The sequence below is a fragment of the Halichoerus grypus genome, chromosome 7 (genome assembly GCF_964656455.1).
Source record: "Halichoerus grypus chromosome 7, mHalGry1.hap1.1, whole genome shotgun sequence".
NCBI classification, from domain to species: domain Eukaryota; kingdom Metazoa; phylum Chordata; class Mammalia; order Carnivora; family Phocidae; genus Halichoerus; species Halichoerus grypus.
In genome coordinates this window covers 154,986,942-155,089,718 of record NC_135718.1, presented here as the reverse complement: position 1 = coordinate 155,089,718, position 102,777 = coordinate 154,986,942, and the positions used below count along the sequence as shown (strand labels likewise).

Below are 102,777 nucleotides of genomic sequence, written 5' to 3'. Positions count from 1 at the left end.
TCTGCCCCTGCACACACGGGGGATGTCCAGGCAATCGAGGAGGCCCTCCGGAAGGAGTCCTGAGCAGGGGCCCAGCGCCGTCCGGGGTCCGGGAGAGCGCAGGCCGGGCACGAAGGAGTGGGGGAGGCGAGGTCTGCACCACACGCGGGGCCAGGGCGCCCCCTAGCGGCTCCCCCGCGCACCCACCCCAGAAGCCTGCTGGGGGGTCCTGGCCTCCCTCCTCCACACCCTAGAGACTGACAGCTTTGGAGCGCAAATTATGAACAGGCATTTTGCTTACATTGCTTTATTTAATCTCTCCCCAGCCGTCCAATCCCCTATTTTGAGGATCAGAAACGCTAGGCTCCCAGGGATGGAAGCACACTCCAAACCCATGCTCATTTTTTCCGTCTCCCGGGGGCCCCGAGGCGGCTGCGAGCAGAATGGGGAGTCCCGGCCCTGAGGGCCCACGGGTGGCTGGGAGTGTGGCGTGGGGGACAAGGTGGGCGTGGGGGCCCCTGTGCTCAGATACCACCCCCGTGACAGAGCCCCCACCCCACAGCTCCAACAGCATTTTACTGGGGTCTGAGACTACAGCTCACACAGGGAGGTGCGGCCGCGTGAGAAGCAGGGGTAAAAGGGGGCTTCACCACCCCCTCCCCGGGGGGTGGCTGCTTCAAGTCTAACAAAACCCCAGGGAAAGCCCTCGTGCTGGGCCTCCAGCCAGCAAGCCCAGTCCCAGCCCGGGGGGTACGGGCCAGCGCATGGAGCCCAGGGGCCCACGGTGGGGGGCGCGCGAGGATGAAAGCTGAGGCTGCAGAGTCAGGGTTCCGCCCCCCTTCCCACCAGAGCCCACACTGGCACATGTCTGCACAGACAGCAAGACAATGCCGCCAAGGCCTTTTCCCAGCACACGGGGCATCGGGGTGGCGCTGCGTGATTCTGCTTCCCTTGGGAGCCAGAGGAGAGTCCTGTGGTCCCCAGGGCCAGCGGACGCCAGGCCTCAGCCCCTCCCCGGGCCCCGCCAGTGTCTGTCCTTCTTCCCTGACCTGTGGGGAGACACGGGGTGGGCGCAGGAAGAGGTCTTCAGGGGACGATGCCACGCGGTGAGAAGGGGCTCCTGGAGGGGAGGGGACCCTGTTCCTCCGAAGGCAGCCAACACAGGGACCAGACCACAACCCCAGGATGAAGTCCTCAGTCAGGGCGGCAGGAAGGCGAAGCAACCCTCCTACCCCCGGACGCCTGGGCCTGAGCAGGACAGAGCAGCTCGGAGGAAAGCCACCCACCCCGGGCCCCAAGAGGGGCCGCCCAGACCACTATGGAGTGAGCTCCTGGAAGACAGGCTCCGAGGGTAGCCAGCTGCGGATTAAAAGTGGCTCCAACGAAGACCCCTCCTCAGGGCCCCTGCTCCTCCAGACACGCCCCCCTCCACTGGTCCCGGACCCCACCTCTTCTTTGGCGCCTTGTCTCCAAAGAAGTGGCTGAAGATGAAACTCTCCAAGTCATCCACCTCATCGTCATCACCGGTCTGTCGCACGGCCACCTCTTCCAGGCTGTCCTCCAAGGCATCCACGAAGTCCCGGAAGCGGAGGCGGTCGTGGCGGAAGAAGCCATCCTCGCTGAAGTAAGCAGGCGAGAGGGGCAGCTCCTCGGACAGCTGCCCGGCCCAGGGCAGCCGCGCCAGGTAAGCCCTCAGCAGAGAGGCCAGCTCCTGTTGCCGCACCGGGGCCAGCTCCACGCCGAAGTCCAGGCCCTCCTGCCGGGCACACTCACGCACGCCCGAGCAGCCCTGGGGCGCCCGGTACTTGTGCCTCGACAGCTCTGCCCACAGTGGCAGGGGGTCAGGCCCGGCTTTAGCCCCCTCCCTGCACTGAGGGTGCTTCTGCCTCTCCGCGGAGGACTGCGGGCCCCCACTCTTCCTAGGGGGCTCCTTGGGGCCCTGGCGCTTGCCATCCTTCTTGCTGCCCCACTCCCCCTCCCTTGGCTTGCCCTCCTTCCCCTTCCCCGCCAGCTCCCTGTCCCCTTCACCCCGCCAGCCCTTCTTTCTTTCGCGGCCAGACCCCTCCTTCCTGTGCTTCCGGGGCTCGGCGTTCCGGTCCCCCTGCCCATCCCGCCACTTCTCCCTCCCACTCCCTTCCCTGGAACTCTGGAAGTGGGCCTCTGAGGCATTGGCACGGACCCCAGGGTGCCCGCCCCAGTTCTGCAGGCCCTGGAGCTTCGGGGCCAGTCTGTGGCCCGCGCCCCTCAGGCTCTGCTGCACGGACCCCAGCAGCTGCCGCGGCGTCTCCGGCTCCTGACTTGAGGCCGGGGCCTCAGCCTCTAGCCGCTCCTTCTGCTCCAGGAAGCCAGCATCTGGCCTCTGCTCCCTGGGGCCCGGTTGCTCGGTGACCCTGCCACCCTGGGAGCCCCAGCTGAAGCACACCCCGTCCGGGCCCCGGACGCAGTCGGCCTCCAGCCCCTGCAGCCGGGCCCGCAGCTGCTGCAGCTCCGACTCCAGGGCGCGCTGGGAGGACTGGCCCTGCCGCAGGGCCCCGCGCAGCCGGGCGTTCTCCTCTTCCAGCTCTCTGGGCCGCTGCACCAGGCCCTGAAGCTCCGCCTTCTGGGCCTGGGGTGGGGGGTGCCGCAGGAGGGCCCTGTCAGGGCCGGCCCAGGGCCTCCCAGCCCATGAGCGTCCACCCCATTCCCTCCTTCTCTTTGCCACCCGCGACCTGCACCCGAGCCTGCGACCCCCAAATTCCCTCATGGACCGCGGCTTCCGTGTCCTTCTGTAGGCACACGCTGCGATTTGCCCGGGATGAGCCGAATGTGGCTCTCGCTGTCCCTGCCGCCTCCCACACCCGGAACAGACATTAGTAACCGACCCCCACACTGCCTTCCCTTTCGTGCTTCCACGGCTCCAGGCAAAGCAGAGCCATCAACCGGGGGGCCAACGGGCAACGGGCATGCTGGCCTGGGCCTCGGCAAGAGGAGTGTGAATACACCCTCCAGGGGACGAGAGAGGGCTGAGGTGGGGGGTAGCAAAGACAGCTTCTTCTGGGGGAGGACACGAGGGCCCACCTGGCTGGGGGAGGACACGTGCGCACCTGCAGCTGGGGGAGGGCCCACCTGGCTGGGGGAGGGCACGTGCGCACCTGCAGCTGGGGGAGGGCCCACCTGGCTGGGGGAGGGCACGTGCGCACCTGCAGCTGGGGGAGGGCCCACCTGGCTGGGGGAGGGCACGTGCGCACCTGCAGCTGGGGGAGGGCCCACCTGGCTGGGGGAGGGCACGTGCGCACCTGCAGCTGGGGGAGGGCCCACCTGGCTGGGGGAGGGCACGTGCGCACCTGCAGCTGGGCCTGCAGCAGCCGGATGTCCTGGTTCTCCTTGGCCAGCCTATCCAGCAGCAGGGCCATGCTCTGCAGGCTGGGGACGCTGTCAGAGGGTCCTGGGACCCCATCCTGAGGGCAAAGGAGCCAGTGACCCCTCCTTCGCCACAGCCCCAGCGGCCCCGCACAGCTCCGGGCACAGGGAGCACACCTGCCCGTCCCCCGCAGCGTCACGCACCTCTGTGTCCAGCTCTGTGTCCGGGAAGACCTGCAGTTCTCCTTCCTCCAGGGGCCCTGCAGGAAAGCCAAGTCCCCGAACGGCCCCAGCACACACACCAGACCCCTCTCCCACCCACTCCCTCCCCTACACACACACACACACACACACACACACACACGGCCACCCTCCTGCCCCGGACCCGAGCCCCACGGCTGAGAGGACTGGCAGGGAAGGGGCCCAGGGTCGGCACGAACAGCCGAAAGGTCAGTCACTGAGTCAGAGATGGCCAGCCCCAGAGAACCCGCCCCGGCAGCCTCCCCCAGGGCTCGGCCGGGACAAGCCAGGCCCCGTCCCCACTCACCCTTGTCCAACTCTGACAGACCACCTGCGGATGGAGACGGAGGAGCGTGGTGAGGCCCACAGAGGACGGGGTGGGGGGCAGGCTGCGGCATGGCGGGAGGGCCAGGGGCAGACACGGGCCCCAGCAGGGGAGGTGCCACTCACTGGAGAAGAGGAGGATCCCCAGGCCCAGCAGAAGCAGAGCCCCAAGGATGCACGTGTTGAGGGAGATGCCCAGCTCACAGCCTGCAGCCTCGCCTCCGGCCTGGTCCTCCGTGCCTGGGGGCCCCGCGGGCTGAGCAGCGCTGGGCTGCCGGCCCCGCCGTCTCCGCAGACCCTCCACGTCCACATCGGTGTCGTCCTCACTGCTAGAGCAGTGGGCCTCCTCCCTGGGCCAGGCTGGAGGAAGGGATGGGGACGAGGCAGTGAGGTCACCGGACAACAGGACGCAGTCAGAGGCCGCAGACAGGGGCGCGCAGGGACCCCGGCCACGTCCACCCGGGCAGCAATGACTGCCCCGCCCAGCCGAGGGGGGCACCAGTCTTCCGAGTTGCAAACTCAAGGAGCAGCTCTACCCTAACTCAGCCCCCTTCCTCAAGCCCCCTGTGCAGCTCCTATCCACCTGGCCACTGCCTCTCGGGCCTCCTGGCTCTTCCTGGCCTAAAGGTGAGGGTGCTTGGAGCACTGTCCACCTCACTGCACACTGTCGCCCCCACCAGCAACCTCGCCCCACAGCAGACGAGCCCCGGGTCTGTAGCTCTGGACCTGGACGACTGGCCGTGGGCCAGCCACTCCCGCCTGCCGTCGCCCGGGGACCAAGCTCTCAGCACACTGCCTTCCACGCTGGTTCTCCTCCGCGCCCACCCCCCATTCCGAGAAAGGCACCACTGCTCCCATATGGCTGCCTAAGCCCCCCTGTTCGCCTCACACCCAGACAACTCGACATCATGTACCCCGGATCTGCCCGCCCGGTGGTCTTCAGCACTCGCCCCCTCCGCGGCCCCAACCTCTCCCTCCACCTGTCACCGCTCAGAGATGGAGTCATACGCTGCTCGGCCACAAGCCCGGGACACCACCTCCTTAGCACAGGACAGGCGGACCCGTCCCTCTGCAGATGCTACAGCCTCGGCCTGGAACGTTCTCTTCCTCCGACCCTACTGACCCAGAGCCTACTGTCTCTCAGGGCCGCACTCAACAAGCCCTCCAGTGTGAACCTTCCCCCAAGCGTGCCCGCCCCCCTCGCCCTTCCCTCAACCTGGCCCCTGACTGGGCCCCTCCCCCTCTGAGGGGGCACCGAAACTCCAGCACCCCGCCTCCCTGGTCTCCTGGGCCCAGAGCGGACACATGTTGGAGACTCAGGGGATGAGAGCTGAATCGAGACGCAAGAGGAGAAGAAGCCCCCTGGCAGAGAGGAAGAGTCCGGCAGACCCAGGCCCTGCCACTTACCAGCTACGTGACCTTGGTCACATCAAGTAACCTCTCCAAGCCTCGGTGTCCTCGGGGGCAGTGGTGAGGATTCACTGACACAGCGTAAGGAGACCCCTAAGCCACTAAGTGCTAGGGCCCGGACCCCAGCCATGCTCGGCAGCAAGCACTCGGTCCCCCATTCCTTCCAGAAGGATAGTAAAGAGGGGCACATCTCACCTGCATTGGGCAATGAAGGCAGGCTCCCTGGGGGGCTCTGACCCTCCGCGTCCTCTGTGTCCGGTCCCAGGCCTGCTGCCCCAGGGGCCTCGTCCGAGTCTCCCTGGACCCGCGTGTCTCCTGGGCCAGGGGGGCCCCCAGCACAGCCATCGCCTTCCAGGTCCCCCTGAGCAGACACAGCCATGAGCACTCCGGGCCCCTCCCCGCTGCCCTCCCCCACCCACTGAGAGGTCCTCACCTTGGCCTCAGTCTTCTCTGGCAGAAGGGGCCCAGACTGGGAGCTTTCGCTCTGGAAGACGGTCTCTGTGGTGGAAGAAAAGGCCCAGGAGAAACACCACTGCCCCGTGTTGCCCCAAATGAACTCCCTACACAGCCCTCTGGCTTCTGCAGGACCTGCCGGGTTGGAAGGGCAGGAAAACGCCAGGACAGGACGAGGCAGGAAAGCTTTAGACCATGACTAACCCAGGAAATAAGACGAACCAAACCCCCTTTCTCGGAGGAAACGGGGGCCCGCCCCCAGGGGAGCCCTGTTACCTCCTCCAGCCTCAGCCCCAGCTAACTCTTCCACAGCTGCCTTGGAGGGGCTCCCAAGGGCCTGGGGAGCTCGCTCCGATTCTGTGTCCACCGTGGATTCCTGGCCCAGGGTCTCCACAGGCAGGCTCTGAGGGAAGGGGTGCAGGCAGAAGGCCGCTGCAGAGGACAAATCCGGGAGCACGGGGGGGCTCTGCTGGGGTCCCTGGGCGCCCCCCGCACTGCTCAGCGACCCCCACCCATATCTCACAATCCTGAGCCGAGACAAGGTGCGCGGCGGGGGTAGGCTGGATGTGGGCTTGGGCCGTCCCCTAATCTCACCTGCTGCTGTGAGGAACCTTCCAGAGGCTATTTCTGTTCAGTTAAAAAGTGCCACTGGACCAAGACACCAGATCACACACAGACCTGGTGCCCCCACCCCCGCCCTCCCAAAGAAGCCGGCTGAAGCCTGGGTCTCCCCGCCTCCCCACAAATGAAGCCTGGCGACTGGCTGGAAGGTGGAGGACGGCACGAGGACAAAGCCCCCTGGGGGCTAGGGGTCCCCATCAGCTTCCCGGTAGCTGTCCACACCATGGGCCGCCCATGTCACCTGCGTCTCCCAGGCCCTTCCAGCCCCTCCCCTGCCCCACACACCCCTCCCCCCGCTGCTGCGGGCAGAAGACAACTCGCCCCCGCCCCACCCCGGCTCTCCCTCCCTGTGCACCCCTGCTCAGCAGGCCCACCACCCGCTCCCCGCCCAGGGCTCCCACCACCCCTCCAAGAATCATTCTCCACTTGAGTATGTTCTTTGCAATTTTCAAACCACTTTTCTCTCATGGCTGCCCCTATAAGCCGGGGATCACGACCCCCCTTTTACAAGGGGAGGACAGAGGTAAAATCCCAGCGGTCAGCAAAGGCAGCCAACAGGAGGCCAGGGCTCTGGAAGACAGTGTCCCTCCCTCTCCTCTGCCACTGTGCCCCAGGCCGAGTCCTGCCCCAGCACCTCCCTGAAGCCAGCTTCTTTCCTCCCTCCTCCCCCTCTCCCCTCCCCCCTCCTCCCCGCAGTGCTAACACAGCAAGTCGCCAGGGCTGGGTCCCTTGATGACCCCCTTCTCCCTTCTCAGTGGCTCTGGGGACACGGGAGCCCACTGGCTTCCTGCCCTGCCAACCACCAGCTGCACTGCAGGACCCTCAAAACGCTCCCCTGCTCACCCCACCCACACGGCAGCGCCCCCTCTGCCCAGGGCAACGACTGTCCTGAGTCCCTTTGACCCAAAGCCCTTCCGTGACCCCCCTCAGGAAGACGCCTGCGTGCCTGCGTGCCTGGGTCTTCGGGGGTTCCCAGGCTCTGCCCCCCCCCGCTTCATTCCAGCACGGTCTAGCCCACGTCTCCACCTCATCCCATGGACTGCCTCAGTCTCCCCCAAAATGGCTTTCCTGTTGTTGCCCCAGACCCTCTCCTCACGCCGGTCCCCTACTTCTCGCAGCTGACCCCATGGTACCCTTCTTTCAAGGCCCAGTCCAAGTCCAGCCACCTGATTCCTGGGGCCCGATCTCCCTCCTGCCCCTGAGTTCCCCTGGCAGCCAGCAGGAGGTGACACAGGTGACCGTGGGCACCAAGGAAGGGCACAGACCCAGGGAGCAGCCCAGGCCTGCCGGAACCTCTCTTTCGTGGGGTTCCCAGGCCTGCTCTCCCTACCTCCGAGCCGGCAAGCACCCAGCTGTTGTCAGAGTCTGGGCAGGAAGCCATAGTTGCTGAGGTCTGTGAAGCCGCCGTCCCTGCCGCCTGCAGAGAAAAGCGCTCTTCAGGACCCCAGTTCCCTTCCGCAAAGGCAGGATGCAGAGAGGAGCCTTGGCTGGTCCCCAGGGCTGGGCAGCAGCTTCCAGAACCAACCCTTCTAACCCTAACACCTCCACTGTTCTGGGCAGTACCAACCTCGCAAATCAAAACCTGCCAACAACCACAGAGAAATTCACCTCTCCCGGGGACCAGCGGGGCCTTGGGCGACTGGACTGATCCTGAAAGGCCAAAGCACAGGGCTGGAAAGGCTCGGGGGCCAACCGGGCCGGCCCTCTCAGGTTAGAGTCAGGGAAGATGAAGCCCATGCAGGCTGGCTAACTTGACTTTGCCAAGGACGAGCAGCTGATGAGAGGAGTGAGGAAAATAACCACCCCAGACTTTCCCACCATCACCACCACCTTCCAGCCCCTCCCCTGCCCCGCACACCCCTCCCCCCCCGCTGCAGGCAGAAGACAACTCGCCCCAGCCCCACCAGGGCTCAGAAGACAGGACTCCCACCCAGCATTAGCCCTTCACATCGTCTGGTTCAGGGATCCCCAGCACCGGCTGCGCACTGGAATCACCTAAGAGTCTGATTCAACTGCTCTCAGGGGCAGGCTCAGGCCTGGGTCTTTTTTTTTTTTTTTTAAGATTTTATTTATTTATTTGACAGAGAGAGCGCGAGAGCAGGAACACAAGCAGGGGGAGTGGGAGAGGGAGAAGCAGGCTCCCCGCTGAGCAGGGAGCCCGATGCGGGGCTCGATCCCAGGACCCTGGGATCATGACCTGAGCCGAAGGCAGACGCTTAACGACTGAGCCACCCAGGCGCCCCGGGGCCTGGGTCTTTTTTAAAAACCTCCCAGACGGTCCTCATGTGCCGCCAGGCCTGAGAAGAGTAGGCAGATCCATTCGCAGGTACCCTTAGTAAATCTCCTTGTCACGCCAATTCTCCTTTCTAGATTGTTTCCTTGCTCTGTGATCTGCAGAGTTCCATCTCAGGGAACTTGAAGGCCAGGGGGAAGGGCTCTCGGGACAGTTCACAGTTACAAAGACTTTACAGTTTGCAAAGCAAACTGCAGGGCTGTGGGCCTGCCCCTCGCTAATCTACTCTGACTTGGCAGGACTGGGGCGCGAAGTCCTCCAGCTTCCAAAGCCTGACACAAAGCAGGCTAAGAGGAGGGAGACCTCTCCTGTCACTCAGGCCCAGGACTGTCCCCTCGGGCTGGGCAGCTGCAACTGGGGCCTGGCACAAGGCAGGAGGGGCAGACGAGCCGACCCCCCAAGTCTTGGACTGTGGTCCTTCAGATGGTAGGTGACTGTTTCCTGAGGGGCCAATAGAGCGGCAAGTGGAAAGGGCTCTGTAAGCAGACCCCGGGAAGGGAAGAAGTACGGCAGTATGACACCCCACGCGGCCCCCTTCTGTTTCAGCGGGTGCAAGTCCTCCTGCACAGGGCCCTAATGACCTGTGGCCCTTCGAGACCCACGGCTGGGACAGACACCTCACAGTGTCTTCCCCAATGCCCATGCCTCCCCAACATAAGCAGCATCCCCAGGACACCCTGGCCAGCTTCTGCAGCATTCCCAGAGCGGCCGCCCCCCCCACAGGCACACACTGGGCCGTCATCGTCCCCCCTCCCCCCGTCCCCAGTTGCTGGTCCCAGAGCGGCCGCCCCCCCCACAGGCACACATTGGGCCGTCATCCCCCCCCCCCCGTCCCCAGTTGCTGGTCCCAGAGTGGCCCCCCCACAGGCACACACTGGGCTGTCATCGTCCCCCCCCGTCCCCAGTTGCTGGTCCCAGAGTGGCCCCCCCCACAGGCACACAGTGGGCTGTCATCGTCCCCCCCCATCCCCAGTTGCTGGTCCCAGAGCGGCCACCCCCGACGCACACACTGGGCTGTCATCGTCCCCCCCCCCCGTCCCCAGTTGCTGGTCCCAGAGTGGCCCCCCCCACAGGCACACACTGGGCCGTCATCGTCCCCCCCCATCCCCAGTTGCTGGTCCCAGAGCGGCCCCCCCCACAGGCACACACTGGGCTGTCATCGTCCCCCCCCCCCGTCCCCAGTTGCTGGTCCCAGAGTGGCCCCCCCCACAGGCACACACTGGGCTGTCATCGTCCCCCCCCCCGTCCCCAGTTGCTGGTCCCAGAGCGGCTGCCCCCCCCACAGGCACACACTGGGCTGTCATCATTCCCCCCCCCCCCCCCCCCCGTCCTCCGTCGCTGCGTGTGACTGCTAACAGGTGGTGGCAGGAAGGAAGTGGCAGCAGCTTGGGCCGAAGTCCCTGTTTATCCCTGCCTGTGTACAGCCTGCTCGGGTCCTCCAGAACCAGGCACCATGGCAACCAGGGTGATGTCAGACCCCCCGTCTCCATGGAAACCAGCCACGGTATCTGGGTCAAGAAGACAAACACTTCGGAGACCCAAACAGGAGACAGCCTGGAAGCCCTACACTCAGGGTCCCAAACTCGGCTCCCGCCCTCGCCGCTGAGTCCATCCCAGATGCCACACGCTAGCCCCGCGCTCCCCGGCCCGCAGCTCCTTGCCTTATTAGGAAGTTGCTTCCTCGGTCTAACCTCCACCCCTCCCCGCGCTGCTTCCAGAGCTCTTTCTCGCCGACCTCTCCGCCTCCACCCCCTCCCCACTCGCAGTCCGGCAGGATCCAACAAAAACACACTTTCAGGCTTGTCGGGCACTTCTGCCATTTCTAGAAGACAGCCAAAGGGGGAGCTCTCCCCCCCTGGCTAGCTGCACTCAGCCCCTCCAAGAGTGGCTCCCCCAAACCTGTAAAGCGGAGGAGCCGCAGGAGCCCGCCCGGGGCGCCCCCCCACCGCGGCCCAGCGGCGACGCGCACGCCCGGCTGCGCCCCCCGGTCCCACGGCGGGTCCGGAGGGCCCCCGCCCCGTAGGGCCTCACCTGCCCGCGCCTTCGGTCTTCACCCGACCTGTTGCTGCGGCCCCGGGTTTCCAGCCCAGCACGGAGGGAGGCTCACGTGACTGGGGCTGGCCAATGGAAGGCCAACTTCCCTGAGGGGGCGGAAACTTTCGGCCAATAAGAGCTGGAGTTGAGAGGCGGGGCCGGGGACGAGGACCTGCACCGGCCCCGGACCCCGGCTGACCTCCCGGGGGCTGACTGCGCTTGCCGCAAACTGCATTTCGGGTGACCTCCCCTCCTTTCCCGGCGTCTAGACAGTTTCTAGAGGGAAGACCCAGCTGAAAGGCAGAGGCACCTCCCGAGACAGAGGGCCAAGGTCGACCGTAGGACAGACAGACACAGCTGCAGGATGGGGGAGGGGGCACGGCGAGCCGAGGGTTGGAAATAGCTCTCCCGCCGTTCTCCCCCAGCTCCGGTGCAGCGGCAAGGTGCCACTGCTACTCTTCTAAAAGGGGAGGGGTGGGGGTCTGGGAAGCGTCCCCAAATGAAATCTGTTGGACCAGGGGCAGCCCCTTCCCACTACACTTGACCGGGGGTGCGGGGGGGGGGGGTGTACTAAACCCAGAAGCACTAACGGCACTTGTCCCCGAGGCCCTGGCTGCAGGCCTGGCCCAGGAATGTGCCCAGAAAGGAAACGCGTTCTCACTCCGGGACTCAGGGGTAGGGGTGGCGCACTCGGGCCTCCCTTGGCTCCTCGACTAGTACCAGGATCAGTTCAGGGGCCCGCCGCCAGGAACCCTGGGGCACATACCTATCCTCACCCCTCAAGCATCCTCCCCACCGGTGAGAGGCTCATTCCAACCTTTGTGCGCAGAAACAGCAGGAGTCCTTGTATGGGTTTTCAAGTCCTTTTATTAATCCAACCGTACAAAAGACCCCCACCACATCTCTGCCACCCCCATTTTCTTCCAAAAAGTAGTGGAGAGAGAGAGAAGGATTGAGCAGACCCCTCCCCCAGGAGCCACTTAAAAAAGGCAGAGATGGGGGGCAGGGGAGGAAGACATCACAAAAATAGCAACAGATAAAAGAGGGGCAACAGAACCACAAACACAACACAAAGCTGGGGGGGAGTGGGCTGGACACTGGAAGAGAGAAGCCCTGAACCCCCTCCCTTCTTTCCCACAGCCTCAAGCCGCTGCCCCACCTGGGCAGGCAAATGCGCTCTGCAGTACATTTGCTAAGTCTTCACAGGCTAGGGTCCCCAGAGAAGCGGCCAGGGGACCACCAGCTCCTCTGGGCCACGCCTGTGCCTGCCTTCCCCACCCCACTGAGGAATGTGTGCTTGAGCTGCAGTGCGGGGCTCCTACCAGGCCCTGGGCCCATCTCTGGCACGCAGTGCCTGAAAAATAAAATATGAACACATAAAGCCCAGTGCAGGCCTCTGGCTGAGAGGAAAAACTGCTCATCACCCGGCCCAAGACACACAGAAGGGCAGGGAAAGAGAAGCAAAACACACCCAGACCCTGGACTGCATCTCAGGACCACAGCAATGGCCGTCCCGCTACCTCCCTCCCCCACGGGCTGGGACAGGGACCCTTCGATCAGGAGATGAGGTATAAGGGTTCTGTGCCTTTCCAGGCTTTCCTTCAATCGAGCCAGGGAGGCAGAGGAATACAGGGGCCAAAAGCTCTAGACCACCGCGGACAGGACCGTGCAACAAACGGGCGAGGCAGGGAGGGCCATGCGAGCAGAGTCCACGTTCCAGGACAGCCTGAACTTCAAATATCCCGGTCTGTCAGACCGCATATCCCAATTTTTGGCAAAAATATGGTCATTAGGAGAAAAGCCCAAGAGAGGCTGAGAAAGGGCCAGTGGCTTTGGTATGAGGGACACATGTCCGGACATCATCTCTTACCCACAGTCTTGAAGCCCCAAATCACCAAGAAACTGCCCCAGCCAAAAGCTGTCCTGCTTCTTCAAGCTATTTGGTTCTCTGAAGGGGTAGGACTTGGGTAGGTCTTAGGAGGAGGCAAGGGGAGGGTGAGAAAAAGGAAAATTCCCCATTTATTCCCTAAAGCTGTCTCCTAAAGCCCATGAAAAGGCTACTGCCGGGATGGGACCCCAACTCCTCTGGCCACTCCACACACTAAGGCTGCAGCCGTGGGACGAGCTAGGAGTGTCACGCACAGGTGCTGGGGCGTCCATCGTCTGCCCGAGGAGACCCCTGCCCTCCAGATCTTCCTCCAGCCTCTCTTCTCCTGCAGCCACACCCCTCGGCCTTCGGGGACTGGAGCCACCACAATGCTCGGCAGGGCTTTGGTTCCCTGGATCTCTGTTGATCTCAACGTGTACGTGTAAGTTTCCAGAAAAGTGAGCAATCCAGGCTCTTCTGCCTGCCCACCTCAGTTCCTTCTCTGCCCCCAGGAGCCACTGTGTTTCTGCCCCATGGGGACGGGAAGCCAGTGGAAACCATCCCCCTGGTCGGCATCACCCATCGTTAGCAGCCACCAGCTGCCCCACACCCTCACGGATGTACACAGACTGGATCTCCTTGGTCTTGAGGCAGAGATCGCAAGCCCAGACGGCGGAGGCCTCGGTGGTCAGCAGCCCGTACGCGCTCTCGGTCATGCCCGTACACTCACGGTGGAACCACTTCTGGCAGGAGGCCTCACACAGGATGGCGTCCTGGTCATCGTTCACCTCACTGCGACAGGCGCCACACGGGTACACCAGGCCTGGGGGAGGCTGAGGCCCTGAGCCCCCACCCGCCTTGCTGGGGGGTGCCAGGCTGTTGGCATCTGGAGTTCCCCCACCCCGCCCACTGCTGTTTGGGGGGAAACTGGGCTGATTCCCATTAACAGCAGCGGCTGGGGAGCCTGAGTGAGGCTCCTGGGGAAAAGCAGTGGGAGCGGGTGGGTTCAGGGGCTTTCCCCCATCCTCACCACCAGGGCCAGGAAAGCCAGGGTCCGGGCCAGGGAAGGGACTTGTGTTGGGGGGCAGGCTGGGGAGCCCCTGACCAGGTCTCTGGAGAGGAGAAGGGCCAAAAGGTGCTCCCGGCTGGGCAAAGCGTTGGGGGAGAGAAGGGGGGCCCAGCTCCCCTCTGGGAGGTTGTCCCATGGTGGGTGAGATCATGGGGCCAAATCCCCCCACCGGGCCTGGCATCATCTGCCCACCAGGAGGGCTGAAGTTCTGACCCAGAGGCTGGTTGAAGGGTTGGCTAGGAAAGTTCATGTTGCCTGGGGGTGGGTAGCCGGGGCCCTGGGGGGGCATGTTGAAAGCAGGGCCCATAGGGTTGGGAGGAAAAGGGGGGGGCTGTCGACGAAGGGGCTGCGGGCCCCCTCCACCCCCAGTGCTGTAGCCTGGAGGTACCTGGCCTGCCATGCCCCCCTGTACACGGAAGCCTCCAAAGGGGACAGGACTGCCAAGGAATGGAGGGGCCGCGCCCCCCACCTTGGGGGCTCCGAAGTCATCCTCAAAAGGGTTGGATGCAACCAGGTGATCCACCATGGGAGTCGGGGGTGGCGCAAACTCCGTCAGATGTGAATATGCAGGGCCCTAGTGGGGAACAGATGAGGCAAAGAGGTTTATGGGGGGGAACACACAGCTAAAAACCAGGAGGGCAGCAGAAACACACGACGTGTTCCGGACGCTCCTAACGCCAGCGCGGATGTAAATCCAGACAGACCTCAGACCGGAACAGACAGAGGGCGGAGGAAGCAGGCAGAACCGCGCCGGGACGCTAGCTCTGACGCTGAGTAACTCCAGACCCTTGAGCAGGTGTTCGCTTCGTCTAAGGACAGGGACAGTGCCTACCTCCCGAAACTGTTACAGCACCGTCAGCACAGTGCGGGAGAAGGCGGCACCGAAAACCTCAGCAAGCGGTAGGTGTCATCTACAGAGGGAACACGCGGGAGAGGACGACCCCGGCCTGCCTGACGAGATCAGCGGTCCCACGGCCTGACGGCGCCCCCGCCCGTTTGTTAGGAAGCGGGGGGAAAGGGCCAGAGCAGAGCAGCCTTCTCTCCGCCCCGCACCTGAGGCAAGACGGGGGCACGAACGACGCCCCCACCAAGCCGCACTCACCTGAGTGTTTGACTTCCTTCGCTTCTTCTCCGGGCTCTTCATCTGCAGACCTGGAGGCGCAGCAGAAGCGGACACAAACACGTTTCCCTGAGGCGCCCCGCCGCCAGTCCCCGGACGCGCCTGGAGCAGCTCCTCTAGCTCGGACAGGCGCCCGCTCACCGACTCAACCAACACGAACAAAGGTGCCACACGACACACGCCGCACGACCACACTCTCGGCCGCCTGTTCCTTTAAACGACACGCCGCCCCTCCGACTCCCCGGCGGCCCCGGCCGTCCGTGCGTCTCCCAACCCCGGGGTCCTCCATCTCGGACACCCGACCCCCGCCCCTCCCGCCCGAGCCTCCCGTCGGCCCCCGGAGCCCCCCCGGCCCCCGGCCCCCCGAGGGCCCAGCCCCTCGGCGCTCTCACCGGCCTTGCCCTGCTTCCTCCCGGTGCCGGGCGGCGCAGGGGGCGGTGCGGGGCCGCCACCTCCCTCCAGCTTGTCCGGTGGGGGCGGCGCCGAGGCGGCCATGGGGCGGGGGGGCCGGGGTCAGCGGCGGCGGGGGACGGACGCGCCCTCGGGCGGCACCATCGCCGGGAGGGGGGTCGGGGCGCCCGCGGGGAGCGGCCAGACCAGGCGGCGAGGCCGGGGGGCGAGCGGAGCGCCAGCCGCCAGCCCGCGGCCACACCAGCAGCAGCACCAGCGGCGGCGGCGGCGGCCGGAAGCGGAAGTCGCGCGGACGCCACCACCGCGCGGCGATGGGGCGGGGCGTGGGCCGGACCACCCGGCGGCCGAGGGGGTGCGCGGCGCGGGCGGGGACACGTCCTGCGGGAGGGGCCGCCCCCCGCCCCCGACGGGGTGGAAGCGGCGACCGAGCACGGGCAGCAACAGGGACCACGAAGCCGAGGTACAAGAAATAGGGACTTTAATGAAGAGGATTTCCCTTTGGTATAGTGAGGCCCGTGGAGACACCGTGCCAAACGAAACGGAAAGGCCAGGACCGAGACCTACACTCGCAGCGGCAGGACGGGCTCCGGGGCTCCGGGCCGGCGGGGCGGCGCAGGCGGCCTCTGCCAGGGCCTGTCGCTGCAGGTGTGAAGCTGCTCACACCCGTGGGGCCTCCCCGCTTCGCTCCGTCTAGTCCTAGCCCACGATCTGCTGCTCAGAGCCCCAGGTCTCTGCTAGAAGAGAGAATGCTGTCGGGCCCAGCTGCCTCAAAGGCTGGGAGGAGGAAAATGCCAATCATTGTAAAAGGGCTTTGAAAAGTCAGAGGTGACGTGTACACGTAATTGATTATTGTCATTTTGTGCTCAAGATAAGCCATGGAAAACAAGGAAAATAAATCTACAGCCCTAAAATATATGCATATAAAATAAATGCCTTCCCAAATCTACAGATGGTATTTGGGGATTGTCTACTGCTTTCGTCTCGATGCCCCCGTTCCTGCCTCCACAAATCCACCTGGGAGAGTTACCAGTTAAGGAGGCCCGAATCCAGTCACCACCCCCCCACCCCAGTAGGAGGAGGCAGGGACCAAGGACCATGCTTTGGCTGTAGAGTATAATATGCATGCAACATTGGGGAGGGGGGAGACGACTTACGAAATGTATATACAGACCCCTTGAGGGGTCCATCCCCCCGCTGGCCAGAAAGGGGAGCTCTGAGGCAATCTCTAAGGGTTGCCTATCCCCAGGGAGAAGGGACAGCTGCCATTCCTGCCTCTGTTCTCCCAACCCAAACTGGAGGGGGTGCTGAGCAAGGAGAGGACAGGGTCCCAGAAGCCAAGTAGGTGTCAGCACCCCCACCCTCGACCTCAGGGGCTCAAAAACTCTTTGCATAAAATATCTTCAGACCTAGGAGATGGTCAAAGGCACAAAGTTTAACCACTGGGAGGGAGGGTTGTTGAGAGGGGTCTGGGGTACCCTGAGCCCAGGGGTAGACCAAAGGCGTGATTCATTCCCCCTTCCCTGGAAAGGTGATTGCTCCATTAGGCCTTTCTCACTTCAAGGAGGCATGCTGCCTAGGCCTCAAGCACCCGCCTTCTTGGGGAAGGGGGTATCAGATTGGCACAGGAAAGGCCCAGGGAAGGGAGCCACTCTGTACAGTAATACTTTGGTAAGGTTCGGGGAGAAACAGGGTTCTACCCCAGGCTTCTGACAAACCCTCCCATTCAGCTGCATGCTGAACTGTGTCCACATTATCCCTGGCTCCAAGGCAAGGCCAAGCCCACAGAACGCTCCCAAATGAGGTCCTGAGAACCAAGGAATAGGGTGGAAGGGGTGGGAGGGCCCCTTCGGGGAGAAAGCACTGAGACGGATCACAGCTTCCGCCCCACGGGCTGCTGCAGACAGAGTTCACTGCCCGCAGAGATGATGGGCAAGTGATTGTCCACGTGGTAGCTGATGAGGTGGCTGACGCTCTCAAAGCGGTGATCCTTTGTCCGAACCTGAGGAGTCAATTCAGGTGAGGAGTCAAGTAAGACCTCTGCCCCCAGGACTACAGAAACTGGAATATTTAAGAGGGTTGAGCAAGGAGAAAAAGACCGCGACGGGAGTGCTGTCAGTCCAGATCATTGAGGCTTCTCTAGAAAGGAAATCCACAGCTAGCTCTGGAAGTGGGCAGAGAGGACATCAGCCCCAGAAACTGAGAAGCTGGGGGATATCTACTCTCCTGACCGAGAAGGTGGCATGTCTCAGAGGAGGACACACACTACGAAAAAGATGGGGAAGGCAGGCTGGGGTTGCTGCAGAAAAGAGCCCAAAGTTAGGAGGGACAGTGGGGCGGGGCAAATAGGCGACAGGACACCGAGCTGAGCCCTGAGTCTGGAGATGCTGGGGAGGTCCCTGGCTCCTCTTGGAAAAGGAGACTTGGGGTTTCTAGGCTCTAGCCATCCAACACTGGGCATCACCACCTCTCCAGGATGGTTTCCTTGTTTGTCAGAAGAGGGGCTCAGGCAAGCTGAACACCTTCTAGCTCAGATGCAGTCAGGGCTGGGGAATTGAGGACTGAAAGGAACAGAGCTCGGGCTCAGGGGTATGAGAAGGGAAGGACGCCATCCCGCTGGGAAGGGTGCCCATATTCACATGCCAAGCAGGGAAAGTGGGAGGCAGCAAGGGGAGATGCATGGCTATGCAGGAGCCCTTTCTGCCCCCCCCGCCCCAACACACACCCCTGCTCCACTCACCACACCCTCTGGGTCCACCAGCAGCAGGTGCTTGGGCTGCCCACTCTGCAAGCCAGTGAGCACATACTGTCCCGGCGTGGTTGTGCTCTCCCGCACCAGGAAGTCCCCGTTGAGCTGCAACAGAGCCTCAGCCTCCCGCCGGCTCAGCTTCCCGTGGAACCAGGGCTCCCCTCGGAGCTGCTCAGCCATGGCCACGGCCTGGACAGGCGGAGGCACCCGAAGGGCATCTTCGAAGGGCTCTGGGGGTTCAGAGAGGGGGCTAAGAGAGGCAGCTGGCACAACACAGGCCAGGACCCAGACCTTCAGGGAGCGGAGGCCTGGAAGGAGAGAGCAAGGCAGAAGAGGAGGACCCGAATAGAAAGACGGAGATGCAGAAAAGGAGAGAGGAGCACTCACTCATGTCAAAGAGGTCTCGGGGTGTGCTGCCATTGATGGCAGGATTGGGGGGCCCAGCCCCACCCCCTGCTTGCCGGGCCTTGTCTAGGTTCTGGACGTTGACATAGGAAGGATCATCAAAGAGCTCTTTACCTGCTGAGGAAAGGGAGGCATCACAGTGACCCCAGCCCTGCCTCCTGCACCCCTGCCCCTACACCTCCCCGCTCCCTTCACACCTGGGCAGGGTGGTGGAGGTGGCATCTGTTTGCGAATTTCTGGGTCTCCCCCGACAGGCTGCCCCACTGGCTGCAGGGACAAAAATAAGATGAGACCAGAAGCCCAAACCAGCCACTCCCATCCCAGATCCCAGGCCCAGCCCACCTCCATCCAAGTAACTTACCAGCGTTGCTCCCAGGTGGCTGGGGGTCTGGCCAATGGGTGGAGTGGGTCGAGCAGCCCCCAGGGGGGCTCCTTCCCGAAGCCTCATGTCCACCACTCCCCCAAGAGGGGGTTCCTTCCCGGGGAAGTCATTATAGTACTGGTGGTCAGGTGGCTCTTCCTCCTCCTCATCCCAAGCTGAGCCATCAAAACCAGCCATCCTGAGAGGAACAGGAGGGAGGGAGGGCACAGACAGTGGCCATGGGCCGGGCACTTCCTGCACAGCGGGCCTGAGGCTGGCTGTTCTCTACAACAGCCGTTCCATCCTCCCGGGAGCCCTGCAAGGTAGCTATTACCTCCTTCCCCAGTGATAGAAGAGAGATGAGGGTCAGAGGTGGAGAAATTTGCCTGTGGTTTCACAATTAAAGGGTGGCGGAGCTGAGTTGTAACATCAGATTTGATTTTAGAGTTCATGCCCTTGATTATCATGCTATCTCCCAATAGAGAGGAGAAGCACAAGGAAGCAAGAAGGGATGTGCTCCAGAATAGTTTAATCTCCTCTAAATACTCAATAGCTACCGGCCTTAAGCTGGGAAAGAAAGGTAGAGCTCTCAGAAAAAAGACAGCCTCCCTCACCCAAATTCTTTTTTTTTTTTTTTTAAAGATTTTTTTTTTTTTTTTTATTTGACAGAGAGATACACAGCGAGAGAGGGAACACAAGCAGAGGGAGTGGGAGAGGGAGAAGCAGGCTTCCCGTGGAGCAGGGAGCCCAATGTGGAGCTCGATTCCAGGACCCTGGGATCATGACCTGAGCCAAAGGCAGACGCTTAACGACTGAGCCACCCAGGCGCCCCTCCCTCACCCAAATTCTTGATGGCTCCTACAGGCAGGAAAATGAAAAACTAAGGATGGAGAAATGAGTGAGAGAGACAGGCCGGCAGCGCGGCGGCCCGGCACGCGAGAGCAAGAGCGGGCCCGCAGCAGACAGGGCCTGGCCAGACTTTCCTGACAGCCACAGGAAACGCAAGAATAGCAGGAAGTGGGAGACACGCACACAGGTTATTTTCACCCCGACCCTCTCTGGGCTCGAGTGTGAGCAGTGGAGCACACCTGCTTTCTCCGTTCGGGCCTGGGGCCCAGAAGCTGCCCCTCACCCTCCGCACCCGCTCACCTGTCATGAGGGGTGACCAGCTTGGGCGGGTTCCTGAGGTATTGTTTGAAGCGCAACTCGAAGGCCTGGCCGATGGTGCTGATGACATCCTGAGCGAGCCCTTCGGGACACTCCAGGATGTGGCAGGCTGGGGGCACAGCAGAGGCGGCCTGCTGGGAGGAGGAGCGGCCAGGGGCCCTCGTCTTCCCGGCAGGAGCCCCTGCTTAGCTCCCCAGGTCCTGCTCACCTGCCTCTCGGACAGCTGGCCCCACCCAGCGCTCCCCACCGCGCCTCACCTCTCTGATTCACCGGGTCTTTGGCAACATAGGCGACGTACTCAGCTGTGTCCTGGGGTGGGCAGGGTCAGAAGCAGCCCCTTAGCTCAGTTTTACAGCCCACCTCACCCCTGACCCCTACACAACCCAGGCCTTTCCAGACACCACTTCGATCCCAGCACACCCTCTTTTCCAGCTGGTGTGGCCCCTACTCTTCCCACCCCCCCGCCCTGTTCCCCAACTCACCGGGTCCCCACCGGACGCAAACGAGATAGACTGCATGTGGTGATTGGCGATGATCTGAGGGTTAGTGCAGGGGACAGAGAAAGGAGGGAACGGCATGGGTCAGGCAGCCCTGCGGCACCTGGGCACCCCCAGCCCCGCCCCACAGCCCTGGAGTGTCAGTCCCACCCTTTTGGCTTCTTAGCCCAGGTCCTCCTAAGCTCCTCCTTCCTTCCTGTCTTAGCTCCTGGCCCTGTGACCAGGTCCCGGCTCAGCCCTCCCAACAGTGTGTCTGGCCCCCTCACCCAACCCCACCAACCTGTTTGCAGTCTGCGGCCATAAGGTTGAGGCTGCTGGTGGAGACGGTGAGAGTGATTGGCATCCCTGCAAATTTCAGGTTACTCCTCCCCAGGATGGAACTGAGCGGGCGGCTACAGGGCTGGGGAAGGGCCCAAGGATCTCAGAAGCTGGGGGTTCCCCACACCAGGAATCCCCCACCCTCTGCCTTTTGGCCCGCTCCCCCACATTTCCCAGCAGCACACCCAGCCCCATCGGCCCAGGTACCTTTCTCCTCCTTGTCGCCCCCTTGGCACCAGGCACAGCCTCACACACCAGACTGATGGCCTCCCTGGGGAGAAAGAGGTCCTTAGACCTAGAGCCTGCCTCCCACTCAGCTGGGGCTGCCACAGGGCAGGGGGAGGGGAAGACCAGGCCAGACTCCAGGGGCACTCCAGGCTCTTTGTCGTGGTGGATTGAATTAAGGGCCTTTAATATTTGATGACACGGAGAGGCCACTTCCTGGCTGATTGGGTTAGGGCCTCAGTGGGTCTGGCCCCACCCCCTTCCAGCTACCAAACGTCCCATTCCCTTCCCAAAGGCAGCAGCAACCTTCCACCCACCCTGTTCTGTACTCAGGCTCCAGCTGCCGGCTGGCTCTGCTACCTCCCCCACCACTCACAGGACTGGACAAGTAAGAAGGGTCCAGACCAGAGGGGCCTCTTTTCATTCAGACTTAGACTCCCTCCCCTCACTTTCTCTCAATCCCCTTCACCTAAAGATAAGCCATGGCGAGCAAGCGACCGAGACCCAGTCCCCCGCTCCCCTCACCAATCCAGGACCCCCCCGTCCGCCCCCCCCACTCACCTGGTGACCTGGGTGCGGGTGTTGAAGTCCAAGGCACGCATTGACTGCAGGACCTCCACACAGCCCATGTACTGCGGGAGGGACGGAGGGGGACAGTCAGCCGCCTCCCCCCACCCCTTCACAAGGAGCCCCGGGCCTCTTCCCTCTGGGCTCCCTAAAGGAAGAGTAAAGACGAAGAAGTTTTGCCGGCTGCCTGCGGCTACACCCCTCTACATGCAAGATCAGAGGAAAGGGCAAGCTAGGAGGGCCTCGAGCATCTGGGAGGAGAATGTGGGGGGCAGTGACGGGCACTGGGGGTGGGGGGGCGGGAGGGGGGTGGAGTGATATCCCCAGAGGGAGGAGGCTGGGGTACACAATCAAGACTCACTCATTCCAACACTTACTAAGGGCCTGCAATGTGCTGGGCTTTGTGCTAAGCATGGTGGGGGGGGGGGTGTCACAAGAAGGAAGGGGCCCAGGCAGAGTTGGAAGGGGAGGGGCCGCAGAAGCAGCGAAGAAGCTAGTAAGGTATGAGAAACAGGACCCTGAAACCAAGGGAGGTGCTGGGAAGAGCAGAAAACAAGAGGCTCGGGTAAGGCTGGAGTGAGCAGAGGAACCGGAGGGGTCCGGGAGGGAGGAGGGAGGAGGGAATGGGAGGATGTTCACTCACCCGAACCAGATAGGAAACCCCGGGTCCCATGACTTTGTCGTTGGGATGCAGCCAGCCCCGCGTGGGCTTATTGACAAAGCTCCCGTGGCGGGTCCACTCCTCGCCCCCCAGCTGGCCCCCTTCCACCCGAGTCCTGCGCCCGCCGCCTCCACTCAGCTTGTTCATGTCCTGGAGGAGGGGCAGGGGGCCTGAGTCTGGCATGGCCGCCCCTACGATCCCCTCCCCATCCTCAGCTGCCCTTCCTGGCTCCCCCTTTGGCCCCGGGCGCCCCCCAGCTGGGTTGGCCAGCTTCAGGTTGCTCATCCGGGGGAAGAAGGAGCACAGGGTAGTGGGACTATCATCCCCAGGCAGAGGTGGCAGGATGGGCCCCAGGGACGAGGCCGATGGGGAAGGCAGCTCCTCCGGTGGGGTGGACCCTGAAGCCCCTTCCTCCAGCGATGACAGAGACTCATTCCGAAGTGGGTTGTACTTGGGCTTGGGGGGCAGGAGATCCATGGCTGCTGTGAGAGGGAGGCTGCTGCCCAGCCCGGCCCCCCTGCCAGTCAGGGCAAGGGGGCCAGGCAGGGGGCATCCCCAGGCCCTTAGTCTGACCGGACCTCTATGGCCCAGGGATCTCAAGGATCCTGGGGAGGGTGAGGGACAAGAGGCGCCAGCACCCCCGGCTCAGACCCAGATAGTTTCAGGCCCCATCCCCGCCCAGCGTGGAGCCTCTTCTCTGGCTGAGAAGAGAACAGGCTGGACCCAGAGCTGCCTGGCTCCTCCCCAGGGGCGGAGAGCTAAGGCCAGAGACCAATCCCGAGGACAGTGCTGACTCACAGGCTGTAAGGGGCTAAGCCCCCACCACAGCCCCAGCCTAGAACTCTGGCAGGGATAGAGCTCTCCATGCACCACCACCCCCTCCCGCCCCCAGACAAACCACCAGTAATCTGGGGAGGAGTAAAGTGGGGGTGGGAGGGAAGGATGTAGGAATGAGAAGGAAAGGAGGGAAATAAGAGGAGGTCTGGATCAATCCACACAGGACATGGGCAGGCCAAAGGGAGCAGGAAGCTGCAGGAGGGTAGGGGGAATGAGAGAGGAAACAGAGGGAGCTGGGGGTGGAAAAGGGAGGGGATCCCTGAGCTCAGCACTTTCCTTCCTGTCCTGGTGGAACACGCAAATGCCCCCCTCCTCCAGGCCAGGCCACCCCTAGCAACACCACAGTCGGGTGGTGGCCCCAGGGAGCCTGGGCCATTAGCACCCTCTGCTACCACGGCTGTGGACAGGAGGGTAAGAGTAGGGGAAAGGATGGAAGTGGTCCCAGCGGACGCAGAGAGGGGCCAAGAGGAAGAGCAAAGCTGGAGAAGTAAAGGGAACGAGGTCCAACCTGGGTGGCGCACCAGGCAGGAGCTGGGGCAGAGGACAGGCTGATGGTGCCCTACCACGGCACCCACCATGCCAAGGAGCAGCGGCCCCCAGCCAAGCACTCTTCTGTGCCCCCTTCCACAGGCCGAGTCAGCAAAGCAAGCTGTCAGGGGCGGCTGGGTGGAGAGGTGGCAGGGCTCTGACCTGCCAGACAGGTTCATACCCCTCCTCTTGCAGTGGTGGCTAGGGAAGGTGCAGGGTCCACCACGGAGCACAGTGCCCCCCAACGGCAGGGGCAGAGTCTGGCTGGAGGAGATGGGAGAGTGAAACAATTCTCCAAGAGAAGTGGGGGCTACAGGCTACCAAAGGATAGAGGGGGCAGAAGACAAATCTGTGCCAAGGGTGCCAGGGGTGGGCTGGGGCTGGACACAGGGAACAGCCCCACCGATCCCTTCCGCACGAGGCTCCCAGACACAGCTCTGCTAAAGGGGGCCTTGGAGGAAGGGGCAAAGTCACCAAACAAAAAGTAGTAGAAGATACATACAATCCCCACGATCACTTTGGGATTACCTATTCTTAAACTCCAGAAGATACAAAGACGCAAACTATAGTCATTGATAATACTAGCATTTAAATCGTGTTAGATACTGTGCTAAAACTCTTTCCCCGGGTCTTCGTCACTCCATTTCCTCAGGCCTTCAGCCCTCAGGCCTAGAGAGATTGAGGAAGGGGTTTTGCCCTGGCCTCGCACCGCCCCCTCCTCCCCACACAGGCCAGGACGTCCTCCTCCTGCGGGAGCCCGCACAGTCCAGAGGCAGGGAACAACCAACAGGTGTGGGCGTTTGGAAGGAAAGAAAGAGGAAGTCGGGCTCTTTAAATTTGCATAGGAAAGGAGCTTGCCTACTGTGAGTCGGGGTGGCTGGGTGTGGGGGAGAAGCTGCTCGTGGCTTCTCGGCCCAGCAGGGAGGAGGAGGCAAGTAGCAGGAAATGGCGAAAGCCTCGGGAATGTTTCCAGAAGGGAAAGCTGGGCGAGCGGGACCAGAAGGAATGCCCAGACAAGAACTCTGGTTAGGGGGCGGAGAAGAGCCAAAGAAACGGTGGAGGCTGGGGAGTCCCTTCCAAAAAAAAAATCAAACAGCAAAAAGGTCACTGTCCCCTCCACCCACGCCAAGCCACCGTTTTCTGGCAGCAGAGAACTTTCGCCCGTGTCGCACCCGCAGGTCACACGCGAACAAGCCCACGGCCCTACCAGGTCCCGAGGTGCGGGTGTGAGACCTACAGCTGTCTCTGGGGCGGAGTCGGTCCTGAGCAGGGAAACTCCGAGGCTGGGAACCCAGGAGAAAGCCCCTCTCCCCGTCTCGCGCCAAACCCCAAGTCCAGCCCCCTTCCAGCGGGCCCACCCTTGGCAGGGGGCAGGGGGAGGTAGAGGGCTGCCTCGGCCCTCGCACTGCTCAGAACCGGGCGGGGCACTTTGACTTCCCACCTGCCGGAGCAGGAGGGCTCGGGAGAGCTGGGCCCGAGGCCCAAGCGAGAAAAGGGAACTCTGTCTGCAAGGGGTTTGGGGACCCAAGACAGCGCTTCTGAGGAGGGGACCCGGGTCCCACTCGGAACGTTCCCGAGGGGGCGTGGCCCCTAGGTCGCGTGCACCGGGGACTTCCAGGAGGCGAGGCCCCCCGCACGGCCCGACGTGGTCAGGGAAGGGGCGGGGCCTCGGGCGGGGCCCCTGGGGAGGCGTGGCCTCCCGCGCCCGGCCTGTCCGCCGAGGGGCGGGGCTCTGGCCTTCTGGGAGATAGGCTTTTTGATGGACCCGTCGCCAGGAGGCGGGGTCTCGGGGAATTGGAAGAACTACCGTCAGGTTTCTCGCAGTAGGGCTTGGAAACATGTCCGGGGGTGGGACTTCCAGGAAAGCTGGGCGGCAGGGTGGGGTCGTGGACAATAAACAGAAAACAAATCGGGGTTCGGGGAGCCCCCTGAAGATGGGGGTGGGACTTCCGGGGAGGGGGTCTCAGGGGGCGGGACTTACAAATGAAGACCGGAAGTAGGGTCCCGGGAGAGGGGTTCCGGGGTGGAGGAGTGGGTCATCTAAGGAGAGGGAGAAGACCCAACTCACCAGGGCCTCATGGAGTCTCCGCACCGCACCGCGGCTCGATTTGGTTCCGGATCACGCCACTGCCTCCTTAGCTGGCCGTTCCAACTTTCTCCCCGGCCTGGCCTCCTTGAAGAAACTTTATTGCACTCACTTCCGGCCTCACTAACCCCTGACCCTCTACCTCAGCGTCCCTCCTTCAGCCGTCCCACTTTCCCGAATCCGCCAATGGCAGCGCGAGAACGCGCACGGGGGCAGGGATAGCCAATTAGAGGCGTATTTTTTTACCTACGCTAGTCCTTGACGAACGTAAAAGTACACTCCAATAAGGACTCGAGGAGAAGGAACTCTAAGCCAATCCGAGGCTTGAAGGTGGAGTTGTCCCGCCTTAAATCAAAGGGACCAATAGGAAGCGCGGGCGGCGTGTTTGAAAGCGAGGCCAAAGTGGGTGGGAGCGCGTGCTGCTGGGAGTTGTTTGGAGGTTGGCGGCGCGGGCCTGACGGTCCTCAGACTGAGCGATCATGTCGCACAAACAGATTTACTATTCGGACAAATATGACGACGAGGAGTTCGAGTACCGGTTAGTGCCGGCGCGGGGGCCATAACGAGGTCGTGAACTTTGACAAGTGAAGGCTGAATCGACAGGACCGACGCAAGCGCGAGAGACTCACGGGACGCGGACGGGGACGATCGCGGGGAGCGCAGGGCGCATGCGCGAGGGCCTGGCGGCGCGGGGGCGCGCAGACCCGGCGAACTCCGAGTCGGCTGGGAGCGGGGCAGCGGGGCAGCGGGCGGAGGGGGCGTGGCTAGAGTTCTGGCTGACCCCCTCCACCCTGACGGGGTTCTGGAGCGTTCTCTGAGCTTCCCCCGGCATGTCGAACTTTGCCTTGGGGAGCCTGCTGCGAAGAGGTGGCCGCAGCGGCGCTGGAGGATTCCTGGAAAGGGGGCGTGGGCGTGCGGGCTTGTTGCGGGGAGGGCTTGGAGGAAAGACGGCGGGGGCCTGCTAGATGCCCGTGATGTCTGATCCGGCGTCGGGGTGCCGCAGCGCGAGCACAGCCCACGGCCCCTGCCGCCCCCGACCCGAGAGTCGGAGCAGAGCCTGCCGGGCTTCGGGAGGAGGCGGTGGGGCTGTGCTGGGGTCAGGGACCGGTGTGGGGCATAGCACCGGCCGCGGGCTTGCGTCTGACAGATGCAGCGCGGCGATTCTAGGCCGGAAATCGCGGGGAGCGAGGATTTTGCCCCAGTCGGCATTGCAGGCATTCAGTGTGACGCTCACACCGCCTGCCTGGGGGGTGTCTGGCTTTCTACCTTGAAGAACATAGAACGGAAACTTTCCAGGCTCGTGTTCCTTTTCCAGCCGAGTGCGGGGCTCCGGGGACTCGGTGTGTGCTGACCCGTACGGGACCGTGGGCCCGTTAGCCTTCTTTTCCACGTCTGAACTCCGCCAAGTAAATTCTGTGCTTACCACCTCTTTGCAGGGTTAGGAAGTTGTAAGTCGTGCGGTGCTGTCTTGGTGGCGGTGGTTGCGAGGGTTTGTTGGTGGGTTTGTGTGTCTGATCTGATTAGGTATGGAAGGCCGTCCCCGTGCCGGGGGCTTGTCCGTTGAATGGAAGCTATCTTCGCAAAGGCACAATTCTAGTCTAAATATGTGAAGAGTCTCCGCTACTAGTACAGAGAGCGTCTAGTGTATTTTCACTGAGCACGATGGAGTCTATCTGGATTAGCCCAATTCATGTCAGAGTAATAATTTTTTACCATGAAAGGAGACATCCTTGGTTAGGAGAACATGGGGTTTCCCAAAAGAAGTCTCATGGCAACTCTCTTCAAAGTTAGGAAGATGAGATCGAGGGTAGATTTTGGAGGGTGAGACATTTCCATTTCATCCTTTGTGACGGCTCTCCCACACAGCGCTCCATAAGAGGCCTTTCTTTGCAAAACCAATCCTTTTCAAAATTACTTTTAATTATTAACACTGTGTGTGCTATGGGGCTGCCCTTATAGCGTTCTAGAGTAATAAGCAGACTGAGCTCCAGGAAGGCAGGAAAACAGGTGCTTGTTCATTTGAGTTAGTCGTTAGTCATTAATGTGTGCTTTTTAACATACTTTGGTGAGGATTTACATAACTGGCCTTTATTTCTAGCTGCCTCTACCCCACAATAAGATTATATAAACTCCCTACCATCAGAAACCGATTTTTTTCTTTTTTTTCCTCAGCTTTGTATGCAAGCTCTTCATACTGCACCCTGTACTGATGTGAATTCTCCCCATCTTTCCATGTTTCTCTTACAGGCATGTCATGTTGCCCAAGGACATCGCCAAGCTGGTCCCTAAAACCCATCTGATGTCTGAATCGGAATGGAGAAATCTTGGCGTTCAGCAGAGTCAGGGATGGGTCCATTACATGATCCACGAACCAGGTTGGTGCGATGTCTGAAAGCAACGATGGAGGGCTCCTTCACTGAGGGAAAGACAGAGTGATGAGATCGTATAACCCAGAGAAATGGGGGGGATGGTAAGGGTGCTTTATTGGTTCCTCACCAGCCATCTAGAAAAACTGGAGTGACCAAAAATAAAAGGAAAGTATCTGGGAAGTTCAGAGACAACCTGTCCCTGAAAAACCTCCTTTAATCTTTAGTTCAGTCTGAGTGTGCCCTTTTTTTTCTTAAGGCCACATATACCCTGGTAGAGGGTTCCTGCATCATTCTCCATCAGAAAGTGAATTCTTGGATGTGTTCCAAATAAGCCAAGGAAAGTATATTTCTTGATAAGACACCAGACCCCAAGCTGCCAGGCAAAACTAATAAAGGCCCCCCGGGGCTGTACAAACATAGCGAGGGAACTGACGCTAACCGCTCTCGGCTTGGCAGACAGGCCCAGCTTGTGGGTCTGCTTCTAAGGCCATATGCTTAAATCTTAATTTAGTCATAAAGATCTGAGTGGGTGATATCTGGGAAGTGCAGAGACCAGTGCGAGCGTGTCTCTTCGATTTCACTCACTCTTTCAGAACCTCACATCTTGTTGTTCCGACGGCCACTGCCCAAGAAGCCGAAGAAATGAAGCTGGCCGCCACTTCCAGCCTCGAGCTTTACACAGCTGTCCTTGCTTGCTAACATCTTCCTGATAACATCATTATGTTGCCTTCTTGTTTCTCACTTTGATATTTAAAGGATGTTCAGTCCACTGTTTGAATGTGCTGCTGACTGCTTTGCTCGAGCAGAGCCGACAGCACCATGGCCCAGCCAGATGAGCGCTCTTCGGGCTGCAGCCTCAGCTGAGTGTCACCCCAGAAACCATGCTGATCTCTGTACCCAGCAGAACACACTTGGTAGGTGGAGGAAGCATCTGAGAATAAGGCCGTGGCTGTTACAGGGATTGTGTAAACTTGCTGTTTTGTTTTGTTTCTTGCCAGGTGTTGTATGTATGGTGGTTTGTTTCAATATACTGGAAACTTTTCATTTTATTCAAGAAATCTGTTCCATGTTAAAAAGCCTTGATTAAAGAGGAAGTTTTTATAATCTAATTCTTTAATTGTAAAGGTTTTTTTCCCTTCTCAGGGTGCACATTACACTCAGTATCATGTTTCTGATTATATTCCCTTCAGTCAGATAATGAAGTTCAGCTCTTTGCTGATAATGAGGCTTATTTCAACATTCAGGTAACTGGTTTTTAATCTACTTTAAGCAGACTTTCTGTCAAACTTCTGAAATATATGTTGCTCTTGTTAGCCTGAGGTAGAGGTTATGTAGAGACATCATCTCATCAAAACAAATTAACCATTTCCTACAGTCAGGGATGCTGCCTTTAACGCAGTCCTGGTATTTGAAGGGCACAAGAGGGTGCTCCTGTGCCCCACTTCTGCCCAGCCTAAGGCTCTGGCAGACCTGTGGCCTGTTAACTGTTGGCGGCGGGGGGGGGGGGGGGGGGGACACAACAACGTGGGCTGTTTTTTAGTGGCTGGTGCTGATGCCTAAGTCATTCCTTAGCGATATTGCCTTAATTGGTCTGGGGTGTGGCCTGGATGTGGGAATTTCAAGCATTTTTATGCAGGTAATCGGAGTATTAACCTTTGAGAAAACAGGTGTAAGCTGTAGTTGTTCAAGAAAACATTTCTCCAGGGTGTCCCTGGTTGGCTCAATTGGTGGAGCGGGCAGACTCTTGATCTCCGGGTTGCAGAGTTCCAGCCCCATGTTGGGTGGAGATAATAACAGGAGTGCTAAATAAAGGACATGAAGCTTCTCCCTGTCTTCCACCCATTTCTTCTTATGGCGGTAGTTCAGCGGTGGTGCCTAATGCAGCAGCATCGCCATCACTGGGACCTTGTTAGAGATGCAAGTTATTGGACTCTACCTTAGACCTACTGAATCAGGAACTCTGAGGATTGGGCCTAGCAATGTTTTAACAAGCTCTCCAGGTGATTCTGGCGACCACTCAAGCTTGAGAACCCACTGATAAAGAATTGGACCAGAGCTTTTTTGTGGGAGGGGTGGTCAAATATTAAATCTTTAAAAAAATAAATAAAAATAGGGGCGCCTGGGTGGCTCAGTCAGTTAAGCGTCTGCCTTTTGCTCAGGTCCTGATCCCGGGGTCCTGGGATCGAGCCCCAAGTGGGGCTCCCTGCTCAGCGGGAAGTCTGCTTCTCCCTCTGCCTGCCCCTTCCCCTGTTTGTGCTCTCTCTGTCAAATAAATAAAAACTTTAAAATAAAAATAAAAGAGGGCGCCTGGGTGGCTCAGTCGGTTAAGCGACTGCCTTCGGCTCAGGTCATGATCCTGGAGTCCCGGGATCGAGTCCCGCATCGGGCTCCCGGCTCAGCGGGGAGTCTGCTTCTCCCTCTGACCCTCCTCTCTCTCGTGCTCTCTGTCTCTCATTCTCTCTCTCACAAATAAATAAATAAAATCTTTAAAAAAAATAAAATAAAATAAAAATAAAAGAATGTTTTAGGGGGCTCCTGGGTGGCTCAGTTGGGTGTCTGCCTCGGCTCCGGTGGTCATGCCAGGTCCTGGGATCAAGCCCTACATCAGCGTCCCTGCTTAGCGGGGAGCCTGCTTCTTCCTCTGCCTGCCACTCACCCTGCTTATGCGCTCTCTCTCTCCCTCTCTCTCTGTCAAATAAATAAAATCTTTAAAAAAAATTTTTTTTTTAGGGGCACCTGGCTGGCTCAGTCCATAGAGCATGCAACTCTTGATCTTGGGGTTGTTGAAAAAAAACAGGGCTTATTACTTGAGAAAGAACAGTCTAGAAGCCTGGCTCTTCCTTTCACTTTAGCGTTTTGTGGTTGCTGTGTGGCGTCTCTTGACTTTTCTTAGCCTGTTACCCATCTGTGAAATGGGCATCATCTATCTTGGGTTTTAGGAGAGTAAAATGAGGGTGGGTGTGGTTCAGCTGTTCTCCAAGTGATGAATGAATTTTAGAGGTTTACTACAGAAAACATAGTCTAGAGACCAGGAGCATCAGCATGACAGGAGAGCTTGTTAAATGCAGATCTCAGGCTCCCACCCCAAACCACCTGAATGAGGGAGATTTAATCAGCCTATTAAGAAGGCCCCAAATGGGGGCACCTGGCTTGCGCAGTCGGTAGAGCATGGGACTCTGGGTCGTGAGTTCAAGCTGCACCTTGGGCATAGAGATTACTTATAAAAAAATTTTTTAAAAGGTCCCAGATCAAACATTTAAATTTAAGAAGCACTTTTAGACCAAAGGCAACTGAAATGAGAATAAGCTAGAATGATGTGAGAATCCGAGGTGGACACACGGCCGGTCCTAGTCGGCTGCCCTCACTTGTACCTGTAAGACCAATAATTGGGCAAAGGTGATGTTCAAACTGAGCACTATCCTGGAGCAAGGGGGGGCAAGGCTTTTTCTAGTCAACAGGGTTAAGTATATAGCTTTATCGTTTATAACAGGTGAATGAAAGCTCACCTCCAAGATCTGCCTACCTCAGGCAGTGCTGACTCTTGGTGTCCCTACAACTTGCGTGCGCTACGGTATAAATCCCTCTGGCAGCAGCCCCTGCGCCTAGAATTAGGGTTAGTGCCCGACAGCACGTGCACACAAGAATTTGAAAACAGAAGTGAGAGTCACGCCTCCCTTTACTTGCAGCCGCAGAGAGCGCACCCCAAAGTCCTTGGAGCACCGCCCACCACCGCCCCTTCCGCCCCCCGCCCGCGGCCCCGCCCCGCCCCGCCCGCGCCCGGCCCCCGCAGTTCCGGGTGGGGGTGACCACGTGCTTGTCGCCAATGACAACCCGGCGCTCCTCCCGCCCCCTGGCTACGGCGGGCGAGCGACAGCCGCCTGCACCAATGGGCCCTTGGAGGTCGTCTGAGCGACAGCCGAGGTGACCAACTGCTGTGAGCAGGTGCTGGTGTGGGGCGGGACTCTGCGTGCGGACGCCGCCCGGGACGTGCGGGAGCAGAGGGCACGAGCCGGGGAAGGGCCCGAGAGGCAGGTGGGGACCTGGGAGAGCGGGGCGGGCTGCAGCGCGGCGGGGGGACGGGACTCCAGACCAGGAAGGGTGCCGGCACCTGCGGGAGAGGCGCCTGAGCTCCGTTCCGGGTCGGAGCGGCGGGGGGGAGGGGGGGTCGTTTAAAAGGGGTCGAGACACTTAAAGGAACAGGTGCCCCGAAGAGGGGAGGTATTTAAAGGTGCAGATGGCCGAGCTCGAGCCGACTAGAGGAGCCGAGCTCGGCGCACAGAAGACATATTCAAAGGGGTAGGTGCTCGGGAGAGCAGGACATTTTAAGGAGACTAGAGCCAAGCTTAGAAGACATGTGAAGAGGCCAGGGCTGGGGTTTCCTAGAGGCAGGGATAAAGGGGTCTCTTGTCAAGGGCCTGGCGAGGTCTTCCTCTAAGGAAGAACGTGCACTCCTGCTCTCCCCCATTGTCCTCTCTGGCTCCTCCAGGTTCCCTTGACCCCAGACCCCCCTGTTTTCAGGCTATGGCCCCCAGTGCCCTGTAGACCTGGCGCGACTCCCATGCTTTCGACCCCTATTTGGGGCCCTGGGTGGCTCCTGGAGGGCCTTGCCGAGGGGCAGAGAAGGCAGGACCATGGCATCTAGGGCCTTTGAACCTCCCCCAGGGCGCAGCGTGACGGCGGGCATCATCATTGTTGGAGATGAGATCCTCAAGGTGTGTCTGGGACAGAAGAGGGGGAGGGTGCGGCATTCTCCTGCCCTTCAGAGCCTGCTGCACATTGTGTTGAGGGGAGGCAGCCAGGGTGGGAGCCCCGTTGCTGCAGGAGGGTGCTCGAGTGAGTCCAACCTATTAGAGGGAAAGTGACCCTTTGTTCTTTCAGTTACTCTGTTGAAAACTTGTAGCAAAGTTGCTATAATTTGCCAAGCCGTGTGTAGGGGTAGGAGGGGCTTTTCAGAAATGACAGGGAGTCCACCGGGTAAAAGAGGTGTGGTGCATGTGCTATAATCGAAGAGTTCCAGCCAGCCTGTTGGGAAGACGGCCCAAGGCATTCAGCAGAATGAGTAAGCAAAATAGAGGGAAAGTACTAGATAGAAGAAATCCCTTCTGAACAATCAGGGAAGTCTTATGAGAGGTCCTGGCAGGCATGAGGTTTGTAATAGCAATATTGACCCCTGTTTTTTTAGTGCTTCCTGGGGTCTGGCAGTGTGCTGATTATGTCACATATACTTACTAATCCTTAGCACATTTGCAGGAGGTTTGATACTTTTATTATAAATCTCAGTTAAGGGCGCCTGGGTGGCTCAGTTGTTAAGCTTCTGCCTTCTGCTCAGGTCATGATCCCGGGGTCCTGGGATCGAGCCCCGCATCGGGCTCCCTGCTCGGCGGGAAGCCTGCTCCTCCCTCTCCCACTCCTGCTGCTTGTGTTCCTGCTCTCGCTAACTCTGTTTCGGTCAAATAAATAAAATCTTTAATAAATAAATAAATAAATAAACAAAGAGATCTCAGTTAATAGATTATGAGACTGAGAAGCTTGCCCAAGGTTACAGAGCTCGGGAGTGGTAGAGCTGGGATTCCAACCCGATTCTCTCTTCCTCCAGAGTAACCCTTACCCACTAAGCCCCCTGTAGAGAAGAAGGAGATGGGGCTGGGAAAGAACATTGGAGACACACCAGAGACAGCCTCAAAAATTCTGCAAAGGAATTTGAACTTTATTCTGTATACATTTGGAAACAACACATGGCTTTTGAGCCCAAGAGTGGTGCAATCACAGTAGCACATTAGAAAGGTTAGTCAGGAGGCCCGGGGCAGAGTGCTGTGACTGGGGGCTGGGAGCCTGGCCAGGGCGCTGTCGCCACTGTCCAGATAAAAGGTGCCAAGGACCTGCGTGGTGGCAGTAGGGACACAGAGAGCAGATGGGGAGACATTTCAGTAGAGGTGACAGCAGAAGGGCCCGACTGGCTGTGGACAGTGTCTGGAGATGCCACTGACCAAAGGGACAACTGCCAGGAACATGGTGGAGATGCCTAGTAAGTACATGGAGCCAGGGAACTGAGCTGTCAGGGTTGGTGAGGAATTGACCACGGAATCCATAAGCGTAGATGAGGTCAAGGTCAAAGTGCAGAGAAGGAGGCTCAGGGTGGATCATGCTCTCCCTGACCGCTCACGTGGATTTTCTCACTCCTGTGCCCAGTCCAGGCGTTTTGGTGGACCCGCAGCGCCCCCCAAGAACACGGTGCCCCGGCACCAGGCAGATGCGGCTGTCGCCCCTTCCCCTTTGCCCTCCATCCCCACGGCATTGACACCGTCCTCATCTCATCTCCCAGGGACACACTCAGGACACCAACACCTACTTTCTGTGCCGGACACTGCGCTCCCTGGGGGTCCAGGTGTGCCGAGTCTCTGTTGTCCCCGATGAGGTCGCCACCATTGCGGCTGAGGTCACTTCTTTCTCCAGCCGCTTCACGCACGTCCTCACAGCAGGGGGCATCGGCCCCACTCACGACGATGTGACCTTCGAGGCCGTAGCACAGGCCTTTGGGGACGAGCTCAAGCCACACCCTGAGCTGGAAGCCGCCGTCAAAGCCCTAGGAGGGAAGGGCTGGGAGAAGCTGTCTCTCGTGCCCTCCTCCGCCCGCCTCCACTACGGCACCGATCCTCGCACCGGCCAGCCCTTCAAACTGCCGCTGGTCTCCGTCCGAAATGTCTACCTCTTCCCAGGCATTCCAGAGCTGCTGCGGAGGGTGCTGGAGGGGCTGAAGGGGCTGTTCCAAAACACAGCCGTGCAGTTCCACCTGCGGGAGCTCTATGTGGCCGCCGACGAGGCCTCTATCGCCCCCATCCTGGCCGAGGCCCAGGCCCACTTTGGCCGCAGGCTCGGCCTGGGTTCCTATCCTGACTGGGGCAGCAACTACTATCAGGTGAAGCTGACGCTGGACTCAGAGGACGAAGGGCCCCTGGAGGAAGGCCTGGCCTACCTGACCGCCCGTCTGCCCCCGGGGTCGCTGGTCCCCTACGTGCCCGACGCTGTGCAGCAGGCCGGTGAGGCCGTGTACAAACTGGCGGGATCAGGTAGGGGCCTGCACGGGGAGGGGCTGCGGGCAGCAGGCCGGGGTGGCTCCCTAGGCCTCAGGAACGCAGGGGCCGTTGGCGGCTGCCTGGAAGTCCGGGAGCCGGTGGCAGATGGCTGCAGGAAACGTGGGCCGCGGGCGTGCCGTCCACAGCACTGTGCTGGGGGGCGTGTCGCTCGACAGGACGGTCGTACACCGTGCCCTTCTGGCCAGTCGCGTGACCAGAAAGGCCCCCGGGCACGAGATGCCAGTGACGAGGGGCCTCCACAGCGGGGAGGTCAGCCCGGGAGCTGGGCGAGAGCAAACAGTGTGATTGGGGAACAGAAGGAAACCAGGGCCCCCAGGGAGAAGACACTGAGGTGGGGCTGAACGGCCGGCGGGGGCACGCTCTGAGCGCATGGGGGAGCCCGGACAGTAGCGACCCACGCTGGGAAGCCACGGAGATGTTAAGCAAGGGCGGCGTGGCCCCCACTGCCCTCCGACGGCCACGTGCCTCTATCTGTTGGCTTCTTGTCCGTCCGCTTGCAGGGTCTTCTCTGGGGGAGAAGGTGGCAGGCGCCCTGCAGACCATCGAGACTGCCCTGGCCCGGTACGACCTCGCCCGCCTCTGCGTGGGCTTCAATGGAGGCAAGGACTGCACGGCGCTCCTGCACCTCTTCCACGCGGCCGTGCAGAGGTGAGCCGACCCCTGGGGGCGAGACCTCAGAGGTGCCTGTCTGCCCTGCTGTCCAGCTCCCCCCGCTAGGAAGCGGGGAGGGAAGGGGCGGCCGGGTGGGGTCTGGGAGGGGGGTGGCCGTGATGACCTCCAGTTCTGTTATTGAGCGTCTGACTTGGGTGTGGCCCTGGGTCTGGACGGGAAGGCCACCCTCCCTGACTGGGCCACAGGGAGGTCACAGTCCTGTTGGGAGGTGACATTTGCATACCTGAAATGGGGCTGTGTGCTCCAGATCTGAGAAGTGAGAGATCAGAAGGGCTTCCCAGAGGAAGTGGGTTCTCGCGGATGGGAGGGACAAGGAGAGCGGAGAACGGGAGGTTGTCCATCCGGGGGCCAAAGAGAACAGTGCGAGCGCTCTGAGAGTACTTCCCTGCCCACCGGCAAGCCTGTGCATTCTCCCCACCCCCGCCCCGCCCAGGAAATGCCCTGAGGCTCAGGAACCCCTGCAGATCCTGTATATCCGCAGCCTCTCCCCCTTCCCGGAGCTGGAACAGTTTCTACAGGACACCATCAAGAGGTACCGTGGGCCTGGAGGCTGGGGCTCCCGGGGGCCCAGTGCCCACTCCTGACCGCAGCACTCTTCCTGCCTCAGGTACAACCTGCACGTCCTGGAGGCTGAGGGCGACATGAAGCAGGCCCTGAGCGAGCTGCAGACGCGGCACCCCCAGCTGGAGGCTGTCCTGATGGGCACCCGCCGCACAGACCCCTACTCCTGCAGCCTCTGCCCGTTCAGCCCCACCGACCCCAGCTGGCCTGCCTTCATGCGCATCAACCCGCTGCTGGTAACGGGGTGGAGGCTGTGGGGCCTCCAGTCTCCCGCTCCCTGTCCATTGTGCGCCCTGGCTTCCCCATGTGGGAGAGGTTGGAGCCTGGGGCTCAGATGAAGAACCCCATCGTCCGAGGGAGGCTGTGCCGTCGGGTCATTCAGCCTTCTGAGCGTTATTTATTGAACACCAAGGGCAAGCTCGTGCTTTCTCCCGCCAGGCCTGTGCTGCCCAGTACAGTGGCCGGTAGCCCCCTAATTATACTCAAAGTGCAGCTTACTAAAATGAAATAAGTAACTACTGAAAACCAGCTAATGGTAGGCTTTAAAAGGATGAATTCTGTGGCATGTGAAAATTCAACATTCAGTTCTTGACTTGCACCAGGCACGTTTCAGGTGTCCCCATGTCAGGCGCCCCTAGGGCCCATTTTCATGGTCTGCTCCCACAGACCCACGCCGTGGGGGGCAGGGGGGCAGGATGCAGGCTTTCTCTTTCACGTTGCGTGGCCTGCAGGGAGCAAGCTGCCCCAGAGAATCAGATAGCCCTCCTCGGGGGCCAAGAAGCAGAAGAGCCCAAGTGGGCCCCTTTCCAGGTGGCAAGGGGTGAGTGAGGAAGAGGGGGACTTTGTGACTCCGCTCTGACCTCCCAGGACTGGACCTACAGAGACATCTGGGACTTCCTGCGTCAGCTGTTTGTCCCGTACTGTATCCTGTATGACCGAGGGTAAGGGTGTTGGGAGACGGTGTGTGGAAGATGTGGAGGTGCAGGGGGACCGAGAGCCACCCCCCACACTTGCCTCCCTTCTCCCGGCTCCAGCTACACCTCGCTGGGGGGCCGGGAGAACACGGTGCGGAACCCCGCCCTGAAGTACCTGAGCCCAGGAGGACAGCCCACCTACCATCCAGCCTACCTACTGGAGAACGAAGACGAGGAGCGCAACTCCCGGACATGACCCCGCAGTCCTGCCGGCTGCCAGAGTGGGGAAGGAGGCGGTCCTGGGGAGTCGCCTGTCAATAAAGTGTGCCTCTCGTGTGCACTGCCCTGGCTGTGTCTTCCTGCTCCGGGGGATGGGGGAAGCAGACGGGGGCTCGGGGCTGGCAGAGCTCCCCCTAAGGGGCCAGGGCGGCGGGCGTGCCGAACAGACTGGACAGGAGTTCACACCGACGGTCCTGAAGGCCAGCCTCACGGGGCGGGGCCCCCCACCACGGGGCAGGGGCTGGGGCTCGGGGCAAGACAGACCAGGCCCCGGGGTCTTGAGACCCAGGCCGGAAGCTGAGCGGGCCTGGCTGCAGAGCATGGAGGACGGAGTGACCAGGCCCTCCCCCTCCTAACCCCAGCCTCCATCCCTGTCCATAGAGGCTGACTCAGCCCGTTCTTGGGCCCAGAACCTTCCCCGTGCTAGCCCTGGGGGGCCTTTGTTCCCAGAGTCATGAGGTCTGAGGGGGTGGGGACGCTGTTGATCCCAGGCCCTGGAGGCGGCTCCAGCAGTCCACATGCAGCCCCGGACGCGGACGCGGCCCCTAGCCCAGTCCCTGCCCTTCTCCTTCCGAAGGGCCCTGCGAGCCCCTGGGCCCTGGGTGCCTGTCATGAAGATGGGCACAGGATGGGAGGGCCTGCAGCAGACTCTGAAGGAGGTGGCCTACATCATGCTATGCTGCTGGTGCATCAAGGAGCTGCTGGATTAATGGCCGGGAAGGGCACCGCGCCCCCCGGCTCGGCTCAGGTGGGCTGGCGGGGGGCGGGGGGCGGGGGGGGGGAACAGGAAGCGTGGCCGCGCCTTGGGCTAGAGCCCGCCTCTCAGCCTCCCGTTCTCTGCCCCAGCGCCCAGCCCAGCCCCCATCAAGACCCCTGGGGCCCGCGATGCTCCTCCGAGGATGGGCCACAGACGCCGCGGGAAGTGCGGCTCCTGCTTCCGGCGTGTGCCAGCTGCCAGACCTGCCTCTCTGGGCGTCCGTTCCCAGCCCCCAGCCCTGGGGCACCCCCGGGGCCCCAGGAAACTGCAGGAGCTAACATTCCTCCAAGCCTGGCACAGTGAGCGCACCAGCCCAGATGGTCGATTTCTCCATACTCTGGTTGTGCCGGGAACGGGCTGCGCCCTAACATCTCTGCTTGAGAATCACTGAACTACGTGTGTACACATACACGTGTATACATACGTATATGCAGATATAAAATAAATAGACCTCGAGGCCTAAAGTCCTAAATGTCTGAAAGGAAATCGGAAAAACTCAGTACTGGAAGGGTCTTGGAGCCAGGGTACAGACCAGGGAGGGAAGAAGGTTGTCCTGGACAGAACAGACTGAAACCCAGGTTTTCTGACTCACTGAGGCCTGGGCGGGGAGGGTGGAGGGTGGAAAGGCCAGGTTCCTCCCAGCTGGTGGATAGGGAGGGGTCCAGCTTGGGTGGGGTCTTCTTCTTGGAGGCCCTGTGCCTTAGGCCGGGAACCCAAATAGAAGAGCTGGTCTGGCCAGCTCCCGCCTCTGAGGATCTTGGGAAGAGCACTGGGCCGATGCTAGTCCGCAGCTCAAAGACGACGTTGGGCCCTGCCCCTCCAGCTCACACAGAGGCTGCAAGAGCAAGGCCTCAGCCTTACCACAGGGCACGGGCGCCAACAGCCAGAAGGAGCCGAGCTCACTCCGCTTCCTCTTGGTGGCCACCGACACCTGCTTTCCCTGACGCCCACCCCTCCACCCAGGGGTAGGTAAATGCGCCATTTACAGCACCTTGCTCACGCTGAGTGGCACGCCCACTCACAGCCCCCCACAGCCTCAGAGCCAGCATGCCGCGGCCCCTCCCTCCTCTCCTGGGACTCTCTCCTCGCTCCCAGGGACCACCTTTCCCCCAACTTTTTCTGAGTTAAGTCCTTTTTCTGTGGGCATGTTGTGTCTCTCTTTGTAAAGGTAACAAAGACCTAGAGTAGGGATTTGTGCTTGTGAGAAGTGACTCCCCCGCCCCCATCCGCCCCCAGTTGTCTTGCCGGCAGTTCGTCAGCTTCGCCAGTCCCTGGAAGAGCATTCCAGAGATAGTCTGTGCACATTCTGCATCTTCAAGTGTCCATTCATTCAGCAAATGTCATTGAGCACCCGCTGTGGGCGGGCCCCGGTGCTTCAATACAGCCGGGATCACAAGAGGCCCCTGTCTCGTGGGCAGACACAGGAAATAAAACATAAGCAAAAAAATACGTGTGGAGATGTTATTAGGTGATAGGTGCTATGGAAAAGAGGAAAGGTTGAGGTGGGGTGGGTGTGGGGCAGGTCCTGGAGGGCCTCACAAGCCGAGCTTCCTGTGGGCTGAAATGAGAAGGCTAACGCCCAGTGTTCCCACTGGCTGCTGTGTGGAGAACAGACTTTGGGGAGCAAGACTGGAACAGGGGAGCCCGACCCGGAGGCCGGAGGCACAGTCTGGGCCCGACACTGGCTCAGAGTAGTGCAGAGAAGTGGCTGCCCCAGGGCGCCTGGGAGGCTCAGCTGTGGGGCATCTGCCCTCAGCTCAGGGTGTGGTCCCAGGGTCCTGGGATCGAGCCCCACGTCGGGCCCCCTGCTCTGCTGGGAGTTGCTTCTCCCTCTCCCACTCCCCCTGCTTGTGTTCCCTCTCGCTGTGTCTCTCTCTGTCAAATAAATAAATAAAATCTTAAAAAAAAAAAAAAGTGGCTGCCCTGAATGCATGTGCATTCTTTTTCTTTTTTTTTAGATTTTCTTAATTTTTTTTTTTTTAAGAGTTTATGTATTTGACACAGAGAGAGACAGCGAGAGAGGGAACACAAGCAGGGGCAGAGGAAGAGGGAGAAGCAGGCTCCTGGCTGAGCAGGAAGCCCAATGCGGGCTCGATCCCAGGACCCTGGGACCATGACGTGAGCCGAAGGCAGATGCTTAACAACTGCGCCACCCAGGCGCCCCCTTAATTTCTTTTTTAAAGATTTTATTTATTTATTTGTCAGAGAGAGAGCACAAGCAGGGGGGAGCAGCAGACTCCCCGCGGAGCAGAGAGCCCGATCAGGGGCTCGATCCCAGGACCCTGGGATCATGACATAAGCCCAAGGCAGACACCTAACCGACTGAGCCCCCAGGCGTCCCAAGATTTTCTTTATTTTTAAGTAATCTCTACACCCAACGTGGGGCGCAAACTCACAACCCCAAGATCAAGAATCACAAGCTCTGGGCACCTGGGTGGCTCAGTCAGTTAAGCGTCCGACTCAATCTCTGCTCAGGTCTTCATCTCAGAGTCCAGAGTTCAAACCCTGCGTTGGGCTGCATGCTGGGCGTGGAGCCTGCTTAAAAAAAAGTCACACGCTCTACAGACTGAGCCAGCCAGGTGCCCCGAGCCCATATGTATTCTTTGAGTTGACAACATGCTCCACATGGCTCCGCATCTTGCTTTTCTCCCTCAGCACGCCCTATACAGGATTCCATATTAGTACACGTGGGGCCTGTCCCCTCTTTCTTGCAGTACTGCAGCTCAAGATTTTTTTTTTTTTAAAGATTTTATTTATTTATTTGACAGAGAGAGACACAGCGAGAGCAGGAACACAAGCAGGGGGAGTGGGAGAGGGAGAAGCAGGCTTCCCGCCGAGCAGGGAGCCCGATGTGGGGCTCGATCCCAGGACCCCGGGATCACGACCTGAGCCAAAGGCAGACGCTTGATGACTGAGCCACCCAGGCGCCCCCCAAGATTATTTTTTTAAGATTTATTTATTTGAGAAAAAGTGCAAGCAGGAGCGGGGTGGGGGAGGGTGCAGAGGGAGAGAATCCCAAGCCGACTCCGGGCTTAATCTCACACCCCTGAGATCACTACCTGAGCCAAAACCAAGAGTCTGACACTTAACCAACTGCACCACCCAGGCGCGCCTCAAGATTATTTTTTATCCCAGCAGCGTGGCAACCCTCCTTAGGCGCCCACATAATCAGGTCACTGCTCTTGCCTGGCCCCTTCAGAGCCCCACCTCACCCCAGGGCACAGTGGTGGGAAGGGGGAAGATCCTGAATCCATCTGGAGAGAGGTTAGCAGTGGATGTGGACATGGAAGTCACCTTCCCGCATGAGTGTGGGGCTCCCGCCTCCCCCCCCAAAACCTGCACCTGCTTGGTCAGCCCCACCCCTGCCTCAAGCTCTGGCCTTCAACCTCCTTTTCCTTTCTTGGGCCCCACTCCCACCCAGCTGGGACGGTGCCTGGAGGTGGATCCTGGAGTCAGAGTTCTGAGCATGAGGGCCTTTGCCAGGGGAGGGGGTGTCTGGCAAAGACCCCCAGGGAAGTGGTGGATGGAGGAAGGCAGGGCCCAGGAAGTGGAAAGAGGGAACAGAGGAGCGACCTGCGGTGGCCAGAGGACGGTGTCAGCTGTCCAGAGAGCCTTGAAGGTGGAGAGGCTGAGGAGAGAGATGGGGAGATCCAGGAAAAGCTTGCGCACCCTCTGAGAGCCCTTCTCACACTACAAAGTGCTTGGAGACTGACACAAGTCCACCTCGGAAGTAGGCAGGGCAAGGGCCATCCTCCCACGCAAAGTTGAAGGAAATGGGCCCAGAGAGGTGAGAAGTGTCCCGTGCGAGGTCATGCCCACGGCACACTGCAGTGGGGTAGTCAGCCGGTGAACCCAGATTTTCCCATCTCAGATTCAGGGCTTCTCTGGACCAGCCAGCCCTCCTCTTCTGAAATGGTGCCTGGGAGGGGGGGCCAGGCAGGCTGAGCTGTGGAGAGGGCGACTGCCCCAAAGCTGCACCCACCTCTACCATTCCCACACCCACCTCAACTCAGCGGCTCTTATTCCTGCTTTCCCCAGCTCCTTTGGGGGGCCCAGCTATGTCTTTTTCACCTAAACCACCACAGGTCAGGAGATGGTTCCCTGGTCTACACCTCCCCACTCCTCTCCAAGGGAAAAAGAGATGCAGCAGCTTCCCGGCAAGGTTCTCTTCCCCGGTAGAGTAAGCTCAGGTTTGGAGTGTTCAAGCTACTTGCACAGGGTAGCAGAAGAGGGGAGCAGAGTGCCAAGATCAGGAGGGATGAGGAAGACCTTATCTACCCCTGGTCGCCCAGGGGCCCTCCAGTGGCCACAAGGGGTAGGGGAATGGGCGGAGTAAAACGGGGAAGGAGCCTCCCCGAAGCTGGAAGGGACCCCCAAATGCGACAGCACTGGGAGGAGCGGCCTGAGACCCAGGATTCCTTGCTGATTACATGGCTCTAAGACCCTCAATGGTGTGCGAAAGGCAGGTGGAGGACAGGGGTCCTCGCGAAGTGGTCTGGGAGCCTCGCGCACGAAACTGGGTATTTTAGTAATGATCTCAGTTGGGTCCTGTGTTTTCCCAGCAACACTCAGAAGCGGGCGGGAAGAGGGCTGTGGCTGTGGTTCCGACCGCGCCGGAGGACAGACCCCCAAGGCCACAAGCTCTGCCCTGCGTTCCTATTTGCATCTCGTTTGCATAGCATTTACCCTTCGAAAGGCAGAAGTCCCCAACCCCTTTCTCGGTTACTCCCAGCTGAAACTTTCTACTCCTGTCTCTGCCAGCCTCGGAGACGGGCCCGTTCTTCCGGCCACTCTCGGGCCCCTCTGGCCGCCGCCCCCCCGTACCTCGCGTCCTTCACCTGCCCGGGCTTCGCAGCAGCCCCCCGAACCCCGGGCACCGTCCGAGGAGCCGAGACACCTGCGCCGCCTGCTGGCTGGCGGGAGGGAGGGAGGCTGAGGGCACAGGGGTTCTGTTTCGCCTTCTCGGGGACGTGGAGTTTTGGAAAATGTTCCCCGAGCTTCCTGAGGCTAAATTTATCTTCCCCGGCCCTGGGGGGCGCAGAGATCCCGGAGCCGATTAGCGCTGAGGCGCAGCGGGCTCCCGCCCAGAGGCCCGGAATAGGCGCCGAGTTATAAATAGTGCGCCCGCAGGTGTGGGGGGAGCCGGCGGGAGGGGCAACCCTGGCAGCCACGGCCCCTTCAGGTGGGTTGGGCGGTCGCGGTGGGGGAGCCGGGGGGCGGCGGGCGGGGGGGGGGGCTGCGGTCTGAGCGCCCCCAGCGGTTTCCTGGGCGGCGGGTTTTTCGAGGGAAGCGGAGGCAGCCCGGGTAAGGGGGGCGCGGGGAAGAGGTGGGCGCCCCCGGCGGCAGACGCTCCGCTTCCAGCTCTGCAACCCCCCCAACCTTCCACAACAGGCCCCCAGACCCACTCACTCAGGACCCCGCCCACAGAGAGCCTTGCCTTTCTTCCGCCAGAAGCCCTCTCCCTCCACGCTCTGCAAGCATCTAAGTCTTCGGCAGCTGCCCCTGAGCGCACGTGGCCCAGCCAGTCCCGGCGCGGGGCTGTCACTCCGAGTCGCCGTCCCCAGCCCCAGGTACACGGTCCCTAGGAGGGATTAACTCCCAGCGCGGGCTTCCATCCTCCTCCTTGGTCAAACACACCTCACTCTCAGGGTATTTACCCACCTCCTGCTACTTTCCCCTCAAAAGTAAGGTCTAGCCGGTGGCCTGAGATATACGTCTGAACGGGCGGATCTGGGATGCCCCGCTCCCCCCAGGAGGCCCCTGCAGGCCCCACACCTGCCCTCCAGACCCCAGTGCCAGTCCGGGCCTGGTGGCAGCGAGCCCCGGGGCCCAGCCGGGCTTCCGTGGGAGGGGGCACAGCCCCAGTCAGCGTTTCCTGGCTGCCGCAGTCTCAGTGGTTTGGCCCGGTAAGGGCCAGGAGTTGGAGGGGAGGCGGGAATTTCAAGCCGGGGATCCCCCTCTGACTTCTGAGCCAGGAAGGAAGCTGTATGGACCAGAAGAAGAGAAACGTGGGTGGTGGTGGTCGGGAGTCACTGAGGAACAAACTGGAGGTTCCAGAACCGTCCAAACAGTGGAGAATGGCATTTCCGTGGCCTACAGATCCAGACTGGGTCTAGCGAGTCCGGAGGCGACCGTCGGAGAGGCGGGCCGGAGCGGGCCCGAGGCACCGGGCGCCTTTCACTTCTCTGTACCTAGGGGCTGTGCCCAGGCGCCCGCCCTCGGACTGCCTCTGGGGGCCCAGGCTCTCTCCCCGAGCACTTTCCCGCCCTCCTTTCCCTGGGCCATGCCCCCTCCTCCACGAAGCAGCCCCCTCTCCGTTTCACGGGTGCATCTGGCACCGCCGTCTAGCCCCTGGCACGACTCTTCCCCAGGCTAGCGCGACCCCGACGGCTGGAGAAGGAAGGGGAAAACCCTGGCCTGGACCCCACCGGCTCCGGGCCCTCAGCGACCAGACTCTGTCCGGCGGGGCCGAGAAGAAAACCCGGAGCAGTGACCGGCCTCGGGGCCCAAGGGGGACAGGGACGATAGGAAAACCCGGAGCGGATTCAGCGAGCGGGAGCGCCCCAGGCCTGCCGCTACCCCCTCCTTCCTACAGCCCCCCTAACTCTCCAGTGAGATAATGTCTGAGGTGGGGGGCTGTTTGGCTTGGCCTGGGCCCTCAGGGGCGCCTCACACTTTCCGCCCCTGGCTGGGGCGCAGGGCAGCGGCCCCGAGGCTGAGTCACGGCCGGAGAGGGAGGCAGGGAGGGACCGGGACTCCGCCCCTCCCCCTGCGCGGGGATCCCGGGTCAGCCCGGGTGAGGGCCAGGGCCCCCCTGGCGCCGCCCATTGTGGTCCAACAGGTTGAGCTGGTGTCCCGCGGAGCCACCTGCTGGAAAGGGAGGGAGGCCCCCTGCGGAGGGGGCTGAGGAGGAGAAAGCGAGTCGGCCCCGGTTCGGCCCGGCCGGCCGCGGGGAACGGAACCTGGCCCGCGGTAGCCGGATTTGATTCCGTTTTACACTCGTGGGAGGGGCTCTCCGGGGTACGTAGCGCTGCAGGCCCAGTTGGAGGCGTCCCCCACAGGCTACCGTCCTCACTTGTGGGGGCACTGAAGTACGTATCCTGCCTCACCCAAACCCACACGCACATCTGGAAACACCCAGGCTCCCCTGGCACCTGGGTCTCCGGACAGACCCCTGTCCCGAGGTTCCCACCTTCGCAGAGACTCAGTTTCTCCACTTAGGGAACAGGCGGGATGGAGGCGGGGTGCAGAAGCGAGAGCGCACCTCCCCCTCCCCCTTCGCGGACCCGGCCCCTCCCCTCCGACAATGCCAAGGCCGCAGCGGGCACCGGCTGGAGCGCAGAGGCTGCTTGCCCAGGGCGCCGTTCCCTCCCCGCGGGGCGCCGTCTCGCGTGGGGAGGTACGCAGGGTGCCCGCAGCCTCCACTCCCCCGCTCCCTCAGAGTCGGGGTGGGGCGTAGGAGCTGGAGCTGATGGCCTGGTGGCTCCCCCTCCCCCTACCTCCCGGGGCACTGACCTGATTATAGCCCCTCACGGGACCCCCCCCTTCAATCCCTTAAGTCCCCGCCTCACCCCCACCTAGCCTATCTTTAACCTCTCATACCCTTCCCTCCCGAGGAGGTGACCGTACAAAAGCCCCTCATGGAGACTGAGAGCCCTTGATGGGGGCGCCGGGTTCCCGGGCCACTGCGGACACTGCCCCCTCCCCCTTTCCCTCCTCCAGGTTTCAGGCCAGCCCCTCGGCTCCGCCCCCTCCCTGGCGGAACGCGGGGCAGGACCCCCTTGAGATGGGCGGGTGCGCAGGCCAATGGGCGGGCAGGGCGGTGGAGTGCAGGGGGCGGGGCGGAGCCGCAGCGGAGGGCTGGATGGGGTCGGGGGCGGAGCTCGAGTTAAGGTGGACTGGGAGAGATAGGGGCTAGAGGAGAAAGGGAGAGGGAGGGGGAGAGGGACCGCGGCAGGTGGAGGGAGAAGGAGACCGAAGGAAAGAAGGAGGGAAAAAGAGGAGGGTGGGAAAGGCTCGGAGAGCAAAGTAAAAGCTTGGAGGAAGGGAGCGAAAAGGGAGGGAGGGACCCATCTGCGCCCTGCAGGGACTGGCTGGACCGAGGGGTTGAAGTTTATATCCTTATTGGGCGGAGGGAGGGGGACCTGGGGGGGCGGGTGAAAAACCAGGAAGTGACAGAGGGTGTTGCTAAGGGTTGGGGGGGGAGTTTGGGGGGTGGCAGGGGGCGGGGGGAGGGAGGGGAGGGATGGGGGGAAAGCCAGCGGGAGGACAGGTGAGACAGCAGGACAGGTGAGGCGGGCCCTGAGGGGGGGGCGGGTGGGAGCCAGGTGAATGTACGGTTCTCGGCGGCCGAGGGGGGGGCGGGCGGCAGGAGGAGGCCGAGGGCTGCGGAGGAGGAGCCCCCCAGCAGAGAGCGGCGAGCGACTGACCGCGGCCTTCTGACCAGGACCGGAGCAGGGCCCCAAGCCCCCGGGCCCGGCGGGGGACGCGCTTCTCTGCACACCCTGTGCTTCAGCAGTTCCGGCCAGCGGACCCAAAGGCGGAGAGGTGAGTGTACCCTACTTTTGTCTCCGGCTCGGGGTCCCCCGGACGCGAGACTACTGCAGTGTCCTTCGTCTGTCCTGTGAGTGGGACCCCCCCACGCACACCACACGCATGCAGACCGGACTCCCACCACTGCCCTTCCCTGTGCCTTCCCGGCACCCCGGGTCTTTGGAATTGATTTTAACTGCGAGGAGAGGTGGGCGGAGGGTCCCCAGAAACTTTCTCTGCACTTCTGGGATCAGACAGAGCGGCGGCTCCGGGATGGAGAGAGGGTGAGGCGGCGCCGAGCGCTCCCCCAGTCTCCTCCGTGACTTGCGGGGAGACCCCCGACCCGCCCGAGCTGAGGGAATGGAAACGCTGACGGACTCTAACTAGGACAAGGCGGCTCCCCCCCCGCGCCCCCTGGCGCGGTGGGCTGGACCCGGGCCAGTGGCACTGGGGGCGGGGGGGTGCGCAGGAGGAGCCGCGGCTGGGGGGAAAGTTACCGGCTGGACTATTCGGTTTCCTGCGCCTCCGGAGCCGCGCTCCCTCTCCAGTAGTGGGGCTCGGCGACAACCTCCGAGCGACACCGAGCGACCCCTCAGTCCCAGTCCCTTCCTTCAGGCGCCCGTCCCGCCGCCACCCTTCCCGGGCCGGCTCGTGCCCCCAGAACCCGAGAGCGAGGGCGGGTGACCGCGAGGAGTTCTACCCCCACCCGTCCCCCCGCCGGCGCCCGCGCACCTGCCCCTCCACAGAGTGGGGGTCGCTACCGTGTAGTCGTGGAAGCTACTGGGAGCGCCGCTGGCAGAGGGCTGCCATTCAAAAGGGTGGGGGGCGCTGCTCTCCATTCCCAGCTTTCGCTCTCTCCTCCCACCCCACCCCAAGTAAGAGAGCGACGTGTCCCGGCCAGAGCGGGGGGGGGGGGGGACGGGAGTGGGGGGGGCGGCGTGGGCAGCGGGTTGTGCCCGGACACGTGCCTGCCCAGGCGCCCCGGCCCTGCTGGTGTTTGGAGAGAGGGCGGGTCCCCTGCCCCCCGCCCCGCACAACCCCCACGTATCAAAGGGCGGCTGAGACGTGGTGAGACCTCGGGGCGCCCTGGGGGGGGCGGGGAGCCTGGGTCCGGAGCAGGGGAGGGGCAGAGGCGCGGGTGCTAGCTGACCCACAGGAAACGAGCGCTGCTGACCTAGTTTGGGACACCGGAAGTGGGTGCCGAGGAGAGGGGGAGACCAGCAGGCTGTCCTGGCTTCCGGGCCAGGTGGAGGGCGTTCTTGAAGTGACCCCCGCCTGAACGCCTTGCAGACCCCTAGCTGCAGCTGAGAATGGGAGTGAGTCAGCGCAGCGATTCCCCTTCCCCCAGCCGAGTCCTGGAGGAGGGAGGCAGTTCATCGGGGGCTGGGGGAGCCAGACTGAGCGGGGAGGGGTTAAGCCAGGATGGGGACTGTCTGTTCCCCAGGGTGTATGTGTGTGTGGGGTGAGGCCTGGAGGATTATGGGGTTGCCTTCTGCCCCCCCCCACACACACACCAACTGGTTTGGTCACCCCTGTACCTGCCTGGCACTGCTGGCCGAGCTGGCAGGGAGTGGGCATCAGGTTGGGAGGGGAGAGTGGGCACAAGGAGTGTTGTGCAGGGCTGGAGAGGGGCATATTTGTGACAGAGTTACTGCTCCTCAGCAGTGGTGACTGGGGAGAAGGACAGGGGGCTCCCCCTGGAGCAGCTGATGAAACAAGGAGAAATCTCTGTCAGTGCCTCCGGTCCGTGGCCCCCGGGCCCCCGGGCCCCCAGCTCCCCCGCTCCCCCCGCTCCCCCAGCTCCCCAGCGAGCCTCCGTTACATGCTTGCTGCAAGCACGATGCAGCCTGCTGGAACCCCCAGACACTGTCCCCTCCCTTGGGTACCACACCCCCCAGCCTTAGCACAGGGGTCAGATAGGGGTCACTGTCACCCAAAAGGGGCTCTGGGGAAGGAAGAAGGCAGTGCCCACCGGGTTCAGGTGTCAGGGACAGAGGCCTGCTCTACTAGGGCACTCTCATCACTATGCAGCTCTGGCTGATATGGACCCCAGTGTCTGAGAGACAGGTGTTGACCTCTTCCCCCTTCCCCGTGGTGCCCCCTGGCACCCAGGGCCCCCAGCTCCTCCTTGGCCTAGTGCCCGCCCCGGGAGGGCGCGGCGGGCAGCGGGGGCTGGGCTAACAATGCACCATCGGGCCCTTTGTGTGCTTGCACTTGGCACCCTGGGGAAGGGTGGGGGAGGGGGCCCAGCGGGCATGGGGGGCGGAGCGCCTCTGGGGTGGGGACAGTGAAGGCTGGGGGAGAGAAGCAGAGAATGAAAGCAGGTGGGGAGGAAAGGGAAGTAGGTCAGATAGGGTGCTGGCCCCCCATTCCAAGCCAAGGCGGAGAGAACCAGCCCCTGATCCTCTGGCCTCCCAGATGGCACCACGCTGCCTGAGGCACTGCCTAGGACTGGTCATCTGGGGTCAGAAGTCACTGCCCAGGGGACTGCTCACATGGAGGAGGCCTGGCCTGGTACTGCCCCCTTCTTGGTGGCTGAGAGACCCAGTTCTGGTCCAAGGCCAAGGCCCTAAGATGGGTAGTAAATGGGCTCCAGGCAGGGCGCTGCCCTCTGATAGGAGCCTCTGGACCTGCGTCGGGGCTTCCTGCCCCTGGCCTGCTTGGTTCCGTGACCTTCTGAGAGTTAAGACTGCCCTGCCACCAGGCCTTGGGGCCTATGGCTGTTTTGGCCTAGGGCTGAAGAGGAGAGTGGGGATAGGAAGGTGGGGACAGGAGACGGATAGGACCCTGGCATGGGGTGTGCCCGCTCTAGCCTGTTCCCCCCTCCTTCTGCTGAGTAAACTCGTGAGTAAACTTGACGTTTTGCCCGGACAGTTTGAAGTTGCCTTGCTGCCCCCCCACCCCCAGTCCTGCCAACACACAAGCGGCCAAACACCAAGGCGGGCCTGGGGGACTGGGGGGAAGGGGTTAGAGCTACTGTTGTCCACTTTCAAGGGCTTTGGAGGGGCAAGGAAGGCCCCCCCACCCCCCACCCAGCAACACTCCGGTCTTGGCAAGAGTCTTAGCTGGGGCCTGTAAAAATCTGTCTCAGAGCCTTGGGGAGCCCAGGGAGAGTGGCCTCGAAACAGAGCCTCTGCCACTTCTGACCTCCACCCCCACTAAGGAAAAGCACCCAGCTGCCATCTGGCCCCCTGAGTTGCCACCTCTAATGTTCACAGGCCGCCTGGCCCAGAGGAAAACCTTTAGCAAATTCCACAGGGAGACCGAAGAGGGCTGCCCTCTTCACTGCGCCCTTTAGTTGAGGCAGCCTTGGCGACATAGCCCCCTCTTCACTGAGGCCCCCCAGGCCCCCCAAGCCCCCCCAAGCCCCCCCGCCCCCCGCCCCCCCGCTGCCATGGGAGGTAGCATCCTCATTTGCCAGCACAGTTCCTTGAACTCCCAGCTGGGCCTAACCCCGTGCATACCTCCCTGCACCACAATCCCCATCAGGCCTGGCCCTGACCTCCCCCGGCCTCCTCCTCTGCCCGCTAGCATCCCAGGACCAAGTCAGCCTTCAGAGTTCTCCAGCCAGCAGATACCTGTGCCGGATCCAGGGCTGGAGGGTGCCCCAGGCAAAAGAGGGCTTGTGGCAGGCAAATGGAGCCCGTGGCCCCAACAACACACCAGTTTGCTACCAGTTGGCATCCCTAATTCCTCTTATGCCTTCCCAGTCCCTGCCAGGCTTCGGTGTGAGGCTCCACCAGGCCTTTGCTTTCGACCTCATGTCTCTGGCTTCAGTTTCCTTCCTGTTTCCACCCCCCCCCAACTCCTCCCCACCCATATGCCCCTTTCAACAGACATCCTCTCCTCCTTCCTTCCTCCTTTCCTCCCCTTTGCCTGGGAGAAGGGGTCCTCTTCCCCTCCACCATGGACCTCCTAGCTTTTTACCTCTTCTAGAAAGGAGACTTGGGACCAAACCTTCTGCTCTGCCCTCCCCACCCCATCAGCAAGGCTCTGGGGAAGAGAACACAGGACTTCTCTTGAGAACTACAACTCCCAAGGTACATGCAGAGCAGTTGTGGTGCATACTGGGAGTTGTAGTCCTTGTGCTCTCAATTTGGTGAAGTCTGGAAGCGTTGCTAGATGGGAGTAAAAGCCAGGATTGGGATGAATTGGAACGTGGGTACCCTCTGCATCCCCCCCACCGCCCTCGCCGTGTTCTCTCCACCCTGTGCCCACGTGATACCATGTACCCATGATTAACCTCCCTCTCCTCTGCTGGGACATGCTACCATGCTTACCTTAGAGCCCCACCCAAGAGATGCCCCCACCCTGCCCTGCTGCCCCTGGCAGGGATAGAATGGAGGGGCCCCATGAACCCCTTCCCTGCCCCCTGCCCTCCAGGTTGGTTCCCTTTATGGGGATCAAAGGGCAGAGAGCAGCCCCACCCCACTCCCTTGCAGGCTGCGGGCACCAGGACTCTCAGGAATTGCGGGGACTTTGGTGCCCAAGCAAATGCTTAGGCAGAGGGAATGCTGGGAGGCTGGCACCCACCTTGGGGAACGGAGCTTTCAGTAAGTGCTCACTGGGCTGTCCGGGTAGGCCCTGACTTGTGCGCTGCCTCTTGAGGAGACGGCTCGAGAACAGGGTCTTGGGCCTTGTCTGTAGGACCGAGGGGAGTGAACCCGCCTGACTGGCACCAAAAGGCAGGGGGGTGACCCTCCCCCACCCCGGGCCCACAGTTGGCATGGGGCGCTGGGAGCAGGGGGGTAGGAGGGAGAGGAGGGCAGGACTGCCAGCATCCTGGTGGGTAGGTGCCAACCGGGCCGGGAGCTGGTGAGGGGCAGCAGGCCAGCGGCGTGGAGCCAGCAGCTGTTGGGGGGAAAGGGGAGGGGATGTTTTAGGGGGCATTTCAGTGGTCCTCCCCAACCCAGGAGGACTTGGATTGGCCGAGTGTCTAGGGAACATTAGGGCACCCCTTGTTCCAGGAATAAGGGACCCTCGGAGTTGTTTAAGTGCAACCGTGTGGCCCACCCATCTCTGGGCTCAGAGCCCTCCTGAGTTGCCCCTCGGGCCCAGGCGGGTCCCACCCAACCGGCCAGGGTGGCGGTGGCTTGCGCAAGGGGTGGGGCTCGGCGCTTCCCAGCAGATGCCCCCTCCTGGCTCCTTCCTCTTTCGGTGCCCACAGCTCCCCCCATCTGTCCACCCCCCTCAGGCCAGCTCCGTCCCCCTGATCCCCCTGGCCATTGGGGGCTGGCACAAGGGCTGCCCCCTGGCCTGGTTGGCAGGGGCTGGCGCCTGGGCAAGGAACTGTGGTATGTGAGTGGGTTTGGGGTGAGGCATGGGGAGGGCGGGGTGCTGCCTTGCCCAGCCCCTGAGGGCCCCAGCCCAGTACAGGGTGGGGAGAATTCGGTCAGCTCCCAGGGGTCCGAGGGGCCCACTGGGGTCTGGAGGGCCTCCCTGTGGCCCCCTGTGGTGCCACATGCCCTGAGGGGCTGGGACCTGGGCACCTGTCAGCCCTGGGCACTGTCTGTCCAGGGTTTCCCCTCCTCCCTCTTCTGGCCACTGCCGCCTCCTGTCCCCTCCCCTCCCTTCTTCCTTCTCCTGGTCCCACCTCCAGCAGCCTCTCCCGAGGCTCCTCCTCACCTCTGTCCTCCTGGACTGTCCCAGCTCCTACCTTGCCTACACTCACCTTTTTCCCCTCTCAGGGCTGAGTAAGGACGAGCGGGGCTGGGTACAGCTGGGGCTTCGGGCACCACAGGCAGAGACCTCAGGCCCTGTCCCACGCTGCCAGCCCTCTGGTAACCCCTCCCTCCAAGCTGGGGGGAGGGGGGCAGCACCCAGAGGGTTAAGGCTGCAGGGGGGAGGGGCTGGGCCAGGTCGTGGGCGGCCCCTTTGAAGGAGGGAGCTGGAGCGGGGAACAGCCACCCCACCCCCCCCCAGCCCAGCCCTCCCCCACCCCTTCCAACCTGCTCCCCCCAGGGGCCAAGAGGAGTTGCCGGCGAGGCCCCTCAGCGTTCAGGTGAGTAGGCTCTGCTCTGGCTTGGGAGATTAGGCCCCAGGGGAGGCTTGGAGGCCTAGAATTGGCCAAGGGTCAGAGAGGGACTGAAAAACAGGCTAGGAAGAGGGTGTCCAAACTTCCCCGGGAAGGTTGAGGGAGCTGAGGGTCCGAGGAGCTGGAGTGCCGGGAAGCTTCAGCACTCAGGGGCCCCGGGAGGACAGGGGCGCAGAAGGGGCCTATGGGAGCCGAAGGATTGCTGGGCCAGGACAGGAGGTTAGACAGGCTGGCAGGGAGCCGGGCTCCGGGGATCGGGCTGGGGTGTCCTCTGGGGCTGGGGGGCTCAGGTTTCTGCCCGCGGCTTGGCGGGTGTGGGGTTACCAGCCGGCTCGGTTACCCAGCCCGAGACGCTAGGCTGGGGGGAGGGGGTGGGCACAGGGCAGACCCTGGCACCTTGTGCCGTCTCCTCAGGCCCTAAGGGGAGCTGGCATTGCCCAGGCAGATCCCACTGGGAACCCTGATGGCCGGGGTCTGTCCAGGTGCACAGTTGCCTGGCCCAGGGTGGGTACCCTCTGGGGAAAGCCCAGCAGCTCCAGGGCTGGAAATTCTGACGGGCAGAGAGGCCTAGGTTGTCCTCCCCTCCCCACCCCACATCCGCTGTCTCCGCACCAGCCCCCCCCCCCCACCGCCACCCATCCTCCCCAACTGGCCCCCAGATTTCGATCCTGTGCTTCTTCCAGAAGCGTGGCATGGGTGCCCTGAATGTGGCCATCCCATGGCAAGACCAGGCCTTGGAAGGCAGGCCTGGCTCCTCGATTTGATTCCTCGGGCCCCTCTCTCTACCCGCCAGCCTGGGGAGAAGAGAATGGATGCTGGGAGCAGGGTGGAATGGAGGAAGCGGGAGAGCCTGGAGTGGAGACCTGAGGGAAGAGAAAGGAGAGGGCGAGGCGGCACCTGGGGGCCAAGGGCCACGGATGCCTAGGGTGGACGAGGCAGGAGGCTGGCCAAGGCTGAAGGAAGAAAAGCAAAAGATGCTTTTTTGCGGAGAGGGCACAGGGTGGGCCAAGCAAGGGGACGGGAAGAGGAGGCCAAGGATGGGGGCCAGGAGTGGAGAGTGGCTGCTGGGCAGGGGTCCCCAAAGGTGAAAGAGGAAGGCTGGGGAAGGGAGTTGCCCCCCTTACCTCCTCTGCCATCTTCCCTCACACCCCCCAGTGCAGCCTGCGGTGGGGGGGAGAGTGCCGGGGGCTAGGGCGGGTGTCAGGGACAGAGAATGTGGAGCGGCACTAAGATCTCCCTCATTTCAGGGAGCACCAGGAATTGGGGATTTTGAGGGAGGAGAGGCTTAACCCCCACAGCACCGGGAAGCAGCCAACTCCCCTGGCCTCCTTCCCCCTTCGTGGCTTGCGGTCTCCCTTCCCCGCCTGGCCCCCAGGAAGTGTGAGTGCTGGGGGTGGTGAGGTTAGGAGGGGGGGAAGCGGCATGTGGGGGATGGGCAGGGCACGCACTCGCTCGGAGGGGCTGGGGTGCGGACCCAGGGGCTCAGAACATGCCAGGGCATCCCTTGGCTGGGGGCCTCGCCTTCTAAGCTGATACCATCCTCCAAGGGACTTCCTCAGCCCCGCATCCTGCCTTCCCAACTGGGCAGTCCAGCTGACTCCAGTGCCTGGGCTCCAGAGGCCCTGGGAAGGGTAGGAGAAATTGGGGAGCTAAGATTCCTGGGTCCCTGAGGACTTTGGACCCACTGTCCGACTTCCCCACCCCCCTGGTCCAGCCACAGGCCAAAGCCCTGGCTGCGTGCAAACTTAGTTCCAAAAAAACAGGAAGAGAACCTGAGGCTGGAGTTGGGGTGGGGGTGGGGGGCAGAAAGGAGAAAGAAGTAAGGGAGGGTGGCCAGCCAAAGTGGGGGGTGGGCACTGGGAAGTGCCCCAGGCCTCCATCGCCGTGGAGGAGGATGTCATAGGGACATCCGAGCGGCTGCACCTGGAGAAGCCTTTGGTGTGTGTGGGGGGGTGTCTCTGTGACTGTGTCTCAGCCCCATATCTATTTTCTCGGCCGCTAATCCTGGTTCCGCCCGCTGCCCCCCACACTAAGCCTCACTCCCCTAATCCCCAGGGTGTGGGGAAGGGGGGCCAGCTTCACTCATCTGCCCCTTGGGGGCCCATGACCCTGCTGCATCCCTGTGTCATGGCCCCGGCGCCCCCAGCCCTGCTCTGGACACGGCCTGCGGTCAGCACCTGGAAAGACTTCAGGCTCCTTTTCCCTTCCAAGTCAGGGCCAGTGTTCTCCACCTTTTGGTTCTTGGTGGTGGACACACCCCGGCAGGTGCCCTAGGGCACTGAGGGGTTAGGGGATAGGGGCTCCTACCTTTGCCCCCCTCCTACCTTTCTCGCCCCAGAGTCTTCCCCCCACCAAAGATGGGGCAGGCTTGACTCAGGGCCCAGTTTCAAGAGAGCTGCCCACCTGCTTGGCCGGTCTAGCAGGCCTGACAGTGAGGGGAGCCTGGGGGGGTGGCGGGAAAGGGGGAGCGATGGGGCGGGGCCCCCAGTTCTTCCCCCTACCAGGCAAACAGACCAAACAGACCTTGCCTGGTTCCCTGGCACAGCTGCCCCCCCAAACACCACACACACCCATGCCCACAAGGCCTTAGCAAGAGGGGGCATGCCAGGCTGGGTGGGGATGGGCCGCCCTCATGGGGCGTCAGGGGGCTGGGCTCTTTGGGATGCAGATGTGGGAAGGGTGCCCAAGGTGGGGTGGGCATCCTGGCACTGGTGCCCCACCCCCCTGGATGATGGGGCTAGGAGTGCCCCCTTAGCCTGGTTGGCACCAGCATCGTTCCATGTGGCACCTAAGTTGGCATGGGTGCCAGAGGCTTGGGTAAGGGCTGGGGGAGTTTTCCAGAAGCTAGAGAACCTTAAGAACACCTCCCCTTCCTACGTGTGTCCTCTGCCTCTCCCCTCCTTCGTTGCTACCTCGTGGCCATGGGCATTGGAGTTGGGCCTAAGGGGTTAAACACCCACCCTTGCCCAAGCGCCCTGTGTGTGAGTTGCGTGGTGAACCAGCCTGAGCCTGTGACCTGACAGCAGGGTCAGCCAATCAGCACCCTGCCACGCCAAGTTGCCGCGGAGACCGGCCCTGGGGTGGGAGAAAGAAGGCGGGCTTAGCAGCAGGAATGGGTGGGGTGGGGAGGGAAGGAGGGAGAGGGATGGGGCAAGCCACGTGCCTGCGGGTGCCCAGCTCCAGGCCAATGGACAGCGAGGACAGCCCCACCCATCCCCCTCAGGAGGGACAGGATCTGCCTGGGCCCAGGAGGGTGCCCACTGCTGCCGCTGCCCACCCGCTTTCTGTTTGTTCCTAAGTCCTGGGGCCATTTGCCACTTGCTCTGTTTGTCAAGTGCGGGCAGGAGAACCAAAGGGAACTGGGATTGCTCCCAGGCGGGGAAGCGATATGGGGACTCCAGGTGGGAGCAGGGGGCTTGCTGAGGGCATCTGGCTGTCTGTCCAGGAAAGGGGAGACACGTGGGTGCTGCTTCCGGAGGGCGCCCATGCAGGAGTCCCGGCGTCACAGTGAAGGTGACAGGCTGGGAGGCAGGCGGAGACAATGCAGTTCTTGTGTTCTAAAGGGGAAATCTGTGGCCCTTGACTCCCCCAGCTCCCTGAAAAAACCTTTTCCCTCAATGTCTGCGGACTGAGCGGCTGTTGGGAGTAGTGAAGAAGACACTGACCTGGGTCAGCGGGACCCGCCCTAAGAACCATGTAGGTCAGCCTTTAATATTACAGAGGAGGAAACCGGCCTCCTGGGGAAAGGAAGTGACTGATCCAAGGTCATGTAGCTAGTAGTAACCTGACTCTTTGGGGTGATTTGAGGGAGGGAGACCCAAGCAGTTTCCCAGCAGAGGCCATTTGTGTAGTGGAATCTGCCCCTGGGCGAGGCCTTGTTTCTCCCTCCCAAGGCCAGAATGTTTATTGGGCCCCCACACGTGGTCTCATGTACCCGTCACCGCAAGCCTACAAGCCTACAGGTCCAGTGGAATGATCCCGTACCATAGACTAGGAAGGAGGCTCAGAGACCACCAGCTCATGGGTTTCAAGTCACCGAGCTAGTCAGCCACAGAGGGAGGGTTCAGACTCAAGCCTGGCTGACTCCAGAGCCCTGCTCTTTCCAGGCCCCAACTCTGTCTCCACTCGCTTCAGACCCACACACCCAATGTCAGGGCCGGAGGGCTGAGCTCTTGGGACCCCTACTCCCACCCACTCCTTGTACAGCTGAGGAAAAGGATGCACAGACAGAAGGGACTGGCCCAAGGTCATCCAGCAAGCTAGCAGCAGACCCAGGACTCAAGCAGCCCTCCCCACGTCCAGGCCAGGCCCACCTACCGCCCTCCTGCCCCTCCACCAGCCTTGGGGGTGCTGCAGCTTCTGCCTTGGAGGGGAGAGCACAGCGGGTACAAGACAACCTGCTGGAGAGGGGCCCTCGCCCGACTGGCCACGAATAGGGAGGGAGAGGTGCGGGTGGTAGCTGCAGTGGGAGGGGTGGGATTGCGACTTGGCCTCTATTGGCAGTGGGGGGAGGGGGCGGGGACGGGGACGGGACGATGCTTATCTGTGCGGGGCAGGAAGCACCGGAGCCAGCCCACGACACCCCAGCAAAGGGTGGCTGCTCCTTGGCCCCCTGGGGGAGGGGAGGATGTGGGGGGAGGGATGCTGGGAGCTGTGTTTCCCTTTTGGCCTGGGGGGGTGGAATCTAAAAGGGGAGATGAACTTTTAGTAGGTGGGGGAGGGGAGGAGCAGGAGGGTGAAGGTGAAGGTGCTGCGAAGCTGCCTGGTGAGTTTGCATCGCCTTTTACAGAGCACCAAGCCCTCTGTGCGGGTAGCTTGGGTTAAAGTACCTGGCCAGGCCCGGAGCATGCCTTGGTCCAGTGTAATCCCAACCCTGTCCTTGGCCTCTCTAGCTGTGGGGAGGCTCCGTCGGAGGCTGTCACCCCAGTTCTCAGATGATTGAGCCCTGAGTCCTTCGTGAAGCCTGGGCCAGGACCCCAGCATCCCTCCCAAGGCATGGGGAGTGGGGCGGGCGAAGCGGGCGGGCCTCCAGCGAAGGCTCAGCAAGTCGCTGCTCCAGAGGCAGGCGGGACTGTGCAGAGCAGGTGGGAACGTGACCGTGGGCCCACGGCCTGGGTTTGAACGCCATTCTGCACCTCACTTGCAAAGTCGCTGCCCCTGTCTGTGAGATGGCTGCTAATCAGTCCTTCAGAAGGTTCTGGAAGATCACCTGGGTGTAAAGCACTTAGGAGAGTCTCCCGGGTCAGGAAGTGTGGGCCGATGCCCGCGCCCCGCACAGAGCTGAGCGCCCTTCACCTGTCCCTCTTCTCCACCCCGCAGGAGAAGATGGGGAGCCCTGAGGACGACCTCATCGGGATCCCATTCCCAGACCACAGCAGTGAGCTCCTGAGCTGCCTCAATGAGCAGCGGCAGCTGGGCCACCTCTGCGACCTCACCATCCGGACGCAGGGCCTCGAGTACCGCACCCACCGGGCGGTGCTGGCCGCCTGCAGCCACTACTTCAAGAAGCTCTTCACCGAGGGGGGCGGCGGGGCGCTGGTGGGGGCGGGGGGCGGCGGGGCGGCCGCGGGGGGCGGCGGCGTGTGCGAGCTGGACTTCGTGGGGCCCGAGGCGCTGGGCGCGCTGCTGGAGTTCGCCTACACGGCCACGCTGACCACCAGCAGCGCCAACATGCCCGCCGTGCTGCAGGCCGCGCGGCTGCTGGAGATCCCGTGCGTCATCGCCGCCTGCATGGAGATCCTGCAGGGCAGCGGCCTCGAGGCTCCCAGCCCCGACGAGGACGACTGTGAGCGAGCCCGCCAGTACCTGGAGGCCTTCGCCACGGCCACGGCCTCGGCCTCCGGGGTTCCCAACGGAGAAGACAGCCCGCCCCCGGGGCCCCTCCCGCCCCCGCCCCCGCCGCCCCCTCGGCCGGTCGCCCGCCGCAGCCGCAAGCCCCGAAAAGCTTTCCTGCAGACCAAGGGGGCCCGGGCGAACCACTTAGTGCCCGAGGCGCCCACGGTGCCTGCCCATCCCTTGACCTACGAGGAGGAGGAGGTGGCGGCCAGAGTGGGCAGCGGAGCGGGCAGCGGGCTGGGGGACAGCTACAGCCCTCCAGCGGGGACTGCTTCACCCCCCGAGGGGCCCCTGACTTACGAGCCCTACGAGGGTGAGGAAGAAGAAGAGGAGCTGGTGTACCCTTCTGCCTACGGGATGGCGCAGGGAGGTGGGCCCCCACTGTCCCCAGAGGAGCTGGGCTCAGACGAGGACGCCATTGATCCCGACCTGATGGCCTACCTGAGTTCGCTGCACCAGGATGCCCTGGCACCAGGCCTGGACGGCCAGGACAAGCTGGTGCGCAAGCGCCGCTCCCAGATGCCCCAGGAGTGCCCGGTCTGCCACAAGATCATCCACGGGGCAGGCAAACTGCCCCGCCACATGAGGACCCACACGGGTGAGAAGCCCTTCGCCTGTGAAGTCTGCGGAGTCCGCTTCACCCGGTGAGTGGGGGGGGGCAGGGGGGGAAGGGACCCAGGAGGGGCCAGGCCGGTGGGGAGGGAGGCAGGTGGTCCTGGAAGAACTGAGGCTGTGGAGGTTCCCAGAGACACCAAAATTGGGAGGCCGGGGAGAAAGAAAGGCGAGGGAGGTGGGTTTGGCGCAGGAAAGCTTTGGTGTTGGAGGGGGCTGTGTTGGAGGCTGGGCCCACCTAAGCGGGGGAAGTCCACGAGGGCTGGGAGCCTGGCGGGGGGCGGGGGGCGGTCGTGGGGTGGTGGTCCCGGGGGGAGTGGGGCGGCCCCGGGCCTGACGGGCTCCTGTGCCCCACTCCCTGCGCGGCCAGGAACGACAAGCTGAAGATCCACATGCGGAAGCACACAGGAGAGCGCCCCTACTCGTGCCCGCACTGCCCAGCCCGCTTCCTGCACAGCTACGACCTCAAGAACCACATGCACCTGCACACGGGGGACCGGCCCTACGAGTGCCACCTGTGCCACAAGGCTTTCGCCAAGGAGGACCACCTGCAGCGCCACCTCAAGGGCCAGAACTGCCTGGAGGTGCGCACCCGGCGGCGCCGCAAGGACGATGCACCACCCCACTACCCGCCGCCCTCTGCCGCCACCCCGTCCCCTGCTGGCCTCGACCTCTCCAACGGCCACTTGGACACCTTCCGCCTCTCTCTGGCTCGATTCTGGGAGCAGTCAGCCCCTACTGGGCCCCCGGTGTCCACCCTGGGGCCCCCCGATGACGACGAGGAGGAGGGAGCGCCCAGGACGCCTCAGGCCGAGGGTGCCATGGAGTCCTCTTAAAGAGGCCGAGGGGCCGGGCTGGAGCGGCGCGAGGCCGGGCGCCCACGCCAAGCGGTGGGAGTCCGCGGGACAGGCAGAGCTGGGGTCAGGGCGCTGGGCCTCCCTGGCTTCAGCAGTCCGCCCCCTCCCCCCAGAGCCCTCATTCCAGTTCCAAGCTGAGAAGGTTTGGGGTTCGAGGCTCCCCAGATTGGGGTGATCTCCCAAGGAGTGATACATGATAGTATGTCTCTATTTACAGCTCTGTTTGTTGTAAAGGTGGGGTCCCTGTCCCCGGCTGCTCCTGGGGAGTAGAAGCAATAATGTATTTCTGATTTGTGGGGTCCCTCTTCGGCTATGCGGGTTTCTAGGGGGTGAGGGGCTTGGGACCAAAGCCTCGCCCCGCCCCCATGCCCCCAGGGGTTTGGCTGTGTCCGGGGGTGAAGGACAGCCCCTCCCTTCCCTTCCGAGACCCCTCCTTCCTGCTTTCTGTTCCCTTTTCCTGGCAGTGAATTATGCAAAGGGGGGCGGCAAAGGAAGGGTAGGTGGGGGAGAGCGAGGTAGAAGCTGGAAAGCCTGGGGGACTGGGCCTGCTGGAAGGAGCCATCCTCGCGCCCCCCCACCCACCCCCCGCCAGGCTCGGAGCGCTGAGTCACGGGGTCCTGGAGGAGAAGGGGGCGGGGTGGCCGGAGTGGCTCGCCCGCCCCTGGGGGCAGCGGGAGGGGCCCGCTCCGCTCGGCTCTCCGCCCCGGCCCTGCCCTCCCCTCCCGCGTCCCCGGGCAGGGAATGTCTTGTTCCCGCCGCTCCCTCCCCGGGGCCAGAGGGCAGGGCGGGCCGGGTGGCTCCTACCCTCCTCTCCTCCTCCCGCCCAGGTGCGAGCCGGAGCCGCCGCCGGGCCGCCCCTGACTCGGGCCGCCCCTGACTCACGCCGCCCCCGGGCTGGCGCGGCGCGGGCTGGGGGACGGGGTGAGGGGCTGCGGGCCCGCGGAGCGCGCGGGCGGGCGCCCCCTGGCGGCCGCTCCAGCGAGCCGCGGGCGCCGGGGCAGCGAGCGCTCCACGGGGAAAGCGCGGAAGGGGCGGGGAGATGGGGGGGGGTCCCTTGCCGGCCGGGCCGTCCGTTGGGTCGCGGAGAGTAATCCCCTCGCTCTTCCTTTAGGATTGAGTCCACCCCGGTTCTGTACATAGCCTCTTCTGTTGGTCTTGTTGAAATCTAGTTTCAGATTTTTAACTACCCAATTCTGCTGGGGGTGGGGGTATCTGCCCCCCTCCCTCGCTGGGTGCTGGCCCCCCCGTTGCGGCCTGGGCTCTGCCTTGCACTATTTCCCCTCCCTGGCCTGGCGGCCCCTCCCCCTCCTTAAAAGGGGCAGGTTAAGGGGCCCGGTGCTCTCCCTTCCTCCCGTGCGCCCTCATGCCCATTTGCACAGCTGCCCAGGTACCCCCAATAGTGAGGGGGGTGTCACAGGGAGGGGGTAGCGGGACCAGTCCCTGTATCTATTTAAAAAGTAATGATGTAATATATTGGGGTTGGGGGAGGTCGGGTTGCCCTGGGCCTCATCTTAGCATTTCAGGTGATGGGGGAGCTCAGGGCTGGGGAGACCTGGGGCCTAGCCCCAGAGAGTGAGGACAATGTGACCTCCCCCCTCCCCCCTTGCGGCTTCTCCACTCAGTGCCTTAGGGGGGGAGGCAATGCCCCCCTCTCCTCTTCCCCTCCTCTTCCCCTGCCCCCACCTTGGGTGTAAGCGACAGGAAGAAATAATAATTTAAGATTCACACTTGTGTCTGCCTTTGGTTCCTTTATTTTGGGGGTAGGTGGGAGGGATCAGGAGAGGGAGAGAAGAGACAGAGGCTGGGCTTCTGAAGCTGGAAGGGGACTGCTTTGGGGGCAGAGGATTCTTGAGGCCAAGGTGTGGTGGGAATCCTGAAAGACTGGGCCTCAGGTAGGGGCTGCTACCTGTGTGTCCTCTGCCGAGGCCCCTTCTCCTCATCCAGGTCACTAGTGAGGAGAGCAAGGGAGTGGCACGGTCCGCGGGGCTGTTGGCACAGGTGCATTCCTGCCCTGTCCAGATTTACCAACCTCCTCTGCTCCCGCGGCCCCACGGCATGCCAGCTCAGTGGCTGGAGAGCCCCCAGTTTTAGGCTCATGCTGAGGGACCAGTGGCCGGTCACTTGCCCAAGGTCACATGGCTGGTAAGGGCAGAACCATGGTATACCTACCAGATCAGGGGTCAAGCCTCCCCCAACCCCACGACCCTGCTTTAATTTCAGTGAGCCCTCAGGAACCTCTGAAAATAAAGCTTCACTTCCCCTCCGACCCCTCAGCTCATCGCTTCCCCCCCACCCCATTCACACCAGCATGTGCCCTCAGCTCATCGCTCCCCCCCGCCCCATTCACACCAGCATGTGCCCTCAGCTCATCCCTCCCTACTGCCCCATTCACACCAGCATGTGCCCTCAGCTCATCCCTCCCCACTGCCCCATTCACACCAGCATGTGCCCTCAGCTCATCCCTCCCCACTGCCCCATTCACACCAGCATGTGCCCTCCGCTCATCCCTCCCCACTGCCCCATTCACACCAGCATGTGCCCTCAGCTCATCGCTCCCCCCCGCCCCATTCACACCAGCATGTGCCCTCAGCTCATCGCTCCCCCCACCACCCCATTCACACCAGCATGTGCCCTCAGCTCATCGCTCCCCCCCGCCCCATTCACACCAGCATGTGCCCTCAGCTCATCGCTCCCCACTGCCCCATTCACACCAGCATGTGCCCTCAGCTCATCGCTCCCCCCCCACCCCATTCACACCAGCATGTGCCCTCAGCTCATCTCTCCCCCCCGCCCCATTCACACCAGCATGTGCCCTCAGCTCATCGCTCCCCCCCGCCCCATTCACACCAGCATGTGCCCTCAGCTCCTCGCTCCCCCCCACCCCATTCACACCAGCATGTGCCCTCCACTCATCCCTCCGCACTGCCCCATTCACACCAGCATGTGCCCTCAGCTCATCGCTCCCCCCCACCCCATTCACACCAGCATGTGCCCTCAGCTCATCCCTTCCCACTGCCCCATTCACACCAGCATGTGCCCTCAGCTCATCCCTCCCCCTCACCCCATTCACACCAGCATGTGCCCTCAGCTCATCCCTCCCCCCCGCCCCATTCACACCAGCATGTGCCCTCCGCTCATCCCTCCCCACTGCCCCATTCACACCAGCATGTGCCCTCCGCTCATCCCTCCCCCCCCGCCCCATTCACACCAGCATGTGCCCTCAGCTCATCACTCCCCACTGCCCCATTCACACCAGCATGTGCCCTCAGCTCATCCCTCCCCACTGCCCCATTCACACCAGCATGTGCCCTCAGCTCATCGCTCCCCCGCCCCATTCACACCAGCATGTGCCCTCCGCTCATCCCTCCCCACTGCCCCATTCACACCAGCATGTGCCCTCAGCTCATCGCTCCCCCCCGCCCCATTCACACCAGCATGTGCCCTCCGCTCATCCCTCCCCACTGCCCCATTCACACCAGCATGTGCCCTCAGCTCATCCCTCCCCACTGCCCCATTCACACCAGCATGTGCCCTCAGCTAATCCCTCCCCCCGCCCCATTCACACCAGCATGTGCCCACTGCAGTTTGTATGCAGGCCTTCCAAGTGGATGCTGCTTGTCTTTCTCAAACCCACTGGTACGTGGCATATTGTAAAGGCCCTGGCAGCTGCACCCCACCCCCTGGGGCCACAGCTGTCTCCCCAGATACCTGCCACACACCCCCACCTCTCTGGCCTTGTGATCCGATCCTTGACCTCCCTGGCCATAAAGCCCTCTGCCTCTGCTCCTACTGGGACACCCCGCCCCAACCTTGGCCACCCTCTGGATTTATCCCAGAATTTTCCGTGACCATGACCCATTCTGTGTCCCTCCTGGCCACTAACCCTGCTCTAACACCTCAGGGAGACAGAGACCCTGGACTTCCCCGGGTGTCAGCCCTCTTTCTGCCCCAAGGCCAGTCATATCAAACACTCTTACTGATGACACCCCAGTTCTCTCCCCATCTTGTCCTTCCCTCCATCCACCCAGAAGGAGACTTCAACCCTCGAGCCCTATTCATGGTGCCACTGTTCCCGAAGAAAGCTGCACCAGCACCGTTCCTGGAGTCAGCCGTGACAGGTCGTGGTTCGCCTGCCATCTGAGCCTTTCACGCCACCGGCCAGTCCCTCCACTCCCCAGCTAGCTGCTTCCCAGCCTCCCAAGGCAGGTGTTTTGCTCCCCCAGACCCACTCCTAGACACCTTTCTTCCACTCCCAGCCCCTTCTTCGCACTCCCAGCAGGAACCCCTTCCCTCTGACCCCCCAGGGAAAAGCATGGTGCCAGACTGGAAGGGGCTCACTCTGCTCAGAGGAACGCCACTCTCCCCAAGGACAGCCTGGCCACCTGTCCCAGACCCCATCCCTCGGGTGCCCCTCTTTCACCTCCCACAGGCCCAGCTCTCCCTCTCCTTGGGTGACCCTACATCTTTCGCACTGGCTCCCGGCAAGCTCTGCTTCTGCTGGGTGGCGCTAACCCCCTCCTCTTCACCAGCAAGCTTCCTTTTTTAACTCCAGCAGTTACATTTGCAAAGAGAATGATCAAGCTTCTCATGGCCGCGGCCGTGGTACTGAGCCACGTACTCTTTCTTTCTGAGTCTTGTCTACCCATCAGCCTTCAAACCATTACAGTCTGGTCTGGTTTGGGCTTGCCTGGGACCGCGAGAAATGTTCCCACAGCCACTCCAGTGACCTTTCAGCCGCCACACTCACTGGCCAGGCCTTGTCCCCCTCCTCCTCGGCCATCTCTCAGCATGACAGTGCTTGGCTCCCGCCTGCTCCAGCCTCGCTGGTTTGTGCCTGAGCCCCTCAGGGTCGCGCTGCTTCCCCTTCGCCTCTCCTGCCCTGTCATCACCCCCCTCTCCCCTACAGCCTGTAATAACTCAACCCTGGCACCGCAGGCCCAGAGCCCAGGCCTTTTGTAACTGGCCCCTGGGCATCTCCAGCTGGCTTCCCTACAGATCCCCCAAAGCTCTCCAACCGAGACATTCCTCTTTCCCCAGAACCTGTTCTTCCTCTCCACCAGCACCCCGCAGTCCCAAGCATACCCGGTCCCCCCCATCCTCAGCACCTCCGTCCTGAGGCCACACCAACTTCTCACTTCCTTCCTAGCTCACTGTCTTAGAAGACACTTAAGAATGTGTCCATTACCCGGGGATCTTCAGACGGCCGGTAGGGCACTCAGCTAGCTCCCACCCCTTGACTTCCCAGCTCATCTCCCAGCGCGCTCCGACTTCAGCGGACAGACACACACAGCCTCCCAAACAGCTCCCATTCTCCAGACTACCCCCGGCCCCCCCACCCCCGGAATGCTCTCCTCTGCCCCTCAGCCCAACGGACACCCAGGTTGCCCCCGAACCCACCTCTTCTTTCACCTGTTCCCTGAAGCCTTCATTAATTCAACCCCATCCCAAACCCGTCGTTCTGTCCACTGCCTGCCCTGGCCTGCTGCTCTCATGGACGGGGACCCCTGCGCGCTGCGATTACCCCCCCCACTTGGTGGGCTCCTCCAGGACAGGAGCTAGACGAATCTCCCTCCCTCCCTGCCCTCGCCCTGTCCCCAGCTCTAGCAGAGGGCCCGGCACCCCAGGAGCCCGTGCTACACGTGACAGACAGGCTCAGGCCTCCAGGCCCCACGTCCTGCTTTCCGCTCACCTGACCTCGGGGCTGGACTCCGAAGGGAGGGTCCTGCCCAGGGCCTCCTGCAGCTGCTGCCGCAGTAACCACTCCTGCTCCGGGGCCTTCCGCCGCGCGGCCGCCAGCCACAGCCGGGGGCCCTCCTCGTCACTGGAGTCCCTGCGGGAGCCTCCCGTCAGGTGGCAGCTCCCACGGCCCGCCCGGACTACGGCCACCCCCGCTCGCTGCAGACTCACAGCTCCAGGTCCAGGCCCCCCTGCTGGGAGAGGGGAGCCGCGCACACCGAGCACGTGTTGTCCAGGAGACGGAAGCAGGTAGAGCAGAAGAGGCCTGCGAAGCGCCAGGAGGGCAGGAGGGGCGGTTGAGCTAGCCCACCCAGCCACCGAGCTCCCCGCCACCAGCCCTGGGGGGACCGTCCTCGTGGAGGGGCAGGCCGCGGACCACCAGTTGCGACCACCAGGAGAATTAAGGCGAACACGGGGAAGAAGAGCTCCTCACGGTTCTCTGTACATGAGAACATGCGTAGTGATGAAGGGAGGGGCCCAAAAGGTGAGTTCCAGAAGTCCCCAGAGGAAGGACCACAGCCGACGGTCACACGCAAGCGTGGGGAGTCCCCGCAGGGAGAGGCCCACCCCAGGGTCTCACCTCGGCAGCCCGGGGTACTGCAGGACACAAAGTTCTCCGTGTCCTCCTGGTCGTGGGGCTGCCCACAGCCCAGACAGTGATCCTGGAGCTGCCGGAAGTGGCTGACCACCGGGCCCAGACAGGAGCACCTGGGAGGGGCCCCAGACGCTGAGCCGCCAGGGGACCCCACACCCAACACCACCCTCCAGCAGGGGCAGGCCTTCCTGCAGCCTGACCTCCAGCCCTCTGCCTGCAGCAGCTCTGCGTCCTGCCGGCCTGTCCCTCCACTCCCCACCGCCCGCAATTCTCTCCCCAAGTCTCCCTCTCCGTCCGTGGATCGCATGGAACGGGCACCCTCTTCAGCCAAACTTCTGGGCACTTAGGAAGGACAGTGATCCATTCTGACTTCCGGCTCTTTTTCTGTCCCCGCTTGCCCCCCTTCTCTAAGGGAGGACAGTGGGCTCACCGCCCGGCCAGCAGCTGAAGGACACTCGTGGGACCCTGGTCAGCTGCCCGCCGCCTCGCTGCTCGGTGCACGGTCGCCGGCAGACTGGTTCGGCGGCTCAGAAGTAGGTTGTAGAGGTAGGTGATCCTCTCCTGGTGGAGGTGGGGATCAGGGCTGGGATCCCCTCGACCCCATCTCATCTACCCGGAATGCCCTCTGCCACCATCCCCATTCCCTACCTTTGCCTGCTGTCCACACCTATGAATCCCTCCAGGCTTGGCTCAAATGCCCCTTCCTTTGGGAAGCCCCTGGGTTCCCCTAGGTGGGGTGACCTATTCTCTCCCCTAGGTGTTCATAGCACTTTATTCATTCCTTCATAAAAACACTTCGTAATTGTAATATCCTGTTAAAAGCCTGTCTGGCCTGCCTTGAGGCCGTGAGCCCCAGACTGTCTGCTTCAGCCTGGCGTCTGGGGGGTCCTACACTAGATGCTCAGGAAATGATTCGTGAATGAGCACAGCTGCTGAGTTTCCATTCACACCTCAACGTGCCAACATGGACTCCGTCCCCCGTGCTCTTAACAAAACTCTGGGGGCAAGCTCCCTCTCAGCAAACCCTGCCCCAAGAGGCACCATTCCCCAGCCCCATCTGGGGCCCAGAGACCGGCAGTCCGGGTAGTTCAGCCAGAGGAGGGAGGACTGGCTGTTGAGGACTCTAAGCTCCCCCAAACCAAGACAGACAGCGGCGGGCTCAGCGCCTGGCCTGGACGCTCACCTGCTCCCGCGATGGGTAGTAGGACGCACAGATGACCCTCCGCAGCCGACTGACGTAGCTGCCGGACAGCGTAACAAAGAAGCAGAGGCCGAGCAGAACGCCTGGGGCGCGGCAGGTGCCGTGAGTGCGCTCTGGGGGCGCAAGGCACCGGCCTGCTCCCCTCACGCCCTGACCGGCGCCTACCCCCACCCCGGCCTCAGGGGCGAGGTCGGTACCGATGACGCCGTAACCGGCGGTGCTGGGCTCCGAGGGGCGCAGCAGGCAGCGCCCGGACAAGATGCTGATGTTGCTTTGCTGCAGGACGTCAAACGCGGACACCAGGTCCCGGTAAATCTTCCCGGTGTAGCCAGCGCCCTCCACGGTTATGGACACTAACACGGGGCCTGGCACAAAGGCGGTCTGCGAGGGGCGCTGCCGGGGGCGGCACGGAGGGGTGGCCCGTCCCCCCGGCTGGGGGCCTCTGATGCCCCGGGACCTCACCAAGCCCCTGGCCCCCAGGACCCTCTCTGAGACGGCCTGGGTGGTCCGTGAGTCCATCGCCTGCCTCCACGACTGCCCGGAAGCGTTTGCTTTCAAGAGAGCCTTTGCTAATGTGTCCGGGGTCCAGCGTGTAGCAGGCGCTGGACTGACTGCCTTATGGATCGTGTTGGGCATTTCTGACTTTTTCTGTTGGACCTCTGGGACACAGGATGAGGTTAATTATATTCTGTGGTCTACGGCATGCTGGCAACGGCCGACCGGGCACTCCCACACGTGGTGTCACGTGCCCCTTAGAGCGACCCGGGGGGCTGCGGCCAGCATCCCAGCTCAGCTGAGGAGACTGAAGCTCTGGGGGCTCAGGAACGGCCCGAGGTACCACCTCGCAGAGGGCGTGGCTGGGGTGGAGCCAGTCCAAGTCCAGATCCCACAACTACTCTACGCTACAGCCATGACGTGGACACGGGGTCCCCCGCAGAGCAAAGCGTTGGAAGGGGCAAAATCAGGGGCTGATGAGTGAGAGTGACTTGGGGACCTCCAGGCGATCCCCCAGGACCCGGGAGGATGGGGAGGACGCCGGCCAAGGCGGCTGCTGCAGGAGCTTCAGGCACTCACTGCGGGCCACAATGTCCCCCTGCAGCTGGTACCGGGCCAGGTCGAGCACCCAGAAAACAGCGTAGTCCAGGAAGACGAGGACCAGCACAAGGAGGAGGTGCCGGGCAAGGCTGAAGATTGCCAGGGTATAAAAGATCTGCTCCCACCGGGACAGGAAGACGGAGCCTGGGGGGAGGGTGGTTAGGAGGATGCTACCCCACTCTCCCGGCGGGATGCCCCCTATTCCGAGCCCGAGCTTGTTTGTCCGTCTGGTGTGGAAGCTGTGAGGGCCTCTGGACAAGGGCGGGAAGGGGCTTCGAGGCTAGAGGATCCCTCCCTCCCGGCATCCCTGCCCCCCTGCCCCCCACACTGCGTCTCCATACTAGCGCGTTCACACTTCCGGCCTCACCCCCAAAACCCCACTTTCCTGGTTGGTGTCCACTCCACACCTATGCTTCCCTAAGTCGGGATGTCCAGGGCTCCCTTCTGTCTGTGTCTGGGGGCTGGGAGGCTCCCCCATTCCCCTTTAGGACCGAGGACTCCCCAGAGGCAGTGCTGTGCGTGGGGCCCAGGGTCAGGGCTGTGAGGGAGGGAGGCCCTCGTCTCTGTCCCCGGTCCTCGGGGCCCTCACCGGGCCGGATGTACTGTCTGGCCTCGTGGGCACTCAGTGGCAGCACCGTGGGCAGCCCCGCCTCAGAGCGGACGGCCTCCATGTGCAGGAATCGGCTGGTGATGTACACGTTGTCAAAACTGACCCAGTTCAGGTAACAGTACCGGTAGAACAGAGCTCTGGTGGGGTACACGTGAGGCCCCTCAGCACCCCAGCCCCCACCCCTGACCCCAAACTCCAGCCTCCCAGGGGATGAGCTGCCACCTTGCAGCCGGAGCCCCCAGGCCGAGCCCCCAGCCCGAGCCCCCAGCCGGAGCCCCCAGCCCGGAGCCCCCAGCCCGAGCCCCCAGCCGGAGCCCCCAGCCCGAGCCCCCAGCCGGAGCCCCCAGCCCGGAGCCCCCAGCCCGAGCCCCCAGCCGGAGCCCCCAGCCCGAGCCCCCAGCCGGAGCCCCCAGCCCGAGCCCCCAGCCCGAGCCCCCAGCCGGAGCCCCCAGCCTGGAGCCCCCAGCCTGAGCCCCCAGCCCGAGTCCCCAGCCGGAGCCCCCAGCCCGGAGCCCCCAGCCCGAGCCCCCAGCCCGGAGCCCCCAGCCCAGAGCCCCCAGCCGGAGCCCCCAGCCCGAGCCCCCAGCCCGAGCCCCCAGCCGGAGCCCCCAGCCCGGAGCCCCCAGCCCGAGCCCCCAGCCCGAGCCCCCAGCCGGAGCCCCCAGCCCGGAGCCCCCAGCCCGAGCCCCCAGCCCGAGCCCCCAGCCCGGAGCCCCCAGCCCGAGCCCCCAGCTGGAGCCCCCAGCCCGAGCCCCCAGCCCGAGCCCCCAGCCGGAGCCCCCAGCCCGAGCCCCCAGCCCGAGCCCCCAGCCCCTCACTGGAGGTAGAGGACGGAGAGCAGCAGAGGTGTGGTGTAGCCCATCAGGGCCAGGGCCTCTCGGACTCGGTGCAGCTTCATGCTGACCGCTTCGTGGAGGTCCAGGGCCACCTGGGACAGGCTCCGAGAGGCATTGAGGTCCACGGAGAAGTGGTGGGTGGCTGTCACGTTGAACTCGAACTCCCGGCGCACCCGGTTAATTAAGTTCCTCACAGCTGGGGCCAGCAGGTGCAGGGGAGCCGGGAGCCAGGAGGGTTAGGAGGGGGAGGGCCTGGCACAGCTCACAGACCAGCCGGGACCCCCCGAGGAGGAGGGGACAAAGCCCCTGCGGTCCATGCTGTCACCACCGCAGGCCTGACACCACAGCCCCCGCCCCCATCACCACCCATCTCTGTGCCCTGTCCGGGGCTGGGGGGCGGAGGGGGCACAGGAGGCCCTGGTCCTCTCCCCCCTCCTGCTCTAAAGCCCAGCTTTGGCTGAGGCACCTCCTCGTGGCTGGGCCTCGCTTTCCTGAGTCCCTTCCGGGCGCCTGTCGTCCCGCTCCGGCATTCTCATTCAGGACTGGGAGCACTCCCGGCCTGGTGAGGCCGTGCCAGGAGGAGGGGAGGCTGCGGGCAGCAGGGCTGGGAGGGGGCCACTCACGGGTGCCGAGGGTCTTGCGCAAGAAGGTTTGGATGTACTTGGGGATGACGCAGAACACCTGGACCACTGGGACCCAGAGACCGAGCGTCAGGAGAAGCGAAGACACATGGCCCCTCCTGCCTCCGGGGTCCTCTGGCTTCTGCTCTTCCCACTGACCTTCACACTGGCTCCACACCTTCTCCCCATTACCCCAGCCCCCACACCAGTTCCTCCGTCTCCCCCACCGGCCCCGTAGCGGGCCCAGCCCTGAGAACGGACCCCCCACGTGCTGGCTCCCCGGGCCCGCGGGCGAGCCCCGGCTCTCACCACTGGCCAGCCCGCAGAGCACGAGCTTGAAGGGCATGAGCACGTAGCACAGGTGGTAGGCTCGTGGTATGACCTGCATGCAGCTGTCCTTGGCGTCTTCGAAGACCCGCGTGCACTTGAGGTAAGGGTTGCCCAGCTCCGCGTTGCACACGTCGCCGATGTGCAGGACCCAGTACCACACGTTCCGCAGGGCCCTGGCTGGGGACAGCTGTGGGGCTGGTGCCCAGGCCTGCAGCCCTGCGGCACCTTTTCAGGGACTTGGGGAACCCAGGGCAGCACCCAGAGCAGGAGAGACCTGTGGTCAGGGGCCTGGCTGCGCTGTATCCAGCAGGGCCTGCTCAGCACCCAGGAGGGGCCCCAGTCCCGGACAGGGGCGGAGGTGAAGAGACAGGGTGAATTTTGAGCCCCCCCCCAAAAAAACCCCAGCCATGCTGAACGTGCTGACCGACATGCTTCACACCATCCATGATGGACCGAAAGAACTTGCGGACCCGGTCGGCCACCTCCTTGGCCTTCCGGGCAATGGCTTTAATCTTGTTCAGGGCACCTGAGAAGCAGGAGCAGGGGCACTGGGGGCTGGTTCTCCACTGCTGCGGGGTGGGGTGGGGAGAGGGCGCTGCCCCCGGGAGGTGTGGGAGCCAGGCGCCGAGGGGGTGGAGCAGACCAGGGAGCAGGGAGAGGGGGTCTGGCCGGGCGCCTGGAGGGGAGAGCCCCTCGCCGGCCACAGGGGGACGGAGCGGGAGGGCCGCAGACCGCGCGAGCAGGGGGCCACGGGGCCTTACTGACGAGGGGCTGCTTGGCCCGCTCCAGCGCCTCGGCGGTCTGGTTCAAGGCCAGCTCGGCCCCACAGGCCACGGCCTCGCTGGCCTGGGTGAAGTTGCGCAGGGTGTTGGCACAGGGTCCTTGTAGCACCAGCCCGAAGGCCGCCACCAGCAGCAGTGTCCGGCCCTGCTCTGGGGGAGACGGCTCCGTGGGCGCAGGGCCCCGGCCTCGCACACAGCCTCTCGCAGAAGCTTTCAGATTTCCCTCCAGCCCCCCCCGCCCCAGGACCCCCTCCCCTCGGTACCCCGCGCTCACTGGAGAAGGCCTGGGGCAGCAGCAAGAGGACAGTGACCCGGACCTGGCGCGAGAACCCCATGCCCAGGCTAAGGAAGGCAGCCAGAGTGAGGGTGCCCACCAGGCAGCCCCAGGGGCTGTGTCCTTCCACCAGCAGCTGCAGGAGCCCGTAGGCCGTGGCCAAGGACAAGCCCAGGCCAAAACCCCCCATGCTGCGGACCACAGCCCGAGCCATGCTTGACTCCTCTGCCCCCAAGGGGTGCACAGTGTCCTTCGTGACTCTGGGCATGGTTGCTGAGACCCGATGTCCGCCCGTCTCCAGGAGATGCCCACCAGGTTCCGTGGCCCTTCCAGGCTCCCAGAATGCCTCTCCACATTCTAAGGTTCCGGAGGCTTGTATTGTATCTGTCTTGGAGAGCCTGACCCGGCTGCGGGACTGGAGAGGGCACGTAGGTCGCTAGTCTCCTTCCCCAAGTCTCAGAGCAGAGGGAGCAAGACACAGACCTCACCCAGGCTGTGGGGCGGCAGAGGGGACAGAAGCGGACCTCTGCGCCGAGGACATCCTTGAGGACATTTGTGGGACGAGAGAGGGTCCCCAAAGCTGACTCATGGCTGGCACATTTCATCAGGACAGAGCAACGGGGGAAAGAAGGAAGCTCCCCCACACCAGTGAGTCAGTCACAGAGACCCCGTCCTTTCCCAGGGCCGTTCAGCCCCTCGGGGCCTCTCATCCAGCCTGTCCCCTCGGACCCCCACGCCTCCCCCCACTGTGGGTCCCCCAGTGCCCCCCTCCAGCCAAGCCCCTTCCTCTTCTCTCCCTCACATCTGCCCTGCATCCCCAGGGCCCCCCATCCTCCTTCAGGATGTCCTCCCCACTCTCGCCACGCCCACCCAAGTCCCCCCAGGCTCTCCCCCTGCAGGCCCCTGCCCCTGATGAAGCCCATCCCAGCCAGAAGAGTGGGCTGTTGGCCCCAGTGTGTTTGCCGCCTCCCCCCACCCCAGCAGTGCAGAGGCTCCTGAGCTGGGGGCTGCCTGTCCCCTGCAGCCGGTTCCTGCAGCGCCAGCCGGGATCGTTTCCCATTGCCGCCTTCCTGCTGGGGGCAAGCACCGGAGGGCTCCTGGCCATGGGTGAGCGTGGGCAGAGGTCAGGGGTGGGACCCATCTTTCGACCTTTGGCTTGACCCTGCACCCTCAGGTCTCTTTCAGCTCCTGGTGAACCCTATGAACATCTACGAAGGTCAGAAGATGGTGGCGTTGTACAGCGTGGTAGGTGAGTTCTGGCTAAGGACAGGGATGCTCGAGAGGCCTGTGGAGCAGGCCTAGAGAGTCCCAGGTGCCCAGAAGGGGTCCGATCTTGTTTCTTCTGCACCCAAGTGTCCCTCCCGGCCCCAGCCTCCTCTTGGGCTTTGAGGGGAGATCCATAGGCCCTCGGTCTATGGAAGAAAACAAGTCCTTGTCCTCTAGGGGCCTCCCCAACCAGAAGGACTCCATGTTACCCAAGGGTGCCCCATGGGATGCCCCATGTCTCCTGACCTCTCTGACCTTGTTTCCTGCTCCTCCCGATCGATTCCGTTCATTCATTCATTCACGCCTTCATTCATTCATTCAGCACTCACTGAGCCCCTCTGGGGGCTTCTGCAGTGAACAAGGTTGAGGGGCCTCCAACGGAGAGAGTTTAGGCAGGAAAGGACAAGAAAGGAACAAGAGCATTTCTGATGGTGACAAAGGGGCATGATGAGAGGAAGCTGGGGCCGTGGGGGAAAGGGGCTGGTAGTCAGGGAAGGCTTCTCGGAGGCAGCACTGGGGTGGGGGCCTTGTGTGGGAAGCTGTCGATCTACGAGAAGAGAAAACCCACCTGAAAGTGGTTTAACCACAGAGAAAGTTGATTATCTCATGTAACAACAAGTTTCAAGGCCGAGTGGTCTTTGGAGTTGGGATAATTCTGCAGCTCAGTCCACCTGCCAAGGACCCAGGTTCCCGCCATGTTTGGCCTGGTGACCGTTCGTCTTCAGGTCATGCATGGGTGACCACAAGTCCAGGCATCTCATCTTCATACACCAATGTTGGAAGACCAGAACATTCCTTCTTTATGTCTCCTTTAAGAAGGAGGAAAACGTTCCCGTCCCCCCAGCCAGCTTCCCGGTTCCGCTTGTGCCGGGCCGCCCCGGCAGGGCCCTCGCCAGCCCCCTCTGGGAACGGACCTGTGTGGGCAGCCACAGGACCACGGCGGGCCCCCATGGATGACCTTTCCCACGGACCCTTCACTTGCCGCTTATTTTCATTTATGGGACCCGGTCCTGCTTCCGTAATTGTGACTATTTCTGGGGTTGGAAAGGTCCAACCCAGGCTATACCCAAATCCCACCTCCCTGCACTCTCCAGCATCTTCCCTCCTGGCACCCCTGCCCCGAGGCCACTGACTGCTGGTGAGGGGTCCCCCAGTGAAGGGGGCATGGCCGCCCTGGCCTCCTTTCCCCACTTCCTTCCCCTCTGGTTCTTCTGCTGTCAGAAGGGATTAGAGGGACAGGGTCGGAAGCCTGAAGTCGTCCATACTGGGGGAACCCCACTGCCTCTGGGTGGCAAGCCGTCCCACCGGCTGCCTCGGGGGCCTTCCGTGGTGTCTGGGAGGCTCCGTGTGGCCCTCCAAGGTCCATTCTCCTGCTGAGAGTAGCTCTATCTGGCTGACCTCATGTAGCTCCTACCACCCGCAGCAAACGGGCTGCCCCCAGGGGGAGGACCTCTCAGATGGCATGAGGCCTGCCGCCCTCCAAAACGTCCAGAGAAAGTCATCCATCCTTGCCCTGCCAAAGTGGGAAAGCAGGTGCCTTGCGCTGCCCCCTCCCCTGCCGCCCTGAGAAGCAAGCAAGGCTCCCAGGTCACGTTCCCCCATCCTCCCCAGAGGCCCTGCCAACACCGCCCCGACCTGGCCTCCCACGCTGAGCTCGGGTGGCCGCCCAGGGGCGGCTTCCAGGTGCCGCGGCTCAGCAAGGGCCACCTTCCCCCGGCCCCTGTCTCTCCGGGGTCCCGTGAGGCCTCTCACTTGGCCTGGAAGTGAACGCCCCTCCTCTCTTCAGCCTCCCCTCCCATGTCTGCCTACTCCCACTGCTTCTTTTCCAGAAAATTCCATTTCTGGTCTGGTCTCTGTATATACTGGTTGGTAGAGGGTCAGAGACTCGTTTTGCCCTGCTGGTGGGCCCAGAGAGGGTTCCCAGCCCCCCGGGGCTCTCTGTAGAATGTAGGGCAACTACTTGCCAACTACCCTAGCTTGAGTCGTTGGCCAGAAGGCCAAGACCACGGAACAAACCCCTTCCGATGTCCTGTTAAACGGTGACTGGGTGAGACGGATCCAGATTTACCCCCAGGGGCCGGGGCAGGGACTGCCAGTTGGCCTTGAACGAAACTCAAGTTGTGTTAGCGAGGAAGAAGGCAGACACACCGTCGGGTGGCACCAGACAGGGCTCACAGCAAACCTGTATGACCAGGTGAAGCCAGCCAGGTGAAGAGCAGCGCTCCTGGCAGAGGCGGAATGAGCTTGGCATAGTGCAGGCCGGCTGCAGGCCTGTGTGGGCGGGCGAGGGAGGCGAAGGGCTGAGTGGCCCGGCAGAAGCCAGGCAGGGGCCCCATCACGGGGGTCAGTAGACCACGCTGGGTCAGACCCCAACTCTGGTGGAAAGTCCGCAGCTGGTCTGAAGCAGAGAAGGGACAGGGTCAGTTGGATGTGCTTCCAAGGTCACTCTGGCTGCCTTGTGAAAACCCAAGTACAGAGGGGAAGCAGGGGACCAGTCGGCCCCCGGGAGAGGGGACAGGGACCCGGCGAGGGCCCAGGAGGTGGAGGGAGGAAGTGGAGGGACTTTGCTTTGGCGAAGGCAAGCGCTCCATCCCACAGGAAGCTGCTGGGTTCCCTGCCCAGCTATGCTGTCCCTTTGGCCTGGAATGCCGTCCTGCCTCCTAACTACACTTTACTCATCTTCCAGCCCCAGCTGACACGTCAGCGGCTTTGTCCAGCCTTCCCAGCGCCACCCTCCCCACAGACACGCCCGCCCGCCCAGCCCGGAGAAGCGCCTCCCTTGTGCACTTAGCGCTCGGGGCTGTAGTCATCTGTTTCCTCGCGGCTCTCTCCCTGCATTACGAGCTGCAAGGAGCTCTCTGTCTCCTTGCGGAGACCACAGGGAGACACCCGTTTGCTAACACACACCGGGAGGTCCGTGATTAAGGCTAAAATTAGGGACGGAGATTGTGAGTGGGAACAGTGAGGTGGCTCTGAGCACCAGGACTGTTTCCAGAACTTTCCTCTCGCGCTCCCTGCCCCCTCAGCACCTGGGGTGTGTGGGAACCCAGCCTGGAGAAGAGAAGTGCTTCCCCCTCCCCGAACACACACACACACACACACACACACACGCACACGCACACACGCACACCCCCGTCGGTCGGGGCCACGGCTCCACGCCCCTCCCCCACCACGCAGCTGAGCCCTGCATACGGCTACCCAAGGAGCGCGGGAGTGAGCGGCCTCGGAGGCCTCCCCGTGTCCGCGTACGTGGGGGCAGAGGCAGGACGGCCACGGCTCCAGAAAGAAGTTGGGGGCTGGGTGCTCTGCTGAGCCTGGTGGGTCAGGCCGCAGCCTCACTCGCCTCACCACCTGTTGCTGCCTCCCGACAGGCTTGGGCGCGCTGGGCTGGGGGACCTCCCCTCACATCCGCTGTGCCAGCCTCCTGCTGGTGCCCAAGATGCTGAGCAGGGAGGGCCGGCTCTTCGTGCTGGGATACGCCTTGGCCGCCATCTACGAGGGTGAGCGTGTGTCCCCGGGTGCCAGTTTGTGACTGGAGCAGGATCCTGGGTGGGCCACCTGATGAGACCCGGGCGGCTGAAGGGGAGAGACGGGGAGTCTGATCCAGCTGCTCCAGCTCGCTGGATGCCCCTGAGAGAGTTCCTCCGCGTCTCTGGGCCTCCTCGGTTCACACAGGGAAAACCCAGCCGGAGGGGAATGAGCTGCCCTCTCCCAGGCTCAGGGCCCCCTCGTTGTACAGTTCTGAGGGTGGTCACCCCGTATGCAGAGCGGGAGCGGAGGGGCCCTCAGGAAGTGACTAGCTGCGGAGGGAGACCCACTGGGGCATCTTCCCCAGGACCCGCGGCCAACCTGCGCTACAACCTGAACGAGGTGATCGCGTCGCTGGGCTGCACCGTAGACTTACAGGTCAACAACACCCGCGCGGCCTGGCGCGTCTCCACGGCCCCACTGCGGGCAGTGTTCAAGGACCTGCTGGTCAGGGCCCCGCGCACGCGGGCAGGGTCTGGGCTCCTCTCCCCTGGGGGCCGGCGTGACTGGAGCTGGGAGATCTGACCCTGGACTCAGTTTCCCAGCGGGGCGCCACTGGCATGTTTTGCGGGACTGTCCTCAAACATTGCGGGACGTGCCCTGGGCACCAGCTGCCGGGAGAGCCCTCGCCCCCAGTCATGGGACCCGCAGCCCCCATTTGCAAACACCTGGGTAGGCGGTACTCTGGGCAGCTGAACTAGAATGTCAGGAAATCGGGAGCCAGGAAGCCTGGAGGCCCACAGGATTGTGGAATCGGCCTGTGGAGGACTGGAGGCTGGGGGTGTGGGAGAATTGGAGAGTTGAGGAGTTGGGGAGATGGGCTGACATCGGGGACACTGGGACTGGGGACACTGAGATGGCACAGTGGTCTGGGAGATTAGAGCGAAGTCCCAGGGCCTGGGGCACCTTCCGTCACTAGCGGGGATCTGAGATGGAGGCCGGCGCAGGAGCTGGGCGCTGGGCGGGGGCAGAGCAGGGGCGACTGGTTGCAGGGCAGGGGGGTAGAGGGGTGTCCCGAAGACTGAACAGTGGGGCATGGGGTGAGGCTGTCTCGGGGCCCGGGCTCCATCCAGGCCTGAGGGAAGAGCCCGGAGCTCGGCCAGAGGGAAAGGACAGGCTCCTCGCTGCCCCACTGACCGCTCCTTCCTCGGCCCCCAACCCCAGGGCAGCAAAGATTCGCTGAAAGCCGAAACCCAGAACATCTCCAAGTCCTTTGAGGAGCTGGATGCCCAGGTGAACAGTGATACCGGCTACGCGGCCGAGAACGCCACGGGCTTCGAGGGGACAGCCCGCAGTGTGGACACTCACCGAGCTCTACCTCCCAGGCCCCGTCTCTCTACACAGAAGATGTATGAGCTGAAGACCAAGCTGCACTGCTCCCGTGAGGGCACGGGGGGCGTGGGGGGCGCGGGCCGGGGCCAGGGCTCCAGGCCGGCCGTGGGGGCCTCACCTGCTCCCTGCCCCTTCCTGCAGACGTGGTGGATCGGGCCATCCTCAGCTGCCGCCGCTGGTTTGACCACAAGCATGAACAGTGCATGCAGCGCATCTGGGTCCCGCTGCTCAAACACCTGCTCTGCTTGCCCATGAAGTTCAAGTTCTTCTGTGGCATCGCCAAGGGTCAGCGGGGCAAGGGGGAGGGTGGGAGCCAAGTCCCTGGGGACCGCTGGGTCGGCGTGGGGCAGGAAAGCCGTCAGGCAGGCAGGGCTTAGGCCCCCCACGGGCTGGCTCTGCCACCCAGCTGTGTTCACAGCGGGCCCCGGTTCCGTCCCTCCATCTGAAAGACGGGCCTAATAGTAGTACTCACCCCGTTAGGGGGTTCTGAGGATTTCAGGAAGCAAGGAGCAGAGCTGCACACAAAGGGATTTTCTTATAAATGTTGCTATCATTAATAGTTGGCATGGTTACAAACAGGTGAGAAAAATGAGGGAAAATCAGTCCCCAGGACACGGGACTCACGGAGCGCGGAGAGGGGAAAGCCTCAGCGTGGAAGGTCATGGGTGGAGAGGCAGACAGGGTGGACAGGAGGGGGGACCGGCTGCGGACCTGCCCCCTGCCCCCCCTCACCCCGCAGCGATGGAGGTGTGGTGCCAACGCCGTATCCCCGTGGAAGGCAACTTTGGGCAGACGTACGACTCCCTCAACCGGTCTATTCATGACCTGGAAGGGGAGTTTTCGGCCACTATTGAGCTCAAGGTAGGAAGCAGGGGCGCATGGGCTGGGGGAAGCGAGGGAGCGGGAGAAGGGCACGGGGCCTGCAGAAGAGCGGGTGACGAGGCACAGGGAGGACGAGGGGGACGGGGACAGGGAGGGGCAGTGCCGAGCCTGTGGTGGGCAGGGACCCGACCGCCTGCCAGGTGAGAGAGGGTGTCAGTCCGACGGGCGCAGGGGAGCAGGACGGCGGGGAGGAGGGACCACGCCCGGGCTCTCCACACGGGGGTCCTGAAGGTCCTGGGAAGAGCTGGGGGACACGAGCAGGGCGCCAGGGCAGAGACGCCGGGAGGGCCACATCCGCACCCGTGCCCTCCACCAGGAAGAGAAGCAGGCAGCAGTGCTGGGCCTCAGCCCAAGCTGGGAACACATGAGCACCGAGCTGCGGGACTATGTCCGCCACCAGGAGGCCCAGCTGGAGTGGGCCCTGGGGCTGCTGCGTGCGCTGTTCTCCTGCACCTTCCTGCTGGTCCTTCACGCGTGAGCCTTCCCGCCCCGAAGCCCCTTCCTCCCTGGGACGGGGGCCTGCCTTGCGGGAGCTGTGGGAGCGCGGCCAGCCGCAAGCGGGAACGTTGGTTGTTTATGGAGTTAAAGGAGACGGGGGCCTGGTGTAGGGGACACGTGGCCCGTGCTCTGCCACCTTGAAAGGGAGCTGGTCTTCATTTATCTGCCCCCTTCTGCCTTCATCCCAGCGCTGACTTCTTTCACTTTCAGCTCTGACTTCTGACTGTTCTCCTGCCCTTCATGTTCCCCTTGGCTCTGACTTGGCCCATCTCTATCGTCCAGCCCTACTTTCATTTTCTGCCGCCTGCTGCGTTGGCAGCTACTTTCCCTCCATTTGGACCAAAGTCCTCAACCCCACCCAGCCTGGCGTCCAGCTGGGCTGCCCCGGGCCTCACTCTGTTTCCCCGCTGACCTCTGGACCCTCTGTTTCCTGTCCCCACCCCCAAGTGCCCGAGATGGGCAGGGGCTGGGCAAGGGCGGCCACAGGGGGGAGGTGGGGGGCTCCTGCCCCGTCTGTGGGGCAGGTGAGGGCACGGTTGTGTGTGTGCCAAGGGCGCCGCGGGAAGACAGAGTGAACGAGCCATCTTCCTGCCCTCAACACGCTCATGGTCTAGGGGAGGCCAGAGGGGTGCCCACAGAGCATGGGTGGTTGGAGGGCCGTGCGAGGGCCTGGCTCCCAGGACAGGGGTGGGAGCTGAGGACGGGCCCCTGCAAGGGCCATACATGGGTTTCAAAAGGCTGCAGATGGGGAGCCACGGTCAAGGAGAGGAAGGGTGTTCTCTTGGGCAGGGATGGAGGGTTCTGTGGGATGTGGAGGGCAGAGGCTGGGCTGAAGGACGGGGCTGATGTGGGCATGGCCCCAAGAGTCTGCAAAGCCCTGGAGGCTGGAGGCTGGAGGCCCAGGTGGGTCAGAGGTTAGAGCGCCTGGCGGGGAGCGAGGCGTGGCAGGAAGCCGGCCTGAGATGGAGGCAGGAAGGGGAAAGGTGCAGCAGGTCTCAAAGCCAGCTCGGGGAGGGAAGGAAGGAGGCGCAGAGTCCGCTTCCAGGCTTTCAACCTGGGTGAGGTCCCTGGCCGGCCGAGCGGGCGAGAGGGCGGGGCGGGCCGGGCGCGGGCCGGCCGCCGGCCTCTCCACACGGGGGCGCTCTCGGGCGGGCCTGCCCGTGACGGTTCGGTCCGAGGCCCGAGGGGCGTTCTACAGGGTCCCAGAACCCCTGGAACGTAGGTTTCACAGCTCACGGAGCTTACTTAAAGTAACTTGCAGTTTTAAACCCATCTCCAACAATTAGCATGTTTTCCTTAGGAAACCGAAGCATTACGTGGGACTTTGGGACATGCGCAGGGGGCCACTTCTGCACGCACAGAAAACACTGCCGCACCGGAGGGTGTGTTGGGGGGGAAGGGAAATGTAGGTGGGGGGTGAGTTTTGCTTGAAGCGACCTCCAGAGGATGTTCGGCGGCTCGCTGGAGAGGTGGATGTGGGAGTCAGTCGCAATGGCTGGTGGTTCTGCAGCCTTGAGGGGCTTCCCGCTTCCCTGTGCCTTTGCTTCTGCTCATTCCTCTGCCTGAGACCCTGCCAGCAGGTCCATGCCTGGGAAACCTCCCTTCCCGCCCAGGCACACGACCCCCTGCCTTTCCACCTGCGTCTCCTCACCTGTGTGGACGCCGGCCCTGCACCGGCCTGCTGGGGGCTGGCACAGCATCCCCGCCCAGGACATAGACGGTGCTCGGCGCATGCTGGGTGCTCTGGGGAATGACGGAGCGTCCAGGAAGCGCATGGTGGGGGGTGGGTAAGAGAACCTGGGGGACACCGACATGTCCTCGCGCACAGGGCCTTCTCCTACACGGACAGCTATAATGGCGACATCCGATTTGACAACATCTACATCAGCACCTACTTTTGTCAGATCGATGAGCGCAGGAGGAAGCTGGTGAGTGAGCACAGCCCTGGCCAAGGGTGCCCTGCTGCACGTCCTCTGTGGCTTCACGCTCCAGAAGGGCAGAGGGGCGAGGGGAGGGGGCCCTGGTGTCCCTCGCTGGCTGGACATTTTATCCAGGGCAAACGGACATTGCTACCACTGCGCAAAGCCGAGAAGAAAACCGTCATCTTCCCCTGCGACCCCTCCGTGCAGGCCTCGGAGATGAGGAACGTGGTGAGCAGGCCGTGGGGGCGGCCACGCGGGGTGGGGCGGGGCATCGGAGGGCCGTGCAGGGCGGGCGGCGCTGCCAGCTCAGGGCCTGCGGCTCCTCGGGCAGGTGAGGGAGCTCGTGGAGACGCTGCCCGTTCTCCTCCTGCTTCTGCTGCTGTGCGGCCTGGACTGGGCCCTCTACTCCATCTTTGACACCATCCGCCACCACTCCTTCCTGCAGTACTCCTTCCGCAGTGAGCCACGGCCCCGCGCGCCCCCCGCCCCCCCCCCCCCCGGCAGCCACTTCTTCCAGCCCCTCCCTGACCTGCTCGGGGTCGGACCTCAGCCCTACGATCCGACACCTGTCCCTGGGGGCCTCTGTTTCCAAGCCTCCTTTATATCTGTAACAGGGAGTGAGCGGATGGAAGGTCCCACGCAGCAAAGGATTTCTATGCCTTGACCCCCCGACATCCAGTCCCCATCCTGCCCCACCCCCTAAACTGCGACCCTTTCCTGACCCCCCACGGCCTCAGGCAGCCACAAATTGGAGGTGAAAGTGGGGGGGGACTCCATGCTTGCCCGGCTTCTTCGGAAAACCATTGGAGCCCTGAACACGTCCTCGGAGACAGGGGTGCAATCAAACAACATGGGTGAGCAACGCTGGAAGTCTGGGTCAGAGGAACGGAGGGCGGGGGCCAGGGTCTTTCCAAGGCGTGGCAAGAGGGGGCTCTGCATGCTGGGGTTGCAAGGATCAGAGCAGGAAGCGTCAGGTCGGACTCGGGTTGCTGGAAGATGACAGCCTTGGGTCCGAGGGCCGTAGGGACTGGGGCCTGGGGGTCCCAGCGCCCTAGAGCCACGCTGTCCAACAGAACTTTCTTCCACATCCGAGCCGAGCAAATAGCCTCACGAGCCTGGTAGCTCCGGGCCGGAAGGGGCCACTCTGCAGGGAAAGGGGCAGGCAGGAGCAGAGCAGCCCGGGGGTGCCCTGACAGGCCCACCCCGCCGCAGCCTGCCTGCCCCAGCCCGTGAGCCTGGACGCCAGGGCTTACGTGAGAGCTGCCCTCCCCGTCGGCCTGCTGCTGTGTGTCTGTCTGCTCCAGGCCTTCGCCTACCGGCTCCGGAGGGTCATCGCCGCCTTCTACTTCCCCAAGGTGCTCCCTCCCCCAAGCTCGCAGGCCCGCACCCAGCACCCCCCCAGCCTGGGGGGCGCACTGTCATACCACTGACCCCTCTCCCTGGCCCCAGCGCGAGAAGAAGCGGATCCTGTTCCTCTACAATGACCTGCTGAGGAAGAGGGCAGCCTTTACGCAGCTGAGGAGGGCTGCCATCCTGAGGCGGGCACAACAGCAGAAGGCCCCAGTAAGTCCAGGCCTCCTTCCCGTGGCTCCTGTGGCTGTGAGGGCCGCAGCAGGGGCCTCTCCTGTCAGTCCGTCCAGCCCCAGGGGCCCAGGCCTACGGAGCTCAGCGAGTTCTGACAGGATGCATGCCAAGGGCCCTGGTCATCCAGCTCCTGGGGGTCAGGGCTGCGTCCACCTCTGTCCCCCAGGATTCAGCCCAGCCCGAGACACTCAGTGGGCCATCAGGAAGCAGGCAGAAAAGGGAAGTCCGATTTGATATGGTCTGGCTAAAAAAAAGCAAGGGGGCTCCTTCAGAAACAAGGGACGGGAGGCAAGCCACAGGATCTACTGAGTGTCTTTGGGGGAGGCGGGGAGGCGGGCGGGCTGGGGGGTCTGGAAGGCACCATGAAGGGTCACATAGGATAAGGAAAAAGCACAGAGCCAGAAGAACCAGGTTCCAGTCCACACTTCCTCATTAAGCTGTGTGGCCTTGGCCACGGTCCTCACCAGACCTCAGTGTTTCCCTCTGAAGGACAGGGAGCTTGGACAGATGTGTAAGGCCTGGTGCAAGGCGTGTGCAGAGATCAGCAACAGCGTGGCAGAGGCTGCTGGTGTCAGAGGGCCTGGGTTTGAGTCCTGGCTCCCTCCTTTATTGCCATGACAACTGCGATCTGGAGGATTGACTAAATGCTGGGCCTTGGTTTTCCCTTCTGTAACCGGAGTGAGCTGCTACTCCATTTGGTGGTTGTGGGGACTAAGGGAGTCTCACGCTTGTAGCGCAGGCATCTAGCAAGTTCCATGCACATACTAGTTGTCATCATGTGACCCTGGGCAAGTGACCGCCTTTCCAAGCATGTTTTCTCATCTGAAAGAGAAATGATGATAACAATGCCTGTCTTATGGGGTTTGAGTGAGCTAATTTATTTACACTTTCTTAGTAGAGCATAGTACAGGACCCAACATTATTAAAAAAAAAAAAAAAAAGAAAAAGAAAAGAATGGCAGCCATTCTTAATCAGCCCCAACAGAGCTCATGAAAGTGAGAGACCATCTTTGCTTGACTTTTCCTCCAGTGCCTAGATCCTCCACCCCATGACACAGAGAGGCTAAATGAGTATGAAAAAGTGAGCATACTGTGATTCCATGACCTGGTCAAGAAGGAAACTGGATTTGGGTAGGCAGGTGGAAAGATGAAGGGCATTCGTCCAAGCTAAGGGAACAGAATGTGCAAAGACTCACAGCCCAGAGGGAATGTCAAGGGCCGGGGCTAGTCTGAGAGGCTGGCACAGAGGATGCCAAGTTCAAGCTGGGGCAAGTTAGAGCAGAGGCTAGAAGGGGACCAGAGCGTGGAAGGCTCTGCAGGCCAAGGCCAGGAGTTCTGCCTTTGCAGTGGGGCCTCTGTAGTTTCGGTGGCCTGCAGAGAGGAATTCCTGGCAATTGTGGGGCGAGAGGGTGGGAGCACAGTGAACCAGACCTGTCATCAGGAATCGGGACCGGGGTCAGCCAGGTTTGACTGCTTACTCTCTGTGCGCCTTGGGGACTCGCTTACCCCTCCCGAGATTCCGCTTTCCCGCCAGTAAAGCGGAGAACACAGCAGTGATAATCTCGCACGCCCTACTGCCTTCCCCGCCCACCGTGAGAACCAGATAAGGCGGTTTACGGGGAAAGAACAGGTGGTGGCTGGGGGAAGGAGCGGAAGCTGCACCCCCATTCTCCATCACCGCGCCGGGGAGGGCCGCCCTCTACACCCGCTGCCCTAGCACCCCGGCCCCGCAGGGCGCCCAGCACGTGGGCGCGGACCCCTCGCAGCCCTCTCTCCCGCTCGCTCCCGGCAGCGCCACCGCCTGGCGGACGTCCTGCTCCGCCGCTGCCCGCTCCTGCGCCGCCGGTTGCGTGGGCGCTGCGTGGTGTGCCAGGCGCCCGGGACGCCAGAGGCCTACGTGTGCCCGACGCCGGACTGCGCGGCCGTGTACTGCCGGCCGTGCTGGGACGACATGCGGCGGCGGTGCCCCGCCTGCACCCCGCGCGAGGAGCTCTCGTCCTCCGCCTACAGCGACAGCAACGACGATGCCACCTACGCGGAGTGAGGGGGCGTCCTGTCCACCGGCTCCTCCGCGGTTAATAAAAGCCGGTACCCTCCCCACGCCCGCGCTTCCCAGGGGTCTGACCGGCAGTCCGGAGACCGGGCCGCCGACGTGACGCGGGAGGGCAGCCGAGCTGCAGGGAAGGGGTCCGGCCCCGGGCCGGGTGGAGACGCGCCGCCCCAGCCGGTCGGTCCGGGCCTCGGCTCCCACCGCGCGCAGCAGCCGGAACGCCGCAGTGGCGAGCGGCGCGGGCCCGGGCCCTCCGGGGGCGGGGCCGCGGCCTCCCCGGGGGCGGGGCCTGGCCGGGAGCCCCCGGGGCGGGGGCGGGCCGGGGCGGGGCCTGGTGGCTGCTCGGCGCGGCGGGGTGCGCCAGGCAGACCCGGCCTCCGCGGCTCCTCGGCGCGCGGCCCAGCACCTGCTGCCCTCGCCCGGCCCGGGGCGCCGCTGCCATGCGGCTGGCGCTGCTCTGGGCCCTGGGGCTCCTGGGCGCAGGCAGCCCTCTGTCCCCCCGGCCGCTCCCAGATATAGGTGAGTGCCCGGCCCTCAGTGGGCGGGGGGTGGGGGGCGGAGAATGGACCGGGAGGAGGCGCAGGGAAGTCAGGAGGCACGGGGGTCGGCTGGAGACTCGGGGAGACCCCCAACCAGAGCGCGGCCCGCCCTAGTTCGCTGTCCTGGCTGAGGGCCCGGCGACTGGGCGATGGAGTGGAGAGAGGAGGGGGATGCCGCCCCCCCGCCCCGCGCGGTCATCCTCTGCTCGGTCCCCGCGGACACTAACAGGCTCCGGAGCCGGGCACCGAAGGCCCTGGCCCAGCGCCCCCTCAGGATGGTGGGACAGGGTCGCACCTCCCCGGGACTGACGTCTTCGCTCCTCTGGGGCCTAGCTGACCGTTCCACCCGGTGCCAGAGCGCCGAGTGGTCAGGGCCGGTAGGGTTTGGCGGAGAGGATTCTTCCTGGGCCCCCTTCCCAGGCCTGAGCGGCCAACGCACCCCTCGCCCTGATGATGATGCCGCCAGAAACCCGGCGCAGCGAGCGGGAGGGAGCGCGGGAGGAGCCGGGGAGGGAGAACTGGCCAGGAAAGAGGCTGACACCGGACTCCTCCTTGGAACTTTCACTTCCCGCCGCTGTCTCGGGCCCGGGGCTGGAAGGGCAGGCGCGGGTGGGCTGGCCTCGGGAGAGAGGGCCATTGTGGGGCCGGGGTGCTCAGGGAGGAAGCTGGGGGGCGGCGAGCGGGTGTGCCTGACTGGGTAGGGGGTGTTTAGGGAGGGGTGTTTGCACTGCGCACCCAGAAATGGGCGTTCCCGGCAGCTCCGCAGTGAGGACAGGGGAGGGCGGAGTGGGCACCGGGCCACAGGGCTTCGCCCAGGCCTGAGAGGGGGCGTTCCTAGGGGGGTGATTGCGAGGGAGTAGGAAAGGGAGCTCCCCGCCAGAACCTGGGATTGGCCTGGGGGGGGGTCAGGGAGAGGCGAAGGCAGGACGTGCAAGGTGGGGTGCTGGGATGAAAGTTGGGAGCCGCAGAGAAGACCCTTCCCTTCGGGATTCTCCCTTAAGTCCCAGCATGCAATGCAGGAGTCCTTCAAGCAGAGAAGGGCCCGGGTGCCCAGTGGGCACCAGTGTGCCCAACGCTGGTGCCGGCTCTCTCAGCACCCTCTCGGGGTGTTCTGGGCGCCCTGCAGGTGGCACTGAGGAGGAGCGGGCACGGCCAGAAGGGGCCCTGCGTGGACCCTCGGAGCCCCAGATCCTTCCGGACATCCCGACACTCAGCCTCACAGAGGTGTTTCAGGTGAGCCGCCCTCTCCCCCCAAGTGAAGAAGCACACCCCTGCCACCCCACAGAGCCGTGTGTCTGAGCACAGGTGAGTGGACCCCCCCGCGCAGCGCGGCCATCCCAGGGCTGGCTGCCCCTCCTGCCGCAGGCCAGCACCTGGCTTCACTTATGCCCTCAACATCTGCCCCCGCGCCTGCCCCAGCCTCCGCCCCAGCCGGCTGTCCCGCTCCCCTGGGAAAACCCTGAGGCCAGACTTGCTTTCGCGGTCTCATTCTGTCCCTTTTCTCCCCAGGGGAGTGGGGGGCTTGGAGAAGGTCAGGGCCTCACCAAACACCCCCCATCCCCAATTCCAAAGCTGAGTCAGAGGAAGGGCTGGGGCCTGCACTGGGTCTTCCATGATGCTTCCTCTCTGGGCAGGAAGCCGAGAAGGGGCGGCTCAGATACCTTCCTTGACCTCCCCACACAACCCCCCAGAACAATGCCCCAGGCCGGGCAGGGCTTCCTGGCCCCTCCCTCGGGACCCCCCCACCCCCACCAGTGATCTAATCGTTGGTGCTCTCCGAAGGGCCTGAGGTTTTCTGGTTAGAGAGGATAGGCATTTCGGGCAGGGCCAGGGAGGTGACAGGCCCTCTGCTGCCCACAGACCAAGCTGCCTGAGGCCTTGCGGATCCAGTTGGAATTGGATGGTGAGAGTCATGTTCTGGAGCTGCTACGGAACAGGTAACAACACTAGTGGTCCCGTTAGTAATGTGGATAACGTGGCGGACAGCCATACAGCACTGACTAGTGCTTGAACTCATAACAACCTACAGGGCAGGTACTATTCGCTATTACTGTCCTCGTTTTATATATGAAGAAGTCAAGGCACAGAGAGGCTAACTAACTTGCCCAAGGTCACACAGCTAGGATGCAGTAAAAACCAGATTAGAACACAGAGAGCTGGGCAGAGTTTGTGACCCAACCACTATACTCTGCTGCCTCTGGGGGAAGCCTGGCCCCCAGCCACCCCTCTACCACCTCCCAGGCCCGCAGGCCGTTCCTGCACCCCCCAGGGAGGTAACTGTCACCGCCTTGCTTTTTCTTCCCAGGGAGCTAGTCCCAGGCCGCCCGAGCCTGATGTGGTACCAGCCTGACGGAACCCGTGTGGTCAGTGTGGGACACACTCTGGTGAGTCTTATGCCCTGTTTCTGGCCTGAGGGAAGAAGGCAGGGGCCACCTGGAGGGTGCCATCCCTACAGGACGTGGGAGGACACTGCATCTCTTCACCAGCAGGCCAGCCTCCTGGTCTCCAGCCTGGCCTTCAAGGTAGCACTGCTATTTCTCTGCTGTAGGAGAACTGCTGCTACCAGGGAGCGGTGCAGGGCCGCGTGGGCTCCTGGGTCTCTGTCTGCACCTGCTCAGGGCTCAGGTACAGAGAGTGCATCCCATGTGGGTGGGGACAGTGAGGGTGCATGAGGCATGGAGCTGAGAGGCTTTCTGACTTGCTGGATCTTCCCAGGGGGTTGGTGATCCTGTCCCCAGAGAGAAGCTACACCTTAGACCTGGAGCCTGGGGACCTTCGGGCCCCCCCGAATATCTCCCGGATCCAAGACCTCTTCCTGCCAGGCCACACTTGTGCCCTGCGCTGGCGTGCGTCTGTGCCCACCCAGGCTGCCCTGGAGCCACCCCGGGGAAGGCCCCGCAGCCACACGCATCGGGTGAGGATGAACAGCGGGCTTTCGTTGTCCCCGAGGGCCAGGCCCCAGACCCTCTGAGCCCTGTGTTCCCAGAACCTTCTGAGGAGCAACTGTCCACACCCCTGTGTGAACATAATCTCCTTTCCTCTTCCCAACAACGCTGGGAGGTATGTCCTATCAGTAGCTCCATTTTAGTGAGAACACTGGCTCGGAGAGGTTAGTGACTTGCCCAAAGTCATTCAACTAGTGACTGATATATCCAGGATTTACATGCAGGTACTTGACCCAAACTCCACATCTGTCAGAAGATCCCCGAACGCAGAGAGCGCTCACTTGGCTAGAGATAATACAGTTACCAGTCCTAAAGCAATATGAGTCCAATCTCCTGATTTATAAAACGGGGATGATAGGGGCGCCTGGGTGGCTCAGTCGTTAAGCGTCTGCCTTCGGCTCAGGTCGTGATCCCAGGGTCCTGGGATCGAGTCCCGCATAGTGTCAGGCTCTGTGCCCAGTGGGGAGTCTGCTTCTCCCTCTCCCTCTGTCCCTTCCCCTGCTTGTGCTCTCTCGCTGTCTCGCTTTCTCTCTGTGTCTCAAATAAATAAATAAAATCTTAAAAAAAAAAAAAACAGGGATAATAAAACTACTTACCTTTCAGGGTTATTGTGGAGACTAACTGAATCTATTTATCTATCCATATGCACAGTGCTTAGAAGTGTGCCTAAAGTGTGATAAGTATATGATGGTGTTATTTTTTTATTTATTTTTTAAACCTTATTTATTTATTTTTTAGTAATCTCTACACCCACTGTGGGGCTCGAACTCACAACCCCGAGACCAAGAGTCACACGCTCTACCAACTGAGCCAGTCAGGTGCCCCTATTGTCTTCTTTTTAATTTGGAAAAGGCACTGAATTTGGAGTTAGAAAGCAGGCTCTACTCCCAGCCACGTGACCTACTCCTGGGTCCACCTTGGGCAAGTCGCTGGCCTCGCGGGCTCTCAGGGGCTCATCTGTAAAATGGGCTCTGCTCCCCTCCGGCCGCCGCCCAGGGTGGGCGTGGACGCGGTTGCTGCAGCCCCGTGCGGCTGCCGGCCGTGAGTGCTGGGCCTGATGCTCCTTCCTCCGCCCACAGCGGCGGCGGGATGTGGTGACAGAGCCCAAGACCGTCGAGCTGGTGATCGTGGCCGACCACGCGGAGGTGAGCTGGCCCACGCGCGTTCCCCCCGGCCCCACCCGCCTTGCTGCTTCTCCTGCTCACTTCTTGGGCCCGCAGGTCCAGAGGTACCCGGACTCCCAGCACCTGCTGAACCGCATGCTGAAAGTGACCCTCCTCCTGGACACCGTGAGTGCTGGGCGGGGCAGCGCCCTGACGGCCCTCTGGCCATCGGAGCCCATCTCCTGAGCCCCAGTTCTTTCAGTTCTTCCGGCCCCTGAATGTGCGGGTGGTGCTCGTGGGCCTGGAGGCCTGGACCCAGCGGGACCTGGTGGAGATAAGCCAGGACCCAGGTCTCACGCTAGACAGGTTCCTCCACTGGCGCCGGAGAGATCTGCTGCCTCGACTGCACCACGACAGCGCCCAGCTGGTGACGTAAGCCCCCCGCCCGGGCTCTGCTCTGGCCTGGCCAGGGTCACACCCCCTCCCTATCTGAGGCCCTGAAGCTCTGGACCCCTTGGCTTTGGGCCTGACTTTGGCCTCACAATCCCACAGCGCTACTTCATTCTCTGGGCCCACGGTGGGCATGGCCATTCAGAACTCCATCTGTTCTGACTTCTCCGGAGGTGTGAACATGGTGAGCTATTTCAGGTCTCCTCCCTATTCCCAGTTCAGTTCCTCCCCACTGGAGGGCCGCTGATTCACTGAAAGCCCTACAAAGTTACCAACCCCAGAGCTGTGGGCATGGGGGCAGGGCTGTATGACACGTGGCCTCTGCGGTCGTGGCACCCTCTCCTGTGGCCAGCTCACCGCTTTACTGGTCTTCACCTATTTCCTGGGGGAGGAGGGGGTAGCCGAGCCCAAAGAAGAGAGGCGAGTGCCCAGGGCCACACAGTAAGGGAGGGGCACAGAGCTGAGTGAGCCCCCGGTTTCCTGCCACCCAGGCCTGGGCTCTCCTCCTACTTTAGAAGCAATTAAGGAGGGAGGCGGTGCTGAGCGCCCCGGAGGTCAGATGAGGAGAGAACAGGAGCAGTCAGGCTGCTGCTGGACCTGGGGTGTCCCCTCCCCAATGCCAGGACCACTCCACCAGTGTCCTGGGAGTTGCATCTTCCATAGCTCACGAGTTGGGCCACAGCCTGGGCCTGGACCACGACTTGCGCGGGCACAGCTGTCCCTGCCCAGGGCCGGCCCCTGCCAAGAGCTGCATCATGGAGGCCTCCACGGAGTGAGTCCCTGCAGGGGGGCGGGGGGGGCGGGGGCAGGGCCCGAGGCCGCCCGCAGCCCCAACCTTTCTTGCCACGGTCCCCAGCTTCCTGCCGGGCCTGAACTTCAGCAACTGCAGCCGGCAGGCCCTGGAGAAAGCCCTGCTGGAAGGGATGGGCAGCTGCCTCTTTGAACGGCTGCCCAGCCTGCCCTCTCTGGCCACTGTCTGCGGGAATAAGCTGGTGGAGCCCGGCGAGCAGTGTGACTGCGGCTTCCCAGATGTGAGCCCCTCCCCCCAAGCCTGGCCCCACCCCTCCTGGGCCCTCGCCCCGGGTCGCCGCCCCTCGGCGAGCGTCCGAGCCTCCCCTCTCCGCAGCTCCCCGTCTGTCTGGGGGGACAGCACAGGCCGTGCGGGCCTCCAGCTTCTACTTGCTGTGTGCATCCTCGGAGAGCAGGGGTGGGGCGGGCTCTCAGGCCTGGCCCTCTCCAACTCGGGGTCCCCCTGCCCTCAGGACTGCACCGACCCCTGCTGTGACTACGTCAGCTGCCAACTGAGGCCCGGGGCGCGGTGCGCGTCCGACGGGCTCTGCTGTCACAACTGCCAGGTGGGCGCCGACGGGACCCTCCAGCCACCCACCGCTCACCCGCCGGGGCTCGGGGCGGAAAGGTCTTTCGGGGGGACCCGCCCAGCACCCACACCGATGCTCCCTCGCCCCGCAGCTGCGCCCGGCCGGCGGGCAGTGCCGCCCGTCCAGAGGGGACTGCGACTTACCCGAGTTCTGCTCAGGAGACAGCCCGCAGTGCCCTCCCGACGTCAGCCTGGGAGACGGCGAGCCGTGCGCGGGGGGCCAGGCCGTGTGCGTGCGGGGCCGTTGCGCCTCGTACGCCCAGCAGTGCCAGGCTCTCTGGGGACCTGGGGCCCGGCCCGCCTCGCCACTTTGCCTCCTTGCTGCCAACACTCGAGGGGATGCCTTTGGGAGCTGTGGGCGCAGCCCTAATGGCAGCTACGTGTCCTGTGCCCCTAAGTAAGTGAGGAGCCGGGGGTCCCCTCTGGGTTTGTGGGAGCCTTGGCCTGACCCCGCACCTCCTCCCTCGTTACCTCAGAGACGCCATCTGCGGGCAGCTCCAGTGCCAGGGCGGGCAGGCCCAGCCTCTGCTCGGCTCAGCCCGGGGTCTGCGCTGGGAGGTGCTAGAAGCCAACGGGACCCAGCTGAAGCTGAATTGCAGCTGGGTCCACCTGGACCTGGGCGACGACGTGGCCCAGCCCCTGCTAACTCTGCCTGGCACGGCCTGCGGTCCTGACCTGGTGAGCGGTCCCAGCGGGCAAGGCCAGAGGGAGGGCCGTGTGCACGAGCAGCGCCCAGGCCTCAGGGTCCACCAGTGTAAAAGGCAGACTCTCGGGGGGGGGGGGGGTCAGAGTCACACTGCCGACTGAACAGCGTCCTGCCATCCTGGCAGCCTCGGTTTCCCCCTCTGTAAGGGCAGGGCTGTGGCCTGCCAGTGCCTGTGACGCTTGGTGAGGCTGTGACCTTGGTTCTCTCCCCACCCCCCACCCCCGGCCAGGTGTGCATTGACCGCCGGTGCCAGCCCGTGGACGTCCTGCGAGCCCAGGAATGTCGAAGCAAATGCCACGGACACGGGGTGAGCGGGCGTGGTGGACACGGAAGGGGACAGGGAGCCTCCGGGGGGCAGACAGGAGGGCGTGGGGAACACACACATCTAGGTTCTAATCCTCGCTCTACTCCTTCCTAGCTGGGTAGCCGGGGGCACATTATTAACCACTCTGAGCTCAGTTTCCTCAGCCAGCCAGTGGGCGTCCTGGGGTCCAGGAGATGAGGACGAGAGGGTCTCACACAGTGCCAGCGTGGAGAAGGTGCTCACGGGCTCGTTCGGTTTCATTTCCTCGGCTATGGACACAGGCTCCATCTCTCCACCCCATCATCCCCAGCATACCTTCCAACTGTGGACAGAGGAGATCCTGAAACGCTGGGGGCAGGGAAATGCAGCCCCAGAGTGTAGGGCCCCTCATCGCTCAACCTCTATTCCCTAGGTCTGCGACAGCAAAGGACATTGCCACTGTGAGGCGGGCTGGGCCGCCCCTGACTGCACCACCCGCGTCAGAGGTAGCTGGGGGCAGCGGGCAGGGGCAGCTGGGAGGGCATCGTGGCTCACCCTTTACCGCCCCCCCTTCCTCTGACCCCTTCCCGTTCTCTGATCACTTCACCTCCGTCCCCGCCCTCCACCCCTTCCTGGGTGTGGGATTCTTAGCCCTGCCCACCTTCAAACCTGCCCTCACCCCACAGCAACCAGCCCCCTGACCACAGGGCTGCCCCTCAGCCTCCTGCTGTTGGTGGTCCTGCTGCTGCTGGGGGCCGCCTACCGGCACCGCGCCCGCCTACGTCAACGGCTCTGTCAGCTCAAGGGACCCAGCTGCCAGTACAGGTACGGATCCCCTTGCCCCCAGCTCGCTCGACGGCTCTGCTGAAGACGGCTCTGCGGTCCTGTCCCCAGTCCCGCTGCAGTGCCGGACACCGGGCTCTGCCCCCAGCCCCTTGGGCCAGCCCACGCACGCCTCGCTCCCCTCCACGTGCCCTGTCACTCCTCACCTCACACCCAGACCCACGGAGGGCAGCTGGGAAGCCAGGGCCACCTCTGCCCAGGAGCCCTGTGCTGAGTAGGTGGGGCCCTCCCTCAAGCCCCTCAGCCCCCCCCTCACTTCTCACTGGGCCTCAACCACACTCGAGCTGCTCTCCAAGGGGCTGCAAAGGGTCAACCCCACTCAAGGGTCGCGTGTGGGTGGAGAGCATGGTCTGACGCTGGGCCCTCTCCCTCCTTGCTTTTCTTCACGTCCAGGGCAGCCCAGTCTGGTCCCCCAGAACGCCCAGGACCCCCGCAGAGCGTCCTGCTGATGCCAGGGGCCAAGGTAAGTCATGCATACCAGGGGAGAGAGGCCCCACCTTGCCCAGGCATCCAGCGTGGGCCCTGGGGTGCGGGCACTGAAGGCCCTAGACTCAGAGAAAGACTCCCATTGCCCACGAGTCAGTCAGAGGAGTCGGGGCCAGCCCTCCCCTACGCTCCCCTGGCTGCAGGCCCAGAAGCAGAGTCCAGCCTGGACTGGGGAGGGACATCACCTAGAGGAGGGCCAAGCTGGTGGTTCTGAGAGGTGGGTCTGCTGGTGCTCCCAGCAGGGGCCCCTGGAGGACAAGGTGGGTGGTGCTCAGAAATGGCCTTCAGGCGCCATGACCTGATGAGGCCCAGGTCACCATGTGTGGAAGGCTGGCGAGTGCCCCGCAAGCCCCTGGAGCTGATGACAGGGGTGTGTGTGGAGGTGGTCCGCATGCTCACTCTGCCACTTGTCGCCCCCTCTGCATGCAGCCAAGCAACTGCATGCGCGGCCCCCCCACTGTCCCTGGGGCCCTGGCAGCCCCTCCCCAGGCACTAACCCCTCTCTGCCCACATCTGTGTCCGTGCTCCCTCTCCCCGACCCCACCCACCCCGATCCCGCTGTCTGCTCCCCATGCTCTCTCAGCAGGCCAGTATTCTTGGCTTCCCGGCACCCCCCTCCCGGCCGCTGCCTCCCGACCCTGTGCCCAAGAGACTCCAGGTAAATCCGGGCCAGGCCCCGCCCTGGCCCAGGGCAGGTGGGAGGCTTGGTGCCCCACTGCAGTTCTCACCCCTGTTCCCTGCCAGTGGCGCTCTTCATTAGGGGACCAGGGTGCCCCTCAGCCTTCAGACACTCTGAGCCCCAGCAGCCGCAAAGGGTGAGCCTCCTGCCTTGGTTTCTACCACCACCTGGTGGTCAGTGGCAGGACTGCAGCTGGCCTGGGACACCACTGTGACCCATACCTTCCTCCCCTGAGGCTTCTGCGGGCAGGCGCCCAAGCCCTGTGCGCATGTCCCCATTCTCACCTGCCCCCTGGCTGACTTTGCATGTTGAACTGAACCCCTGGAGAGAACCACTGCATGCCCGCTGGCCCCTGGCTGTGCTCACAGCGCTGCCCCTCTCTCTGTTCAGGCTGAGCTGGCTGACCGGCCCAATCCCCCCACCCGCCCTCTGCCCGCCGACCCGGTGGTGAGGCACCCGAAGGTAACATGTGGGGAGAGAAGGGTGCAGCCTCTCCCCCACCCAGGGCTGTGGTGCTAATAGCCCTGGCAGTCGTGGCCATGGTGAGATGCCCCCTCTGTGCATGAGGACACATACCCTGGTGTCCTTTAACGGTGACAGGTTGGTTTGGAACCAAGGTGACCTCTGGAGCCGGCCCCACAAGCTGGTGCTCCCCAGCAACGGGGTGGGCAACACGACACCCCCTCCCAAGCCAGCCTCCCGCTTTCTTTCTCAGTCTCAGGGGCCTGCCAAGCCCCCACCCCCGAGGAAGCCGCTGCCAGCCAGCCCCCAGGGCCGGCGCCCTTCGGGTGACCTGCCTGGCCCAGGAGCTGGAATCCCGCCCCTAGTGGTACCGTCCAGGTGGGTGCGGGGGATGCCAGCGCCGGGCGAATGGTCTGGGGAAAGGGGGACCTCTGACCTTTTTTTTCTCGATTTCCCGCACCCCAGGCCTGCGCCGCCGCCCCCAGCAGCGTCCTCGCTCTACCTCTGACCTCTGCTGAGGTTCCGCTGCCTGCAAGCCGGACTTAGGACTTCAAGAGGCGGACTGGCCCCTGGAGTCCCGCGCGATGACTGAAGGAGCCGGAGCCTGGGCACGGCGGAGCGGGCAGCCTAAGACTGCGGGCACCTCCACGCGCCGACGAGCAGCACCCTAGGGACCCGCCAGGCAGTTGCAGCTGGGGGTGGGAAGGGGCTGGGCGCCGTCCTGCCTGAGGGAGGTGCACACAGCCTGTCCCTGCTCTGGTGCAATAAACCTGAGGTCTGGGGAGCGTGCCTCGGACTTTGTCTGCTCGGGGAAGGCCCGGTCGCCCTGCTGCGGTTCCAGGTCTGGCCGCCAGGAGGCGCTGCCGCCTCGGACGTAGGCGGGCCATGGAGGGCGAAGAGTCCCAGGCTGGGTCAGCGTGTGTGTCCCCGGGATGCTCGCGGCTGGTTTCTGCCAGTCTGGGATGACCCTGCGCAATCCAGTATCCAGGGAGTTGTAAATCCCCGTGCCGCCCCCCGTCGCCAAGTCCTTGCGCCCAAGTGTGCGCGGCCCCCAGAGGCGGCTATCCACGAACCGGCCCAGCTGTTGGACCCGCCGTCCCCACCCTCTGACCAGTAGCTGGGAAAAGTGGATCTGGCTGGTGTTCTCAGAGCCCTGGAGCCGGGGCGGAGCGGGGCGGCGGCTCCCACGGTCCCAAGGCCGTGCACCTGCCTCCTTCCCCCTCCCCTGCCCCACCTGAGGGCTTGGGAACAAAGGTGCTTTGTACAGGACGCAACCACCTCATTATTTCGACTTCGGGAATGGGGCCGTGTGGGCCCCCAGCCCAGAATGAAGGTGTGGGGCGTAAAGGGACAGGCGCCAACCCCAAGGTGGGCACTAAGGCTCCGTAAGGGGGAGGGGAGGGAGAGGGGGGGGGGCGATCTGTCGCAGGAGGCGATCTGTCCCTTCCACTCCGCGCTATCCCTGAATAGGCAAAAAGGGGCAACATGCTAAGGTGGAGCTGGACGGGCTTCGTGGGTCCTCGCCCGTGCCTCACTTTTTCCTCTTTCTGGCCAAAGGCCGTGTGCTCCTATTTAAATCTTCCCAATTTGTAATAAGGCTTCCTACCTACCCGGTACTAACGCAGACACGAAAGACGCGACCTCCCTAAAACGAACTCCCCGACCGTGGACTGCGTCGCCCCTCCCGCCCCCTCGTGACACGGTGCAGACCCGGTGGGAGCGCGGCGAGCCTGGCGCGCGCCTCGGCGCACACAGGGTTAACAGGAGTTGGCTCCGAGCGGGGAGGCGGGGGTGCGCCCCCATTGGTGGAAAGTTACCCGGAGGCGTGGCCTGCGAGTCCCTGCACCCCACCCCCAGTTCCGCACCCCCCCTCCCTCCACTTTGTACCTTTCTCGCGGCGGCAGAGAAGCGGGCCGGGACCGGCCGGACCAGACCAGAGCGGACCCCGGGGGCGATGCGGCTGCTGCCCCTGCTGCGGACTGTCCTCTGGGCCGCGCTCCTCAGCTCCCCGCTGCGAGGGGGCTCCGGCCTCCGCCACGCTGTCTACTGGAACTCCAGTAACCCCAGGTAGCCGGGCCGAACCCGGCCGACTGCGGCCCGGGCCTGCGCGCTCCCGGGCCGGGCGCGCGCCCCACTCTCGCTCTGTGCGCGGCGCCGCCTGGCCCGGGCCGCGCGCCGGGGCTCCTTTGTTTGAGCCGGCGGGGGAGGGGGAGGGGAGGGGCGAGGCGCGCCCGGGGCTCCCCCCCGCCCGCACGTGTTGGGGGGCGGGCGGAGGACCCCCAGCTCTGAAGGCGGAAGGTGGGATCTCGGAGCCGGGGGCCCCCCGGCCTGCGCTCCGAGCCCCGCCCCCTCGCTTTTCCCTTCTCTCCTGCTGTTCCCCTGCACCTCCGAGCTGGGGCGGGCGGTCTGGAGAGGGAGGGAGGGGGCTTCACGCTTGAGAAAGAGCGTGGTTTACTCTCCTGCTCGCTTGGCCTCCTGAGCTCATTCACTATCTCTGCGTTCATCTCCGTCATTCTGGGTCCTTCTATTTCTGTCCATTCTCGGCCCTGCCCTTCCAGCTGAATCACCTTCGGGCAAGTCGTTTGACTCCCTAACCTCAGTTATCTCATCTGTAAAATGGGCTAATAACACCTGGTACCCTGGGAAATCAGGCGGGCTGACCGAGGTCACGTGTGTGGAAGAGGTGCGGGCTGTAGATACAAATTATTCTTTTTTCCGAGCCTTTGAACCTCGGTATTTTTTACTGTTTGCATTTTCCTCCCCAGTTCTCCCTGTCTCTCTGCTTTCTCCATCTGTTTGCCTTTCTGATTTTCTACTTGAGACAATCTGTGACTCTCTTCATTTGTTCACTCACCAACATTTGTTACGCAGGACGTGTGCTAGGATGCTGGATATAGAGAGAGAAGACCTCAGCTCTGGCCTCTGGGAGCCCGGAGACCCCCGGGGAGGGCAGGCATCAAGACAGGTCATTAGGATGCTGGCACCACGTGATGACAGCTATTGTCCTCCCAGTTCCGAAGCCCTCTCTGTTCCAGACCAGTGCCTCTGAATCACTTGCAGAACTTGTTAGGAATTCAGGTTCCTAGCCCCCAGCCCTGAGGTTTCTGGCCTGTTCATTCAATCTGCAAATATTTATTAAGTGTTTGGGCAGGACACTTTTCCAGGCACTAACGCAGACACTGCGGGGGATGCTGCAGAAATCATACCAAGGCCCAGCTTGTGTTTGAGTGGGTCTGAGCTGAGCCCGGGAATCTGCATTTCTGATCAGAACTCCAAATGCAGGTGGTCCTTAGACCACCCATTGAGGGATAGTTAGAGGCCTTTCATCCGTCACGCTAGACTGTGTGGATGGTCAGGAAGGGGGAAAGTGGTTCACAGTGTATAATGCCGTGGGGGCAGCCTGTCCCAGCCCTTCCCGCCTGTCCTGGCTCCCACAGGCAGCTCCCAAGAGGTAGGGAAGGGAGTCCTGAGTAGGCCAAAGATGAGTTGATATCTGGAGGGGCCTCCCCCACCCACAGCCTATTCCTCCTTCCTTCCTTCCTTCCTTCCTTCCTTCCTTCCTTCCTTCCTTCCTTCCTTCCTTCTTTTCTTCCTTCCTTCTTTCCTTTCACTGTGACATTCTTCTCAGTATTGCACTGAGATCCGGAAAGCTGTCTTCCTCTCTCTGCCTCTGCTGATGAGGATACGGTTCCTGGCGTCCATGTCTGCAGCCGTGACTGTGCCGTGGGCCCAGATTTGTACCCCTCGTCTCTGCGCCCCAGCTTCTTAGCACCTGACATGTACCAAGTGCAGAGTGCTCTGCCAGGCCCTCTGTTGGGCACTGGGGCTGGAGAGCTGGCGGCAGCTCCAGCCTGAAAATGTAGGGTCTGGAGAGAGGCCGTCTCAGGCTTGAGCACGTGGTTATGGGCACCGCCGTCCCTTCACCTCTCGATACCTGCAAACTGGTGACCGCCCCGCCCCCCCACCCCTTGACTCTGTCTCTCAAGAGTTGTCGGGTTGGGAAACGCGGGCCTTGCTGAGCTGCTCCCTCTCCAGTGGGTGGGGGAGAGGCCGGAAGGGACCACCGGGACCCTCGTGCCCCTTCAGCCCGCCCCCGCCCGATGCCTGCAGGCTGCTTGGAGGAGACGCCGTGGTGAAGCTGGAGCTCAACGATTACCTAGACATCTTCTGCCCGCACTATGAGGGGCCAGGGCCCCCTGACGGCCCCGAGACGTTCGCTTTATACATGGTGGAGCGGCCAGGCTATGAGGCCTGCCAGGCCCAGGGGCCAGGAGCCTTCAAGCGCTGGGAGTGCGCCCTCCCCTTCGCTCCCTTTGGCCCGGTTCGATTCTCTGAGAAGATTCAGCGCTTCACACCCTTCTCCCTCGGCTTTGAGTTCTTGCCTGGAGAGACCTACTACTACATCTGTGAGTGAGGAGGGGCACGCTGGCTGTGCCGGGCGGGGGGGGGCATCCTGCCATCGCCACAGGTGGGCAGAGGGCCTGAGGTGGGGCCTGGGAATGAAGAGGGGGGACCTGAGTCTAATACTGAGTAGGGGGACATCTAGGGGAGTCTGTAGAGAGGAGGAGAAAGCAAGAGGAGCTAGGAAAGTGGCCGTGGTGGCAGGCACGGCCGGGGCCTGGCACCAGGGTGTGGACCAAAGGTGAGGGGAAGCTCTCCAGGGAACCGCAGGGAAGACGAACGGGAAGGGTCTGAAGGCGTCTGGGGCGTGCAAGCTAGCCTGTGCTAACTTCTTCCTCCCAATTTCCCACCACCCAGCGGTACCAACTCCCGAGAGTTCTGGCAAGTGCTTGAGGCTCCAGGTGTCCGTCTGCTGCCAGGAGAGCAGTAAGTGGGTCGGGGTGAGGGGGGCCACCCTTCTGGTGGGTGTGGGGTCGCTGGAGCGAGGGAAGCGGTGGGGAGAGTCTGGGAGCATCAGACCCTGAGGGGTCCAGGTGGGGCTTTTAGCTGTGGCCTCTGATCCCCCATTTCTCTGTGTGGGCGCTTCCACTCTGCCCCTTTATGCTGGGCCAAGGAGATGGCATCTCCAGGGCAGTGTCCTCCGAGGCCTCAGCCGTGGTGGGCTGGGAGTGAAGAGGCCAGGGGCAGGGCAGGAAGGAGGCTGCTGAAGGGGAGGGTCCCTCAGTGCTGCCCTCCCTCACAGAGTCGGAGTCAGCCCATCCTGTTGGAAGCCCAGGAGAGAGCGGCACATCAGGGTGGCGAGGGGGAGGTGCTCTCAGCCCCCTCTGTCTCTTGCTGCTGTTCCTGCTGCCAATTCTGCGCCTCCTGCGAGTTCTCTGAGCCAAGCAGACCCCTCCTGCTACGCCCAGGAGCCAGAGCCCTCCCGAGACTCCCTGGAGGAGGGGCCCCTGCCTCTCGAGCTGGGAGCAGTCAAGCCAGCCAGACCAACGGAAGAGTGACGGGGAGGTCAGAGGGTCTGAGGTGACCCTTTCAGGGGCTGGCCCCTCATCACAGGCCGAAGGGGAGCTGCATACAGCCCTGGGCACCCTGGAGCCCAGGCAAGGCAAACGTAGGGTCTCCGTCAGCTGCTTTGACGTTCTCATCCTGTCCCCCCCCAGAAAGACTGGGATTTGGTGGGATTGAATCCTTGAGTCTGTTGGGGCCGAGACCGAAGACCTGGGGACAGGTGGACTGCCAGACCAGGGCAAGGGAGAAGGCCTGCCATCTGTGCCCAGTACCCTGTGGGCCTCTTCCCTGGGGCAGCATCTTCCCCTCCCCAGGGGGTCACTCACTTGTCTTCTATGAAGACGGACTTGCTATGAGGTTGAATATCATGCCAGTTTGTATTTTTATAAGTGTCCGGACCAAATCCTCAATAAACCACCCAACTTGCGGTTGCTCTCCCCCATCTACCACCCTCTGGCTCCTTCCGTGACCCCAGGACGCCCCGCAGCCTCTGCTCTCAGCTTCACTTGGCCTGACCTCCATGTCAGCTCCGCCCAGGCCATCCCTTCCGGGCGGCCGGCCGTGGACACCCCTCTGGGCGGCGTGCGGTGGGTACCAGTGGCCCCCTCTCCCACCTCCCTAGCAGGCTTCCTGAGCTGAGGAGGGGGCAGATGCTCCGGACAGCCCATCCACTTGGGGCGGTGCCCAAGCCCTGGTAGCACCAAGCAGGGCGTTGGGGCAAACGCCAGGGCCGCGAGAGCGGTTCCGAATGCCTGGGTCCCTGCGAGCCGGGCCTGCTTCCCCCTCCCCAGGGGCAGTCTGGGCGGTGCCTGGTCTAGAACTGGGAAGGTGGGGTCAGATCAAAGCCTCCTTCCCCAGCGGCTTCTTTGTTCTTCGCTTTTATAAGGAGGAGGGGGTGGGGCCGAGGAGGGAGGGCCCCTTTGCTCCCAGCCCCACACTGTCTCTCCCCGCTCTGGCAGGCGAGGCTACGATCCACCCCCCCCCCCCCGAGCCCCACCAGGGCCCTCTTTCTGAACGGTGTCCTCGGTGGAGCCGGGGTGAGGGGTGCCCCTCCCCCCGCCGCCCTGCCCCACCCGCCCCGGTGCCCCGCGGCTCCCACTGGCACCGTGCCGGCCCGCCTGGCACCGAGCCAGCGATCGATAGGTGGACGTTGTGCTGATTAGCTCGGCCCGGCTGCGGCAGCGGGAGGCGGCGTGTGAAGCCGCGGGGGGCGGGAGACTGACAGACGCCGGAACCGGGGCTCCGGCCCCTCCCCCACCCTGCACGCCCGTCAGACCCGCTCGCGCTCGCTCGTCCCACTGCTCTGCCCGAGGGCGGAGGGCGGCACCGCGGGCGGAGCCGACGCGACTCGACCCCTTCGCCCGTTCGAGGCCGGGGTCGGAAAAGGCCGCGTCTGTGGGTGCGCGTGTCCGCGCGTCCGCGCCCTCGGGCCCCCCCGCGCTCTCCAGCGGACGCCGAGGGCCCGGGGCGCCCGGCGGGCGGCGTCTGAGCTCGAGCGTGAGCTGCGGCCCGGCCTTCTGGTCCCGGGTTCGAGTGGCGTCTCCCCTGTCACCCAGGAGGGGGTCCTGTGTCGCCGTGGAAACCGAGGGCACTGCTGCCTCCTGCCCCCCCCCCCGAAGCCGTAGGCGAGGTGCGCGGGGCGACTGGTGACTAGGCCCTGCCCTCCACTGACGACGGTGGGGGGCTCACCTCGACGCCCCACGCCCCCCTCGCCCACCCCGCCGGGCGCGCTCGCTGCCTAGTGCCAGAGCAGGCGGGCACTCGGACGTGCGCCCTGGCCGGCCGCCGGCTCCCCGCAGGTGACTGAGCGGACGCCTCGGCGCCAGGGCATCGGTGCGAGGGTCGCAGACTCCCGCCGCCCGCCCTCTCCTCACACCCGGCCCTGCGCGTTCAGCCGGGCCAGCCCCGGGGCGCGCCCCCCCGAGGGCCAGGTCCGCTCCCGGGGCCGAGGCGGGCTGAAGGTGCGGGCCGGCCTTCCGCGACTGGGCCCGACCCAGGAGAAGGCCTCGAGGCGCGTTCCGGGGCGCGGTTCCAGGAGGCTGGGCAGGCCTGTGAGTTTTGGGGCGTCACCGATCTCCCCTAAACTCGGCGGCGCTAGACGGCCCAAGGTGGGGCCCTCAATTCGCTAGGCCCGCCCTAGTCTCTCCCCAGCAGATGCGAAAACTGGTCATCTTTGCCTCACCCTGTCTCGTCGTCCCAAGAGCCTGAAAGACTCTGCGACCTGGGTCCTGCCCCAACCCCATTTGCGGGGTTGCAAACCACCCTCTTTCTCTAGAAGCTAAA

General features: G+C 63.0%; 11 protein-coding genes and 4 long non-coding RNA genes across 49 annotated transcripts; 8 read left to right on the top strand and 7 right to left on the bottom strand.

The window, feature by feature from the left end:
* Positions 1–270: 270 nt before the first annotated feature.
* Positions 271–10,839, bottom strand: PBXIP1 (PBX homeobox interacting protein 1). Of its 3 annotated transcripts, none has more exons than XM_078078599.1 (11): positions 10,691–10,839; positions 7,697–7,783; positions 6,022–6,148; positions 5,726–5,790; positions 5,488–5,653; positions 4,009–4,242; positions 3,866–3,889; positions 3,496–3,578; positions 3,303–3,416; positions 1,428–2,584; positions 271–1,028 (listed from the first exon to the last, which is right to left on the bottom strand). In XM_078078599.1, exons 2-11 carry the CDS (start codon positions 7,745–7,747, stop codon positions 983–985), a joined length of 2,067 nt encoding a protein of 688 aa, XP_077934725.1. In that variant the 5' UTR covers positions 7,748–7,783; positions 10,691–10,839; the 3' UTR covers positions 271–982. The 3 variants fall into 3 exon arrangements, with proteins under 3 accessions (XP_077934725.1, XP_077934723.1, XP_077934724.1); XM_078078597.1 differs by lacking the exon at positions 10,691–10,839 and adding an exon at positions 7,975–8,124; XM_078078598.1 differs by lacking the exon at positions 10,691–10,839 and adding an exon at positions 7,975–8,123 and having other exon boundaries at positions 3,523–3,578.
* Positions 10,840–11,537: 698 nt separating this feature from the next.
* PYGO2 (pygopus family PHD finger 2) lies at positions 11,538–15,495 on the bottom strand. 2 transcript variants are annotated; one of them, XM_036099937.2, is made up of 3 exons: positions 15,142–15,495; positions 14,732–14,781; positions 11,538–14,203 (listed from the first exon to the last, which is right to left on the bottom strand). In XM_036099937.2, exons 1-3 carry the CDS (start codon positions 15,242–15,244, stop codon positions 13,136–13,138), a joined length of 1,221 nt encoding a protein of 406 aa, XP_035955830.1. In that variant the 5' UTR covers positions 15,245–15,495; the 3' UTR covers positions 11,538–13,135. The 2 variants fall into 2 exon arrangements, with proteins under 2 accessions (XP_035955830.1, XP_077934731.1); XM_078078605.1 differs by lacking the exons at positions 14,732–14,781; positions 15,142–15,495 and adding an exon at positions 14,462–14,725.
* Positions 15,496–15,621: 126 nt separating this feature from the next.
* Positions 15,622–25,698, bottom strand: SHC1 (SHC adaptor protein 1). Of its 3 annotated transcripts, XM_078078604.1 has the most exons (13): positions 25,541–25,698; positions 22,090–22,257; positions 21,441–21,511; positions 20,862–20,925; positions 20,617–20,736; positions 20,322–20,375; positions 20,097–20,148; positions 19,822–19,948; positions 18,673–18,871; positions 18,509–18,578; positions 18,294–18,428; positions 17,898–18,136; positions 15,622–17,159 (listed from the first exon to the last, which is right to left on the bottom strand). In XM_078078604.1, the coding sequence occupies exons 2-13, from the start codon at positions 22,252–22,254 to the stop codon at positions 17,031–17,033; spliced, it is 1,425 nt and encodes a 474-aa protein (XP_077934730.1). In that variant the 5' UTR covers positions 22,255–22,257; positions 25,541–25,698; the 3' UTR covers positions 15,622–17,030. The 3 variants fall into 3 exon arrangements, with proteins under 3 accessions (XP_077934730.1, XP_035955822.1, XP_035955821.1); XM_036099929.2 differs by lacking the exon at positions 25,541–25,698 and having other exon boundaries at positions 18,294–18,425; positions 22,090–23,625; XM_036099928.2 differs by lacking the exon at positions 25,541–25,698 and having other exon boundaries at positions 22,090–23,624.
* A 259-nt stretch (positions 25,699–25,957) lies between these two features.
* Positions 25,958–29,036, top strand: CKS1B (CDC28 protein kinase regulatory subunit 1B). The gene is made up of 3 exons (XM_036099942.2): positions 25,958–26,096; positions 27,806–27,933; positions 28,521–29,036. The coding sequence occupies exons 1-3, from the start codon at positions 26,038–26,040 to the stop codon at positions 28,571–28,573; spliced, it is 240 nt and encodes a 79-aa protein (XP_035955835.1). The 5' UTR covers positions 25,958–26,037; the 3' UTR covers positions 28,574–29,036.
* A 2,865-nt stretch (positions 29,037–31,901) lies between these two features.
* FLAD1 (flavin adenine dinucleotide synthetase 1) lies at positions 31,902–37,504 on the top strand. Of its 2 annotated transcripts, XM_036099934.2 has the most exons (8): positions 31,906–31,959; positions 32,446–32,639; positions 34,250–34,994; positions 35,522–35,669; positions 36,127–36,225; positions 36,301–36,490; positions 37,122–37,195; positions 37,289–37,504. In XM_036099934.2, exons 2-8 carry the CDS (start codon positions 32,559–32,561, stop codon positions 37,422–37,424), a joined length of 1,473 nt encoding a protein of 490 aa, XP_035955827.1. In that variant the 5' UTR covers positions 31,906–31,959; positions 32,446–32,558; the 3' UTR covers positions 37,425–37,504. The 2 variants fall into 2 exon arrangements, with proteins under 2 accessions (XP_077934722.1, XP_035955827.1); XM_078078596.1 differs by lacking the exon at positions 36,127–36,225 and having other exon boundaries at positions 31,902–31,959.
* On the top strand, positions 32,647–34,238 carry LOC144382646 (uncharacterized). 3 transcript variants are annotated; one of them, XR_013450039.1, is made up of 3 exons: positions 32,647–32,986; positions 33,524–33,711; positions 34,117–34,238. It is a non-coding gene; the product is annotated as an uncharacterized LOC144382646 (long non-coding RNA). The 3 variants fall into 3 exon arrangements; XR_013450040.1 differs by lacking the exon at positions 33,524–33,711; XR_013450038.1 differs by lacking the exons at positions 32,647–32,986; positions 33,524–33,711 and adding an exon at positions 33,718–33,952.
* On the bottom strand, positions 33,614–36,131 carry LOC144382647 (uncharacterized). Its single transcript, XR_013450041.1, has 2 exons — positions 35,917–36,131; positions 33,614–35,283 (listed from the first exon to the last, which is right to left on the bottom strand). It is a non-coding gene; the product is annotated as an uncharacterized LOC144382647 (long non-coding RNA).
* A 323-nt stretch (positions 37,505–37,827) lies between the features above and the next one.
* LENEP (lens epithelial protein) lies at positions 37,828–38,668 on the top strand. 2 transcript variants are annotated; one of them, XM_036099943.2, is made up of 2 exons: positions 37,828–38,195; positions 38,294–38,668. In XM_036099943.2, the coding sequence occupies exon 1, from the start codon at positions 37,966–37,968 to the stop codon at positions 38,155–38,157; it is 192 nt and encodes a 63-aa protein (XP_035955836.1). In that variant the 5' UTR covers positions 37,828–37,965; the 3' UTR covers positions 38,158–38,195; positions 38,294–38,668. The 2 variants fall into 2 exon arrangements, with proteins under 2 accessions (XP_035955836.1, XP_035955837.1); XM_036099944.2 differs by having other exon boundaries at positions 38,274–38,668.
* Positions 38,669–46,428: 7,760 nt separating this feature from the next.
* ZBTB7B (zinc finger and BTB domain containing 7B) lies at positions 46,429–61,805 on the top strand. 3 transcript variants are annotated; one of them, XM_036099930.2, is made up of 4 exons: positions 46,429–46,493; positions 46,651–46,751; positions 58,090–59,249; positions 59,588–61,805. In XM_036099930.2, exons 3-4 carry the CDS (start codon positions 58,096–58,098, stop codon positions 60,051–60,053), a joined length of 1,620 nt encoding a protein of 539 aa, XP_035955823.1. In that variant the 5' UTR covers positions 46,429–46,493; positions 46,651–46,751; positions 58,090–58,095; the 3' UTR covers positions 60,054–61,805. The 3 variants fall into 3 exon arrangements, with proteins under 3 accessions (XP_035955823.1, XP_035955824.1, XP_035955825.1); XM_036099931.2 differs by having other exon boundaries at positions 46,457–46,476; XM_036099932.2 differs by lacking the exons at positions 46,429–46,493; positions 46,651–46,751 and adding an exon at positions 52,501–52,737.
* An 18-nt stretch (positions 61,806–61,823) lies between these two features.
* On the bottom strand, positions 61,824–72,421 carry DCST2 (DC-STAMP domain containing 2). The gene is given in 15 exon segments (XM_078078594.1): positions 61,824–62,022; positions 65,764–65,904; positions 65,982–66,075; positions 66,391–66,518; positions 66,836–66,966; positions 67,589–67,689; positions 67,804–67,971; positions 68,681–68,845; positions 69,291–69,448; positions 70,130–70,343; positions 70,771–70,836; positions 71,077–71,274; positions 71,522–71,623; positions 71,859–72,029; positions 72,154–72,421. Coding segments are annotated over 15 exon segments (2,304 nt in total).
* Positions 71,422–86,986, top strand: DCST1 (DC-STAMP domain containing 1). Of its 7 annotated transcripts, XM_036124456.2 has the most exons (16): positions 71,440–73,260; positions 73,328–73,402; positions 76,791–76,919; positions 77,255–77,394; positions 78,112–78,328; positions 78,421–78,564; positions 79,019–79,140; positions 79,478–79,635; positions 81,488–81,587; positions 81,714–81,809; positions 81,913–82,039; positions 82,319–82,435; positions 82,794–82,936; positions 83,031–83,144; positions 84,957–85,252; positions 86,880–86,986. In XM_036124456.2, exons 1-15 carry the CDS (start codon positions 72,741–72,743, stop codon positions 85,206–85,208), a joined length of 2,454 nt encoding a protein of 817 aa, XP_035980349.2. In that variant the 5' UTR covers positions 71,440–72,740; the 3' UTR covers positions 85,209–85,252; positions 86,880–86,986. The 7 variants fall into 7 exon arrangements, 6 of the variants coding, with proteins under 6 accessions (XP_077934718.1, XP_077934716.1, XP_077934717.1 ...); XM_036124455.2 differs by lacking the exons at positions 84,957–85,252; positions 86,880–86,986 and having other exon boundaries at positions 71,437–73,260; positions 83,031–83,474; XM_036124453.2 differs by lacking the exons at positions 84,957–85,252; positions 86,880–86,986 and having other exon boundaries at positions 71,437–73,260; positions 81,488–81,809; positions 83,031–83,474.
* On the bottom strand, positions 80,934–81,493 carry LOC144382645 (uncharacterized). The gene is made up of 2 exons (XR_013450037.1): positions 81,311–81,493; positions 80,934–81,120 (listed from the first exon to the last, which is right to left on the bottom strand). It is a non-coding gene; the product is annotated as an uncharacterized LOC144382645 (long non-coding RNA).
* On the bottom strand, positions 83,729–85,308 carry LOC118555951 (uncharacterized). The gene is made up of 2 exons (XR_004927232.2): positions 85,200–85,308; positions 83,729–83,987 (listed from the first exon to the last, which is right to left on the bottom strand). It is a non-coding gene; the product is annotated as an uncharacterized LOC118555951 (long non-coding RNA).
* Positions 85,504–95,872, top strand: ADAM15 (ADAM metallopeptidase domain 15). 18 transcript variants are annotated; one of them, XM_036124436.2, is made up of 23 exons: positions 85,504–85,733; positions 86,880–86,986; positions 87,614–87,690; positions 88,059–88,137; positions 88,302–88,378; positions 88,469–88,667; positions 89,778–89,843; positions 89,919–89,987; positions 90,064–90,233; positions 90,354–90,435; positions 90,875–91,023; positions 91,108–91,282; positions 91,514–91,606; positions 91,722–92,026; positions 92,106–92,307; positions 92,565–92,642; positions 93,052–93,124; positions 93,305–93,443; positions 93,855–93,924; positions 94,534–94,605; positions 95,017–95,088; positions 95,342–95,466; positions 95,554–95,872. In XM_036124436.2, exons 1-23 carry the CDS (start codon positions 85,655–85,657, stop codon positions 95,594–95,596), a joined length of 2,601 nt encoding a protein of 866 aa, XP_035980329.1. In that variant the 5' UTR covers positions 85,504–85,654; the 3' UTR covers positions 95,597–95,872. The 18 variants fall into 18 exon arrangements, 16 of the variants coding, with proteins under 16 accessions (XP_035980329.1, XP_035980328.1, XP_035980330.1 ...); XM_036124435.2 differs by having other exon boundaries at positions 94,531–94,605; XM_036124437.2 differs by lacking the exon at positions 95,017–95,088 and adding an exon at positions 94,091–94,164 and having other exon boundaries at positions 94,531–94,605.
* A 156-nt stretch (positions 95,873–96,028) lies between these two features.
* EFNA4 (ephrin A4) lies at positions 96,029–100,938 on the top strand. The gene is made up of 4 exons (XM_078078593.1): positions 96,029–97,155; positions 99,199–99,494; positions 99,847–99,915; positions 100,232–100,938. Exons 1-4 carry the CDS (start codon positions 97,043–97,045, stop codon positions 100,366–100,368), a joined length of 615 nt encoding a protein of 204 aa, XP_077934719.1. The 5' UTR covers positions 96,029–97,042; the 3' UTR covers positions 100,369–100,938.
* Positions 100,939–102,777: the final 1,839 nt, after the last annotated feature.

Bases quoted from the DNA above. Each gene is read 5' to 3' on its own strand.
- EFNA4 (XM_078078593.1), top strand. From the start codon at position 97,043: ATGCGGCTGCTGCCCCTGCTGCGGACTGTCCTCTGGGCCGCGCTCCTC. The intron at 97,156-99,198 runs GTAGCCGGGCCG...CGATGCCTGCAG, and splicing joins TGGAACTCCAGTAACCCCAG to GCTGCTTGGAGGAGACGCCG. The intron at 99,495-99,846 runs GTGAGTGAGGAG...CCCACCACCCAG, and splicing joins AGAGACCTACTACTACATCT to CGGTACCAACTCCCGAGAGT.
- PBXIP1 (XM_078078597.1), bottom strand. From the start codon at position 8,103: ATGGGCTTCATCTTCCCTGACTCTAACCTGAGAGGGCCGGCCCGGTTG. The intron at 3,579-3,865 runs GTGAGTGGGGAC...GCTTTCCTGCAG, and splicing joins TCTGTCAGAGTTGGACAAGG to GGCCCCTGGAGGAAGGAGAA. The intron at 3,417-3,495 runs GTGTGCTCCCTG...CTTTGCCCTCAG, and splicing joins ACGCTGCGGGGGACGGGCAG to GATGGGGTCCCAGGACCCTC.
- FLAD1 (XM_036099934.2), top strand. From the start codon at position 32,559: ATGGCATCTAGGGCCTTTGAACCTCCCCCAGGGCGCAGCGTGACGGCG. The intron at 34,995-35,521 runs GTAGGGGCCTGC...GTCCGCTTGCAG, and splicing joins GTACAAACTGGCGGGATCAG to GGTCTTCTCTGGGGGAGAAG. The intron at 37,196-37,288 runs GTAAGGGTGTTG...TCCCGGCTCCAG, and splicing joins TGTATCCTGTATGACCGAGG to CTACACCTCGCTGGGGGGCC.
- ADAM15 (XM_078078581.1), top strand. From the start codon at position 86,702: ATGAAAGTTGGGAGCCGCAGAGAAGACCCTTCCCTTCGGGATTCTCCC. The intron at 93,925-94,530 runs GTAAGTCATGCA...ATGCTCTCTCAG, and splicing joins TGCTGATGCCAGGGGCCAAG to CAGGCCAGTATTCTTGGCTT. The intron at 94,606-95,016 runs GTAAATCCGGGC...CTCTCTGTTCAG, and splicing joins CTGTGCCCAAGAGACTCCAG to GCTGAGCTGGCTGACCGGCC.
- LENEP (XM_036099943.2), top strand. From the start codon at position 37,966: ATGCAGCCCCGGACGCGGACGCGGCCCCTAGCCCAGTCCCTGCCCTTC.
- SHC1 (XM_036099928.2), bottom strand. From the start codon at position 22,584: ATGGATCTCCTGCCCCCCAAGCCCAAGTACAACCCACTTCGGAATGAG. The intron at 20,737-20,861 runs GTACCTGGGCCG...GCCCTTCCCCAG, and splicing joins GGGCGACAAGGAGGAGAAAG to CCCTGTAGCCGCCCGCTCAG. The intron at 20,376-20,616 runs GTTGGTGGGGTT...ACTAACCCTCAG, and splicing joins TGGCCGCAGACTGCAAACAG to ATCATCGCCAATCACCACAT.
- DCST1 (XM_036124453.2), top strand. From the start codon at position 72,741: ATGGCTGGCACATTTCATCAGGACAGAGCAACGGGGGAAAGAAGGAAG. The intron at 73,403-76,790 runs GTGAGTTCTGGC...GCCTCCCGACAG, and splicing joins GGCGTTGTACAGCGTGGTAG to GCTTGGGCGCGCTGGGCTGG. The intron at 82,040-82,318 runs GTGAGCCACGGC...CCACGGCCTCAG, and splicing joins CCTGCAGTACTCCTTCCGCA to GCAGCCACAAATTGGAGGTG.
- PYGO2 (XM_036099937.2), bottom strand. From the start codon at position 15,244: ATGGCCGCCTCGGCGCCGCCCCCACCGGACAAGCTGGAGGGAGGTGGC. The intron at 14,782-15,141 runs GTGAGAGCGCCG...CTGCGCCTCCAG, and splicing joins GAGGAAGCAGGGCAAGGCCG to GTCTGCAGATGAAGAGCCCG. The intron at 14,204-14,731 runs GTGAGTGCGGCT...GTTCCCCACTAG, and splicing joins GAAGGAAGTCAAACACTCAG to GGCCCTGCATATTCACATCT.
- CKS1B (XM_036099942.2), top strand. From the start codon at position 26,038: ATGTCGCACAAACAGATTTACTATTCGGACAAATATGACGACGAGGAG. The intron at 26,097-27,805 runs GTTAGTGCCGGC...TTTCTCTTACAG, and splicing joins GACGAGGAGTTCGAGTACCG to GCATGTCATGTTGCCCAAGG. The intron at 27,934-28,520 runs GTTGGTGCGATG...TCACTCTTTCAG, and splicing joins TTACATGATCCACGAACCAG to AACCTCACATCTTGTTGTTC.
- ZBTB7B (XM_036099930.2), top strand. From the start codon at position 58,096: ATGGGGAGCCCTGAGGACGACCTCATCGGGATCCCATTCCCAGACCAC. The intron at 59,250-59,587 runs GTGAGTGGGGGG...CTGCGCGGCCAG, and splicing joins TGCGGAGTCCGCTTCACCCG to GAACGACAAGCTGAAGATCC.